The sequence below is a fragment of the Trachemys scripta genome, chromosome 11, assembly GCF_013100865.1.
Source record: "Trachemys scripta elegans isolate TJP31775 chromosome 11, CAS_Tse_1.0, whole genome shotgun sequence".
Classification (NCBI taxonomy): Eukaryota; Metazoa; Chordata; order Testudines; family Emydidae; genus Trachemys; species Trachemys scripta.
This window is the reverse complement of record NC_048308.1, coordinates 33,143,317-33,265,212: the sequence shown is the minus strand read 5'-3', so window position 1 is coordinate 33,265,212 and position 121,896 is coordinate 33,143,317. Positions and strand designations below refer to the sequence as shown.

At 40.3% G+C, this 121,896-nt stretch overlaps 1 protein-coding gene across 2 annotated transcripts; it reads left to right on the top strand.

Annotated features, from left to right (window-relative positions):
• The first annotated feature begins 5,868 nt into the window (after nucleotides 1–5,868).
• Nucleotides 5,869–99,762, top strand: GRB14 (growth factor receptor bound protein 14). Of its 2 annotated transcripts, XM_034786366.1 has the most exons (14): nucleotides 5,869–6,091; nucleotides 8,372–8,504; nucleotides 54,318–54,474; nucleotides 68,853–68,974; nucleotides 70,935–71,009; nucleotides 81,527–81,667; nucleotides 83,922–84,032; nucleotides 84,224–84,319; nucleotides 85,015–85,095; nucleotides 87,821–87,937; nucleotides 88,031–88,100; nucleotides 88,192–88,279; nucleotides 93,335–93,428; nucleotides 99,122–99,762. In XM_034786366.1, the coding sequence occupies exons 1-14, from the start codon at nucleotides 5,916–5,918 to the stop codon at nucleotides 99,266–99,268; spliced, it is 1,608 nt and encodes a 535-aa protein (XP_034642257.1). In that variant the 5' UTR covers nucleotides 5,869–5,915; the 3' UTR covers nucleotides 99,269–99,762. The 2 variants fall into 2 exon arrangements, with proteins under 2 accessions (XP_034642257.1, XP_034642258.1); XM_034786367.1 differs by lacking the exons at nucleotides 5,869–6,091; nucleotides 8,372–8,504 and adding an exon at nucleotides 34,214–34,464.
• Nucleotides 99,763–121,896: the final 22,134 nt, after the last annotated feature.

Sequence of the window (121,896 nt, the reverse complement as noted above, 5' to 3'; positions counted from 1 at the left end):
GAAAAAAGTTAATATTCTGGGTTGTATTAACAGGAGTATTGTATGTAAGACACAGGAGGTAATTGTCCCACTCTACTCAGCACTGGTGAGGTCTCAGCAGGAGTACTGTGTCCAATTCTGGGCCCCACACTTCAGAAAAGATGTGGACAAATTGGAGAGAATCCAGAGAACAGCAACAAACATGATAAAAGGCTTAGAAAACCTGACCTATGATGAAAGATTTTAAAAAAGTTCTTAGACTTTCATTCTTATATAAAGTGGTCTGCTGCAAGCACTCTCTGGTACAGAAGCAGGATAGAAACATAGCTTGTCAGTTTTTCAAAGTGCTACATTCAGATTGGCTTGAAATTCACTGTATCAACCATGGCTCTGCCCCTGCGGGCATAGCAATAGAGAATGGGAATATAACAGTATCTTGCCCTGCCCTAAACAAACTTGTCATTTTCTTGGTGCCCAAAACAACTCCTAATCAATGACCCTATTCCCACAGTCCAACAGACTCTGATTGTGTTTTGTGTGGCACCACTGATCCAGATTATACTTTCTGCTGATTGGCAGAGACTGAGGGAGGGGTGAGGTACTCTGATCTCCCTGAGGGACAAACTACTTAGGGCAGAGTTAAGGTTGTTGTGTGGGAAGAGTCACCTTAGCTCTATATTTCCATTTTCCAATCTTTGTTCCTGTAACACTAACCTTCTTGAAGGGGACCTTAACTCTGGTTTGCCCATGTTTGAGTTTGGGAATTAAACTAATGTTCTGGAAGGGCATGAAGAGCATAGGGCAGTGCTAAGCACCTGCAATATGACCTCCACGTTAATTATGTTTTTGTATGATATGCATAAGGTGTATATGTCAGCAGTGATGTTTTTCTGTGAAGAGATTAAGTTCCAAAAACAGGCTAAAAGGATACCAGCAGTACATTGCTGTTATAAATAGCACTTGTCCAACTGCACTAGTTAATTTATAAGTTACATATTGTTGTTTGCTGTTGTCCACTGGCAGACATATGCTTTGCACAGTGTTTTATTTTAGTCCCATAACTAAAGCATTAATCATCATAGTGTATTCACCGGGGCTTAAGCTTGAGTCCATGTAAACTACCATCTCGATTGTCTAGGAATGCTGGGGAATAGATAAGAATAATATTGTTGCACCTAATATTCTATTGTGTATAATTAGGTTGGATATCTGTGACTGGAGCCCCAGGGGAGCCAACTGAGGTCACTCAATTAGGATGAACTGCAAAGAATGGGGCAAACAATCCCCAAAGCTGGTGCATATTCTAATATTTGGATTTACCAAGCCAGCACAAAACAGCTTCTATAATACCTCACTGGTTACCCAGAAGCCAACAACACAGTCCCTTAAAGTAACCCAGCCTTAGGCCTCCATTCAGACACCCAAGTCAAATATGATGAGGATTACTGAAAATTTTATTCACCATATAAAAAAGTTCTACCAATCCCAAAGGATCAGACGCATTACTTCCCAGGTTAATGAATATTCCAGATTTTACCCAAATACATGCTTACACTCAATTTTTATTAACTAAACTAACAGTTATTTAAAAAGAAGAGAGAGTATTGGTTAAAAGATCAGTATACATATACACATGAATATAGATTCATAGTAGAGGTGGTAAGCTTTGTAGTTGCAAAGAGTTCATAGTTTATAGTCCAATGTCCATTTTCAGGTGATTCCAGATTAGGGCTGGAGACCTAGTCTTTGTCTTAAGCTTCCCCTGTGTGAAGCATCAAGCAGATCTGAGATTAAAAGGATCAGGACCAAAGGGGGTTTTATACAGATTCAGGCCTTCTCTTGACAGGTCAGAGTCCTTTGGCAAACAATAGGCAATTATGGGGACTTTGGAAGTAGATCAATTTCCTAAAACTCGTTGGTAATTACACAGATTAACATAAGGTAATTTCCTGTTTTTCATCATTCTCAAGTGATTTGCTACACTTTTCAAAGAGAAATGAATACAGTGATATCCTATGTTTACAGTTCATCTAAATGTTAAGATGTTCTTTTGATCTCTGAATTAACAGAATACAGCATAGACAGGGTCTGTTTGATTACACTGTTAACCTTTAACAATATATATGTAAAAACTCCAACATTATCTACCAAAATGTCTCTAAGGGTTGAATTTGGGTCAATTATCCTGCAGGATGCTTAACCCTTTCTTGCCAAGGGTCACATCATCATATTCTGAGTACCATCTCTAAGCTTTCTGAATGCTTTTGTGAGATCCACACCAGGTGAAGGGTGAATGGCTTCAGCTGAATCTAGACAGTAAGGCCCTTGCGACTGATGAAATTGTATTTTGATTTGAAGTTCAAGCAGCAACTTGCTTTTTATTCTACTTTCAGCATTTTTTTTAAATGCACTTGTTTAGTGAAGTAGGTTTAAGAAGCTTACTCTTGAATGTTAGTGTATTCTTCTGATTTAAGTACTCATAGTTCAGGTTATCCTTAATGATGCTTAGGCAGCATTTTCCATTCTTGCGGAATGCAAAGAGAGGAAAGGTAGTCATATGTTTTGAAGAACAAGAGAGTTTGATTTTATATTACCTGTGCAGTTTCCTCATCTTCAAAATTTCCATAATAGATTCTCCTCTGGAAGGTAATGTAAGTGCAAAGTAGTATCAAAGGCTATGAGAAGAGGAGGGGGGAAGGCTTTACATAAAATGTAAGTCAGATGTATTTCTTCTAGTTCCTTGTTAAAGCCCTTTAAATTAGAACCAGAATATCAATAGTATTAACCCTTTGTTTATGGTCTTCCTACAACTGATCTTTGCGCTGCTGTGAGCTATTAATACCTGATTGAGGTTTGGCGTGTTGGAACATGCTTAACCATTAATTTTCAAAGTTGTTTTAACAAAAGATGAATATAAACAATTAAATTATCCAGCTAATGGCACTACTATATAAAAAATCAAAGATTTACCATTTAGACAGAGTTAGTCCCTTTCCTACTCCAACACATTGTTTTACAGATTTTGTGAAAGTTTAGATGTTATCTTATTTCTATAGTTTAACTTTATCTATGTAATAAACATCAGCCTGAACTTACTACTTTATGATTCCTATCTACCCCAGATCCTAATTATCTACCCACAAGCTATTTCTTCTAATACCCACCATATTTTCTCCCCCCCTCTTATATTCAGGGTGGAGTTTAACGAGTAACACCTGCCTCAGTGAGTCAGCAAGAATAAACCTGTCCTTCCCTGTCTCTCCTCATAGGAGAATCCTGCCAGCCTTTTACACCATTACATCAACCAGCCAATTATGATGAGTCATTAGATGCTATAACATTCAGAATACATTTGCAAAAGTCAGTATATAAGAATTCTTAATCAGCCCAAATTCTTCAACTGCCATAGTATGCGTGACACAGAATGAACTGCTAGAGGACAAGCACAAGGAATTCCTAGTTTTATCAACCTCATGCAAAATCATCTGTAACTAAGAATGAAAACTGCTGGTGTTGTTCCTATTTTAGAATATCCTCATTTAATAATTAAAATGTTATTCTCCATATCTGGATTTCTTCAGTGAGTTTAGAAACAGCAAAACACATTTTATCCTGTAACATTTTATTTTTGTTTTCTCATTAGTCTCAAAACATTTACTTTAAGTGAAATACCATCAGAAGAGTTCTATGTACTTCTACATACTTCATTGGGAGTTAGAGTGAGCCCTAATCTTTTCACAAACACTTTCTCTCAAATTCATTAGCAGTTAAAGTTTTCTCCAAACTGAGATTCAGGTGTTTTGTGTTGTAGTCAGTTGAGCGTTGATCAAAAACAATCTGGAAATTGTCATGTTTTTAATCCGAGTTTTGTGCATATAAAACTGAGTCGGAGTTAGGCTTCCTAATCTGAGGATATTGCCCCAAAAGTGCAACTCACAATTTGACTTTATGCTGTTTGAGGACATCTACACTGCAATTTAAAACCCACAGCTAGCCCATGCTTGCTGACTTAGGATCAGGCTAATAGGGTATTTAATTGCTGTGTAGACTTTTGGGCTCCAGGACCCTGTGAGACAGGAGGGTCCTAGAATTCAGGCTGTAGACCAAGCCAGAATGTCTACACTGTGATTAAATAGCACCTCATAGCATACTCTTTAAGTAGATGTGGCCCAAGGTCTGTGTGTGAACATGCATCCAGGTATGCTCAAGCCTCCAACTGGGATGTATAATCTCTTTTTGCATGTCTCTGCATTCCTGTAAGGGCCAAAACCCATCCTGGGATCAGTTCATTGTTTTGGCCCATGGGTGTTGCCTTTTCCAGATCTGCTCATTTCTTTCTTCTCCAGTATGTAAAAATATGTTCCTATCTCACAGAGATATGGGGAAGTTTAGTTAATGATTTGTAAAGCACTTGGAACATTTCAGATGTGTATTACTAATGGTCCAGATCCACAAAGAGATTGATGAGAAGGGATTTGAACAAGAGTTAATCACCTCTCAGGTTGGTGCCCTAACAAACTAGGCTATAAAGTCACTTGTAGTGTTTCTAGCTCAATGCATATTGAATTATTTGTACAGAGTAGACTAGTTTCAACAGGAGCGATTGAAAGACAGCGACAGTAGAATAGGGGTAGTTCTGTGGTTAGGGTGCTCTCCTGAAAGGAGGGAAACTCCTGTTCAAATTCCTTCACATCATCAGGCAAGAGAAGGAACGGAACCAGGATCGCTCATATCTTAGTTTAATACCCTAATCACTGGGCTAAAAGTGATTATGAATCATATCTTTCTCCCCACTACGGGGTGAGTCCGGTGTGGAGTTATTCGATTAGACCCTGCATAAAAGAAAAGTGGGACAACACCTATCGTTTGAGGCTCCTGCTGGAGTGAAGGCATGACATAGGCAGTTGCTTGCGTGCCTGAGGAAGCCATATGCATGTTCAGAGGCAGAAATGTAGGTGGCTAGGGAACTTTTATAGCTGAAATGTTAGCACTTGGTGATTTTAGACATCTAGTTAGCTGAGTGGAGGCTTTTTGGCTCAGAGTAGTGCCTCAATCTGGGATTTAGGCATCTAAGCTCCACTGTGGCTCTGGGCAACTGCGTATTCGTACTCACAAGTCCCAAGGATGACTGGACCCCCATTGGGCTGGGGCTGTATATACACATAGTAAAAGACAATCCCTGCCTCAGGAGTTTACTTTCCCTTTCTTTTTACGGAAGGGGAACGGGGCCAGGGAGAGAGTAAGTACCCAAGGTCCCATAGGAGGTACGTGGTAGAGGTGGGAATTGAATCAAAGGCTTCCTGAGCCTAGGTCAGTCTCTTAGCCCCCTGGCGACCTCACCTGCGGTGGAGTCAAAGCCTTGCCAACTGTCCCAGGGAGCCAGCGACTCTCACAAGGAACCGCCTGTGTACCACGTGCCGGGAGGGAACAAAACTGCCCTTCCCCGCAGTGCGTTAAGGGTTAATGTCTCTGTTGCTGTAGCGGGGCGCGGCTGGAGAGTGACCCCAATAAGACGCTGCCCGCCCGGCGGGTCACAGCTCTGGAGTGGAGCGAGCCTGAAGCCCGGGCTCTCCAGCCCGCCCTTGTCCCCAGGCGCCTCCCGGGCTCGGCTGCTGCCCAGCTGACAGGGTCCCAGGGCGGGCGGGGCTCGCCCTCGATGGGGGCAATGAGTTTAGGGAGCCCGCCTCGCCCAGGGGTCCCTAGCGCGGGAGCAGCGGCAGCGCAGGGCGCTTCGGCCTCCTTCCGCACGTGTGCTGGGGAAGGGGCTTGGGGGGCTGCTGCAGCCCGGGCGGCGCTCGCGCTCCCCCCCGCAGTCTCCACCCTACAAGTCCGGCCCGCCAGCACTCACACTCCTGCCTGCCTGATCAGCTGCTGCCGGTGCCTCTCGTTCGGGCTGAGCCAGAGGATGGTACCTTAGAGCAGGAGCCGCCGCCGCGATGGCTGCCCCGCTGCCAGATTTGCCAAGGAGCGCAGGGAGGGCTGCAGAGACTCCGGGTCCCTCCCAGGAGAGCAGCGGGGACTTGGCTCCTTCCCCCTGGCTAGCCCAGCGGGCTCCTCTCATCCCCCCTGCTGTGCCCCATCCCCAGGCGGGGCCCCGGCTCGGGCCAGACAGGTAAGGCTGAGAGGGTGGGGGGCAGCGGCTCTGCAGGACAGATGCCGGCTGTCCCTCTGCACCGTGGGTGGCTACAGGTGGCTCCAAGTTCCCAGGATCTGACAGAGAGAGAGATTCACTTTCACGCGCCGTCTCCCCTCTAGAGCCTCACAGGTGTCTTGCGGGCGGGCTCCCAAGCGAAAAAAGGCTCGGAGGTGAACGTGTGTTGGTTACACGAGGCGACGATCTTGTTCTGATGCTACTTACACCGAGGTGGTGTGTGTGGCTCGCACCACACCCTGATCAAAACCAACCAGAGGAAGCCATCGCAAAGGTCTGATGTCTGAGCATTAGTGAGGTCGTACAGGAACAGAACAAAAACTATTTGCACAATTTTCGGAAAATACCATCAAAGGTTTGCCACATCCAAGACAAAATAAGGAAGCTGTAGCTGGAAATGGAAAGAGATGTGAGGTGTCCTGTAGCAGAAGCATCTTTTTCTTCAATTAATACCCCCCCCTTTTTTTTTTATTGGCTCTGAACAGTTAATGTTAGTCCCCACTCCTGCAAACGCTTAAGTATACACTTACCGTTCCTACTGTGAGTAGTCTCTTTGAAATTAATGGAATTACTTACAGCAGTAAAATTAAGTACACGCACAAGTCTTTGCAGGATAGGGACCGTTATCGTTTATGTGGCAATGTTTTAGGTCTTCGCTTCTTTAATTTGTTCCTTAAGAGCTTTAACCCACGTTTTATTTTTTAAAGGTTTTAAAATTGAATCTTATCAGAAAAAAAAACATAAGCCATCAACTGCCACTGACTTTTTTGGGACATAATTAATATTGCTGTTTGTAGTTTCAGAACTTGATCTGTCAAGGCTCTGGGCAACATTATACACCACACTTTTTTTAAAAATGAAATGAACCAGCTTGTAAGATAAGAGAACTCCATTTGCCAGGAAAATCTACTAGTAATGCAGCTTCTGTAAGAGTTATAACCACTTTAAGTTATTTTTTTTGTACTAGGTACTTTCACCAGTTGTTAAACTCATGTTTCAAAAGGAAGATATTTCAACTTGTATTAAAAGAAAGGTAGCTGTTAGGCTTTTATGAAGTGTCTAATAGTTTGTTTACATTAACTTCTCCGACACTTCAAAACATTGTGAGCACAATACTGTCCACTCCTGCTAAACACTGTATATTCCCTGTAAACTAATGTTTTCTAAATACTCCAAGAAACAAAAGCAGCCTCAAAGGTGATTTAATGATGTGGAAAAGTCTAAACATTTTTATCATACCAATTAACAAGTGACCCATAGAATGACACTAATACAGTAATGAAGAGGTTAAATATTAACCCCTGTCTTCAACTCCCACAAATCGGGGGCGGGGGAAGGAATGCTTGCAAAATCAAATCAGGGTTTATTGTGTTTTGATTTCTATTGCCTAGAAGAATATGTGCTAACTTATATTTTCCATGTCAGAAAATTGTGTAATGTAGTGTGCACCGCATTCTAAAAGCTTAGGTCTTACTGGTTAAAATTATTTATTTTTTAAATTAATGCATAAGTGATCTTGCAAAATGATTATGGAAGTGGTAATCTGCTCAAACGCTCACAGGTACTGGCTGGTGGTATTTGAAATACATACAAACTTAGATTTTAAAAACATGACACTATACTGAATCTTATAGCAAATTAAAGAGTCATCAAGGAAAGAAGACAAACACCTAGGCAGTTAGAGGCAGAAAGGAATATTTTTCCTATGTGAAATTCCAAGATATGAATCACCTTGGGACCTGACCCTGCAAAAACTCATGCAGGTGCTTTAACTTTTAAACAGATAGAACTACTCGTTATAGTAAAGTTAAGCACATGCGTGAGAATCAGGGGCCTGAAAATATTTGCAATACCTGAAGACAGAATGGACACACTTAAGCCCTAGTGCTGTAAAGATTTACACTAGCAATTAACTTTACATCCATGGGTTGTTACTGGAATTTAATTTAGTCTACCCCAGGAATTGAAATTAGAGGGGGTGTTAAATTTACGGGGGCTGGGAAGGGTTGGAAAATGATTAAACTGGCAACACTGTGACCACTGGGGGAGATGGTAGAGTTTGGAGGGTGTAAGGAAATCCTGAATGTGCAAAATTAATCATGTGCATTTTAATCAGTACAGACTTTTGATTTAAAAAGTGCTAGCAATGTGACCAATAACTAATGTGGCAAATCCCCTAATATTAATGTCCTAATGTATACTGTATTTATTTAAACCATGTTGTATATTTTGTTGATGTAGGATCAAAAAGAAAGAGCTTGGTGTGTTGGCAATCCCATCAATTCCAAACCCTTTTCCTGAGCTATGTTGCTCTCCATTTTCATCAGTTTTGTCAGCCAGCCTGTTGCCCAAGGCAACTTCAAGAAAAAAGCAGGTAAGATTTATGTTGGTTTTTTTGTCAAAACACTGTGTTTTTTTTGTTGTTGTTGTTCCAACCTTCAATTAAATATACAATTATCTACTTAACTGATCCAATTCTAAATAATAAACATTCCCAAGAAATTAAGATCTACAGTCTCATAAACAGACTATTAATGGTGGTGATGATGACTTTTTGGAATCCATAGACCAATACATCTAGGAGACTTGAATATTTTTTATAATTGAGATGTGACTGACTAATCTGTGACAAGTAAAGAGAAATCGCAAGCAGGTTATGCTTTGTCATCCTTAAATTAAAAATTAAATTTATACCTTGCCCATCATTATAATTAGACCATAGCAGCTGAGTGTCCACAGTAACTGAACAGCTTTTTATCTAAAGAGTCTAATGTTGTTAGTATAGCTGTAAAAACAAAACATATTGATAATTAAAGAGCTCGGATACCAAGCTTTTCACCATGCTAGGTGGATAGCAGGTTTATGTCCGTATTCTGTGATATACATATACAATATTTATTAAGTGAGTCTCTTAAATGCGAGTCAGAGGAAGCATTATCACAGCTTTCAAGAGTTCAGGTAGGATTTGCACTCCAATAGTGGGTCATCTTTTCTGTGGAGAAAAAAAATAAGTTGTCAGAAACTATTCTTTTGTAGTCCATGTTCACTTATAACATGCTTGAGCATGGATGGATACTAGAGAGCAAGAGCAGTTAAGCTTTCATTTCAGCATTGAACACTGCTGCTTTCTTCAGTTCAAACTTTCAGTTTGTCTCTCAAAAATTGGTCCATCTCAATTCATCGGTTTCTTTTGTTTTTGTGGGTGGAAGAAACTTTATCTGGGTGGAACACTCCCAGTGGTGCTACCTCCGGGGCATTGTCTCTGCACGCTCATTCTCTGGTTCTCTGTGGGATCTTTCCTGTGACGTGTCTTAAGAGGCAGGGCAAGTGCAAGAGGAAGTAGAACTGGTGAGTACCTACTCACTGTAGTACTGTTCCTTGCGCAACCTTCAGATTTTCACTAAGAAACTGTTGGAAGATAACATGGCTACCAGCAACGTTTATCTGGAGTTGACCCCCTCCATGGGTGCTGCTGTTCAATGGCATGGGGACTGCCAGTGGCAGCATAGCTTCTACTGGAAAATGTTCTCTGGGGGTATGTGAGGTGTAAAAATCTGAGGGGGTGGGGATCTCTTTGATAATCCCTACCAAACCCTTTAAACCTGTCCCGTTACAGGGGACTGTGTTCTGAAAGAAGTCCATCTGGATGGCATTTTCAGGCCCCTCTGGTTGTCCTAACATGAGAACTCCTGTCATGGAGAAAATCTGGCCCACTGTTCCAACTGCTGTGTCGCTATGTCTCAACTTCTTCCCAGTCTTAGTAAGCTCCTTTGCAATATGTGTCTTGAGGCTGATGCAAAGGATAGGTACAAGGGGTTTATCAGCAAAATGCAAGGGTAGCACTTTGGTGAGATGCCAATTCCTGACCTCTAGGTGGTGACACTGTCCCTCTTCGGAGGCTCCATCTTTCAATATTGGCCTCTGACAACTTCTTGCTTGTGGCTTAAAGAGCTTTGTTTTTCTCTCAACCTCCTTTTCCCCATGACAAGTTGTGCAAGAGTGTCCATTACTTTAACTTTTTTGCAGTCTCCTGCTCTGAAGGTTAGGGGTATGCGGTGGGGGACTGGAGGTAGAGATCACCACTACTTTATCCTTCCTCACCTAATTCTGTTTGGGGTCCTTCTCATCTTCACCTAGGAATAGCAGTGATGTTTGCTTATACTATTATTGCTCTGTTTTGCAATAACGGAGTAAAATTGACATAATTCTTGTCAGTTTCACAACTGCCCACAGGATTTTGAATGCCAACAGTAAAACTGAGTGCACACTTGTAATTTTAATGCCTGGGGAAGCTCTAAACAGCAGAAGAGGCAGACAGAATACATGTTTGGAAAATTCTTCGCCATCATAAGGGCTAGAGACTTTTTTTTAAAGTAGGCAATCCTATTGATGGCTTAGACCTGTCTCTGCCTCCACTCAAGGATTTTTCAAGTCCTGTTTTAACATGCAAGAGCCCAAGTGCATGATGTTGTAGCCTATCCAGTTGAAAAATATTGGTCTTCATTAGTTAACTCAATCCTGAGGTTGGTGTATGACGGGTGGGCAAACTTTTTGGCCCAAGGGCCACATCTGGGTATGGAAATTGTATGGTGGGCCATGAATGCTCATGGTTCCCGGCCAATGGGAGCTGCAGGGCGGCATTGGGGGCAGCGCTTCGGGCAGGGCAGTGCGCGGAGCCATCTGGCTGCCCCTACACATAGGAGCTAGAGAGGGAACATGCCGCTGCTTCCCGGAGCTGCGTGGAGCCGCGGCACGTGCAGAGCAAGGCAAGCCCGGGACCTCACTTCCCGTTGGGAGCTCGAAGGCCAGATTAAAACATCTGAAGAGCTGGATGCAGCCCCTGGTCTGTAGTTTGCCCATTCCGGTGTATGAGTATAAATGTAAGTTTCATATCTTTACTGCTTTTATTACAGTCTAGTTAAAGGCTCTTGCCCTGGGACTCAAATCTTTTCGGTCCCATTCCTACTCTTTGTACTATCTTTTTGTCTCCCATTTAAGGAGAAAAATATTGGGTGTGTGGTAAAAGCAGAATCGGTGGATTAAAAATCTTGGGACTTCTTCAAAGATGGAGTTAAAATAACTGTATTATACAGGGCCTGATCCAATGCTCAGTAAAGTCAAAGGGGTCTTTTCTATTGCTTTCACTGGGCATTTGATCAAACCCATAATATCTGTCTGCTGAGAATGCCAGCACTTTACCGATGTAAATTGCAATGAACCTATAGCTTACAGTTAAAGTAAAAATGCTTTAAGTCCAGAAATATTCTTATTAACCAAATATTGACTCTCATTACTGTTTGGCTTTGCAATTCAGATTTAAACCTTCGAATACTTTTTTTTTTTTTTTACAGTAAAGTATTATATCTTTCTTGCACATGGGTAAACAGATGTGCAGAGAGCTGAAGTACTTGTCAAAAGGTTTCACAGAATAAGTGTCAGATTCTCTGCTAAAATTCGTGAGTCCCAATTCCCAGTGGTTAGTTTAGCCACTTATTTTTACTCCTTCTTTGTAACAGAGTTGCAGTATATTTAATACATACACAAATGCTACTCTGACTATATTATAACTATGCTAAAGTATGTGAATGTTATAGTCTACTGGAAACCTCAAAGCCACCTGCAATAAAGGAATTCATTATCTCTCTAAAAAGAAAAATGTAATTTATGTTACTGTCAAATACTTTATTATATATAGTGCTCATGGCTAAAGGGTTTTCTCCTTCATACCTCTATGTTTTCGCAGACTGTCATATTAGACGCTTCCTTCTCACCTTAATTTATTTTCCTGATAAATTTAACCAATAGAGACAAGTAAAGGAAAATTACAAAACTAGTCTCTACATAAGCCTAATGTATCATTGTCAGCCAAGTATGCGTCATAGTCTTTACGATACACCCAGAGATGGAGTTGCCACTTAGTGTTAATATTTTTAAGCAATCTTCATTTTTGACTAAGTGTGAACTTTTACTTTCCCAAGCTGAAGTTTACTCTTCTGTTGACCTTTTGTCTCTGTTTAAAGCATTGTCAAACACACCACAGTGAATGCTGACTGACTAGGACACCTGTTTAATGGGACTGACTTGCCGGAATTGAGTTTATGTGGGCTACTAACTTGGTTTTATAGCAGAATGATCAATTGCCTACAATCTTGGGAAGTGGGACATCTGTGTTTAAACATTATTGAGTTCTGCACTATCAACACAGCTGTCAGTCTCCCATTTCCTCATACAGTTTGGGGAAGTTTTGCATTATGTCATCATTGACTGCAATTCTGATATTATGGCAACATTTATTAGAACAGAATTTTGTACCACAGGTGCCTGAAACTTACTGTTGAAACATGTTTCAGAGTGGTAGCCGTGTTAGTCTGTATCAGTAAAAAGAACAAGGAGTACGTGTGGCACCTTAGAGACTAACAAATTTATCTGGGCATAAACTTTCGTGGGCTAAAGCCCACTTTGTCAGATGCATGCAGTGGAAAATACAGTAGGAAGATATGTTTACACAGAGAACATGAAAAAACTAGGCATTGCCGTACCAACTCTAATGAGACTAATCAATTTAGATGAGCTATTATGAGCTGGAGAAAAAAAACTTTTGAAATCGGCCATCCTGATGATCACTACAAACAGTTGACAAGAAGGTGTGAGTAACGGTAGGGGAAAATAGCATGGGGAAATAATTTTTACTTTGTGTAATGACCCATCCACTCCCAGTCTTTATTCAAACCTAATTTAATGGTGTCCAGTTTGCAAATTAATTCCAGTTCTGAAGTTTCTCATTGGAGTCTGTTTTTGATTTTGTTGTTGAATTGCGACTTATAGGTCGGTAATTGAGTGACCAGGGAGGTTGAAGTGTTCTCCGACTGGTTTTTGAATGTTATAATTTTTGGATATTCTAATATTATAATTCATGGATATTCTAATGAACCAACACCATATAAACAGAATAGCTTTTGCTGAAGAAACTTAACACTCTTAAAATTTGAACAGATAAAACTCTTGTGTAGCTTTGGTTTAATAAAACAAATAAAAAAAGTCTGTGTACTATAGGGCCAGTAGGGTCACAAGTCTTGGGAGCTGTACACTTTGAGGCACACTGGTCCTTCTTTAACTAATACTGATCCATCTATTTTAGGTATTTGTAAGACTTGATTTCAGCAAGGAGCTATGTGGGTGTGGGATTGCACCTGGGTGGGGTTGATTGCAAGATCAGGCCTTGGTCTGAGAATACAAAAAGCTGAGTTGTATTGCTCTGCTTAGAGAAAACCAATCTGTTCCCTGCTTTCTCTTATTCTCTTTCCTTAGTGCATGAGTAATACAAGAACAGAGACAAAATCGGTGTCTGTCAAATTTAGAACAAATAAAAGGAAACACTTCATACAGTAACAGTACATATGTAATCAGTCTGTGGAATTCACTTCTGTAGGAAATCAGTCAAATACTGTAGATGTAATATAAGATGACTGGATAGTTTTGGCCATAAATAACTCATGTGTATATATGCATGCTCAGCAAAGAGTAATCAAATATCTTGCTTCAGGGCATAATATGTTCCTCTGCAGGGATCAGGAAGAAAATTTAGCCCTAAAGTACAGCTTTGCAGAATTGGCTAAGTGTGTTGGTAGGGAATTTTGCCTTTCTCTTAAGAGTCAACCATTTGTTATTGTCAGAAGAAGTATATAAGAGTTGAATCTATGGTATGATCAGAAATGGGATTTGCCATTTCTATCTTTGGTATATTTTATTGGATTCTATGCATGCTATACTACCTATATTTTTACATTCCTTGTTTCTTAATTTAAAGAGGAAAATAGATCATAGCTCTGATCTTTGTTTTGTGCTTTAAAGTGTGACCATTAAATTTATGAATGGTCAGTTCTTTATTCTGTAATTTATATCAAACAGAATCCAACAGAAAAATGGATGTTTGGGTAATCTGCTAATGATCAGAAAAACCATCTCTTTTTATATTCTTTAATATACTTTTTCATTTCCCCCCATTCATTTTAAATAAAGACAAGTATTTAAAGGGTTATTGAAATTACTAAAGCCTAGAGTCAGTTTAAGTTTCAGTTTTCAGTGGTCTGTGATGACAAAACAAGGGTAATTTGCCCTGGAGTGACAATTCTTGCTTTGCTCAAGGATAAGGCAAAAACTATTTTACCACAAAAGTCATTCAAGGTAATTAGTGCTTTGCGTTTCCTTGAATCCAATTTGAAGTGTCAAAATAAAACTACAGTGAATCTCAAGGTGAAGAACAGTTTATTCCTTGAAATGTTATCTTTGTGTATTTCTCTTTCTTGGTGTCCTCAACAAATGGATATTTTTATCATTGAGACCAAATACTTTAAATAATTCCACAATTTTCATTTTAGAAAAACAGTGCTATAAGAGAACCTTTGATACACATTTTAAGTTCGAGTCTGATTGTTTGCTTCCTTTCAGAATTTCCTGCCTTGGATTAGTAACTTTGTTTAAAATTTCATAACAAAGAAGAACTTCATGGCATAGAACATGACCTTTCTTTAAATATTTACTAATCAAAAGTTAAAATTAACATTAAGCATTTGACACTCTCATAACCCTTCTCCTTTACTGCTGCTATAGTTCAAAGTTTTTCAGCATTTCCATTTGAAACCTCATTTTTCACAGTTACAAATAGAGCTGTTAGTAATTGTGCATTACTAAATATCTGACAAATTTGCTAAGTCCCAGTGACAAAACTTGATAAAAACAAACATTATCTCTTGACTTGAAAACTCCCTCAGGCTTAGGGTTGATTAACTGAAATAGAAAGGGGAGACACCTGTGCTCCCACTTAACTGGAAATTCATGAACCATTCAAGTGGTGGTGGTTGTACTTGTGAATATTAGGAGTCATGTAGGCCTATGAACTCTTATTTTTAGATTCATTTTTGCGCAAGATATAAATGCTTTTAGGACTCATGAACCTTAAAGTTTCATTTCCTTCAAATTTTGTTATATTATGTTAAGATTTTTTTTTAAGGTTGTGAGTATAGCGGGGAATTGAATGCATTAATGAGGATTTTATATATATATATATTTTAGCAAAAAATGAATGAAAACTACAAAACAATGACAGCAAAAAGTTTTGGTGGTAAGTAGGGAGAAACTTAAGGATAAATGCCTTGTTTCAGCTAACCTGAAAAAGTAGTCTGCTAAACAAAGGCCTAGTCTTCACTTACCGGCTGGTCCGGAGGCACGCCATCGATGTTCTGGGATCGATTTATCGCGTCTGGTTAAGACGCGATAAATCGATCCCGGATCGATCCCGGAAGTGCTCACAATCGGCGCCGGTACTCCAGCTCGCCGAGAGGAGTACGCGGCGTCGACGGGGGGAGACTTCCGGCCGCGTCTGGACCGCGGTAAGTCCGGAGTAAGGTACTTCGAATTCAGCTACGTTATTAACGTAGCTGAATTTGCATACCTTAGTCCGAAGTCCGGACTAAGTGTGGACCAGCCCAAAGTCTTGTTCTACATACAGATTTTTGTATTAGTATAACAGGTTTGGCTGGGGTGTGTGTGTGTGTGTGTGTGTTTGTGAAAAACTAAAATAGGTATATCAGTACAGCCTTTAGTATGGATGCAACTCTACTGGTATAAAGGTGCCTTATATTGGCATAGTTTTTCCCTTTCTGTACACCAAGATATACTGTTATAACCACACTTTTATACTGGTAAACTGTTGACACTAGGGGAATTATGCCACTTTAACTATATCTGTGTAGCTAAAACAGTACAACTTTTGTGTGTAGACTAGGCCTAATAAGCTGCTATGTATTCTCTACATTTCCATTTCCATTCTTTGATAATTGGAAAGGTGTGTGTTAAGATGTTTCCAATCTATTGTCTGATTTAGCTGATGCATCAATTGATGCTGATAGATATTTGGCCGCATGTGTTTGTTCCCTCTCTGCTGCCCGAGCCGTGTGCAGACAGCTGGCATGGCAGACCTCAAGATTCGTTAAGGGATGAAGGCACCCACCCAGGTTTGTCAACAAAGCATGGTACTAGTATGCCGCAGACTCTGCTGGACCACTAATACATGGATGCCTGTAACAGTGGACCAGCTCAGTGAACTGTTGGACTTTCCATTCCTCCCTAGGCTAGACAAAGACACTCCCTCTGAGCTACATTTTTATACCCCGATACAAACAAGTTACGTACTGTCCCCGTCAATGGCTATTTACTACCCCTCACCTTGTACATGTTGGTTTGGTTAAAACATTTTATTGCAGACTGTTATCCTGACCTTATCTTTTAGGAGGGGTCAGTGTGTTCCTGTTATCCGTCGGAATGTTTTTGTACCATCCTTGATATTGGGATGTATTTGCGTGAGTACTTTGTGCCTATTACATTCCCCTGCTTTTTGTCTTTTTATGGAGAGGATGTTTACCCATTATCCTGGAAAAGCATAATGCACAGACTGAAAATGACCCAGGGGACACTAAACTGTTTTTTGACCATTTTGCTTTACCCATGATTTATTTCCTTCCTAAGTGAAGTACTTTGTATGTGGCTTTTATTGAATTTAATCTTGTTGAATTCAGATCAATTTGTCAAGGTCATTTTGAATTTGAATACTGTCTTCCAAAGTGCTTGCAACCCCTCCCAGTTTGGTGTAATCTGCAGTTTTTATAAACATACTTTTCCCCTGTCCCAGAGAGTCAACCACTCTGACTTTTCTATTGTATAAAAAGGTGCTGGCAGGATCTCCCAGAGCAGTTGGTCTTGGAGTTAATATCCTACTGATATACATGGTGTAGTTCACGTCTCTGAGCTATTGTCTCATACTGTCCCAGGCACACCATGCAAAGGTTACATTTGGTTCCTGTTTCCAGTTGGTTCCTGTTGCAATCATGAGGGCTAGAATCTTTTGTTTAAATGAAATCTAATAGATAATCACATGAGAACTAGGACCATTTTCTCCATGCTATAGTACCTATGAATTAATCCAGTCCTGAAAGCAAGGAGGAAAAAAAAATGTCAATGGAAGCTAGTTTGATTGCCAGTCTACTTCCTTTCCAGTTCACTTTATCTCCTTGTAACATGGCATGTAGCCTCCTGCCTCAGTTGTTAGTTCTCTCTCTCTTTTCCCTAGCCTCCCTCTTTCTCTTCCAGAGAGAAGAAAAGGAGGCAGGGGAAAGGAGTCTAGTAACAGAAGAATAAGGGGTTTAAGATTGGTGAAAAGGAGAGAGAGAGAGAGAGGAAGGGCAGTGAGGAAAATTCCTTGGCTGCAGAGACTTCCCAGTCAACTGACAGATAAATGGAGACTGTCAAGAGAGCATTCTATGGGGAATCAGATGGGAGAGTCTGAGCTTCATGGATCTGATTTGAAATTTGCTCAGAATCAGCCCCTTCTTGCAGGGACAAAGCATCAGCTCTGGCTTCTTCGTTGCACAGCCTGTCTGAGAGCTGCTTACCAGCTACTCTTGAATTTACCTTTCGAACGGATTAACTCCTAGTGTGTAGAGAATGTCTTGTCTTTATTTTCATAGGCTCCTGACTTCAGTGTCTGTACGCTAAATGCAGTCTCTGTCCCAGCCCTCAAAGCCCAGATTTGTTTCTCATCCTCACAAGGTGTGCTGCTGATGAAGGGAACTTGGAATTGATTTCCCTCTTCTACAATACAGTGGGGACCTGTCCTTCCCTTTCCAGCCAGGTTGGGGCAGCAGAGATGAGCCTGTTGCTTCTAATCTCTGGAACCAAAAATAACTTGGTTCAGAAATGCCCTCATGGGAGTTGTAGTTCAGGTGTCTCATGTGCACATTCTCCTCTATAGGCCAGACTTATGATACACCACAGCCTTGCCTCTTGGTAAGGGCATGTGGTGCATCATGGGATACAAAGTCTGTTCGGGTAGCCTGGCCCATATAGGAGAACAGGGATATGATGCACTGTGGGGGCATATACAAATTGAAATATTTTTGTTTTATGATGATTTTTTGTTTGTCAAAACTGTATTGATGGAAAACTTCTGACCAGCCCTACTGTAGACCCTTTTTTTCCTAGGAGAAACTGACAAGGTGTGTCTATATGTTTTTGGTTGGTTGGTTTGTTTCCCCCCCCCCCTTGGATTGATTTCCTTTTCCACCTTAGCCTCTAGATGCAGACGCACATAGAAAGAAGTGTCATCTTCATCTATATCTCCAGAAAGGCCAGCTTGCAAGACATAGACATTTCTTCCCACCACTCTGAGGTGTCTGGAGATCTCCCCCTTATCTTTTTACATACCCCCCAAGGCAACACATTCTACAGCGCCTTTTGATAAGTGCTTCCTTAGAATCCTCCCTTCTCTTTGAAGCTTCATTGACTTGCCTTCTGGGAAGGACATTCATGGACTCACCATATTTGCTTCCACACTGCAGTCTTGGGAAGCCTACTTATTGTCCTCCCATTCCACTGGTACTATCTTGCTTTGGCTCAGTGCTCTTGGCATCTATGAACAGTGGATTCCCAGCTAAGTGGGTTGGTGGTGCAAGGATAGATGAGAAAACTGCTTTAGCCAAAACTTGGAGCCTGCTAAGGTTATATGTAGTCTCCTAGAAACATGATATATTTGTTTCTATTTGCAACCATTTCTGTTTCTATTATCTCAGCTTAGTATCACGTAAATCTCTGTTCTTTAGAAATAAACTTATTCTTGTGGTGTTATAATTCATCTCCGTGCTGTTATATTTAAGTGAGATATACAGGCTGGTGTATATTCTGTCTCTTTGGAGACAGCAGATCTGTATTTCTGTGGGCATCCAGTGACAGGCTGGATGCTGCAGGGCGATCCTTCTGGAGAGTTTGGGAACTGAAGTACACCAAGAGTTATCCTGCAAGGCAAAGTTAGGAGTGGCAGAGCCCTAAAGAGTTTGTTTGGCTCGATAACAGACTGGGATGGCAGGGAGCTGCCACACATTATGGCATCAGCATATCTCTCCTTTGCTAAGGCAGGAGGGTGGCTTTCAGTTCTGGATGCTGAGAAAGCATTACTGCTATACTGGAAACCTAGTGCCATATACCTTCCATTTAAGTTAATGGAAGATGTGTCATTCATTACCTTTTTACTGATTTCAAAATCTCAACCAACTTTCCCCACAAAGAGCTAGAATGTTAGACGTGCCAAGTAAGGATAACCAACCAAATAAGGAAGAAGAACCAGGGTTGCAATGATCTCATCAGGTTTATATGTTTTAGACATATGGACATCTTTATTATTTTGCTAAGAGTATGCCTGCATTATCTGGGCCTCAGTCTCAAACCATGAGAGCAAACCTTTGCTCCCTGTGCAAAGTCCCACTGACTTCAGAAGTGTTCCATGCAGGTGCAATGTTCTGCTTGCACAGATCCAGCTGTAGGATCAGGGCATTGTACTATATATTTGTAAACTAACTTGGTCATCATAGGTGATTGAGAGGCGGTGGTGGCTTTTTGACCTAATAACAATTTTGTATAAACTTCTACATTACCTCATATACTGTAAGTTTGTAAAGTGGACAGCTTAGACACTCTTCACTACGGGATGAGATCTTAACTGGTTGGTAGCTTTCTCCATAAGTTGTATTGTGTGAATTTCCGAGAAACTAAGATGTTTTGGGATCAAAACTTTTTATTATGACTCTGTCTCAACCTTGTGCCTTTTTGGCTTTTTAAATTTTTTACATCATTGTAAATCAAATTCAACATGGTTTCTATTCTTAGTTACTGTGCAGCTTTTTTGTTGCAGAAGAATGATGTGATCCCAGTGGATCTTTGGACTGTTGCATTTTAAATGGTTGGAAAGCTCTTAAGGGTGTGTATGTATGTAATTTAATTTTATTATATTTCTATCCAAACTAAAAATAGGAAACCATTAAATTGTGGAGATGTGTATTCAGAGGTCTCTGAAAAGAGAAAGTGACCTGAATTCAGGGAGAAACACTCACAAAATAAAAATATAGCTGCAACAGGAAGAATTTATATTTAAATAAACAGAACATACTGCCAAGCAGATACCAACAGCTCAACCTGGTCAGTGACCTTAACACTTGATGATGATATATCAAGTAATTTTAAGTAGCTGTTAATGAAAATTGCTTTGCCGTGTGCACGTATTTACTTTCCAGTTATACACTATTCAGGGATATCTGTGATGACACTTGACCATTCTAAACAGCACTGTCATTTGAAGGCTATTAGAATGCAAGACATTTCTAATCCTAGTTGTCACCTACATAACTAAGTTTATGCATGTCAGTGCATTTAAGATTATTTCCAGCTTCCCAATGAGAACAGTTCATCTGGACAAGAGACTGGCTTTCACTCATGTAGCCCATGGGAAACTGACACTTTGCTACTTATCTCATTGTCTTTTTGTTCCTCAGCTTGTCCACTTCCCTCAGCACTAAAAACTTTGAGACAGGAGAACCCAGATGGTAAGGAAAGCCTGCTTTCTGTGTTTAAAAAAAATGGGGAAAAATTACTTAAACTCTATGGCCACTAAGATTACAGTTTTATGGTAGCGCGTTTGGCCATCTATCAGTTACTTAGTGTAAGGGGTTTGGGGGAGGGGGACCAGCTTTCTGTACAGTGTTTGTACAGCGCCTAGCACAATGGGGTCCTGGTCCATGGCTACTTCTAGGCATTCCTGAAATGCTGCTGCTGCTGCTACAATGACTACAAATAATTATTAATTTGATGCACACTTTTTTTTCCCCTGCAGGGTCAAAGATTGATACAGCATATTGGGTTTCAGAGCTCCAGGACTTCAACTTTCTACTATGACATTTCAGGCTTAAGCCTGGTCTATACTACATGATTAGGTTGACATAAGCTGCCTTGTCTCGACCTAGCTGTGGAAGTGTCTTCACTTAAATTTAGCTCCTGCTGACATAAGTGCCTCTCTATGCCAATTTAGTAACACCACCTCCTTGAGTACTGTAGAGTCACAGTCAATGTAGTTAGGTCAATGCAGCATCAGTGTAGATGCTCCATTGCTTATGTCACCTGTTACTAGCATTCAAGAGCCATCCCACAATGCTCCATGCTGACAAAACAATCAATACACTTGTGCCTGCACCCAAGTGACTTAACTGCAGTGGCTGTATGCCAACATAAGTTAGGTCAACATCATTTTGTAGTGTAGACTTATTAGGGAGGTGACAGGGTTAATTATCTGACCTTCCTTAGGCAAGATAGGCTCCCCATATGTATGTCCTTGCTGCAGAGAGGAAATTAGGTAAATTCCATCTGGGGAAAGTTTCTTCAAGCACCTAGATTTGGGGGAACTTTTTCTTATTGATTGTGTGTGTGTGTGTGTGTGTGTGTGTGTGTGTCAAGAAGCAAGAGTTGACATCCTTTAGGAAATAGAGGAGCAATCTAGTTTGGAGAAACCACTATCCTCAGGAGAGCACCCTCGGTCCAGAAAAAGCCACATAAAGCAGGGTTCTGCTATAAGGAGCTGGTAGAATCTCCAGCCCAATTATCCTAGATGATTGGGCTTTAAGAGATTACATTGGATCACTGAGCATATTCAGTGTTTCTAGTTGTTTCTCTTAGTGAGTGTCTACAATGAAGAGCTACAGTGGTGCAGCTGCAGCATTTTAAGTGTAGACACTCACTACAGCGATGGGAGGGGTTTTTCCATTACTGTAGTTCAGTGGTTCTCAGACTTTTGTACTGATGACCCCTTTCACACAGCAAGCCTCTGAGTGCGACCCCCCCCTTATACATTAAAAACACTTTTTAATATATTTAACACCATTATAAATGCTGGAGGCAAAGCAGGGTTTGGTGTGGAGGCTGTCAGCTCATGACCCCCGCTGTAATAACCTCACGACTCCCTAAGGGATCCCGACCCCCAGTTTGAGAACCCTTGTTGTAGTTAATCCACCTCTCCAAGAGGCAGTGTCAAGATTGATGGAAGATTTCTTCCATTGACCTAGCACTGTCTACATGGGGGGAGAGGGGGAGAGCGTTAAGTTGGTATAGCTCTCCTCTCTCGGGTGTGGATGTACCTCTGCTGATTTTAAATTCCCTGTGTAGACCAGACCTTAGTTATGTCTAAAGCTCTTATCACAAGATACTGAGGAGTGTGTTCTTCAATTGCAGGCTTGCATGGGGAGAAGGGAGTTCTTAAAGATGGTGCTTTTGCAAACGGACTCATCCTGTCGTATAGCTCTAAAATGAGAGCCTCTTAGCCAGGGAGATCTAAAAGCGGTAACCTCCCTTTCACCCAAAAAAGGTAATTGTGGGGGAAGGAAGTAATGACCAGATGGGAGAAATGAGATGGCCAACAATAAAGGAAACTCCCTCCTCTTCTCAGTCCCTAACTCTGATGCTTGTCATGGGAAGGCATTCTGTTGCTAATAAGCTGCCAGTTTGGCCCAGCCATTTTAATGACCGCTTTGTTAATATGTGAAATTACTCACTCAATCAGCTCCAGATAGATTTCACGATATTGCTTAACTTTGAGAAGTCGCTGTGTGTATGTGTATGTGTCTATATAAAATTAAACCAGTACACAGATACACTGTAACATTCCTATTTCAGGTACATACATATACACTGTGGCAAGTATATGTGCTAAATACTGGTTTATATGCATGTATGTTCAGTACTTGCTACAATGTTCATGATGTGCAGCAAAGCAAGATAGTATAAATTGTCTTGTGACCAAAACTGAAATTTTCAGCTAGTGCCTGCACTTAGGCTATAAATAGGCTTTTTATATTAGTTCTGTTATGAGAACTCCTATTACTGATTGCATTAAGACCTTGAGTTTGTGAGCAGCTGCAAGCATTTGATAATGACATAGAAATGCTTTCAAATGTTGAGAAAACATTCTTACAAACTTCCAGCTCTTTTCCTCATTACTAATAGTTATTGATATATTAAGGGGAAAAGAAAACATGGAAATACAATGGTTTTGTTATGACTGAGTTGGCAGAGCTTTGGAGTTAATGTTCTTTGATTTAACTTGAGCATATCAATTATTACATGAATAGCAAAGCATTGAAAAGTACATAGATTTCCAGGAATTGCTTGTTATGGGGAGTTTAACAATCTACAAATAACTGAACAGAATGGGCGGGGTGGGGGGGGGAATGGGCAGAGGAGGGGGGAGAATCCTGCATTATGCTATCTAATGTGACTTTGCTCACAATTTTTGTAGACAAGAACCTAGAAGAAAGCAATCTTCAGCTGTCTCCACTGTGTATCTAAACTTGGGAACAGTTGACATGCAAGGTGGGGACTAATATCCCCCACAGCAGCTGTGCAGATGAATAGTCTAATAAGGCCACAGAACATTCCGGCATTGATTTTATTTTTATTTATAGGGTTTTTTCCATGTTCATCACCATAATATCTGAACATCTCATAGATATTAATTTAGCCTCTGATATAGGGAAGTATTCTCCCTATTTTACAGTTTGAGCAAGTCACTGAATCTTTGTCTCAGTTCCCAGCCAGGGGCACAACCAGAATTTTCCAGGTTACCTCCCACTCTCCTCCCCCACTCTGGTCATTACCTCAGCATCTCTTTCCCCCCTCATAACCTCGGGGATTCCCCAGGGACTCTCCGATCTCTTGTTCTGTTCCAGTGAACCTTGCTGGGAAGCACTGGTCAGGAACCAGCACTCCCTGCCAGGACTGAGGAATCTAGCTCCACCTTCTGAGAATCCAGCACACAAGTGGGGCCCTGCCCTGACCCTTTCCTGGCCTTGACACTGCTAGGCATGGGGCTTTGCTTGCCAAACTGGGCATATGTGGGGGTGGCTCAGAAAATAGATTTTGGGGAGGCTGAGCCCCCTCTAGCCCTAGCCACTTGCTGCCTTTATGGCAGCCCAGGGTTCATGGAAGTGGGGATCTGGGTCTGGGGCATCCTGGTAAGTGGACTAGGCGTGGATAAGAGAGACCTGCTGGGACTGGCCAGGACTACTACTTTTCCCCCATGCTTCCTGTTCTGTGGCCAATGGAGAGGGGCTGCGCCCCCCCTCCCCCATTGTGCCTCGGTCCTTCGCCGCTCATAAGCATAATCTGTAGCAAAACTGGAGGTAAAATCCAAATCTCCTGAGCCCCTGTCAGTGCATTACAGGTATGGTCATCTGGTTAGACTTTTTAGCATGAAAGTGCTTCTTGGTCGATTTTAATATTAAATTAAATGTAGTTGTAAGTTGTGTTTTTGTGTAGAGCTATATGGAGATTGATTTCACAGCAACTTTCAAGGTATCAAATTTTGTTCTTGTTTCATGCTGGAATGTCAACAAAAACTTTTGAACATTTTACACAAATACATTTGTATTGAAATGTTTCTTTTTGGATCAAAACCTGAGCATTTCAGTTCAGGAAGGTCTTTTTGGGCCCCGGTGCTCTCTGGTCCCTTCTGATGAGAACTGACTCTCTCGCTTTGTACCCTGGTGCTTAGAGTATTGGCATGGAATGTGGGAGATCCAGTCTCAAGTTCCAGCTCTGCCAGACTCCGAGTGATCTGGGATGAACAACTCTGCTCTAAGTCACACGGACTCTGACCTTCTTTCCCAGTGAAACTGATGTATCTCTGAAAAACGTTTTGGTGAATTGTCATTTAGTCAAGAATGTTCTGACCAACTCTAGTTTCGTGTTTGCCTTATTAACTGGAGATAAACCATACAAAGCTGATGATATTCAGCCATCTTCGGAACATGGTGCATTTGGGTGGGGAGCTGAAGCTATGTGGTGTGATAACTAACCAGTGTGCTATCTACCACATTTTTTTTTTATTGATGGGTTGAATAATTTGTGGTACTTTAGGGATTTTTTTTTGTGGCTACTAGGTACCATTAGAATGAATTAGAACATTGTACCACTGTATTTTTTTTAACAAATAGAACATAGACTGCATCCTTGAAATTACTGTTTCGAATAGACAGGCATCGGGATAAAATAAGCACACAGCATTGAAAATTAAATGTTAATAGGGGCTTGAAGTAAGACAGGGATCTGGCACGAGTTCTGTAACTCACTTTACTCATTTTATCTAGGGCTGTTAAGCAATTTTTTTAAAGTGATGTTAAACAACAATAGAATACTATTTATTTTAAATATTTTTGGATGTTTACCACATTTTTGAATATATTAATTTAAATTGCAACATCGAATACAAAGTGTACAGTGCTTACTTTATATTTATTTTTGATTATAAATATTTGCACTGTGAAAAATGTATTTTTCAATTCACCTCATACAAGTACTGTAGTGCAATCTCTTTATCATGAAAGTTGAACTTACAAATGTAGAATTACCCAAAAAACCTGCATTCAAAATAAGTGTAAAACTTTAGAGGCTACAAGTCTACTCAGTCCTACTTCTTGGTCAGCCAGTCACTCAGACAAACAAGGTTGGTTACAATTTGCAGGAGATAATGTTGCCTGCTTCTTGTTTACAATGTCATCTGAAAGTGAGAACAGACATTCACATGGCACTGTTGTAGCTGGCGTAGCAAGGTATTTACATGCCAGATATGCTAAACATTCGTATGCCCCTTCATGCTTCACCCACCATTCCAGAGGAATGAGTGGACTTGTAGGCTCTAAAGTTTTACACTGTTGTTTTTGAGTGCAGTTATGTAACAAAAAAAATTTGTAAGTTGTGCTTTCACAATAGAGATTGCACTTCAGTACTTGAATGATGTGAATTAAAGAAAAGGAACAATATTTTCTTATAGTGCCTATATTTGTAATAAATAATATAAAGTGAGCACTGTGCACTTTGTATTCTGCGTTGTAATTGAAATAAATATAGAAAATGTAGAAAAAATCCAAAATATTTAGTATATTTCAATTGGTATTTGTAGCTGGGTGAGCACCTACTCCGGCCCTGGAGAGGTTCAGCCCCTCAGAGGGCTGGGGCTGGGCAAGGTAAAACCCTGGCTGATTGGGGGAAGTGGCTGCAGCTGGGGCCATGCCCCAAACTAAGCCACTGGGCCTTATAAGAAGGCCTGGGAAGCCAGAAGCAGCAGCCTTTCTGACTGGAGAGGGAGCCAGGCCTGACTGCTTGGGACTGACCTAGGGGACCTAGAGGGAGGCAGGGCTGGGGAAGGGCCTTAGGAGCTGGGAAGCCCTAAGCCAACAACTCCCCAGGCTGCAGGGCCTAGTTCTAGGCCTCCTAAGTATTGGGCTTGCAGAGGGGCAGCCGGAGGGTGGGTAAAGGCAGCCAGTCCAAACCCCTTCTTGCCTGTGATGATCAGCTGATAGACTGCAGTCTGCCCCAGGGCGCGGGGGGCTAAACAGAGACTGGCAGTAGCCACGACTGAGGCAACGTGGGGATAGGCGGTGGGGAAACCCAGTAAGACTGTGGGGTACTGCAGAAGGCAGAACTCTGAGATAAGGGCACCGGGGTCCTGGGACGGACACGGGGGCCCTACGGCAAGCGGAACACTGGCCTGTAGAGGGCGCTCCTGGGTCGAAGAGCTAATTCCCGAGGATGACCAGCAGGAGGCCCTGCAGGGGTGAGTCTGCACTGTGCTACAGTATTGTTAGAAGTGCGATTAATTTTTTAGTTAATTGCGTGAGTTAACTGTGATTAATTGACTGTCATAATTTTAACACACAAAGCAGGGGGCTAACAGGTGGAGGATTTGTACATGTGAATGGTGACCTTTGAAGTCCTGTAAAACATTGAGCATATTAAAGGACAAGGTGACAAAAGCTGAAGTAATGTATGGAGACTCTATGGCAACAATGGATGTTAGTTTGAAGCCTAAAATTGGTATGTTAATTATGCCATATAAGAGAAGAAAAATACTCCAGAATAGGATAGATTTCCAGCTGAGACAAACTAACTCAACTCAGTTGGTTACTTTTGTCTTCATTTTCTGGGGTGCTCTGAATTAGAGAGAGGCCTGAGTCCTGAACAGCTTAACAAGTAGAAGCTACTCTGCTTCTTGAGCCCCTAGTGAGGAGTTGGTGGTATATTTGCAAATACAGTAGATTGTGGGATGGGGGATATGAAAGGGCCTTACTGGGGAGAGGAAATGAGTCACTTGGGCTAGGCTTCTGATAAAGATAGAAACTGAGGAGGTGTGGGGAAAGGAGGAAAGAAAACAAACAGTAGTGTAGACTCTTTATATCCATCTAACATGTATATAGTCAACAAGCCCATCTCGGGTCCCTGGTGTCTGCTTACAAAGCTCCTCCAGCCCCAACACTAGAACTATTTGGGATTTTTTCAATTACATCTTTTTTGATGGAAAACTAAACCTTTTGGGGGAATGATTTGGCTTTAACATGACTTTAATCAGGACATTTTCTCAGGTCCATGATGAATTTTCTGGGCAGAGAGAGAGAGAACCTCTCTTGACCAACAATAGCCTGGTGGTTTTGGCACTCACCTGGGATGTGAGAGACCGGGGTTCAAGTCCCTGTTCCAAATTGGGCGGAAGAGAGATTTGAAGCAGTGTCTCCCGCCTTCAAGGTGAGTGCACTAACACCAGGCTACTGTGAGGTGGGTTAGTCTCTCTTTTTTTGCAATATTTTTTTGAAAGGTCTCCGATTCATCCCAATGAGTAATGGGAAAATTTTCTGAAATCTTAAAAATCTTTGCAGGGTAGGAAAACCAGTTCCTGCCTACCTCTAACCCACACCAAAAGAAACTGGCAGCATTTTACCCAAGTCCCAGAACCACGTCTCACTATTTCTGTCAGGGGGGGAAAAAAGTTCCTCTGAGTGAGGCTGGGGGTGAAATCTGTTGCTGGTGCTCTGAGGGCTGAGAAGAAGGGGGACACATGTGTCCTGCCCTGCCTGCAGGGTGGAGCAGGGAAGTAGCTGTTCCTTCACATCTGCATGCCTGAAAACAAAATGAATATAGCCAGGAGTCCTGGATTTTTTGTAGTGTTAACCTTGCATACATATTTAAACCCAGAGCTTTGCCAGAAGTTATAAGCTGTGTGAGTTCTGTCAGTGGTGTGTGTGTGGTGTTGGTTTTTTTTTTTTTTTTTTTTTAACCACTGTAAATTGCATGCTAGTGGAACATATTACTTAGTGAGGCCTAAAATGTGTGGCTCGTGGTAATTATTCCTGGTGAAAGTTAATCCTGCTTAGCTTCTGAGGCCTTGAATATGATTCTACTCAGGATGATATTCTTATCCTCACTCCGTTTCATGTACCCTCTGCTAGGTAATTATGTGACAGGACTCAATGTTTCTAAAACTAAACTGACTCTTTATTAAGAGAATTATTCACAGTGGTGCTGCATCTGTATCTAGCATTCTATCCACATGCATGTAGACAGGATGCTTTGGTATCTCCTCCGAACTCTTCTCTCTTGCAGCCTGTGCTCTGTCTGTCAAGTTCCATGCATGTTACTACTTACTCGTATTGAGGAAATAAATATTGAAACTTGACAGAAGTTTGTCTCTTAGCACAGCCTACAGAGCTTGTAAGGTCATCTGAGAGCAACTGTTCTTGGAATAGAAAAGTGAACCAGCATGTGCCTGGGCCTTGTTTGTCAGTCTCTCTGTCTCTGGCAGCATGCAAGTGCCTATTTCCATTTCCCCTACTCCATTAGTTATTTACTGGGTCAGTCATGATAACATGATGCAAGAGGATGGGGGGGCATGGATCAGTGGTCATGTCTCAATTCCTGTGAGTATCCAGCACAAGCTGGGGAAGCTAATGGTACAACCAGCTGACCAAATTCGCTGATGAATCCTGCTCACGTCTCACCTGAGGGAAGAAGTAGAGGGGTTTCAAAATGTACACAGTACACCTGTTTCTTTGCCTCCCCTTGATCCTGGTTGCTGCACCAGCAGCTGGCTGTCAACTGACTAATCTGGGTTCAGTTTTCAGCGCAGGGCTTAGAATCTCAAGGCTATCATGCTTTGCCCTTATTTTACCCTGAAATGGGTGATGTACACAATATAGGCTGGAGAGGTCGATGTGGTGGTATCCTCCTACAACTGAAGAGTGTACTGTTGGAATTCTATACTGTACCATGCTAGTTTTAAGAAGTGCAAGATAAGTAGGTGGAAGATCAATGTGGAGGAATAGAGGTACATAGTTAACGATGATTATTCAACCTTAATTGTAAACTTCCTAGGTATCTAGAATTCAAGTTTAAATATTTGGATATATATACTGTGAATGTTGTTTTACAGGGGAACAGTTTAATACAGCTGTCTCTATGTGGGAATTAATAAATATTTACTCCAGCCCTACTTCAAGCATATCTGAAATCACATTCCATGTTCAGTTTGGAAATAAGACTTTGTTCCATTTTATGCGAGGAAGCAAAATGCACTTTAAAGTCTGAAATGTTTTGTCTTCTGTGCTTCAGTTTTACTTAAAGAAAATACTTTTTCAGAAAAACACAACTCTACCATATAACATGTTTCCTCGGTAACCTTGATAGTATAACTGTGATTCTTCTGGTAAAGAGACAGAAACCCAGAAGGATGATGACTGTCTGACCCATTTAGTGGCTCAGGTACAGAAATGCAGATGGTATGACTAACAGGCTTCTCTGACTATATATTGGTCTCTTATGTCACCTAAGGCTAGGTCTACACTACGGGGGGGAGGGGGACTGTCGACCTAAGATACACAACTTCAGCTACGTGAATAGTGTAGCTGAAGTTGCGTATTTTAGGTCGACTTACCTGGCTGTGAGGACGGTGGCGAGTTGACCGCTGCCGCGCCGCCGTCGACTCCACTTCCCCCTCTTGCCGCGGTGGATTTCCGGAGTCGACGGCAGAGCCATCGGGGATCGATTTTTATTGCATCTTCACTAGATGCGATAAGTCGATCCCCAATAGATCGATTGCTACCTGCCAATCCGGCGGGTAGTGAAGACATGCCCTAATACTAATGTGTTAAGTTAAAATAATAGTTCTGTAGCATCTTTCATGTAAAGGCCTCAAAGCTCTTTACAAACACTAATGAATTTAGCTTCTCAATGGTATTATCCTTATTCTAAAAATGTAGAAACTGAGGCACAAAGATTGTGACTTGTCCAAGTTCACATGCTGTATTTGTGGAGAAGGCAGCAACAGAACTTAGCTCTCATTATTCCTGGGCCAGGGCATTCATAAGACCAGCCTTTCTTCACTAGAAGTAAAAAGCAACAGAGGGTCCTGTGGCACCTTTGAGACTAACAGAAGTCCTGGGAGCATAAGCTTCCGTGAGGTTCTTACCCACGAAAGCTTATGCTCCCAGGACTTCTGTTAGTCTCAAAGGTGCCACAGGACCCTCTGTTGCTTTTTACAGATTCAGACTAACACGGTTACCCCTCTGATACTTCACTAGAAGTGTATCCCTACTTCATGTGCTATTTGATAACACTTGATTGTAGCTACTGATTTTCATGAGCTTTCCATAGGTTTTAGATATATCCCCCTTCAGTTAATTACTTTTTTTTTTTTTTTTTTTAAGAAAGTGGCAACAAATGTACTTAGCTTCTCTAGAATTTATTATCCAATATAACATACATTTAAGTGCAGTTACTCTCAAAAGTACTATAGAAAAACTGGCACCTTCTTACTCAGCTGATCTGCTCCCTGTATGTATTCAAAGTAACATCTGCTATTTTAGTGATGAAAACAGTTCATAGTGGTACAAACATAGAGTGGGCTGGATTCTATTTCTTGTGCATCACCAACATGGATGTTTACTAAGTTGCTGCTCTAGAGCTAGATCAGTAATAACTTCAACCTACAGAAGGCAAAGGATTTGAACACATGTACTAAAGATATTAGTTAGCCTGAAAAATCTCTTTTTGAAATTGAGGTCTGCTTATCTCATTCATCAACTTAACTTTGCAGAGCTGCCAGTTGAAAGTTCACCCTGTACATCCCTTTCTTTTAGGAGTCATAGTAAGAATGAGATTACCTGAATTGCTTTCAGTATGCTCCTAACACTTGCAGCTCTGCACAATAAGATAATGACTATAATCAAATCTCATGCTTCAGGGCTTCAGATGGTCACTTGTAATGGTCAGGAAGGATTTCTCTCCCTGCCCCCCTCCGCCCCCAAATGCACATTTGTCCAGCGGTAGTCTGGATTTTTTTGCCTTCCTCTGAAATATCAGAAATTGGCCACAGCTGGAGATGGGGTACCAGATGGGGTGGGCCAATGCTCTGCGGTGGTCAAGAGAATCTTCTTTCTAGATGAAATAGCTAATGGCATGGAGGCGGTGGAAATTGGCACTTGCATGCTGCTAGAGACAGAGAGACTGCCAAACAAGGCCTAGACAAATGCTAGTTCCTTTTTCCTTTCCAGGAAAACCACTGTCAGGCCTATTCCACCATCTTATTGAATATTTTTTTTGCCTGAGAATTTCCTTTTTTATTTATTTTTCATGCACACAGCTTGTAACTGAAAATAGCCTAAACTAATTTCCCTTGAGATAGCTCACATGTTCAGGGTCATACTAACTGTCGTATTTGGTATCGGGAAGGAATTTCCCCCCAGGTCAGACCATGGGGGTTTTTCACCCTCCCCTCCAAAATGGAGCATGGTTTGGCTGCTGGGATCATCTGGACATATTTTACCTAATCAATTCTCTGCCACTGCAGGAACCCCAGGCATTAGTGGCACCTTAGTCTCTGCTGTTTTCTGCCTGTGTCACACAGTTTAGTCTCCCAAGGACCAAAATGCTTTGGTGTCACTAAAATATTTTGGGTTTAATATAGGTGAAAACTAATGGCCCGTGATATACAGGCGGTTTAATGGTCTCTTCTGGCTTTATCTCTATGCAAGTTTAAAAGTGGTATTTTCTAAACAGTGCTGATTTGATATGGAAATAATGTAAAAAACGGAAGTATCCCATAGTACCATTTTAGAGAGACTTTTAAGAACAGACCTGCACAATGTGGGTAGGTATGGTTTTAAAAATATCTGAATTATGGCTTCCTGTTTAAAAACTCAAATGTTCGGTAAAACCTTGGAAAGTAAGAAAATACCTGGTGTTGTCAATATGTCTGCCTGGAGCAGAACAAACACAAATAGTCTCACTGGGGAAAATAATCCTCTGCTTCACCTTGTAGACAAATAGGAAAATATTATTCATACAACGAAAAGCATTGAAATTCTTGGCAGCCAACAAGGAACTTCAAGACCTGAGGGTCAGATTAAACTGATTTTGGTTATTTTTATTCCCTTTGCAATAAAGTGGTTGGTGCAATCTATTGGGATTACTATTGGTGGTGGTGGTGGTTTTTTTTTTTTTTTTTTTTTTTTTTAAACCTCACTTTTTGTAGAAAATTAAAAAAAAAATCATCATAGGATCTTAAAGCCCCAATACTGCCAACTTGTGCCTGTGTAACTGTATTCCTGAGAGTAAAATGTTTGCAGGATTGGGGCCTAACACCAATGTTTGTGTCTCAAGTTTTACTGCAAACTTGTTAAAGTCACATTATGGGGTAAAAGGTGGAAAAAAAAAATATAATCAAACATTTTGACATTTATAGTAGCCAATCTGAGAATGGTCGTAGGAGAAGGAGATGCTCTTTCCAGATGCTATAGAAAGGAGATTAAAATTTGACCTTCAAAAGTAACTACATCCTAGAAATTTGCAACACATAGGTATAATGAATTCTTTACCTAAACCTCGAGATAAGCAGAGTATAAAGTAAATGAGTACCATGTCTAATATTTGGGAGATCACATAGTTACCATGGGTTTGGTTTTTCTGTAGCCTGAGTGTGAAATGAACCAAAGTGAAAACTGAGCATCTTCTACTGAGCTAACAAAAAGATTTTTGCCACATTTTAATTGGTTTTATTAAAAGTATATGATTCAAGTTAACTAGACAAGGATCAAATTCTGGACTCCAATCTAGATCCCTTTATGTCTTTGCATCAATTTACAGCAGCTATTCATCCCTGCCTCGCCCCGCCTGTCATAATTAAGGCTAATAGATTTTGAAACAGCAGGAAAACGTTTGCCTGTACTTCCTATTATCTGACAATATTTTTGTCGTTCTTTAACAGCTGTGGGTAACAGCATCAACATACTATAGGTGAAAATGTTTTTTTATATATTTTTAAAATCTGCATATTGCTCTGTGCAAAAGAGCATTAAAGCTCTGATTCAGAGCCTCATTCTGCAGAGTACTTAAGAATGTGCGTAAGCCCTATTGACTTCAGGGCCTCACCAAGGTGATCAAGCACATGCCTAACTTTAAAATCATGAATGGGCACATAATTATGCCCTATCAGTACCAGTGGCATGTTAGATATGATTATATTTTTTTTGTTAATTATATATGATGGTATTGTTTCTCTTTAACGCATCAGCATTTAATTCTTTAAAATCACTGACGAATGTGGCTTGTAATCAGTTTTTCCCTCCCCACCACATTCTGAGCATAAATGGCTGTCTTCATCTTCCAATTATTCTTCCTCCCTCCCCCCCCTCCCCCAGCCCATCACAAGGATAAGGTGGTTTTGGCATGGATTATTATAGTATTTGCCAAGTCAGCTCTGAACATTTCAAGGATATGTACAGTACTCAGACATGCACTAAATAATTTACTCAGTGTGTTTTTTTTAAGACCGCAATAACTGTATATCTTGCACATCATTGTTTGAAATGTTATGAACTTTTGACTTGAAGTGTTGTAGATCGTTTACCTTGTTAATCTAGTGTGAGTGACATTTTAGATGCTACATACTTGATCAAAAGAGGCTTGTGTTTAAAACCTATTTTAATCTCATTGTTCTAACCATATCTACTACATAATCTGCTTTAATTTGTCATTTTAAGAACAGCATATTTTAAATGTAATCTAAATATGCCTACTTTTTAAAATTTAAATGTATAATGTTCTGTCTATAAATTAAATACTTAAACAAAAAAAGGCACAATTCTTTTTTCTCTCCAACCAACAAAGAAGGCATACAATTGCTCTGGGTTTTTTTGGGAGGGGGGGGGAGGGTCTCGGGGAGGAGGAGGAGGTCTGGGGGAGAGGCTCCTGTGTGATTTAAATACTTGTTAATCTGCTTCTTTAAATATCATAAACAAAAGTATCAGAACATATTTCCAAGGACAAAGGAGGAGTTTGCAAACCCTGTGATTGGTTGGTTGCTAGTTAGTCCTGTCCCAGAGTCATCCTTAATTGGCTTTGGGTAGGGTTGGATTCACATAAGCAGAGTGACATTTATTGCATTCTTACTTGTTTCTTTGCGTTGACTCTAAGGTATTGGGTTCTGAGAACTGAGGCTTCAAGGAATATTGCCAGGGACTGACTTTATTTCATGTATGACCTGAACGGAGGCTGTTAGTCTAATTCTGTGAAGAGCAGACATGAGCTTGTATGCAAGAAGGGTAACTTTGCCAGCGATTACTCCAATAGCTCTTCAAAAAAGGGTAGGGCATTTAAGTAAGTGTATAACATTCACTGTAGTGTGTGTGTGTGTGTGTGAGAGATAAGTGGTTGCACAGTTTAAACATATAATGTAGCCATATATAAGTAGATATGATTTTTAAAAATGCTATAATTTTAAGAAAATAGTGAAATGTCTTTATTACATCTAGTTGATTAATGCTTATTAGACTGCTTGTTACACACATAATTTTCTCTGTAAGGCACAGTACTATAACCACAAGAGAAAAATGTATGTATAGAATATCTTAGTTGGGCCAAAAAAGCTAAATATCATAATTCCATTTATTAATGTTAAAATATGCACTTTTTATAGGGTTTTTAAGGGCGTGATTCAAATCCCACTGAAGTTTGAATCAGCGTCTATGTTCTTATACTCTCTTACTGACTCTTTTGGCTAAGTTTCAGTTTAAAAGTTGAATGTAAGCATTAATGTTTAGTTTAAAAAAACTGTTAGAAACTATTTTAAACTTTATTTGTTCTAGTTCTTAATATAAGGATTTAACTTTTAAAAATGTATTTGATACAAAATCATACAATTTTGATATTACACCTTGTGACTAATAACCAGAGTTAGAAACTAGCCAGTCTATGTCGTGTGGCTGTATAGACACTTAAAAATAACAAGTTGAGTGAGGGAGATGTTCTTCTTTTCTAATACAGTGGTATTAATTTATATTAAATGCAGGAATCTCTATCTGTTTTTAATAAACCCACGTGATTTTAAATAGATATGCAAAGGTAGGTTTCATTGCCATGTGCTATAGCTTTATTTCCCCTGAAATAAATGAAATTCTGGTAAATAAGGTCTTTTGTTACTCAGTTGCTCTTGAGACACTGTCACAGCTATGAAAGATGGAATTTCAGTGAAACATCATTGTAGTTGTAGAGGCTTTCAAGGCCATCTCTACAGAAATAAGACATAGTGCATGTTTTGTTATGACCTGTTTGGCCCACGGTGTGTACACCATTTGATCACACAGCTTTTGAGCCAAAACGGTTTTCTGAGTAAGAAGAGCTACAAGTTTTTGATCAAAAAAAGTACATTAGGAGAATGGTAAGATTACCCAGTTCAGCATTCAAAATTCAGGAAATGCCACAATTAAGGTTTTACATATAACTTATTTTTTCTGTCTTGTGCAATATGCATTATGATACTGTCCTAATTAGGACTATATCTAGGGTATAATATTCTCCCTCCTCCCCCACCTTAGATATGCAAATAGCATGTTGTAAATGTCTGTGTCCTTGTCTCCTGGCATTTTGTTTGTCCTAATAGTCCAATATATCTTAACTGACTTGCGAGAGAAGAAAATTTTCTTCTCTAGCATCTAAAATGTTTGAATGTTAAGTTAATCAATACTCTCGTATTATGCATTTTATTTTCAACAATGCTTTCATGTATTTTAGGAAATGAGGCAGTTAGCTTCCAAGATAATTCAGTTATAAACTTAAGTGGTCTACATGTTGCCACAATCTTTCATTATTGCTCTATTTTTGCTTATTGGGCATTTGTTTTAATGGACTTTGTCTAGTACAGACAGAGTAATACACAATATTTCCCACTACACTTGTGCTGTAGACAATGACATAGGTAAAGGTGTACCTGTAACTTTGGTTTTTGGTGTACCAGTTCCCTGGTTTTTGAATACTTTACCTGCAGCCTTAAAGTTTTTATCAGAATTTTCTGTGTGCACGAATGAAGGAAAAAATAATTCCACATTTTGTATTTTTGCTGTTTAGTTAGATTCCACCAGTGCCCAATCCTCTGAAACTTTATAAGGTATGCCTGAAAGACCCCATTCCTCAACAAACCTTAGGAAGTGTTTAAGTGTTCTTTACGTACTTTACAGATAGACAGTGAATGGGACAAGTGTGCCAGTTACCCCTTCCCCAACCTCCACACAACTTCACTGTCTTTCAACATGCAGCTAAGTTAGCTATGCATGCATGCTTAGTACAGCATGCTTAGTACAGCCTTCCACATTTTATAAGCTCAGTGAGAAAACTGCAAAATGTACTGTGTGCACCCAGAGTCCGATATTCAATGGATATCTGATCCAAACAACTTTTACATTTGAATACTCAAAGGCACGTGTCCTTGATTAGGGCTAATTCAATTTAAACTTTTCCTGATGCAGGTTGTGCTCTTTGTATCTGTGCATGTGGCATACCCTCTGTATGGATCTCTTTTCTCCCCCCTCCCCCACCTGCCCCCCAAAGGATGACTTAGCCAATTCTGTAGCACCATCTTCCCCAGTGTTTTCCCCAGATATTGAAATTCGGGGGAGTGTTTGAATATATGGGGGATGGAGAGGGGAAGAGGGTCAACGAGGGTTGAGATTGTGCGGGCGAAGGTGGGCTGAATAGCGCCATAGTAAAAACGGAAAAAAGTTTCACGACTATTTTATTAGATTGAACTCATATTTTAAAATCATCAGAGAAATTAAAGTTGGCTCCTCAAGCCTACTATGAAGCACTACATCTACATCCTTCTTGGCTTCTTGTAATTTTGCACAACTCTTTGGTGTCTTCTTTTGTGTCCATTACTTCCAGTCCTTCATGATATGATCATACAGAAGACAACTTCTTTCAGAACACACAATTCTATTCAATGAGGAAAAAGAATGCTCAACTGTAGCGGTTGTGACTGGGAATAGCAAGAGATGAATTCCTACTACGTTCATCCCAGGAAACATAGCACAAAGATTGGGTCGAACCACTAGTAGTGATGATGATGAAGAAGTTGAAGTTAAATCTTCATTTGTTTGTTGTATGATATGCCACTTTGTGTTCAAAATTCTCTATTCTGTCCTGATCACATAGCAGCCCCATTGCTGGTAGCACCTCACTTCACTCAACTGTAAGTGTTTGTTTTATGAGACAGAGATCTGTAAAAGCTTTGTAGAAGTTGAGTAGAGTCCAGAAATCACTATTGTAGATTTGTAAGAATCAAGTCTGTGTACTTTTTCTGCTGGCTTGACATCCCATAAAGAGTCAATATAAGTGCCTTCATTAGTCAACTTCTGGACTGAAGTCTTTGTTTCTTCCAGTATGTTTTCAGTGGATATCTCTGATTGATCCAAGGGTAGCTTCTATTGCTGGACAAAGATCTATTACTGTTGTAGCAGATGCCTGAATGACATCGTTTAATGACCCAAGTGATTTCAACAGTAGACTTACCAGAGAGAGAATAGCGATAGTCTTCTCTGAACTTAGTAACAAAAGTAGTCCACCAGTCTCACTACTTAGATCCATCCCATCTCGGTAGATGCTTTCCAAAGCCAGTAATAATGGTTGCAGTAATTTTAAGAAAACAACCAAGAATCGCTCATGAGAAAGCCAGCAGGTTTTCCCAGGTTGGACTAACTTGAACTTCGGTCCCAGTGTATCTTCTGTTTCCAATATATTCAGTCCTTCTGGACTCTTGCTGAAAAAAGAATATAACACAGCCATTAAATTTATGGCTTTGTTAATGTATTTTGAAGATTCTGCAGCTCATACTAGAGCTAGCTACAGTAGATGGCCTCTGCAGTGTGTATAGGAGAGTTTAGAGTTACACTTTTCTCTGAGCAAAGCTTGCATTCCACTATGTCTTCCAGAGAAGTTTGCAGTTCCATCAAATGCACAAGCAGCCATCTCTTTGGGGTTCAATTTACAAGCATTTAACTCTAAGATGTTACAAATGCAGCTGATGTCTCTTCTATAACCTGAACCTCTAGAACGCGTCTACTGGCTTTCCACAGCTATCAAGATAACATATGCAAGAACTTAATACTTGACACCCATTTACATTGGTGCATTCATCAGCCATGTATGCAAGTTTTCTGAATGTGGTGAGACAGTTCTTCACTTTTTCAATTACTGAGTCTTTCACTGTTGCACTGCATGCTTCTAACCCGTCAGTTGAGTTTCTTGCAGAAAGATAGTGAGCATTTGCTGGTCTTGTTCGGAACCAGTGTACAACTTCAGGATTAACAAATGACAGTGCTCTTAACATTGGCCTCCAATTTTTAGTGTGATATCTCTTGCTTAAATAGAAAGTATGATGCAACAGCCATGTTGGTTCACATAAATTGAGTTGTATCTCCTCCATTATTAACAGCCTTATTAAGTACTTCTAAAATTGGCTTTGATAGTGACTGGCTTATAAGGCTTTTTGCATGTTGATGCAGTCAAGAGGCATTTCATATAGGTTGTCAGTATTGGCTTGGCTGATCAATCTGGCAAACCAAGTTCCTCCACTTCTACTTTATAAATCCATGATATGCCCACATCTTGAATACTGTATGCAGTTCTAGTCACCCCATCTCAAAAAAGATATATTGGAATTGGAAAAGGTACAGAGAAGGGCAACAAAAATGATTAGGGATGTGGAACAGATTCCATATGAAGAGAAATTTAAAAAGACTGGGACTTTTCAGCTTGGAAAAGAGATGACTAAGAGTGGATATGATAGGGGCCTATACAATTTTGACTGGGTGTGGAGAAAATGAATAAGGAAATATTATTAACTTAACACAAGAACCGGGGGTCACCCAATGAAACTTAATAGGCAGCAAGTTTAAAGCAAACAAAAGGAAGTATTTCTTCACACAATGCAGTCACCTGTGGAACTTTTTGCTAGGGATGTTGTGAAGGCCAACATTATAAAAGGGTTAAAAAAAGAACTGGATAAGTTCCTGGAGGATAGGTCCATCAATGGCTGTTAGCCAGCATGGGCAGGGATTCAACATCATGCTCTGAGTGTCCCTAGCCTCTGTTCACCAGAAGCTGGGAGTGGACGATGGGATGGATCACTCCATGATTCCCTGTTCTGTTCATTCCCTCTAAAGCAACTGGCATTGGCCACTGTTGGAAGACAGGATACTGGGGTAAATGGACCATTGGTCTGACCCAATATGGCCATTCTTACATAAAAATTAATTATAATAATAAAAAAAATTTAGTACAGAATCTCTCCAAGATAATGACCTCTTGAGATAGTGATGATGTGAGATAATGACCTTGGCAAATAATGCATTTTAAAAACTAGGAAACACACATTATGTAAATTTCCCTGTCACAAATCTAGCATTCTGGAGTGAAGTCACTAAAACATAGTCCAACAAACAAATGCTCTGGCCGCTGTTGTTCATTGTGCCACCGTTCACTCCACTGCTCTGTCTCCAATGGCCCTGCACCGTCCCCTTCTGCGGACACCTGCCACTGCGACCTGTGCGAGTTGGTGTCTCGAGGTTCCACCCAGCTCTTAGTGGGGGAACCTTGCTGCTAGTGCAGGCTGGGCCGTCTTGTCCACAGAAACACTGTCCCACAGCAGGTCTAAGCACTTAAACCTGATTATCTCTGATTTCAGCTCTAGTGGTCACTTAACAAACCAAAAGGCTCTCTATGGAGCCTAATCAGGTTTATCTCTAAACAGGAGAGAGGGGCAGGTCAAATAGTGCTTGTGACTTTTAGGCAGAGCCCATACCACCAAGCAAAACACCTGTGCCCAACCCCCCTCCCCCCCTCTCTTCACTGGGATATGCCATCCAAACCTCATGCTTAGAGCATGCAGTTCAGTTGAGGGTGACCAGTGCTTAATTTGTAATGAGAGGGGTGCCGGGGCTCAAGCAAGTTTGTTACTTTCAGTGGCAAGCCCAGAGGTGCCAGGGCTCTGAACTGCCAAGCCTAGAGGTGCGGGGGCTCAGCCCTGGCAAGCCCTAGCACAAATTAAGCACTGAGGGAGACCCCCTCATTCAGGCAGGCTACGTACAGTTCTGCTGCCCTTTACTCATACAATAAGTATAACATTTCATGACCCCCAAATTCAATACTAAAGTGATTTGTAACCCAACACCAGCTAAAACGGATCAGTTGGGCAGCACTGGCTCTGGCTGCTAGATACCTAGGCAGAGTAGGTGTGTTCATGTAAATACAGTCTGGTCCTGAAGCCTTTCCACCCACCCTTGGCTCATCTCTAGCTGTCAGGGGAGAACTCATTCAGACCTTGCTTACAAATCATAATTTGAAATCATTATGTAGGCCAATATAGCTGAAAAAACATGTGCCGACCTTGTCATAAATAACAGCTGTATTAGGAAGCTAGTCTTTGTTTATACTCTTCAAACCCATTATGCTTTCTCAGGTACAAGTATTTTCTCACTCCAGAACAATTGTGGGGAACTCCTTGCAGAGACTTCCTTCCATGAATCCCTCCCAATAAGTTTTATTACAGCTATTTGAATTGATCTAATGTAGAAACAAAGTTGGGAAAACGTTTATAATGGGGGAGAGTATCATTCTCCTTTTAATATAAAAACCAGTTCAGATCTTTTTTTGGTTAGTTCTTTCTAGTATATTTTTAGTAAATACACAGACTGCATCATGTAGTATAACATTTAAGATACGATCATACTATTATTGTAACCAAGGTCAAAGCTCTCATTGACTTGAACCGCATCATCTTTAGGCTTTTCTTATGTTACATACTATTTCAAATAGTAGATTTTTCCTTAGAAGAATGAACGCACATTTTAAAAGGCAGTCTCCCCACTGTTTTCTTTTTTCCAAAAATGTGCTTTTAAAATGTCACAAATATACTATTTTTGTCCTATTTTTTGAGTAATAGATTTATATACAATGTCAAAAATGGGGGAAAAAAGTAAGTAAAGTATGAAATGTTATGTTGGAATTCAATGGTTATTAGGAATATATTGTGTCAGACAATTTTAGAAATAGCAGCTCTATTTCTTTTCAAATGAAAACTGATCCTTAGTTCACAAAGTATTCTCAATTGCTGGTCATCTAATCCATAAGAATTTGACATAATATTTATCCAATATAGTAGGACAAAAGTGCAGGTTTTACCAATTATACAAAAATATTGCACTGGCATTTTTTTCATGAGAAGAAAAATTAGTTGCATTACTTAGTTGATCTGTGGCTATCCTGCCAGTTCCTGATGGATGCACTAGTCACCTTCATTTTCTTTTTGAAAAGCTGAAAGGAATACATACTCCAAATATGTATCTGTTGTACCTTAATATAGACAAATGCTATTCATACCATACCATATTGCCATTCAACTACATCTCGTAAGAATAAAATGCAGTACAAGCTTTATTACCTCTAGAATGTACTTCCATGATTCATGCAATTCCTTTTCTACAGACCATACATGGACACTGCTTGCTATGGATGTTATTCTGAAAAGGTCTGACCTTTTCTCCAAAAGGGAAACCCTAAAAGTCAGCTGGAAAGGTGATATAAACTGTTTTTAAGGAATCTGACTAAAAATATCAACCTGCATTGAAAGCATTTATTTATGTTTGTCTGAGAACTAGTTAGTCATTAAAAATAAATGCTGATGCATCCATAGGATTGGTTGTGGTAGTAGGTAAACATAGACACGATCATGTACATGGAATGAGGAATAAGGCATGGTAAAAGTGTTCTGTTACATTTCATGCTAACTAGCATCTAGTTTCATAAGGTTTCATAAAGTCATTCTGTGTATAAAACCCAAGTGCATATATAGCATGACACATAACTGTGTCATGCCCATTGTTTAAAAAAAATTACGTAAGATAACTTATAAATGATAAATTGTAGTGTTTTTAAGAGCTGAGGGTCTGATTAGATTGGTTAAAGTGAGGATGGGTGTAAGGAACCAATTTGAAAGTTTCCCTACTCACCTCTAGTGTACCTAACTTCTGGCCTGCAACCACCATTATACTTTAATCTTGGGCCTTTTCTCAGCAAAAATTGCTACTTAAACTAACTCTTATTCAAAGTTAGTGATGAGAACATATGTCTGTTAGGCTGAAAGCCATTTTTCAATTTGTATTCTGGTCCCCAGAGGTGAAAGACTAGTGCATTAATTTGGGAACTTTACATAAAAGCACTCAAATTGACATACCAATGGTGTCTGTACATGGATACATCTGGAGGCAGTGTTTTTTTTCTTGGAATATTTTGTCTTCCTATCCATAAGGACAATTGGAAAAATGGAATTATTTAAAGATGTATAAACCCCTGAGCACCCTTTTTATTTCAGTATGAAACTACTTTGTCTAAAGGCCTGACTGAACAGGGAAGTCTTGTTCTGCTTCTTGAAGCTCACAAAATCCAGGCTCTGGTATATTGCCAGAAGGAATGAGTTTGTTGTGGGCACTAACTATATTCAGATCTGCGTTCTGCTGGGCCTGGGCAGTTCAACCCAGAAATCTACAGCAAGAATAGCTCACAAACTGCGACCACTGAGACTTGAGGCAGGAAACGAGGTAATTCCAACCAGGATGGAATGGAGATTAGTGTGCTTTTGTCCTAATCTAATATTGTCTTCTAGCTCTTTGTCATTAAAAGTGTGAAGTATTACAGCAGCCCAAATAATACATCCATGCTGGTTACAGAGCTACTGTAATGTCTGATTACTGAAGTGCTCGGCTTACTACTCTGGTTATTGAAGTACTGCTAAACCTACTCCACTTGTAGAGGGCGTTTTATGTGAGTGTGACGTTTTTCCATAACTGCTAAGTCTTTCCATAACTTCCCATAGGTGTATATCGGGAACTGTCTTGCATGGAGAAGAATCAGAATTAAAAACTGTTCAATAGCAGTATTGGATGGTTGATAAAGTTCCTTCCTAGCACTTTCTATGGGATAATACAGCTAATGCTGCTAGGAATTTTTACACCATAGGAGAATTGCAGCTGAAATAAGGAGGAGGATAAATATTGTTGGTGTTTTTTATTTTTGGCCCAGGTGATTATTACTGACCACTGTGCTGCATGCAGAAAAGTGCAAGCACTTTAAGGATACATCTACACTGCAACTGGGAGCATACATCCCAGCTCAGAAAGACAGATAGGTGATAGCGAGCCAGTGGTAGTGCAGGTGGTAGCTCAGGCTAGTTGCCTGAGTATATACACGGGGGGCGGGGGGTTGTGTGGGAGTTTGGGAAGATTTGTATCAAGCGGCTAGCCTGAGCTGCTTGCCTGTGCTATCACTGGCTATATCCTGATTTATTTATTTATTGATTGAGCACTGGCTCAAGCAGAGCTAGTGTGTGATTGTCTTCCTGAGCTGGGAAGTATGCTCCCAGCTGTAGTGTAGACATTCCCTAAATGAAGGATGAAAACCACTATTATTTATTATGGAGTCGTTTAAGGGCCAATCAAGAATGGGACCTATTGTGCTAGGTACAAACACAGAGTAATACACTGTCCCTGCCTCAAAGAGCTTATCTAAATACATAAGACAGACATAGGGTCGGGGAAGGGGTATAATGCACAAACCACCTACATAGCTGAACATCTGCAATTTGAATGTTTATGATCTTATTAGCCTAATGCTGTGGAAGGCAGCCAATGGCAGGGAGCAGCCATGTCTGTTGTCCTGGGCTGCTTTGTAATAAAACTGGGGGAAATAAAACTGTTTGCTTATGTTCCTCTACCCAGAGGGGGACTAAGATGAAAATGAGGTCAGGTGGCATAGCCTAATAGGTAAGGCACTGCTCTGGCTGATAGGAGACCTGGGTTCTGTTCTTGGTTCTACCACTAACTTTGTGTAACCTTTGGTAAATCACTTCACCGCTCGGTGCCTCAGTTTCCCCTTCCATTCTTTGTGTGTCTGACTAACTTAGACTGCCAGCTTTTCAGGGCAGGACCTGTCGTATGTACGTATAGCATTTAGCACAATGGGGCCCCAGTCTCAGTTGAGGCCTCTGTCTGCTGCTATCATTTTAAGCTGTAATGGACAGATCCTAGACATGACCACTAGGACAAGCATCCAATATGCAGATGGCTTTGATGTGAAGAGTAGGGAGAGGGATCAAAATAGTCAAAGCTGACCTTCAGGTTATGAGCCTGAGTGACAGTGAACAGAAGGAGTGAAGAGCTGTTTGGGAAGGGAGGTAAAGGTTTATTTTGGTGGTGGTTAAATTTTAAGCTGATTGAGAGAGAACCCTAAAGGAGATGACAGAGACCAGATATGATTCAGATTGAATGGAGGGAGACAAGTTTGTGGCCTTGCCTTCTCTATGTATTGAAATGGCTATCCTTTGAGCAGGGGAGAGAAATAGTTGACAACTAATTTAACATGCACATACAGATTATTTAAAAATTATTTCAGCCAATAGCCATGTTTGTTTACGAATATGCAATAAGGTACTTTTTTTAATTGTTAGCCATTTCAAAGGAATAATCGTAAAACAAAACCTAGCAGGAAAAAACAGTGTCTTCGTTTTCCCACAGTCTTTGTAAAAATCCCGTTCCAGCCTTTTGCTTTTTCTAACATGTGCATGCTAAATATTTTTATCATGTGACAAAATATTGTGTATTGGGTTCAGTTGCTGTATGCTAGTCACTCAATGACACTCTGGTCTCTACACTTGCTGTGGCTTTTTCAGATGATTTTTAGTTACAGAATTCACAATGATCTAATGTGACTTGTATGGCAAAATGTAACACAGCTCATTTGAAATTTGTGTGTGTCTGGGAGAAGTCATAAATGTGTGGGTTTTTTTCCAAGTCTTTAAATCTCAATGGTGTAATGCATTCTTTCATTACTTCTTAGCTGGGGTGGTTTGACAAGCTTTAGTGGCACAATTAATGTTCCACTCCACCCCCTCTCCCTCTTCAGTTCTTTGATATGTTTTTCAGTTTCTTCTTGACTTCTTTGAACATCTAACATTCTTCATATAGTAACCAAGGAAATTGGCAGTGTTTAGTGCTCTTCTCTGCTCATAATCCTTTCCTTTTGGCAGAAATCCCTTGGAAGAAAACTGATTTCTCATCAATTGGGAAAAGTGCTTGGCCATTTCCTAGCCATACTACTTTAGTCTCCTATGAAAAAATTAGGCTTCCAGTAAGTCAGAACTTAACCTTCAGACTCTGTTATCTAGCCTGGAAGTGTATCAAGAGGCTTTGCTGAATAATTATTTCTGCTAGGAGTAAATTTCTTACTTAGTAGACATGATTCTGCATAGCTGTATATAAAGGAATAAATGTAGCATACATACAGCACAAAAGGAATTGCTTAGGCTTTTTATGCTAAAACTGAAGTATTTCCCATACCCATAACTAAGATTCTATGTGCAGCTTTGAGATTATTCTGATCTATATAAATATCCAGTTACTTATTGAGGTAGTTGAACTTTTTATAAAATCTACACACACTAACTTGCCGGGAAGAATTCAACACAATGTACTGAATCATTCATCAGGTTTAGACTGGTCTTCCCCTTTCCAGTATTGACACTAATGTGTCTCTCTTGCTTTTTTTTCTACTTATAAGCCTCCAGTCCTTCTTTGTCTCCCTCTCTTCACACAAGCATGCTCTGGTCTCCCCCAGGTGCCTGTCCAAATATCAACCCTTTTCCCTTATTTCTTTCACCTCTAAGCACACCCTGTGCCTTCTACAACCATTGCCCTGAATTCCTGTTCTCCAACTCCATTCTGAATTCCCTCTGATCTGGCATCTGCCTTCTCCTCTTCACTGAAACTGCTCTTGCCAAGTCTCTAAAGACCAGATCTCAGGGCCTCTACTCTATCCTTGCCGCCTTTGACCTTTGTGCTGTTCTTGACATTATTGATCATACTGTCCTTGAAATCTTGCCTTTCTTTGGCTTTCATATTTGTCCCTCCGATCTACTGACCGGCCAACCAATGTCCGGTTACTGTGCGTGGGGAAGGCGAAGAGGTGCCAGGTCATCACCTGCATCAGCCCTACTCAGCCAGGACCACCTCCTACCTGTGTCTGGTGGCAGGAGCTCCCAGCCCTAGCTCAGCAGGCGAGTCCCTCTTGACTCGGGCGGGAGAGTGGGAGGGAAAAGCAGTGAGTGGGATGAGGGGGGAGGACTCTGGGGAAGAGTGGGGGGCAGGGGCAGGTCCTTGGGGAGGATGTGGAGGGGCAGGAGAGGTTCTGGCACTCCTGCTGGAGTGTCCATTTTTAAAATTATTATGAAGTTGGCAACCCTAGTGAGTCATCCTCCCATTTTCTGTGAGATCAGCTACGTCTGACTGATGTAATTATAACAACATAATCCCAGTGTAGACTCCGCTATGTTGATAGTGCTTAGGGCTTCCATTGACATAGCAACTTTGTTTAAGTAGGTGGTGGTCCTACACCAACAGAAAAACCCCTTCTGATGGGTGTAAGCTGCATCTACACTACAGGCCTATGCCTGCATAGCTATGCCAGAAGAGTCTCCATAGTACAGACTTAAACATATTCTGGGCAAAACTGAACTCCTTACCTAGTCTATTCTTCTAGACTGGCACCTCCCACCTCACCCCATTTTGTCACCTTTAGCAACTCTAATATCCTTTTATCATTTAAGCCTGAAATTTGGGTGTCTTCTTTGAGTTCTTCTTTTCCCTTGCTGTGCACAGTCATGCTATGTCCAAAACTTCCTGCTTCCTCTGTAAAATCCCATCTTTTTGTTTCCATATTAGTAAAACTCTTATTCCAGCCCTCATCTCAAGTGTTGACAATGTTAACCACCTCCTGTCTGGCTTTCCTGACACGCACCTTGCCCCCCCTCCATTCTATACTAAATAATCTTTTTTGTCTGTTCACCAATAATGGACTTTCCTCTTTCTTCACTACATAACATTCAAACTTCTTAGCCTTGCTTTCAAGGCCTTCCACAACTCAGCCATTCGTTATGTATCCATGTTTGTCACTTATTTCATCATCTCCATCCCCCAACCTTGAATACCCTATTTGTCTACTGCCGCAGACATTGTCACATTTGTTGTCCTTTAGGCATGGAATTCCTTCTGTAACCACAAGACAGTATCTTTATTCCCTACCCCCCATTTTTTTTGTCTTGTTTCAAGTTCGTTAGATGTTGCCCCAGAGATATTTCAGTCTTCCTGTTTGAGCTAGATATTTTAGAAAAAACAAAGGGTCCTTCAGGCTTGACCACAGTACAAATAATAATCCATGGGAGATGTGGCATACATTTGTGCCAGGTCAAAGGAAAAATTTGCCTGGACAATGTAGGCTACTATCAGAGAATAATGCTATAACAAGCAGACAAATTATCAACTTTTAAATTTAAAGTTGAAGTTTAAAGACTTCTCATCTTTGTTCCCCCATCTATGTTCTTTCTCTAATGAGCTCCAGGAGGATAAACTGATATTAATATTGGCATTTTTACCTTGAAGCCTGTATGTTATAGTTCAGCCTAGATTTTCTGTATAAAATTGCTGCCCAGAAAGAACAATCTGCTCTTCTTACTGAATAGCAGGATCTGCTGCAGGATGAGTGCAGGGCAGTCTTGCTCTCCAACAGCCCCCTCCCCGAGCCTCCTACATCCTTGGGGCGGGAAAGGTGGGGGGTCCCCTAATTCCCCTAGTGCATAAGGCTCCCAAATTCTTTAATCCAGCCTTGAATGTGTCAGTAACGGATTTACTTTATGTAAGAACACCGAATTCTATTGCTGTCTGACAAGCGAAGAATATGTTGGATAGTTAAATACAAAGCACCATTTAAATATTGGTGACACTTGACATAAACAAGAACAAGGAATTCAAATGTATGGCTGATGACCTCCTGCCCTTAACTTCACTGACCACAGCAAACAAAATGAGAAGTATATGGTGTTAGCTTGATTTTTGGAACTCCTTTCTTTCCCTCATTTTCATAGGTGACTTTTTTTTTTGTAAGTGTACCTGTATGTGGGTGCTTCTTAATGTATTCCTAATTTAGGAGAAGAACTGTGAGTGCAGTGTGAGCCCCTGCTTCCCATAGCCTGGGACTCAGGAGACAATCCCTGCTCTGGCACAGACTTGCTATATGATTTTTGCGCAAGTCACTTAGTGTCTTGATGCCTCAGTTTCCCCCATCTGCAACATGGCAATAATAATTCCCTAGCACGAGTGCGATGAGCACAAATTTATACGTGCTTGTGATGTACACAGATACTAGGGTAAAGGAGCCCATATTGGTGCTATGGTAATACAAATAATTAATAATACCTAATTAGCTTAGAATAGGGAGAAAGAAATCTGTTATGCTCACACTTTCCTTCTTTTTTTTACATGACTGCATAAGGTAGTTTCTGAGAGTTTTCTCTCTCTACACCTGCTCTTTGTGGGTAAATGCTAGAGGATTTGGGGGGCGGAGAAATCCCTAAACTCCCTAGATTGGCATTCCACCACACCCAGGAAACCTACCTGGTGATGAAGACGCTATATGGTGGGCAGGTGGAATCCTGCCTGTTGGTGGATAGGCTAACACTAGCCTTTTAAAAATATCTGGGTGTCCTTAACTGTTTTGCGAAATTTTCCCATTTCTAATGGAATTCTCTGTGATGGTGATGGGAATATTGTTGGGAGTTGTAAAATGTTTCAGAATGCCTCCATTGTAGTGCAGTATGCTACAACTCTCATTACCCTACTCTGCCAGCCTCAATAAGCAAACCTTTCAGACTAGATGAGGAGACAGTTGGGAGCTAGAGAACAAATGCTCCAGGCAAACAGCCTGCTAGTTAACTATAAGATAGTGGGTTATTGATGATCATACCTGGTTCTGACATACAATAATTATCTATTTAATACATGACTGAAACTGTAAAATAAGTACAAAATGTCCAAAGTTCTATTCATAGGGCAAAAAAAGAAAAAAAATTGTTGTAGTGATGACCTAAAGTTAAGCACCTAAATCTATATAAATGTGGACTGGTTTTCAGAGGTGTTGATCTGTGGTTATCAATGGGTGTTCAGAGATGCTCAGTGTCTTCTGAAAATCGGGTCATTGATTTAAGTGCCTAAATATGGATTTCAGTGCCTAGGTTTAGACACTCAAACTCTTTAGGACCGAGAGTGTGTCTTTCTGTATGTTTGTATAGTCTCTGCATACTGAGGCCCTCCTACTGTATTGTAACACAAATAATGCAGTCTGAATAGAATACCAATAGGATTTAGTTTTCAGACCTGATTGTAGGATTTGCAAGACTCCTCCAACAAATCCATGAAGTTCACAGTTGCAGGCCTTGGTCTGCTAGGAGACTTCTCAGCATGACAGATTGGGAGAAACAGGGGACAAAAAATCCCCTGCTCTGGTTACCTTTATGCTTCCTTCCCCTCTGCTGCTCCCTCTTCATTTCAAGCAGTTACTGCTCTCCTATGGTAATGATATTTCAAAATAATTCACACCATATTCATTTCCACCTTAAATAGAAGTCAACCATGATTTGAGAATCTGAATAAGATGACTAAGGAAACAAATATAATCCAAATAATATTTATACTGTGACACATCTGGGTTTATCTTTTGGCACAAATGCTTTCACGAGTCTATTTCAATGTTCAAAATGATAAAAATAAATAAAAAATGATGACAAATAAATTGATCAATTCCCCCATCCCACCCTTCAAGCAATGTAACCACTTAATAATGCCTGTTGCACTAGAGGTGGTGCCTTCCCTTTATGCACAAACACTTATCTGAGCTGAAGTAGAAACTCTTCCACTTTAAGAACCTATGTCTGTCTACGCTGAACTAAAAAACCTGTGCACCAACCAGTCTCAGAGCCTAAGTTAATTAACTCATGCTTGCAGGGCTTTGGCTGCATGGCTAAAATTTAGAGTGTAGATGTTTGGGCTCAGGCTGGAGCCTGGGCTATGAGACCTCTACCTTCACGGGATTTCAGGGCCTGGGCTCTAGCCCAAATGTTTACACTGTGATTATTAGCCACACAGCCTGAGGCCCTCAAGCCTGAGTCAACTGACCTGGGCTAGCCACAGCCATGCTGTGAAGCTTCTATTGCATGTAGACGTATAAGTACCAGAGTCTGGGGCCCACTTTTAAAATGTCCTACTGTGCTGACTTATAGCTTTATACCTGCCAGGTGCTTAAAATACGTAAAGGAAGCAGCCTTTGTTTTCCTTATGTTTCTGTTTCTCGTCACTGTCTTGGCAGGTGTTAGGAGACAGGAAATGGATAGAGAGTGAAGATGGCGGTCTAGGTTCAGGAAAGATATAGCAAAAATAGAGACAGACATTCCCTTAGGCAGGTACCTCATAGGTTGTAGATCGGGGAGGTCAGTGTGGTCACATTCTTGGCCATGACTTTATTCTCATTTTACTTCTAGAGAGCATTTCCCTTCTCCATGCTTCTGGCAAGAAAGAAATGTATAGCTCTACATTTTAAGGAAAGGCAGCGTCTCCGCTCTTTCAGCCTCTTTCAGGTGGCTCTATTCTTGGAGACCTTTGAAACAAATAAATTCTTAAGAAATTTGCCTTGGACTTCTCTCAAATGCATGTACCCAGACGATGCATATGGTACAGCTTTTTCTTAATTAAAAAGAAAACAAAAGGTCACTCTAACTTGATGAGACTTACCCTGTCACACTTACTTCATCAAACTGTAACAAAAGTTCAGAAAAATTCTTATGCTACAAGCAGTCAGTTGTCTCCCAGCAAAATTTGAATCTTTTGCAAGGAGCAGAACTAAATGGCACAGTGTAGCTATGTTTTTACAAGGTATCACATGTCATAGCTGAGAGTAGGGGGTAATTGGCTGTCTTAGACTTAGGCAGGATGTATTCACCTACACTAAGAAAGTGAGGAGACTTAGAATATAAACTCTACTTAAAAAACTTTTTTTTGTTTTGTTTTGCCTCAGCTGTAATGTTATGGTCCAAGGCTTCCCTTGTCAAATGGCCTCAGTCAGTTCATTATCAGGATGTGTGTTACAGTCTTCAGTATTTTTAAAAGCCAATTTCTATATGTTCAGAAGTAATACAGAGATTAGTCCTCCGCACTGCAACGCTTACACAAGTTTTTCTTTTAAAATGGCTAACAAAGGCCTCCACATACACCGTGTGTGTGCATATTCTTGCTATAAAGTGACATTACATGACTCCTGACTTGATGTATATCTAAAGGAATCTCGATATGCAAGGTACATACTTGCAGTATCATCTAGGAGACAAGTTTCTGGAATGGGAGTCATATCTAGCTCTGCAACCAAAATGTTGTGTTACTGTGAGTAAGTCAGTTTGCTCTGTTTCTCTTCCACAGTTTGTCTTCTCTGCTTAGACAGTAAGCTCTTTAGGATAGGACCCACTGCAATGGGACACCAAACTTAGACCTGGTCCACACTAAGCCCCCAGTTCGAACTAAGATACGCAACTTCAGCTATGTGAATAACGTAGCTGAAGTCGAAGCATCTTAGTTCGAACTTAAAGGTACTTACCGCGGGTCCACACGTGGCAGGCAGGCTCCCCCGTCGACTCCGCCTACTCCTCTCGCGGAGCAGGATTACCGGCATCGACTAGCACTTCCGGGATCGATTTATCGTGTCTAGACAAGACGCGATAAATCGATCCAGAAGATCGATTGCTTGCCGCTGAACCAGCGGGTAAGTATAGATGTGCCCTTAGTTGGAGCTTCTGGGTGCTATATTAATGTATACGATGAATAATACCTGTGTATCTTGAACAGTTAACATAGTCACTTTTTTTTTTCTAGGACTGGTAAGTGCTTCTTTGCTAAGTTGTTCCAATCTCCTATGACCTTTGGAATGATTCCGGTCTCTGCAATGCATAAATCTAGCCCCAACACCTACAGGGACAGAAGCTGGGATGTCATTGGGGGGGGGGTGGAAACAGTTAATGAGAATCTGACACACATCCAAGACACTTTTAAGGAACTAACTCCATCGCTAACAAACAATCTCAACTACCCTTCAGGCATCATTCCCTTATGTTAAGGCACCTCTTTCCAATTGTATTGTAAGAATTGCCATTTAACCTGCCATGCAAGCTCACAGTGACCTAGGGTGACCAGATAGCAAGTGTGAAAAATTGGGACGGGGGTGAGGGGTAATAGGTGCCTATATAAGACAGTCCTATATATCAGGACTGTCCCTATAACGTCAGGGCACCTGGTCACCCTACAGTGACCTTGCATTCGGGCTGCTCTCCTGGCCTATATCCCCTGAAAGTCTCCATTTGGATTTGCTATCTCCTAGCCTTTCACTGGTTAAGTGAGATGAGATTCAGAGAAGGGTGAAGCAAATGTTTAAGGGATGCAGGATTGCATCATGAAGAAAAGCTTTAAAAGGAGCCAAATATATGTAGCTCATTTAAATTACAACATAAGGGAGTACGAAGACATGATAACTTGGTGTGTCAACCTGAGAGGACCAGATGAGTTATGCACACTAGCATGATAAAAGGGTATCTAGATACGTTTTCTCCCAGTGTAATAAAAGACTTTCAAGTTGAATATCGAGAACAACTTCATAATGCTGAGGTCTCTGTCATGGACTTCCAAGGGAAGTGAGACACTTAGTAAGACAGCAATTTGTCTACTTCAGAGTTGTCTCAAGCTACTAGAAAATATATACACTTGGGAAAAAGCTCTGTACTGGTGGGAGATATTAATGAAATGATCTACAATTTATTTGTTCTCTACCTTTCAATGATTTTAAAATAGCTTTAGGATTAAAATACTCTGCCCAGAACAAACAAAACTCAAGCTAATAAAAATAAAGGGCTCAGTTTCAGATTGTGCCATTTTACTGGACTTCAGAAGATCTAAAAGACCTTTTTTTAATGTGCATATTTTTCCTGCACCTACTTGATATGTTGACCGGTCCATCATTTTTTATAATTAAACGCAAAACACTTATGTTCATTCAGTGATAATGTTGAGATTCTAATACCACAATGAAGTAAATGAGAGCCCAGGCTGTTGCCAGTGTCTTCTATATTTTTCATTGCTTATTTTTGTTCTCTTTAAAAATGGAAAAATAAAAATAAAGGCAAATGCAAAATACGGTGCTGTATTAGTTCAGTTTCAAGGTTCTGTTATAACTGCATGCAAATTGAGAAATTCAAAAATGTTTCCTGAATACCAGGAACTCTTCCATGTTGGTTTTTAATTGGAGCAGTAGGTGCACAGCACTTCAGAAAATAAAGCAATAGCAAATTTAATCAATTCCATCTGATTGGCTGTAGTTTGGTCCTTCAAAGAAATGAAACAAAACAAATTGCATCTGAATTGACTTCTGTATGCATTTGGAATTCATCTTTTGGCTGGGTGCAAGCATGAGCAATTTCAACTCAAACCTTCACTTCTTCCAAAAAGCTATATGGTATTTAAATAATACACATTTCCCCATTTTCAGAAGGGTGGATCTTTACTGAAATTTTCAAGTCAACAACTCCTCATTGCTGAAGATTACCAGAAAATTACAAATTTTATATAAAGAATGTAATACGATAGGAAGAAACTTGGAAGTTGTAAGGACAGAAGATAAGCAAATAAATCTGTCTACTTATGCTATGCTCCTTCCTACAATATTTTGAACTACTCCCTAGTTGTTCATAGACCCTGGCAATCTTTCACATGTATCATTTTTGTTCAAGTGCATATTTTTAATTCTACTTCCATTCCCTTGTGTCTCAATCCTTTTTTCATGCCCTGATTCTTGCTTGTCAAAATTCAAACAGTCTTGTGGCATCTATCCTTTCCATTCCCTACAGAATTACATACATCTCAAATTAGCTCACCTCTCTTTGTCTAATTTCTTCCAACAAATTCAGACCTGGTTTCACTAACCTTTCTGTATAGCTCATTCTCAGGATCCTTGAATTGTACCATTCATCATCTGCAGCACCATCCTTGTCTCATATTAATGTGGCGATCCAGTTACTAGAAGGGGACATGGAAGCTTTCTGCTTTTGTTGTATTTCATGTTACACTTTTAGGTTCTTGTCTCAGTCATCAGGTTTGGAGATGAATAAGTTGTCTGGGCTGATTTAACTAATGCTGTGCAATTTTAAATGTATGGGCACTTTAGCTTTCCCTGTTTATACTCCTTGTTTTTGCAGGTAATTAAAGTATACAGTGAGGATGACACTAGCAGAGCTTTGGAAGTGCCAAGTGATGTAACGGCCAGAGATGTATGCCAGCTATTAATACTGAAGAATCATTACATAGATGACCACAGCTGGACACTGTTTGAACACCTTTCTCACATAGGTCTAGGTAAGATTGCCTTGTTCATGGCATAAAAAAGGTATCCTAGCTGCTTGTGGGGTTTTTGTTTTGTTTTCCTATAATTTTCCTACATATAAGACTAGGAAGATATTAAAACTCATTCTTCTGTTTTCCCCATTTTTTTTTCTGGTGCAGAGTCATAAGGCATGCTCTTTCACTGATCCTAAATTACCTTGATCTGAATCTGAAGCAGGGGTCTTGGGGACATAGATTCTTAACACTTATGATAAATGGCTTTTAGTTCTTTCCTCCTTTTTTGGGGGACAGTTTTCCCCCCTTTTACTTTCTTGACTTGCTCCTGTTTACCTCTAGCAAAAGAGCTGGGCCAGTATTCCAGTGCAAATAGTAGCTGTGCAACTCCAACACAACCAGCTGAAATTTTTGAGAGGGCGTAGTCGATGAATATCTCATACAAAGGACAGAAGAGCTTTCGTATTTCATACTTTTATGTGGACAGTGGGCGTCTATCCCTCTAAATTACATCTTTCTATTGAAGTAGACTTGTCAACATCCTACTGCAATACAGTCAATTAGCTTGGTGAGGTTTTGATTTAAACTCCAGAGAAATTGACCTACATTTTTTAAACTTCCCCCCACAATCTACATATTAAATACAAAAGAAGCCTACATAAAAACAACTAAGCTTAAGATTTTAAGCCCACAAAAATCAAGATATTCATACTTCCGCTTCAACAGCTATATTTGCCTTGTTGGTATTGTGTTGTCATATAAAGTGTAAATGTTTCTGCCTTATTTATGTGTAATGTGACAGATACCAGGTTTTGTGTGTTTAGGTAACCACTGTAATGTTGTGTTGTTGTAGTGGTCTCTATATTTTGCCAAAGAATTAGTGTAGATGTCTTCTCCCAGAAGACAGCAACTTAAAAGTTACTTACTCAGACAGTCTAAATACCATTTTCAGTATAAAAAGTAGGACAATATCTTGTGACTTTTTTTTTTTTAATTTGTTTGTTTGGAGAGCTATAGTGGGGAAATTTTACTATAAATCAAGTCATAGACTCATAGACTCTAAGGTCAGAAGGGACCATTATGATCATCTAGTCTGACCTCCTGCATGATGCGGGCCACAAAAGCTGACCCACCCACTCCTGGAAGAATTCTCTCCCTTGACTCAGCTGTTAAAGTCCCCAAATCATGATTTAAAGTCTTCAAATCGCTAAGAATCCTCCAGCAAGCGACCCCTGCCCCATGCTGCGGAGGAAGGCGAAAAACCTCCAGGGTCTCTGCCAATCTACCCTGGAGGAAAATTCCTTCCCGACCCCAAACATGGCGATCAGCTGAACCCCGAGCATGCGGGCAAGATTCTCTAGCCAGACCCTCTGGAAAAAGTTCTCTGTAGTAACTTTTAATATCCCATCATTGACCATTGTTGCTAATTACCAGCGATGGCACGTTATTGACCTATTGACTAAAATCACTGTATCCCATCAAACCATCCCCTCCATAAACTTATCAAGCCTAATCTTAAAGCCAGAGAGGTCTTTCGCCCCCACTGTTTCCCTCGGAAGGCTGTTCCAAAACTTCACCCCTCTGATGGTTAGAAACCTTCGTCTAATTTCAAGCCTAAACTTCCCGACGGCCAGTTTATATCCATTCGTTCTCGTGTCCACATTAGTACTGAGCTGAAATAATTCCTCTCCCTCTCTGGTATTTATCCCTCTGATATATTTAAAGAGAGCAATCATATCCCACCTCAGCCTTCTTTTGGTTAAGGTAAATAAACTGAGCTCCTCGGGTCTCCTTTCATACGACAGATTTTCCATTCCTCGGATCATCCTAGTGGCCCTCCTCTGTACCCGGTTTGATTTCATCCTTTTTAAACATGGGAGACCAGAACTGCACACAGTACTCCAAATGAGGTCTCACCAGTGCCTTGTATAACGGAACCAGCACCTCCTTATCCCTACTAGAAATACCTCGCCTAATGCATCCCAAGAGCGCATTAGCTTTTTTTTCATGGCCACGTCACATTGCCGACTCAGTCATCCTGCGATCAACCAGGACTCCGAAGTCCTTCTGCTCTTCCATTACTTCCAACCGATGCATCCCTAGCTTATAACTAAAATTCTTGTTATTTATCCCTAAGTGCATAACCTTACACTTCTCACTATTAAATTTCATCCAATTACTATTACTCCAGTTTACAAGGTCATCCAAATCTCACTGCAGGATATCCCGATCCTTCTCCGAATTGGCAATACCGCCCAAGTTTGTGTCATCCGCAAACTTTATCAGCCCACTCCCACATTTGGTTCCGAGGTCATAAAACAACTGTTACCCACCCACCCCCATCAGCAGATATGAAATCACCTGGATTCAATTTGTAACTAAAAGAATAGTCAATAATGCTATAGTATTTGCCCAGCATAATGAAATTTTCTTCTCCCTATGTGGCATGGAGACACCATAATGACTGCCAGTGTAGGAGTATGGCTAGAGAACGGCGGGGAGGCATTGCTGGAATGTTTTTGCATCTACAGCTTCTAGAAGACTCTTGTGATGTGAGGTAAATTTAAAGCCATCTGCAGGCTGTTCTACCACATGAAGGGAACTGTACTGATACCTAGCAGTTCCAGGACTGGGGCCACCTTGGTCACCTCTGTGTTTTGTGCTGATTGCTCCTTGTTGCACCACAGAGTCTGGCCCAATCACAGAAGATTAGGGTTGGAAGAGACCTCAGGAGGTCACGTAGGCCAACCCTCGGCTCAAAGCAGGACCAACACCAACTAAATCATCCCAGCCAGGGCTTTGTCAAGCTGGGCCTTAAAAACCTCTAAGGATGGAGATTCCACCACCTCCCACTGGTAACCCATTCCAGTCCTTCACCACCCTCCTAGTGAAATAGTGTTTCCTCCTATCCAACCTAGACCTCCCTCACTGCAACTTGAGACCATTGGTCTTTTTTCTGTCCTCTGCCACCAGTGAGAACAGCTGAGCTCCATCCTCTTTGGAACCCCCCTTCAGGTAGTTGAAGGCTGCTATCGAATCCCCCCCCTCAGCCTCTCCTCGTAAGTCATGTGCCCCAGCACCTTGATCATTTTCATTGCCCTCCGCTGGACTCTCTCCAATTTGTCCACATCCTTTCTGTCGTGGGGGGCTCAAAACTCGATGCAATATTCCAGATGTGGCCTCACCAGTGCTGAATAGAGGGGAATAATCACTTCTCTCGATTAGCTGGCAGCGCTCCTACTAATGCAGCCCAATATGCCGTTAGCCTTCTTGGCAACAAGGGCACACTGCTGATTCGTATCCAGTTTCTCATCCACTGTAATCCCCAGGTCCTCTTCTGTAGAACTGCTGCTTAGCCAGTCAGTCCCCAGACTGTAGCAGTGCATGGGATTCTTTCGTCCTAAGGCAGGACTCTGCACTTGTCCTTATTGAACCTCATCAGTTTCCTTTTGGCCCAATCCTCCAATTTGTCCAGGTCACTCTGGACCCTATCCCTACCCTCCAGCATATCTTCCTCTTCCCCCAGCTTAGTGTCATCCGCGAACAATGTGTGTTTATGTAAAACGATACCCAACTGTGTCGCTTAGAGTGTATTATTACCCGACCTTTTGGTCTCCTTGTGGGTTAGCATAAGCAGGCAGAATCCCTGGAATGATGACACAGTCACAAACTCAGTAACAATAAAATGTGTGTTTTAGTATTGGAAGAGCGAACAAAAGCAGCTCCCTTCCGGCTTCTGGTGCTACTGACTTCAAGCCCTTTTTCTTTCCCCATCAGGAAGCATACTGTCTGACTGTGCTGTCAGGGGTCCTTCCCTTCCCTTCTGGGAGGAGCCACACCCTGTATAGGCTGTCTGTGCACATGCCACACACACAGACCCAGCCAGAACATACTGTATTATGTTTAACAGCAGTATTTTAAAGATGAACCACAAAGCTAAAATTGTTTTTGCCCTTTACTGCTCTTTTATGGTGTATAAAGACAGCCGCAAATATTTTTGAAAAAAAGTTTTCTCCTTTGTAACATTTCAAAGATATTTCTAACTTTTTACCCTGACTGCATCAGTTGTAAGATGCTTCCAGCTCAGAGAATAAGGTCAGAGTTAAAACTGGGTCAGGACTGTACATTGACTAAATGTGCTATCGGGAGAAAGCTAGGGATACTATTGCCTAAAGCTATTGTATAAATAATAGAAGTATTTTCTCTCTTTATCAAGAAGACTGGTGTTTAAAATAAAGAAGAAAGTTAGTTAAAAGCATTAAGGAAAACAAAAATGAATTATAAACCTAAAGAAGTGACTCTGCAATGGTTCCTGGCCATCTGTCACAGTTATTGATACAATACATATTTTGTCATGTAATTGGAACCCTTCAATCCTAATGATATTAGTTGTTGCTGAAATATCAGTCTTTTAGTTGTCACTTTTCTTAAGATATTTGAGCAAGGGGCTAGTATGGGAATTTTTAAACCTCTATGAAGTACTATGTTGAGACATGTCCATTCCTTCTAGAAAATGAGATTGAGACCATCAAGTTGTTTCACTTAGGGGTACAAACTCTTCCAGTAGTAACTACTGAGCTCTGCTGAATGTGAACCAGCACTAAGGCACTGCATTCCCTAACCAATCCTCTGAGATGTCTGGTTCTCCTTCAGGTGTAATTTTAGTTAGAGACTATATTTCCCTTTTTTAGTGAGTCTGCCTTCTTCAGGCTGATGTTAGAGACTAACAACGTACCAGTAGGTATGGAGATTAGTTCTCTTTCAGGATGCCTCCTCCTTCTGTAATACTTAATAGTTAAACCAACTCTGTTTGTTCTTATTCTTATTTATTCTTATTCTTATTTATTATTATGACACAAATTTAGACCCTTTTTAGGTGTGTGATATATTCACAAACTGATCTTCTTTCTTGTAAGCAAATGAATTCACTATTTGTAAGTACTATACTAGATGAATAACTTTCAGATTGTGGTTTGAACAGTTTGGTTGACTGGTTGCTATGTATTGTACTGTTGTGTGATTTATCCACTAAGACAGACACACACCACATTTTTTTTCTTCTTTCAACTCCCTGGGTGAATGACTGAAGCACTTGAAACAGGAAATAGCCAAAAGCTCATTTCCAGTAAAACATTTTTTGTATGAAGAATAATAATTGTTAAAATTCCTGAATCTGTCATGGACACAAACATTTTCACTAATCTACAACAGCTATTCAAATACTTGTGATTTTTTTTGACCCCATGAATCAGAGTGAACTGAACATGGTGCTTTTTATTTGCAAATAAAGCCACAAGTCAGCTGTTATTTATATAAAAATGACATTAATTATCACCAAAGTCATTGGAATATGCTCTCATCTGTGTACATATATTTGAGTAGCTACTTGCACATTCAGATGGATATGTACCCTGAAAGGGGATGTGTTTACCAGAAATTATTTCAGAATCCGGTAGACCTCATAAATTTTTTAACAATTTTTAAACAGTGTTTTTTTTTACCTTTGTCATGGACAGCAAATACTAAAATATATTTGGTTATGCTTTTCTCAAATGTTTAACCTACAATTCCTTCTCTAACAATTACGCTTATCACAGGTGTGTGGGATTTTTTTTTTTAATATCCACTGGATGTCACTATTGTTCTTCATATACAGGTACTGGACCAGATTTATTTTAGCAGAATAAAAGGTAGCACTTGACTCTTAGGCTGTGTTTACACAGTCCCACAATTCAGACTATAGGGTGTACAAATTGCCGTGCGCATTGGATTGCCTCACTGTAATTCCCCTACGTGGATGCTGAGGGCATGAACTAAAAGGTACTTAGTTTGCAGTTAAATAGTCTTGTTTAAAGGGGATCATGTTAATGCGAACTAGGTACCTTGTAGTTTGCAACAGCAGTGTCCACACAGTGGAGTGCACTAGTATGTGCTACAATTCACACCTCCATAGTCCAAACTGAGGAGCTCTGTAGACAAGCCTTTAGGCTATGTCTACAGTTGGAGAGGAGAGTGTGATTCCCAGTTCCAGTAGACATCAAGCGAACATGCTAAAAATAGTAGTATAACTTGAGTTTTCACAGTTCAGGGCTAATGCACCTCTATTATCCCTCCGTGGTCTGCTCTGAGACTTCCAGCTCCCCTGCCATCACCTGTCTTGCGGAGAGACAAACATCTCTCTCTCTTTCTCCCTCCTCTCCCCGCCCATCCAGGGATTTCCATGCTGCCCACTGAATTCTCCAGCAAAGCAGACTGCCTCAGCAGGCCATTTGCCTTTCTTCTTCAGAGGCTATAAACAGCGTAATTGCCCACAGTTAAGTAACCACATAGTTCTTTCTAAAATAATCACATTTATTCTTAAAGTAAAAGAATTATGGAGAAAACATTACAAAGAACCTACACACATGCAAATTCTTACCAGAGATTACCCTGACTCAACAAGGGCTCTGGCAGGTAAACAGTCCTGCAGACACCACCAAGGGGTTTTCCAGTGGAACTAGCACACCCATGAATCCGTGATTTTTGTTTTTCTCCTTTATACAGTTTAGGTCTTTGTTCCAGAGACCAGGAGATAAAATGTACAATGGGTTTCTCCACAAGGCAAATCTTTCAAAGGTTTGGTCCGCAGGTGGGGAATTTGCATTCCCTTCCCAGGGTATTTTCCTAGGAAAGCCACTTAATTTTCTCCCCCTCCAAAATATACTACTTATCTGGCTTGTTGTTTTAAAATAGGCCTTTGAAGCTCATAACACTGCCCAGGAGACATTTGTCATATCTCCTCCCTAGAGATGTTACATACAATCCCACAATAATACATAACCATTTGCATTTTTAATACAATGAATTCCTAAGATACTTTAACTTAATTCAATAAGGTTTGTCCAGAACATTGTAGGAAATAGCTGTATCTGTCAGAGCCGTAGCATGGTGAGCAGTGGCACAAGCTACCAACCTGAGTAGGTACCCAGAGTATTTAGGTGGGTCTGTACTCTGGGCGGATAGCTTGTGCTGCTGCTGACCATGCTGTCATGACTGATACCATTTTTAGTGTGCTAGCTCGATGAGAGTTAGCATAAGCCGATATGCTTGAATTGGGAATCACACCCCCAGCTCCAAATGTAGATGTATTTTAGTCAGTATTCCATGAACTTCATGCTTTCCTGGATGTAGTTTTTATTCATAACTGAGGCTATTATGTAAAATAATTATATGTAGCGCCATATATCTCTCATACCCCTTTATGAATTATGGACCTGTCAGCCACTCCAAAATGTTTGTGGTGTGCATTTCTTCCTGAAAATATTGAAGGTGGCTCTGACATACCCACAGAGATCCAGACTTTAGTTATGGCCTTTCTCCAGATTTTCTCACTCTGGCTGCCATTGTCTGGATGCAGAGAATCCTGTGTTACCCTGTTAGTTATCCTGGATTGAAGCTACATTTTGGAGAAGAGGTGAGCGGTACTCTCCACCCCTTTTCCTTATGCATAAGGACACGTCCTCATCCTCGCCCACTCCCTTATTCTCTGGAAGGATCTCCATGCTGATCTCCTTCTCCAGCATGGCAGAGTCATTTAGAATGGAGTATGCAGATTGTCTGGGTGCCACAGAAGAGGAGCTCTGCCATGATTGCATCAAGCTGGTGGACCTTTGGTTTGTTGTGAGAAAGGTGATGGAGTTTTAATGGCTTATTGAGGCCCCTCAGAGTTAGAGACTTCTCCTAAGACACCTTCAGCACTTGAGACCTGGCAGATAGACCCATCTTTGTTGATTAGGGATTTCTTGAAAGCTAAGTCCAAATATTCATCTAATTGCCTCTCAGCCTAATCCACCTCAAAGAAGAAAAGTTCCATCATCCCTACTTGTATTCTCAGTTGGATAATAGAGTCTCACAGGAAGGAGTCTGGCATTCTTTCTGCCTCTCCTTCCTCCCAAGTGGAGGATCTTGGGTTTCTCAGTGAGGGCACGTAGCCCTGAAGCCCTCCCCTCAGGCTAAGCCCCCAAAAGAGCACTATTTAGGAAAAAGAAACAATCCCCAGGCAAGGATGAAATCTTCTCCCCAAAGGAAAAGTCGAAGAGCCCAATAAGATAGAGGACACAAGACTCAAGCCAGAAAGCATTCAGGATACTCATCCTCTTCCATCAGCTTCAGCATCTCCCCTGAATGAAGGAAACTCTTAATATTGGACCATGATAAATGCAGACCAGAGTAGTAAGAAATGGTGGCCACTATCCAGATATTTCTAGAAAAAGGATGAACAAAGTCCTGGGGTAAAACTCTTCCATCCAAAACCAAGATAGAATTTTGCCAATTCCCTTCATTCTGTGACAGGTTTCAGTTAGGAACCTAGTCTGCTGAGAATCAGTAATTGTATGTTTTCATAAGATGAAGTGGTTCTGAGGATGCTGAAAGATGTCCACAGCCAAAAGAAGCCTTTTTACATAGGTGACAAGGCTATTTATTGGGACCTTTCTGCCTGAAGAAGATCTCAGCATTTATCAGGCAGGTCTTCAGGGGGAAGAGCTGGGCAAGGTAGTATAAACTACGTTGAAAACGTTGTGGAAGTGTGGTCTATTGGTTAGAGCAGGGGATGGGGAGTTTTGGACTCGTATGAGTTCTGTTGCTTCAGTTCACCAATTTGGAAAATGTCTAAGAATTCCTTACTGTGGTGTTGAGACTTAATGTCTTTAACAGCATTTTGAGATTGCAATGATTTCTACTGATTACTTTCCTGGAAGTTCTTTTGTATTGTTTGTGAGCTGTCCAGAGATTGTACTGTAGTCTTAGGGAGTCCTTATTCACATTCAAGACTGGATAGACTGCATTGTTAAGAAAAGTAATCCAATCACAGGATTGTTTTAAAGTATAGAACTCTGTTAATAGTTCAATTCCTTTAAAAAGTAATCTGAATCTACGTTAGAAGTTTTATAATCTGCTACCTTAAAAATCCTTTGGGTAGAGTTCATATGCTATACCAGGATCTTTACCTATCTATGAGGTGATGCGGTATGTCTTGTTTTTGTTCCAAGAAGCAAGACTCCAGGAGATGGTATTTATTTAAATGTCACAGTGCCAGCAATTTAACAGTTCAAATAGCATACCAGAACAGCATTGGCTTTCCGTAAAAACTGGTGCAGAACAACAACAAAAAATTGTTTTAAGACAGCACCTCAGTTCTTGATGTTTTTTTCATAAATATTAAAGATGCATTTTGGAGAAAAGCTGTGTGCCTGGTTCAGTTTGGTTATCACAGAGAATTTTTGAGAAACTATATCGGTTGAAACAACGAGGAGTCCTTCTGGCACCTTAGAGATTAACAAATTTATTTGGGCATAAGCTTTCTTGAGCTAGATAGAACCCACTTCACCAGATGCATGGAGTGGAAAATACAGGAGCAGGTATAAACACATGAAAAGATGGGAGTTGCCTTACCAAGTGTGAGGTCAGTCTAACAAGACAATTCAGTTAACAGTAGGATACCAAGGGAGGAAAAATAACTTTTGTAGTGGTAATGAGAGTGGCCCATTTCAAAGAGTTGACAAGAAGGTGTGAGTAACAGTAGGGGGAAATTAATATGGGGGAAATTAGGTTTAGATTTTGTAATGACCCAACCACTCCCAGTCTTTATTCAGGCCTAATGTGATGGTGTCCAGTTTGCAAAGTAATTCAGGTTCGGCAGTTTCACATTAGTCTGGTTTTTGAATTTTTTTCTTGAAGAATTGCTCCTTTGAGGTCTGTTATTGAGTGACCAGGGAGACTGAAGTGTTCTCCTACTGGTTTTTGAATGTTATAGTTCCTGATGTCAGATTTGTGTCCATTTATTCTTTTGCGTAGAGACTGTCCAGTTTGGCCAATGTACATGGCAGAGGCGCATTGCTGGCACATGATGGCATATATCTAGGGTGACCAGATGACAGAAGTGAAAAATCGGGACGCGGGGGGGCGGAGCAAAAAACAACAACAAGCCCCTCCCCCGTGCACGCCTGGACCCCCCAGCACCAGAGGGTGCGCTCAGGCCACGTCCCCCAGCCCCCTCCCTCCACCCGCTCTCGGCCAACTGCCTCCCCTCCCGCTCCGCTTGGAACATACCAACGCTGCAGATGGGGCTGGGGAGCTGATGACCAAACACACGCCTCCCCTCACACCCCGCACTGGGACTGGACCGGCACGTGTGGGAGAACCCGCCCGACAGGATGCTGGGCTACTGGCCCTTTAAAGGGACGGAGAAACGTCCGGTTCATGGCCGGATCGCGGTGCCCACAAGTGCGGTCCCATGGCCCTGCCAGAGGGCCGGCCCCGAGAGCATTGCCTCCACCCCGGCCTCCCCATGGGTCTCCCGTCCCTGCAGCATCATCACCCCATCCTGCACGGGCTACCCAGAGCGGCATCGGACCCCCCCCGTCCTCCCTCCCAGAGCCTGCTTGGCACCGGCCCCCCCCCCCCAGTGCTAGCCTCAGGATCCAGCAGGCAGGTCCCATCCGGGGACCCCAGCACCCCGCACCCACTTACTGCTGCACTCTGGGTCGGTGCAGCGCTTGCGCTCGGCGTAGCACCGGTCCAGGTGCTTGGCGGCCAAGCAGAGGGGCCACTGTGCGGGCAGGAGCAGGGCAACTAGGGCGAGGAGCAGGAGGGAGAAGAGGGGCTTTGCTGCAGCCATGTTCACAGGGCTGGCAGCGGGGGGAGGAGGGAGCGTCCCTCTGGCTCCTGTAGCTCCGGCACGGGTCAGGTTGAGGGGCGGGAGGGGGCTCGCTGCTGGTGCCTACAAGCCCCTCCCCTGCCTTTGTGCGTGCCTGGGGAGTGGTGCTGCAGCACTCTGCAGGCACCTGCCGGCCAGCAGAAACTCAACTGCACTGCCCCAGGGCCTGGAAGAAGACGTTAGCAGTGCCGGCTTGCCGCGGTCCCCCCGATATCGGGACAAAGTGCGTCCCGACTGATGTAAGGTCGGGACGCGGGACAAGTCCCCTAAAATCGGGACTGTCCTGATAAAATCGGGACGTCTGGTCACCCTACATATATCACATTGGTAGATGTGCAGGTGAACAAGCCCCTGATGGTGTGGCTGATGTGGTTAGGGCCTAGGATGGTGTCCCTTGAATAGATATGTGGTGTTAGTGTCCCAAATGAGTTGTTGTTTTAAAAAAATAAATGTCATTAAGTGGGAGTGAAGGTCATTTATTTCGCAAATCCTATGGTATTTAGTAGATTATGGTGGGCTGCTGCATTTTTCCTTTGGATTAGGCATGATGTAATAATAGCTGGTTTTCAGGACTAATGTCAAATGTTTAATTAAAGTCCCTTTAATTAAGGTGGTTTTTTACCTTGTCACCATTTCATCAGAAGAAGCCACTTTGATGGATTTTTTATAACATTTATTTAAGAGCATAAACAACTATATGGTTAACTAATTTCTCATACTTCCTTCAAGTGCTAAAGAATATGAAAAATACATTGGGATTATAATATAAATAAAATTAGTCAAATCAAGGAGTTAACCAATTCTAATTTGTATTAACTAAAATAACCGTTTAAGATGAACAATTGGTCTAATCATTGCATGAGCACTATCAGTATATGTGGCCTACAATGAGCCCACTTTTTTCCCTACTTGTAGAATTTAGCTGTGTGAATGTAATTACTTACTCAGTGGAGATTTGGAGACTTCTTGGCACAATAATTAATCTAGGTCTGCAGACTTGACTATATTTGGGCTGTGGATAGTATTTCTTGTTTTGTGAAGGTGGATGTTGCCACAAGAAGTGAAGACCATTGATGGAAAGAGGCTGCAATTGTACTCCTACCCTTTTAATTCTTTCTGGGCCAAGATATTCCAAAGTACTTTTGAAAAGATTTTGTGTGGCCAACTCGAGATACCTTAAATAGGGTCTGATTTGCAGAGGACAGGTGCTCCACGCTTTCTATTTGGGCCTTCAAAATCACTTAACCTTTTTGAAAATCTTGGCCTTTGTGTTACCTTAGTACAGCATTTTTTTTTTATTTAAGGGATAGAAGTGTACTGTTTTTCCTCTTCAAGATCGCTACTTCTTTTCCAGGAGCATGTGAGCTGCCTGCATACACTAGCATGATGAGGGACAGCTGCCGCTAAGCTTGGTGCCCACCCCGGTGGGCAAGGCTGGGGGCAGTACAGCTGCATTGGAGGAGCTGCCAGGGCTGGGCTCTTGCTCCTGTGAGTGGTGGCCTGACAGGCTGCTGTGGTTCCTGGTAGAGCCCTGCAGCTCCATGGGTATCCGCTTTATATCCATGGATATTCACATCCACGGGTACAAATTTTGTATCCGTGCAGGGCTCTATTTTTAGTATTCGTCCTATCAACGGTTTGCTGTTGTACCTTTAACATTGACTCTTTGAGAAACTGGGAAGTCTCCTGAACTCCTTTTTCCTTTAGATTTTATTCCCAGGAGCCATTACCAACCACTTCTTTGAGTTTGGTAAAGTCTGCTTTTTTGAAGGCCATTGTACTTATTTTGCTGCTCTTGCTCCTTTTCCTTAGTCACGTAATCATCATTTCTTGATCACTTTCACCCAGATTGCCTTCAACTTCAGATTCACAATGCTGTAGTCAGAATAACATCTAAAATGGCAGTTTTCCCCAGTTACTTCCTCCACCTTCTGAAACAAACATTTGTCCCCAATGTATTTCAATAATTTAATGGACATTTTGTGTTTTGCTGCATTACAATCATTCTGTTCACACAGTCCTGGAAAGCTGTGTTGCCAGCTCACAATTTTATCTCATGTCTTGAGATATGTGGTGTTTCTTAAAGCCCCGGCTCCTGGACTAAAATGACTATGTAAGAGTTTCAGTAACTTTTTGTAAATTAAGCTTAAAGCCTTCATTATTATGGAATAAAGTTTGAGAATATGAACTGGTTGTACCTTTAAAGGCTGAAAAACGAGAAGGAAAATACATAGAACCCAGTCTTTCTCTCTCTCTCTTTTTTATTTGTATATATATTGTGCTCTTGCATTTTAGCAATACTGGGCTGGGGGGGGAGAAATAAAATAAGGTTGTTGTGTAAAATTGTATAATTGGCAGGGGGACCCAGGAACAGTAGTTGAAACTATTTTAAATTGTTCATTTGTTGGAACTAATTAGATTTGAAATTGACAGTGACCCTTTAAGTACAATTCAATAAAGTTTCAGAAAAAATATTCCCTGCTTACATTTAAAATAACTTGTTTCCTCATTGGTTCATGCTGTCAGCAAAATGAAAGATGTCCACAAATTTTTTCCTGTGCACTGAAATGTATTCTTTTTCTTTGTAGCATGAATGATACATAAGTTGTTTTTTTTTTTTAAATAAGTGATATCCAATGTACAGAAATAAATTTAGTCACAATCCTGCAAAAGGTTATGCATGGGCTTACCTTTACACACTCTAAGTAGTCTCATTGAAATCAATGATAGTGCTCCTAGAGTTTGTAGTTAAGCACATGCATAACTCTTTGCAGGATTGGGGCCTTAAATTCTAAACCATATTTCCTTTTGTACAAATGTAGTTTAGTATTTTTTACATTGCAGGAAACTGTCAAAAATGAGATTAAAAACAGCTTGCAGAGGAGATGCAACGGTATTCTGAAAATCTTTAGAAAACTCTGGAGCAGACATAGGCGAATTGATTGGTTATTTATTATCTATTTACATAAGTCCTTTGTTTGCCATTTTGTTTAGATTTTTCTAAATCCCCAATTACTGTAAAGTTAATTAGTAATCAGAATTGGTTTTCAAAAGGTTCAAATTCCCCACATGGCTTTGCAGATCTAAATGTCTGGCATCCAACCTAGCTAATGAGCTCACCTCTATACAAATGGGATCATTTCTAATAGCTTTGCCAGCTCTTGAGTAATTCAGGATGAACTCTTCCAATGTGAAAAAATGCTTTATGAATGAATGTTGGGTGTTTTTGTAATTAACCATTCCCCTTAATTAATTTTGGCTCCAAGTCTCTAATTTCTCAAAGAAGGAAGTTATACAACTAAGAAGTCTAGCTGCCAAAATCACCATCTCTCTATTCCAAGCTGTGTAAAAACGTTACAGTATGTAATAAGTTGGCTTTGGAAGAGGCAATACCTCATTTTGCATTTATGTGAGAGATTTTAAAACCTTATTGGTGTTTTGAGGAGGAGGAAATTAGCTTGCTCACCTACTGCAGACATTCATGTTTCATGAGCAGAGTTGGCTTATAAAAGAGCACTGTATAGAATACTGACTTTGGTGACAAAATGTAAAACAGACTTGATGAATTGAAGGTGTTCATATTACTTTGTTCATGTTGGGTTGAACATAACTCTTCATGTGTGTCTGAGCCTAAGTTCTCATGGGTTTACTATGATGGTGGGCTTGTGTGCAAGGCTATGTATTTTTCTTTGTTTTACAGAAAGAATTATAGAAGACCACGAGTTGGTAATTGAAGTTCAGTCAAACTGGGGAATCGAAGAAGAAAATAGACTGTATTTTAGAAAAAACTATGCCAAATATGAGTTTTTTAAACACCCAGTGGTAAGTCTGTCTTCTTAAAAGCACTGTTTGGGCAGCTGCTACTGCTGCCCTGACATCTGAAGCCATGTGGCATAGTGATGAGGGGGAATGCCAGAAATGCAGGAGGACTCAGTGAGCCGTAAAATGAAACGGAACCTAAATCTACCTGTGACCTGTTAAAAGGAATGGAAGAATGATCTTAAATCACTATAGGTATGTCTATGCCAGAGCTGGAAGGTGTAAATTCCAACTTGAGGAGACATGCCTGCATTAGCTCCAATTGCACTAGTGTGCTAAAAATAGCAGTGTAGTCGCCAAGCGTGAGCTCTGGGAAGGGCTAGCTGCTCAAGTACAAATCTATAGTCTCCAACCAGGTCATACTTAGGGCGGCTCCCCTCCATGCCCCATCACCCTGTTCCCCACTTGCCCCACTGTGACTACGCTCTAGTTTGCCACACGAGCTTGATCAGAGCTAATGCTGGTATGTCTCCTCAAGCTGGAATTTACACCTTCCAGCTGTGGTGCAGCCATACCTTTAGGGACACAAGAGTTTGGGTTCTGTTCCTTGCTCTGCATGTATTATCTTGAGCAAATCATTTTCTCCCTCAATTACCTATTTCTGAATGGGGATAACTCCATCTCAGAGATGTTGCTAAATTAATTAATAGTGTGTGTGTGTGGTGTCAGATATTAATAGTGGTCCATGGAAATGACTTTATATAATTAGACCCAACACATTGCATGACCATGGTCAACCAGCCTTGGTGGGCAATATAGACTAACCAATCAGGGCCCAACAAGAAAGGTACGATCCTAAGAGGAGGTGGAATTTAGAACACTGTATCAAAAACACTTAACTCTTAATTAATCCTAAAAATAATACACGCGATCATTTGGAATGAAAGTCTCTGGTGACCAGTTACTTTACGTACTTCGAAGGATTTAATTTGGGAATTGTCGGAGCTGTTATAAAAGACTATAATTTTAGATCTGGGGCCACATCCTCAACTGGTATAAACCTGCATAGCTACAGTTCAGTCAGTGGAGCTGTGCTGACTTACACCAGCTCTGACCTATAATATCTTTTTTGTATTTTTGCAAGTTTCCACCATTTGATCTATATTAATATCAGGCAGAATAAAAAGAGCATTCACAATAAATCAGAGAGGGTTTTTTCTGCATTAGTAAAATATAGCATAAAATATATTAACCAGCATTTTGTTTCAATACGATTTAAATAAATGTTTTTGACAGTGTATCTCACTTATTTCCTCCTTCCACTGGGATACCATATCAACTTCAACAAATTTTTCCTTTTTAAATTAATTTTCCCTCTTCCTAGATAGTAATATATTGACGCCTAGGGCTGGCCTATACAGCGTGAACGGGAGGGTGAATGATTACCTGACAATGTAAGGTTACAGCTACACTGCAAAAAACAAACAAAAGTAAACAAAAATAAAAACCACAACAAACCACAACCTGGCAGTGAGTATGAGCCTGAGTCAATAGACTCGGCTCATGGGACTTGTGCAGGTTTCAAACCCTGGGCTCCAGCCCAAGTAGGAACATCTATACTGCTGCTTTAGCCCCATAGTGTGAGCCGAGTCAGTTGACCCAGGCTCTGAGACCCACTGGCACAGGTTTTTGTAGTATAGACATACCCTAAGTATGGGCCTTCCTGTAGTCTGACTTGACTCAGCAGACCCTTATCCCTGCATTGAAATCTTAAAAAACAAAAACAAAAAAACCCCACTTTGACGTTTGCTCTCACAAACTCAGCAGGTGAATCTACAAGATACCACAATTTGAGGCTATTTTAATGCTCCCCCCGCTTTCCTAAATTATTTGAGAGTTGGGAAATCTCATTGTCTTTTTGCTCAGTGCAATTGAGTGGTGGATCTGTTTATGTCTAAGAGAAATCTGAAGGTTTTTGTATTCACATTTACAGAAGTTTTAATAATACGTTCTATTGTAACAGAATTATTTTCCAGAGCATATGGTGTCGTTGTCAAGCGAGACCAGCGGAGTGATCAGCCACACACAGATATTACAGGTATGCAGTATTTGCATTAAGATAAACCAATTCACAGCAGAATACCTAAATTTCAGGTGTCTAGTTTGTGTGTACATAGTATTTTGTCACTGACAGAATTGTAGTGACCTATTGGATCACTAGAGAGACGTCTTGTCATGAAACACAAAGATAATATTCCTCCACTGATATAACTGCACCTGGAATGATTCAGTTTTGGGGAATTCATTGCCATAAATATATTGACCAGTTGGAGGGAGTTCAGAAAAAAACAAAATGCAGCAAAAAAATGTTTAGGATCAGTTGGGTGGAGTAACTAGCAAGAAATGATTGAAAGATTAAAATAGTTTAGCCTGTATAAAAGGATGGGAGTTCAACAGTCCTCAACTGTTTGAAAGTGGTATATGCAAAGGAAAACAAGGAGTTTAACACATTACAAGTGGAGTAAAGGGATGAACTTAATGAAAAGAAGATTTAGACTGGTTAGCAGGAAAAAAAAAAATCTTACGGCTGGCATGGTTTGTTAGTCTGTGGAATGCTGCAGTCTTCCAAAAGAAGTGGTAGCATATAGTACAATGGTCCATGACTTCCAGGCTTTTAGACACTATGGTGATACAAATAATATCCACAGAATGTTTTAAATATAAGCTGGATGCATCATTTTAAATGTAAAATGGGGAGCAATCTACAGAATAGAAAACAATCCTGTAGTGGCCATGAGATGAATCCTAAACAATGATCTTCCCTAACAGATTTATTTGGGCATAAGATTTCGTGGGTAAAAAAACCCCAGTTTACCCATGAAAGCTTGTGCCCAAATAAATGTTAGTCTTTAAGGTGCCACTGGACAACTCATTGTTGTCGATACAGACTAACACGGCTATCCCTCTGAGACACATCTGGGGTTTTAAATGAGTAGTTTCTAGGTATGATCTGATGATTTTCATACCTGGCACAAGCTTTTACAGCATAGCCCCAGCCCTGTCCCTGCTCTCTGGGAGAACAACCAGACAGACAAAGGGGATTCCTTCCGCCCCCCCCCCCCAAATTTTGACAAGTTCTAGCCTTCCCATTGGCTCTTTTGGTCAGGTGCCAACTCCCTCCCTTTTACTTATGGACTTTTTAACCCTTTACAGGTAAAGCAAGTAGAGAACAGTTACTAACAGGGATTTTATAGCTGGCTGGCTGGCTGCCCATAAAAGGGAGTTCCCCTGCCCTTCATTTATCACAGATGCATTTTAGAGAAAGGAGAGCTCAAGTGAACGGTTAGGTTTGTGGCAGAGTTGAGATAAAGTATAGATCTCCTGATTCTAAGCCCTGCTGTGGGCAAAATGTTGAAACTTAGGTGCTTTTAGTTAGGTCCCTAAAATCATCTTCAGGAACCTTAAAAAAATCTACCCTTTGAAAATCAGGCCGTTTTTCTTTTGCTGCCTAAATATGGATTTCAGAGTCTAATTTTAGGCACCTATGTTTCAAAATTTTGGCCTCTGTGCTAATAGAATTTAGCATCTCTTTATCTCAAAAGTGATCTGATAGTTTGAAAGAAATATTTGACTTATTTTTGAAAACTAAACCATATCTGCTAAAACCCTGTGTGCAGAGCAAGTTTAAGGCCTATGTACCACTGAGGCTATGTCTTCACTACCCGCCTGAATTGGTGGGTAGAAATCGATCTCTCGGGGATCGAATTATTGCGTCTCGTCGGGACGCGACAATAGATCTCCGAATCGATGCTTGTACTCCACCAGCGCAGGTAGGAGTAAGCACCGTTGACGGGGGAGCCGTGGAGGTCGATTTGCCGCTGTCCTCACAGCGAGGTAAGTCGGCTCGGATACATCGAATTCAGCTACACTATTCGTGTAGCTGAATTTGCGTATCTTAAATCGACCCTCCCATCCCCCCCGTAGTGTGGATGTAGCCTAAGTCACTTAAGTCCTCAAATATAGTGTTTAAACAGTGCATAGTTTGTATGCTGGCCTTCTGCATAGGGGCCTGTTTTACCCCAAATATGAGATTACAGGTTAACTTGTAAATCAGTCAAAACTGGATAAACCTGTATTTCTTGTTACTATTTTTTTTACATTGTATTGTCTGATTATTTATATTTGGTGCAATAGGACTTGCTAGACATTAAGTACAGAACACCTTTGTGGATTACAAAGCCATCATGCACATTTCAGCAAAAGCCATTCCGTAGAGCATTTACACTATGCCACTCTTTCCTCGGAAATGTCATTAAGACAAGTTAATGGGCTTGCATTATCATCTGTGACATGCTTGGTCAAGTATCAAGAGAGATGTTAGTTTTAACAACCCAATTTTGAAATTCTTAGTTTTCTGTGGGTTGAGCTATATACAAGTAAAATATTCTCCAGCTATGTGTTTCACAAAAGGCAAGAAAAATGTTTTAATGCAAGAGTAAGAGAAGGTAAGAATTTTGGCTTCTTCCTTTTAACTCAGAGCTAAAATACCTACAAAAATGTACTGATTTGTTTTCCTTAGTTATTCTCTAATAGTCATAGAAATGTAGGGGTGAAGGGAACCTCAAGAGGTCATTAATCCCGCCCCCTGCACAGGACCAAGTATACCTAGACTATCTCTGACCAGGTGTTTTTCCAGCCTGTTCTTAAAATCTTCCAGAGACAGGAGTTCCAGAGCCTCCCGTGGAGGCATATTCTGGTGCTTAGCTATCAGATGTACATAGATTTGTAAAAATTGTTTCTGTAGCGCTTCCCAAAGAGTGAGAGGTTTAATCCCTGCCCCCAACAAGACTTAAGCCTAAAGAAGAAGGTGAAAGGAGTCCGATGCATAGATGGTACGTGGCTGTGTCATAGTCTACTTTAGAGAGGCACAGTATTTGTGCATACATTCCTTGGGCATTGAGTGTGGAATCAGTGAGCATAGCTCACATTCTGGGTTTTCATGAATGTGATCAATTTTAAACATAAAAAATTAATGGAGCAAATGGACTTTAAACCTGAGGCCTTCACAGTAATATTAATAGAATATTCGGATATTTCATTTTTTTTATCTGTTTCTTTGAGAAATTATAGATCTCGTAGTATGAATGGATTCATTTATAGTTCACCTATTTCTGGTAATTAAATGTGAAGCTGATGTCTTCAAATGTAATTTAAAATCAGATTTTTTTCACTTGTAAAACCTATTCAGTAGCTTGCACTATAGCTTACTATGATAACACACCCCCCCCCAACCTTTTCAATAACAATATATGGATAAAATCTCGTGTTGTTAGTTCTTACAAATACGCCCATTGAGTTAGTCATGTGAATAGGATTAGGTCCCATTTGAGCTAATTTGGATAATGGGTGAAATCCTAATCCCATTGAAGTAAATGGTAGTTTTGCTATTGACTTTGATAGGGGCTAAGAGTTCATCTTTTACTTATATGAATAACACTTCTCTGTTCTTGTACTATTCAAAACTTTTGGCTGCAGTGTTTTTTTGGGACCAGGATTAATTTTTTTCACTCTGAAGAATACTAATTATTTTTGAACTTCGAGAGTAACAATTTCACAATTTGTTAGTCTGTAAAATTATCCTGATGATTATGCTTTTCAACTTTTTCTTTAAGGGTAGCTCTATTCTCCCCAAGTCCAATTTTTCAATAGATACAATTGATATTCAGGTTCTGTAGGTGTACTTTGAGTTCAGAGTGCAAATCTTGTATTGACTAATTTAGCTGTTTCTTATTGCCTTTTCAGCAGAATGCAAATACATTAGAAAACACGTGTAGATAGCATATGTACAAGCCATTTTTCACAGGCAATAAAACAAAATATTTTTATATAAATGTAGAATTTATGTTAAAGAACAGGGCACATTTCCTTTCTAGACAATTAAAATAGTTTTTGTGTGAAATATATACACAAAAATGTTAAAAGACCACGAAGGGTACAAAGCACTCAATTCTGGCATGTCCTAACTTTTGAGTACTTGACTTTGCAACCTTAATGTTCTCTTTAATATAGTTTTTGTGTGTGTAATTTCTGAGGCTTAACAAACAAACAAACTGAAAAACAGAAAATTAATCCTATGGAAATAGCCACATGGGACATCAGCAGGGTTTGAACCTTTAGATCCATTTCACAGACCTTTGCTAGTAGAGCTAATGAAGTTACTGATACCAACAGTAAGCTGTCATCCTTTGTGGGCTAGCCACTAGAACAGGATGAATCATACACTTTGCCAGAGGGTTTCACAGATATTTGCTGACAATAGAGAAATGTTGAGACTCTGGAATCTTGAGGAATCTCCCCTCAAACCTGACCCCTTTTGCCCTGTCCTCTTTTCTCCCCCTTATCACCCACAGCTCCTTGTCTCATTCCTATTTTTCACTCCTCTGTGCTCCTCACTCCAGTCCCCATCTCCTGCTCTGGGCTCCTCAGCAGAGTCTTAGTCTCCTTTATCCCCAATCTTGGCTTTCATTCCCAGTCTCCCTCCTAAGCTCTTTGCCCCAGTCTGTCCCCCCTACCTCTTGCTCCTCATTTGATCTCCGTCTCCCCCGCCTTGGCTCCTACATCCAGTCTCCTTGCCCATCCAGGCCCAAACTTCCACAGACCTCCCACTCTCTTCTCAACCCACCTCACTTCCTTATCCCAATCTACTTTCTTCACTGCCCTCCCCACTGCCTTCTGTCCCCTCTGTGTTCCAGACAGGCTGCCATACTGCCTGGGTACCAGCAGGGGGAGCATTGAGTGTCAGTCTCCCTGGTCTCAGTTCTGATGCTTGGTGCTGCAGCATCCAGGAGTGGCAATTGCAGGGAAAATCTGCTTACCACTCTGCAGCTTGGGGCTAGAGCATGCCCAGTTCAGACAGAATCTGGAAAGTTCACTTGTCAAGTCTCTACTGAGCATGTGTGAGCTGTGTTCTCCCCGCTCCCTCTCCAAGGTTTATAAACTGAGGTAGCTGGGAGTTATTTGACAAAACATTTCTTTTCAGAAAATGCTACTTTGTCGGAACCTAAACTTTTTGTGGAAAAGTTTCTCAGGAGATGGGGAGAGAGATGATTAGCTAAAAGCCCAGTGGATAGGACACTCACCTGGAATGTAGGAGACCCAGGTTCAAGTCCCTGCTCTGAATCAGCCAGAGCAGCAACTTTGACATCCCATGTCACTGTTCACCAGAATGTTAGCTTTTTGGGGTGTCTTTCTCGTTTTTCATAAACGTTTTTGATAGGGCTTGGTTTTGCCTCAATGCAGAATGGGAAAACCTCTTTCCACCCAATTCTGTTTATAACCTGGCCAAATCTGGGCTGGTTTTCCATGGGAACAGCAAAGGTGACTTCCTGCCAAATTTCACTTCCCTGCTCCAAAGAATGAAGGCATTATAACTTTGCAACAAACATGGTGAAATGGTTTTAAGATGGACAAACCAATATATTTTTCCATAACCTTGTTAGGCGAAATTGATGAACTACTTTTGCAGAAACGTTCCAAAAATATTCCGTCTGAGGCAAATAAAGTTTTTGGCAAAGTTTGAAGCAACTGAAAACTGGCCTTTATAATGGCAGTCGTTAAGCAACTTCACCTGTTTACTGTGCTACCAGCTCTGCCTATAATATAACTAAGCCCAAAATGTTATTTTTCAGTTAGTAATTTTCAAAGATATTTCCAAAATATACCCACAACTTGTATGCTAAATGTGCACATATAACCCTACATTTGTGCCTGCATTATCACTAATTTGCTTGCAAGAGGGCATGCTCACAAATTTATTGAAACATTTTTGGAGGCAATTCTTAAATATTGACCAATAGTAACACACATGGAGCAATACGGAAGCTTTCAACACCAAATTTGATTTTATGGGACTGAGTTAAAATCTGAGCAATTAAGTAGAAATTTAAAAGCAGTCTGTGTACAAACTGGATACAAAACTGCGTACAAAAAGGCTCTAATTCAAATCTGAAAGTTTAAAAAAAGAAGCTGGCTTTCTCTTAAATTAATCTTCATCCCATTTCTGTGAGAGTCAGGGTCTCTGCTCAAGAAGCAAGATGGTGCATCTAACCTTAAGGGCACTGTTAACACCTCTAGCACTTCAGATGTTTCACTGTAAGTTTGGGGGATATATATGAATAAGTTTATATAATGGGAAACATAACTTTAGGCCTAGATGTTCTCATGCAAGAACATTCACCTCTTCTAACTTTCCTCTTCCTTGGTTTTTATGTTCATCTCAGACATTTGAGTTTGCATCCTCTTGTCATCTGCTGAATTAATTTCTCTTTAAATAGGCTTTATGATGTCCAAACCAAGCTATAAATGTCTGATACTGTTGTATACTAGAATCTGTAATACACAATGACATTTTACACCAATGATATTTACAGTTCATTTGCTATAAATCCTATCATATCTCATCCCTATAGAGTAAAATAAATTGAATATTACTGCATTTTATATAACCAACCCATCCTTTTTTGAGAGTAATCCTCTAATTTTCTGTAATTTTTATCCAATGATACTTGGCTCCCTAATAAAGCTTTTCTTTGTCATTGATGATTTCTTCCAGCTGTAATAAATCTTGGTCTTAGCTTGGTTGGATTTTCATCAGAATATGTTTATCCATCCTACTATCTTTTACAACTCCATAACCTGAAGAGCAGGTTATTCTTCTCATTGTTTAGGATTTTCAGTATTCTTTCAGCATGGCAGTAATGATTTTGTCTGATGCTGTTAGTCACGATGTGTCTTGCCATGCAATCTTTTGCTACCCTGGGAAGAAAAAAAACAGATGATTTAGTCTTGCCTCATTACAAGTAATATTGTTGTGAACTACTTTAAACTGATAACACTAGTATTGGTGCAACGTTGATTGTTAAAGCAGAGCTTTGTATTGCTTTTAGCAATGTTGGCCTGCTGTTCAAGGAATGCTGTTTTGGTTATCACTTTGTCATGCGTATCTTCCTAGTGAGAGGATAGGTAGAAGGATACAGGGCCTAAAATGGGGGTCTTATGCGGTTAGGGAGCCATTAATTGACTCTTCAGACAAAATGGGCAAAGGTACTAAAATTAAGAGCTAGATTCTTCTCCACAATCTGTATGAAGAAAATCAACAGCTGGCCTGTACTAGAAAGTTAGATTGACCTAGCTGTATCATTCAAGCATGTAAGCCCCACTGTAGACAATGCTAGGATGACTGAAGAATTCTTCTGTTGACTAGCTACTGCCTTTGAGAGATGGATTTACTGCAGCTACTGAAGAATCCCTTCTGTCACTGTTGTAAGAGTCTATACCACAGCACTGCAGCAGTGCAACTCTTTCAAACTCTCCTAAAGCCTCCCTTTGAAATTGGTCTGTAGGATTAAATTACAGCTTTAATATAGTCTTTTTATTCACTATCACATGTGCCTGAAAAATAATGTATTTGTATGTTTACGTTATTCATCTTCCTGTCATATGCCGTAAAACCTTCTTAGCCTTGATAATATCTCAGACGCATACACTTTCAAGTTGAGATTAGCACGTCTTTGCCTCAAACTTCTTGCTTCTAGAAGCCCGCATTATTTGATATTTGTGGGCTCATCAAGCAATGTTCAAAACCAAAAGCAATAAGAAAGCAAAATTAGCGTTTCCTTCTTTTCACTAATCACAATTTTTATGCCTCCTTCAAGTGCACTCTTGCATGATAAATATCACTTATGGCTGCTGAAACGGAGCTGTATTGTGGAACAGTGCCTACATTGCAATGGAGATGTTGGTCCCTTCAGCTGTGAGCAATGCTGGAAAACCGTTCGCATAAGCAGCTCTAGGCCCTGATTCTGAGACTGTTCTGTGCATGAATAGTCCTGTTGATGGGACTATTGACATAGAGGACCCTGTGTATTCTGCGATTCTGTGGGCAAAAATTTTACTGAAAAATTTGACCTTTGCTGGAAAATTGTGCTCCACAATCTTTCCTTTTCGTTTAAAATATGTGTTTAGCTCTTACGGCCATTGGGCAAACCTCAGAAAAATGAAGAGAATGGTAATTAAAGCAATGTGCCTGCCTGAATCTGTAGCAAGACTGAAACAATAGCTCTGAGATACAAACTGCTCTAATATAATTCAAAGCTCTGTGGGCTCAATGATTCTGTAGCCATAAGAATTTAGCATATTTCCATGGTATTAGCCACTTTTCTGCAACCAGGTTCCTGATACTTTGTTCTGTCTTCCTGCTCTCCTGGATTCTGCTTGCAACTTTTTGTCTCCCGCTTTCCCTACAAGAGGAAGTTAATTGGCTCATAGCTTACAGATTCTAAGTCCAGAAGGGGCCATCGTGATGATCTAGTCTGACCTCCTGTATAACACAGGCCATTAAACTTCCCCAAAATAATTTGCAGAAAAAAAATCTAATCTTTATTTAAAAATTGTCAGTGATAGAGAATCCACCATGACCCTTAGTGAACTGTTCCAATGGCTAATTACTCTCACCATTAAAAATTTACTCCTTATTTCCAGTTTTAGTGCATGCTTCTTGCTCTGTGACATGAAGCCATCCTATTGCTGGGATGCTATAACAGGCGTCCAACATTCAGACAGTGAGCAGAGAGCGCCAGAAATACAAGTTCATGAGCTAGACACCTTGGAGAAAAGCACAACTGCCAAGACTCTGGAGCAGGGAGATGAGCCACTGCAGCTAGCTACAGCATTCTCCTTTCCTTTCCACACAGGAGGGGAAGGTGGTTCTGACCTGACTGCCTAGAAAACATTGTGCATAGTCCAGGCCCATGGTGTGGAGATTGCCACAAAAAAAAACCACATCCTGAAGTAACCATCATAGAAAACAATAATTTTATTTCAATATTTATTGCTGTGTGTGTTTGTGAGGGTGTAAATATGTGGGAATGAAGGGTATTGCATGATAGAATAAATGTAATAATGCTTCAGAACATGAGTTTCTGATGCACAATTTGCTGCAGAGTGCATAAAGTTACATGTCTGCTTAAGACTTTACAGGATCATGGTTATAGTGTATAAGACAAATTACTATGTTAGTAGGAGAACATACCATATATACTTGATCACAAGCTGGTTAGTTTATAAGCCGCCCCGCCCCCCCCCCCATGGATAAGTAAAAATGGAAATTTTTTATGACCCATTCATAAACCGACCCTATAATTCGGTGTCGGCAAACTTTGGCTCCTGGGCCATCAGGATAAGCCGCTGGTGGGCCGAGACGGTTTGTTTTTCCTTCGAGTGTCCACAGGCATGGAGGTAAACTTAAGTAAATAAAGTGTTCCAGCCTACCAGTGGCTTATCCTGATGGGCCGGGACAGCAACTGGTGGGGAAATTTGGGGTGGGGGGAGAAGCTGAGGGTCAGAGGAGTAACCCCGGTGACCACCCCCCACATCACCCCACCCCTTGCAGGGATTCCACATAGAACTCCAAGATGAGAGATTTATATGAGGGAAATGGACTGAGAACCCCTGGCCTGGAGCTGAATCTGTTTCTTGGGTTGAATTAAGAAGTGTTCCAGTATCTGATACAATTTCTTGGGCATTCTGTCAAATTTTCAAAAGGCATGATATATTCCTTTAGAAAATTCAATACAAATAGCAAGGGCAATGCATTGAACTAATAAGGAATGCTCTTTATGGAATATATGTACCTTTATCTGTCTATTAAAGGCCAATTCCCTCATAATAAATGGTGTTTGCTTCTCTGTGGCTTCAATGTTTGTAAAACTATAGTGTCACATTGGCACAGAATGTTGTGGTAACATACTGTGTAAATATCTGCAAACTATCCTAGGGAATAACAAATTTTTACCTTGTCAAGGACTTGGAATATTTCTGCCTAATGTATTTGCAAAATAATGCAGCTAAATTTTTTTTTCCTCTAGGAGGAAGGCTCTTCTCCTGAGGGTTTGAAATTTAGCTTTGATTTCAGGGTCACTTTATGCATACTTTAATTTTCAGTCAGTGCTCAAAGTGTGCATGTTTGGGTTTTTGTGTGGTAGAGAGAGGGGTATAAGTGGTGATATGCTCCCTCACCCCACACGATGACATGTGCCTACCTCTTATAAACTTGTTTCCTTTCCAGTGGTTTTTCAGCTGGCAGGAGTTAGAATTGGGAGATATGGCATTAACCCACCACTTTTAAAAACAGGACAAAAAACAAACAAAATACCCTAGAGCATTATTTTCAATTAAATTTACAAACTACTGCCATGAATATCTATCTGAACTCCTTAAGTTTTGTAGAAGGCTCTTCTTTCTTTCAGGGTGCAAGAACTTAGGTTTTATATGTTATATGGTGTTATTTATGGCCTTCTCTAAATTTCTGATGGATCTTTGAAGGATTAACTTCCTCCTTTAGTTACCAGAAACTTTGTTCAGTGTCTTTTATGCTGTTGTAAGTAGATGGTCCCACTGTTTTGAGGCATGTGTATAATTTTCCATTTTTGAAGTGTGTATTTGTACCATTTAAACATTTAAATTTTAGTATAATGTTGGCAAAACTGTTGAATAGTATGTTAATAGAAGAGAGAGCTGGCTTCAGGTGGGAAATACATATGCAATATTTTGTTTCAGATGTTCCTAAGTTCCAGCACATATCCTGAAATTCATGGTTATTTGCATGCAAAGGAGCAGGGGAAGAAATCATCATGGAAAAAATTATACTTTCTTTTGAGAAGATCTGGCCTGTATTTTTCCACTAAAGGGGCATCAAAGGTAAGTCTAAAATATGACAGAGAACAATAAGCATAGGGCAAGTGTGTATTTTCATTTGCAGTAGTTTTAACCTAATTTTATTTCAATCCATGGTAATTAAAGGAAAAAAACCTTGCTTCCCAATTTCCTGTTCAAATGTTCATTCTAAGGATAAAACATGATTGGGAGTAAGGATATATAAGAACAGGGCTTCAGAATAAATTAGAATTTCTTGTATAAATCTGAGTACCCTGGCCTAACAAATCTGGTTCATTCTGAATATATTAATTTAAATTTATTTTTCAGTCAGGCAACACCAGAGCTCTTTAAAAATAAATTCTGCATTTCAGATCTACTAGCTGAGAATTCTGAAGGGTGAGAACATAAGCAAATGTTAACTGTTGTTCCTGAATGTACCATTTGGACCTGTCTTTCAGAGCATTTATTTATTTTTAAGCAAATGAAAGGAGAAATTTTGCGGAAAAATAATTTGTAGGAAATTTTTTAGAGCGCCTCAATTTTTATCATGACGCTCTGTATCCATACCTCCTCCCTGCTTTTCTTGTTATTTTTTTTTGTCTGTACTGGAAGCATAACTATTGACACCCCTGTTAAACAGGGTGCTTTGGAGATGAGAACTTTTATGTAACTCACTTAGAATAAAGATTTTGTTAGTCTGAACTTCTGTGTTAGCTGTCAAAGTATTTCCACAGCTGTCCTCATTTAATTGAGGACACAAAGAAGCAAACAAAAGAAACTTGACTGGTTTCAACTTGGGGAAAGGAATTAATATTTAGAATGGGACTGGACAGTAATTGCTAAAATATGTTGTTTTCTTCTGATGTGTTTTTAAAAAAGGGAATTAAAAATAAACTGCAAAGTGACTTCAAAAGTTGTTACATTTTAAGATGTAATGAATCATTAAGCATTATGGCTTATATCTCATGTATGCTTTGCCAGAAATCAGTTCATTGGTGCTACATACTTTTCTCACAGAAAACTGAAAGTTTGCTTTTTGGCTTTGTCTAGTTTTGGGCATTTTCCTCTGCTGCAGCAGGTAGAATGTTCAGTGGCCTTTTTCTGGATTTCTTCAGTCAGTTCAACTTCTTCTGTCACAGTATCAGGCTGCCATTTGGAACAAGATAAGAGCTTCAGATGAGTGTAGTTATTAGTATTTAAAGAGGCTGTCTGGCTAAAAGGGGAAGCACTCAGTATTTCTCTCCCTGAAGATATTCTGTGTAACTTATTCTTTTTATTATACTTTTCCTAACTTACTGTTAATTTCCTTGTAAAGGTAAATTGCAAGTTTAATTTTTGTAAACTTCCTCAAGCAAGTGTGTGGTATTTGTATTTACAAGAGGAATGCTATTATTTTGTTACTGGGGCACATGCACAGAATGTAATTTAAGATGGCTATACAGTCTCTCCCTCTTCCTCCCTCCCTCTCCCCTCCCCCCCAAAAAAGGAACAAGCAGCTCCCTTCAAAACAAACAATTCCTCCACTCAGCCTCTTCACAAGGAAATGCTGGATGACGAGCTAATCATCACATTATGTAGTCAAGTTTGTGTTTTAAAATGGAGTAAAAATTCCTGTTTCTCCAAAAGTACGTGGCCAGTTGGTGTGACATTTCACACCAGGTTAGTTTTTTATACCCTTTTAATTTTCTATGTAGTGTGGTTTTGGTTTCTCCTCATGCATTTTTAATAGTTAGGATTTAGGCTCCGCCTGAATATTTGTCTTGCAAGGTTTGCTTTTCACTGTTGAGTGATATCTCAAAAACTACTATCTATCAACACCAGATTGTTCGCAAGTTAGGACTTGAGGAGATATGATGCAACAGGGAAGGTTTTAATTTTTGATTGAGGGCTATATTTTGGCCATTGTTCACATTATATATGAAAATTTATGCATTGTGCACAAACCTTATTGATGGAGGCCAGGTGCAAACTAACCTGATTAATAGGGTTGGGTGCATGCAAATCTGATTGGATCAGATGTATATAAGCCTCATAGATGGAAAGCACACTCTTGATTGATGGTAAGGGCCTAGGCACATGCAAACCTGAGTGGTTGATAGAGATGTATTTTTAGCATAGATAGATCTATTTTTTTAATATGGATTGTAGTGTATTTCCAAGAGAGATATTTATCATGCATTTAAATTTACTGTATAAATATTTATATCTTTTTCATATAGTTATTTATTCTAATTTCCTTCATTGGTTTATAATAAAGTAAAAAGGGCTAATTGTTTTATATTGCTTTTCCTTTCAGGAACCAAGGCATCTGCAGTTTTTCAGTGAATTCAGCAGTAGTGATATGTATATGTCTTTAGCAGGCAAAAAGATGTCTGGAACACCAGCAAACTATGGATTCTGCTTTAAGGTACAGGCTTAATATTTTGATAGATATATGCTAAAGCAAGCTACAGTTCTTAGGTAAGCTTAAGTTTCAATAAGATTTTAAAAAAAGATTCAGCTGTCTATTATAAAATAGGAGAATTAGTGGCTTTTATTTCAACAGGTATTATCTGCAAGATATGCATTAATGCTAAACAATGTGCTGTGGCCTTCTAGCCTAACAAAGCAGGAGGAGCCAGAGACCTGAAGCAGCTTTGTGCAGATGATGAGCAGAGTAGGACCTGCTGGATGATAGCAATTAGATTACTTAAGGTAAAATCTTCTGTGAAGTTAATTTCTTGCTAGTAATTTACTATGTTAAATGCTTTTATATTCTGAACTAGAGAAGCAAGGGTTACTTGTAGGTTTCAGTGTAATAAAAATCCTTAATTTTGTACACTGTGGGCTCTTTTTGACTTCTCTCAATAAAGAAGATAGACACTGAATTTCCAGTACAGTCGAAAAAGCTGGCACTGCTGCTACTGGTGCTGTCCCCGATTATGATGCAAGAACTTACTTGAGTGGTAGAAGAGGCTGCTTTTAGTGGCAAAGTAGGCAGAATGGGTCATATGGTGCCTATAAATGGCTAGAATTAACATACATGTAAGTTATTTCTGAAGAAAATGAAAACTGTAGCCATTTACTCGTTCTGGCCAACTTTTTGTGTTTTTTGAGGGATCAAAATTTATACATTCCAGTTTTGTACTTAGAGAATTCTCTTTAAATGTAGTGTCAGAAAACCATAATGAAAAATATATTTCTAAGGCAAGGATTCCTATTGTCTGTGCAGGCAGTTCTATTTTTAAATTCATGTAATTAAGCTAATAAAAATCAATCTTTCTAAATGAAATTCATTGTATAGTATTCAGGAGCTCCTGTATAATTTTTATTTAATACTTCAAGGTGGTACTACTAAAATCCCCACAATAAACTAATAGTGATAAGGTATATTATTTTTTTGGTTTTAGTATGGAATGCAGCTGTATCAGAATTACATGCAACCATATCAAGGTAGAGGTGGCTGCAGTTCTCTGACTATATCACCTATGGTATGTACTGTAATAACTTATTGAGCAAGTAAACTACTTAAAATGGAACCTATGGCAGAAGCAATGTAACCCGTGTCTGTGATCCCAGAAACATTTGTGTGTGCTTAACTTTAAGCATGTGAGCACTCATCAAAATCTTTCGGAACAATGGTCAGCTGCCCTTATTGACATTGGAGCTGGAGGTTGAGCCTTTACTGATTCCATGCACTCCCACTGTGTCTCTTTCTGTGCCAAGTGGCTCTTGGTGCAGGAGAGAATCTAGCCCTGTATTTGCACCATCCTTGAGCTACGGAATATTAAGCAATTCACCAATCAGTCCAGCAGCCCTCTTGAAAAATGACGAATATAAATGATCAAACTGAGATTGAATATGCAGAATATTCTCAGTACAGAAAGCAGTTAATTTCTCACATCCCTGAATCATAATTCACAGCAGTTTCAGCAATGCAGATCCCATTCTCTAAACTCCCCTTTTATCCAAACATCGCCTTTTATCCAGTCCTTGTTTGTACCTTTTACAAAAGTTTAAGCAGATTGTAATTCATTGGCCCGATCTTCAGCTCAGGATATGGCCCCAGGATTTGAAGTTACTCAGTTGTGATCTCTGATGAAGTAATTGTAATTAAATGTTTTTGATAGGAGTAGGCTGTCCTAATACCTATTATTGAAATCTCCTCTACTCTGAGTTCTAAAGTAATCTTTCTAGGGTTGTAACCGAATAGGACTATTTTAAGGCTAGATATTTTTGGTTAGGAAGCTTTAACTGCACAGGCATATCTTTTGTGCTCTACACATTGCTTCAAATTATAGAATCATAGGGATTTTTCTATTTATTTATATCCCAGTGCCCACCAATGGTTGCTGTGGAGCTACTGTACTTAGTATCAAGCTCCATTTATAAACCTGAGTGCCTAAGATACAAGTGCTTGTGCTAACTTTGAGTCTTCCTTGTCCATGAATCCATGTTTACTCAGTTACATGAAACATTAAATTACTTCCCTCTTGCAAACCTGACCCTCAGAATATTTTATACAAGAACTTGCTTGTACTGTTTTTATGCTCCTTCATAACAGCCAGGAATTTAACAGAAACACTGAAGTAGATCTTACAATCAGTGAAGGCATACAAACTAACATTACTCAATTTCTCTTAGCAGGCCCACAAAAACTTGTATTGGAAGTTTAGACTGTGAAGCCTAGTGTACAGTCACACATACCCCAAGTATTTAGCAATTTTGGTTGAATTTAAATGGCATGGGGGGAGGGGAAAGAGATGGGGGAGAAACAAAGTAGAGTATAAGAATCTCCAAGGATCTGAAGGGCATCTCAATTTCCCCTCCTGTTTTTAGGGGTGTTGTAAAGGGCTTTTGAACAGAAAGGAAAGTGCCAAATCCACACAAGACCAAATACGATTGTTATTGGTATCTTCTATTCCAGAACGGCTTGATGTCTCAGAGAAATATAAGGCTCTTTGAGCACTAGCAGAAAAATTCTTGCCTAAATATGGTTAACTTCAGCCTGTACAGGCTGGCCATACTATGTCCACAGCATTGGACACAGATGAGTCCATGCTGAAGTATGGAGTTTAATAGGCTTTCCTACTTGTGTAGTAATGTGGGCTTCCTGAATGGAATAATCTCTCTTCTTTCCCATACCTCATCTCAGCCTACCCATTCACACGGAACTGAGCTCATTGAGTTGAGTAGCACGGTTATGTTTGAAAGAGGTCTGCATTGTGAATACCAAATTATATTAAGCAGTGCGTGTTTAGCAGTTTTCAAAAGCTGTAATAGTAGGTAGGCCCATCATATACCCACTCTTAAATTTAGATGGGACCTTGGAAAAGCTATATTTTCACAACTGTACTGTAGTAGTCACATCAATGTATGATTTAGCCATCAAAAAGGTCACGTTGTTTTTTCATGATTTGCAGTTTTCTTTAACTCTATTCAGTGTGGCCATTGAAAAGGAAATTGCATCCTTGATGGACTTACTCTCTCTCTTAATGTATTTGAGTCACAGATCAGTGATGGGATATTACAGAATCATCTTGGAAATTTTTAGTCCTTTGGAAATGGTTCAATGGGTGTGGTGTGTTTTGTTTTTTTGTTTTTGGTAACAGTATTTGAGGTTCAGGGAAGTTGAAATTACTTCTCAGCATGCATGAGTACAGTTATTTTGTAAGGATCTAGTTTTATAGCATTGGTAAGACCACATACTCCAGTTCAGACCTGTGGCTTTTTTGGTAGATGGAGGCTATCATTTGAAGTAAGCAGAGCAAAAGTTTTTTGTACAGTGTCTCATGACAACCATCTTAACTAGCCATAAATAGTAAGCTGAGATAGTTTAGATCCACAACCTTAGCTACAGCTGGTGAGGACCAATCTTCAGTAGCTTAAGCATCTTCAGACCAGGTACTATTGGTTGCAGTGATGCAAAAATAAGACACATTATAAGTCTTACGATACTAAGTAGCCATTACCTTCTCCTTCCTCCCACATTTATCTTGCCAACTGGCCAAACATTAGTTCAGCTGGATAGTCTCCCTTGAAGAGAATTAGAACTACAAATGTTGTCCAAAGTGAAACAAATCTTGGTTGAGAGGAGAAAACCTTGCAAAAATTTGAAACACAACTGGCAAAATATAAAGTTTCAAAATAAGGTGTTTTTCCCCCCCCCCTTGCAAATCTGAATTCCCCTCTTTTTTTTTTTTTTTTTCCCCCCAGAGGAGCATTTCAGAAAATTCCTTGGTAGCAATGGACTTCTCAGGACATAGAAGCAGAGTTATTGAAAATCCAACAGAAGCCCTTTCAGTTGCAGTTGAAGAAGGGTTAGCATGGCGGGTATAAACACCTTTACTTTTTCAAAGTATTTTTTCTAATTTTATTTTCACACACAAAGCTTCGACACATGAATTTTTTTTCTCTTCCACTCAGAGAAAAGGGTGTTTACGACTCAATACACATGGAAGTCCTACCACTTCTCAAAGTGCCACATCCAGTGTAGGTATGTGTGAATTCATTTGCAGCCCCAGAAGAGACGCAATAATGTTTATGATAAAACAGTTTTGTTAAAACAGTGATCTTTATTTTTCCAGCTATACATAGAACACAACTGTGGTTTCATCATAAAATATCTAGGGATGAAGCTCAACGACTTATTTTACAGCAAGGACTTGTAGATGGGTAAGCTGATTTCTTAACTTTTTTGGGTTGTAGTTATGGTCAGAAAAATAACTACATAGAAACATTATTTGCTTATTGAAGGGTTTGTGTCATGATATCTGCTTAATGGAAATAAAATAAAAACATTCATATTATTTGAGCTATGGGAGAACGAGTTGGATTGTATTAGGGATCTTTCTTGAACAATAAAATAGTGCTCTAAAGCTCCGATTCTGCAGTTGAGTGGATGGACTGCTGCATTTGCACAGAGCCATGTTGAAATCAATGGGCTCTGGATTGGCACAACAGTCTGTCATCTACACTGTCAACTGTAAGATCAGGGCCTAAAATTGGATTCCAGCATCTCTTACTAGTGATGACTCAGAAAACATTGCTTGGCTTTCATACCATCTGTGCGCAGTTTACAAATGGATTCTTCCAACTGCCAGCACTAGAAACTCAACCTCGGATTTGAAAGTAATTGAGAGAGAGTAAATGTTGAACTTCAAGATGAGTCATTTAGTCTTCTAATGATATACTTTAAATATTTAAAATATTTATTCTCTGAAAAAAAGTACAAGGATAATGTATATTTCATATTTATTTGTCCAAATTTTCATATTTCTTTGATTGCTTCCAAATCTCTTCTCCTGCCTTGCTGTAATACAGTTGCGTTTTGTGGTACCTTTTTTAAAGTTTAGGGCTTCCTCAGCCCCATAATTCATCTGTATAAGTTCCCCTCTTATTTTGGCCTCCCTGCTGGCCTTCCAGATATGAACTCTTATCATCCATCTAACCTATTAGATTGGGCCACCACTTCAAATTTTTCTGGAGCTCAGAATAATGCTATTGGAAACCCCTTTAGATCACTGATTTAACACAGTTTCCTATATCTGTCAGAAAGGGCTGCACAAAAAGTGGCTCACAGTGCTGAAAACATTTTCCATTGTGGAGCTCTGAATCTCAGCTGCAAAACCAAGAGCTCCATCCTCCTTGAATTCTGTTCACTGCAATGATATTAGCAGCTGGTCTAATAAAGGGAAGTAAGATTTCTAGTAATGTACTCAGCAAATAATGTTTCTGAGGTATGCAGATTTAAAGTTGCAAAACCTGCTTTTTAAATCGAAAAAATTAAAACAGTGGATTGGGGAGCAAAGAGAATTTGAGCCTAGAAAATGACCGAAAGTTCTCTGTACAATGTTGGTGTGTGATAATACCCTGGTGTCTATAGAGGGATGTGCATTGTAGTTTGGTGGGAGGGATCTTGTTGAATAGACTGTCTAGAATTATTTGAAACTGGTAGTACCTGTAATCCATGGACTGGCAGCTTGCATTGAACACAGATATATCTGCCCAAAGTGTATACTAGACATTAGTGGTAATGGCACCGATAATACAGTATGTGACAAATGTTTCACTTGCTTAGTTGTCTGAAAAAATGAACTACCACCTTTAATGTAGAGGCTTTGCATGAGAGTAATAAGATGTTCTATCTGTATAGGCTTGCACATGTATCAGGCAAAATTCTCCATTCCTTGTGTAGAGCCTTGGTGGGTGTCAATTCAAAGATAAGTGTTCCAGGCAATGAAACCCACTGTGTAGATGCAAACAGATTATAGGCTGCTGTTCTAGTATGTGGCCTGATAAATAGTGTTCATACTGGCTTATAAAAGAGGAAAGTTAATAGTTTAACAAGGGCTATTATGTAAAGGAACTGCAGCAGGCTGATAATGGTGCCATCACTTGAAGAGAGTGCTGAACCTAATTACAGATAGCAACAATTTTAAAGCATTTTTTGAGACTCATCATGGTACAACTGCTTTCTCAGGGGATGAAGGGAATACTAATGAGTCACAGATCTAATCTCCAGTAATTTTACAAACTTGTCTATTTTCTGGAAAGTTTGTCTGTGAGCACTGCATGTGTCTAGGCTGTTTTTCTTCCCAAGTTTTACTACATGCCAAGTTTAGGTGAAGTAGTGCAATAATTTGAAAGCATTTGGGGCTATTTTACTTTTAATCCAAGTTTACACGTTTGTTAGTTTCTCTGTGGAGTTTAGGAAATGCAACCCATAAATAAAATACATTTATGACTGATGTGGGGTGTGTGTGTGTGTGTGTGTGTGTGTGTGTGTGTGTGTGTGTGGAGAGAGATGAATATACTCTGGGATGTTTCATTTTGGATCTACTAAATTTTAAGCAATGATATTTGCTTTAAAGCGTGGCAGAAGCTGCAGCGAGATTATGGTTATGATATTTGACTCTTAGTGGCTATTTGAAGGCTTTTTAGTTAATAAATTGCTGACAACCAGGATTTAAAACTACTTGGCTTCTGATGCATGGAAAGGATAATATCATTGTCATCATAGTCATCGAAGAGCCCAGTTCAGTATGCATCTGGTCAAGCGGGGAACTTCTTACAAATCAGGGTTATTTGGGCTTTGGCACCCAAGGTACGTGTTTGTGTGTGTGTGTAGGTCGGGGGGAGGGTAGTGGGGTTGATGGTTTTTAGAGATAGGGTGGGCTTAATGGGGGGAGGATGATGGGTTTTAGATGTGTGTCAAATTCTATATCTCTGGATACTTTTGTTTGTTCGTTCATTATGTAAGTTTTAAAAGCTCCTAAAGCATGCACAAGGATAGCTTAGGGTTGAGGGACACCATCATCTAAGAGGAAATAATCCACACTTAACACGAAAACAGGGTTAGGAAAGGCTTTAACTAGTTTAAAAAAATAAGTAACTAACAAAAGAAAGGATGCGGCCCAATAACAAAGAGACAAGGCTGCTGAAATGAGTGGGCCTTATGATGTGCCCTAAAATTAAATTATGAATATGAATGCGTTGGCTGAGTCCTGATCCTCCTTTCCAGCCTCTTCTCTTGTGGTCTGATGTAATTACCCATAATGTTTAATTTGGACAGTAAGCTGTTTCGGATGGGGGCCTTATTTTGAATGTCTGTAAAGTGCCATGCTCAAATAATGAAATTGTTTGTATGATGTCCAGACCAGTTTGCCCGTCCTTAATGTTAATGTTTGAATTATAAAATACCATATGATTTATGCATGGGATCTAACCGTAGCCTGAAAACTTTTTTGCACAGCCCTGGAAAGGGCAAAGAGATTATTTTTAGGCCGCTAGATGGTGTGGGAGAGCTTTTTAGAAAAGTCTGAGTATATTCATCACTCTATATAAACTCATTTAAACCCAATTAGCTACTTTTACTGGTATAATATATGCATAGTTGCCAATATATGTATTTTTTTTCTCCCCATGGACATGTCTCCAAATGAGCCGAGCATGAGGGTTCTGAGGTCATCCTGGTGAATTTTAGTTTATTTTAATATAAAATGATCAAGGACTTCAGAACTGCTAACCCTAGATAAATCCTCCTTAATGGTTATTATAACCATACCTATACATTGGGGATTTACATAAATGTGTAGCAGTTTGGAGGCCTATATGAGTCAATGGAGGACCCTATAAGCTTCCTATCATCTTCTTTTTCCCAACAACTTTCCTTCCCCTAACAGCCTCTCCTTTGCATGTAATTGTCTGATTGTGTGTGTGTTTGGGCGGGGGGGTCCAGTTGCTCACTACCCTTACACCCTGCCAGGATGTGCATGGGGAGGATAGAAGACTAGTTCTCATTCTATTGGTGACTATAAAAGGCAGCCACTCATTTTCTCTACCCATGTGGATTTCTCCTTCAATGGATTCTTTCTTCATTTCCCTTTTTGTGGAGTGGTTACCCCTCTCTCAGTTCTGTATAATTCATCCAGTCCAGATTGTCTCAACTCCAACTATAGCAACTGCTTTGTTCTATATCTTTAAGCTATTCTCCTCTGTACATATTCCAGCCTCGAACATAAGTATTAATTGAAGCAGCAGAGGACACGGCTATGCCAGGTGCTATTCCATCCTTTCTTCACAGCAGTTCCTATTGCCAATACTGCTGCAAAATCCCCCCAGCTGCAATAGTGCCCAGGACAATGGCTGCCAGAAAAACTGGTCTCGAATGGCATTTCAAATCTTAGAACAGCCCAACTAAGACTGGGTCTGTTGATAGTTAAGAATATTTTACTTGAGCTCTGCAATAAAACAGCCAGTAACTTGTAAACTTGAGAGTTTGATTCTGAATGGGGAAATTTCCTGCTCTACAGATGTTAATGTTTGTTGTATGCATATATTTGCCAGTTGTAACAATCTGGCCAGCATAAAGTCTTGTACCATATCTCCTATAAACTTTCCATTGAACTGACAGCTTGCAAAGTTAGCAATCTTATATGCATTTGCTCTTATGCCATATGAGCAACACTCACATAGACTGGGATTTTCAAAAGCCCTTAAGGGAATTAGATGCCCAAATTCCATTGATTTTAATGGGAGTAAGGTGCTTAATTCCCTTAGCCTCCTTTGAAATTTCCAGCCATACTATTTGAAGATTTAAAGAAACAAGTAGCAATGTATCAAGTGGACTATTGAATATAGAAACTGAAATGTTCTCCTTCACTCTGAAGTACTTTCTAAGGTAAAATTTCCATATGTCAATCTACTGGTGATTGGTGCCTGTGGCTTCTTCTGATGAAAATAAATAAGTTTTTACAATTTCAATGTGAAAAATCACAGGCTGCCATTTCTTAGCATTCTATCCCTGTATAATTTGTGATTTTTTGTAGCTGTCAAGATCTTGGTCAAAACTTTGCTAAAAGTGCAAACTCTTAAACATGTTTTCATGTCTGTGATAAAGAGCTACACCTAGACATTGACATACAGCAGCTGTTAACTTTAAATACTTTGTATCTATCATTGTGTAGATGCATTTTTTTTTCATGAGACATGTTTGATGAAATAGACTATTTTAAAGCTAGTATTTCCAATTCTGATACTTTCTCAAAACATATAAAGATTTAAAGCAGAACTCTCGAAATTAAACTTCGGTACAAAATTGGTTGAATTATTTTTGATGTTGATTAATACTGTGTTTGCAATTCATTACAGTGTTTGTTGGAAAGCTACAAAAAATTTCTAACCATTCAACATGAGCTTACTTTGAAAATTCCTAATCTCTCTCCCCAGGGTTTTCTTGGTACGGGATAGCCAAAGTAACCCCAAAACGTTTGTATTGTCAATGAGCCATGGACTAAAAATAAAGCACTTTCAAATTGTACCAGTAAGTAACACTTGTTAATTTGTATATAATTGAAAAGGCATAATAGTGTGCCACACTCTTGAAGATATTTTTTCTGGTATATGGAAGATGGTAGATATTGGTACTACAGTATTAGACACTAGAAAAGCTTAGAAAAACTTCTCTCACCAACGGAAGTTTGGTCCAACAAAAGCTATTATCTCACCACCTTGTGTCTCTAATATCCTGGGACCAACACAGTTACAACAACCCTGCATAGATAGAATTAAACATTTTATGGAACTTGCTGTTTAATTTGTTATAAGATTTGGCAATATTGTTTTGGGTTTTGTGTGAGCTGTCCTAAGATGAGGGCAAGTCTATTTTTCAAACTAAATAGAAACACCTCTTATGGGATGAAACTGTTTTATTTTTGAATGCCTCTCAGCTTCCTGACCCCACACCTTTTTTTCTTAAATTTCGGTTAGATGGACCCACCTAGGTTAGAAATCTTAGTCAAGTGCACAGGCACTCCCTCTGTTCAGAGCAGCTTCCTTCCTGTTTCAGGGCCCAGTCTTTTTGGTTCAGTGCCCTGTGACCCTTCTGATCCCACACACTGATTATCAAGAAGCTCCCAGTCAGCACCTAGGTCCAGTACAATGAGTAGTTATTTAAAAAACTCTGCTCACATATATAAAATGTTCTCCTGATCCCAAAGGGTCAGCCATGTTACCAGGTCAGTATAGGTTTGGATCTTACCCAAAACATCACGCTGCCAGCCAATCCTTTAGTGTCTAAAACTAAAGGTTTATTATAAAGAAAAAAGGAACAAGAAGAAGAGATGGTAAAGCAGTCACATACATACAAAAACATCACAGTCCATCAGGTTCCTAGCAGTATTGGTGAGTTTGCTGCCTTGAAAGTCCTTCTGTAACAGATGGAATGATGGGTCATTGAGTCCTTTGTTCAGAGCTTTGTTTGTTGCAAAGTTCTTCCAGAGGTAAGAAGCAGGAATGAAGACAAAAAGCAGAAGGTGCAGCTGCCTTTTATCATCTTTTGCCATGCAGCTTGATCTCCTTTGTTCCAAACACAAGCTGCCTAGCATGTGGCCTGGAAGCCTTAGAGTTCTGTCCATAAGCATGCCCCTGCATGCCCTGCTGAGTCATCAGGTGTATCCCTTGCCTTCTCTCAATGGGTCAATTGCATAGCTGATGTCCCTGAATGGGTTGTCAAGCAAGGTAGGCAGTGCTAATGCCAACCTGTCTGGGGGTGTCACCCAGATGCACAGCACAAGTTTGGAATACAGACATACCATAGATATAAGTTACAATACAAAGGTGATACAAACACATCAAAGAGATTATAATACGTGGCAAATTATAACATTTTTGCAGATACCTTACATAGCATAACCCATTGCAATTTTACAATATTAGTATTTTTAATATCCTAAAGTGTCCCCCAGATTCCATCCAGACTCAGAAGCCCCATTTCCTGCCTCATGTTGCCTTGGTGTATCTATGTACAAGGGCCAGTAGGGTGGATAGATATTCTCACTCTTCCTCAGTGTACATTCACTTTTTGGTTAAAATTGATCAGTTACCTGGGGTTAATCTTGAAATCTCTTGTGGGTTTACTGAAGTACAGCCATATTTCCATTACTTTCTCAGTGAAAGCAATTACATAGCATGTGATGCTCTTGACATAACAGTGGGGTAATCCCATCCATTCCACTGACTCTGGAGGCGGTATTAAAGTTCTTCCACTTTCTTTCCATCCTGCTTTGTTGAAATATATTTTCATTGCCTGCTTTAGCCCTAGTGCTTTGCATTTACCTAGGAGCCACAGCTACTATTTCTCTTTCCAAAAAGAATGTCCCTCCCAGACTGTCTTCTACTCTCAATCTCCAGGCCTCTTGATAATTCGCTTCCCCTGTTGGTTTTTTCAGGGGATTCTTCTATTCTGCAGGACTGGGCGCTTCCCCAAATGCTCTTTCCCTTGACTCACTGGCGCTCAGTGACTCCAGTGAGAGATTTCAGAGGGCCACCATTTGGTATTTCCATGCTTCAGCCTGTTCCTGTAGCCAGCATCCTAGAAATCTCCCTCTTTGCTGCACAATGGAGCTGAAACACTTCAGGAGATTCGGTAAATCTGATCTAGGTGCTCGAAAACCAGCCCGTAACCCCATAAGCATTGTGAACCATTAAGCAAAGTCAGTGCCAGGAGACAAATGTCCACAGTTTTGCACTGCCTAGACAGCTGGGGTGGTGGTATCTCTGGCCTAAATAGTTCAAGGAGATGACTCTTGGCACCAGTGTCTTTCCTCTTTGGACCCACCCTGTGTTCTCTATAGGCAGGGCCACTGACGATGTACCTCCGTTATCCAGTTGTTTCTATCTGTCCTTAGATCAGATGGAATATAGTTGAAACAGCTTCTTAGATTCCATACAAAAACTGAATGGTTCAGTCCCATCAGGATGGCACCCCTTTGACTTGCCAACTTCGGAGACTACCTTCTCTTTCCCCTACCAGGAAACAGACCCCTAGTTCTTTAACTTCTCCTGTGCAGGAAACTTCAGTTCCTCTTTAGAAAGTTTCCCTTCCCTCTGACCCAGACATGCCTCTTCTTCCCTCCTCAAAAAGCCAGTAATTTCTCCTAGACCTGTGCAGGTTGCTCTGCCAAACAGAAGCACTGTGCAAAAAATACAAGTATTGTTCATCCTTTATGGCTGCTAAAACCTTTCTCTCCTGCAATAGGATCCCTAGTGGAGGAAGAGGAAGTATCTGCTTGGTAGCATTCTCAGTCAAGAGTCAGGCCAACTTGTCCATAGGATGATCTGGAAGTTCTCATCACATTTATTCATACCATTTTGGAAATTGAGGAACCTTTGTCTACATCACTTCAATCCAAACAAGATTCTCTTAAAACGAAAAGTAAAAAAGGCAAAGCAGTTTATCCTATTCCGCAGTCACTAGAAAAAAATGGTGTAAATCAGAACAATTCAAGCCAGAAAGAGAGAGCACAAGAAACCGAGCCTCATGAAAATCGGTCCAAAAGGACAATGTTCTAAAATTCTCATCCATTCCAAATATTGATCCCGCCCTCTTATACCTGCGCCAAGAGTGCTTTCTGTGTAGGAAGATATTGATCTCAGTAGGTGGAGTCAGGGGCCTGAGACTTTGTTGATTTTTTTTTTTTTTTTTTTAAAGACATTTCCCTAAAACACATGATGATTTTAATCCTACACTTGTCTGAAGGATGGCATGCTTCACTTTCACAAAATAGATTTGGAAAGGAGTTGGCATCTATTTTTTTTAAACAATTATTTTCCCTATCAAATTCTGATGGCTCCAGCATCTCCATTAATTAATTGCTTAGAAGGAAGGATGACATGCATGGGAAAATGTATGGCCTAGTAATCCTAGACAAGGGTTACTTGTCCCTCCAAACTAATTCCTCACCTCAGCTTTTTCCAGGGATCTGTATCATTTTTTACACACATGAAACAATCAGCCCAGTTCCCATAGATCACTAAAGTCAGGAATTCTGCTTCAGGTTCTTCAGATCCCCAAAGGACTGGAGGTTTTTGCTAAGTTTTAGATGAGTGAAACTTAAATTGATCTGTTAATAATGTCTGCTTTTGCACAAGGCCTCTAACCTGCCAGATCTGAGCGAACACATCAAATGAGTTCCTGTATTTAATGGATGTAGAGCAGCATTTCTCCTGCTTCTCCAATATTAGCAATTTATTTAGCAATTCATGCAGGGATGTTGCACGATCACAAATGGATGTGTGATTGGAAAGTTGGAAAGGGAAATGGTAGGAGACAATTTCTCTTTGAGATGCACCATTTATGAAAATGTTTGAATGTTCCTTTAAAAAAAATAAATCCTTCACTGCTGTATGTTCCATTCCCAATTTATGCTTTGACTCTGGGCCACCACTATCAATTAATCACCATATATTCTGCTCTTCTAATGTCTAGAAAGCTAATGGCTATTCAGCTGTTCAAGTTGAGAGAGGATGGGGATACAATTACACTAGTTCTCGGACAATCATCTTCTAATAAAAACTTGATCATTCAGAATAACAACCTTGCAAACATGCTGAACATGTCAGATTCTTGGACACTGTGGTTTCCTCATTAATCTGCTGAAGAGCTGTGTTTCCCTTGAGGAAATATTCATGCAATTCAGTTCAAGGCAAACATCGGTTTGGAAATAACAAAAAACATTGTTACATTTTAATTCCTGATTAACAAATGCTTCAGCTCTCCTGAATGTTTCAGCTCTGCAATGTCTATCATGTTGGCATGATAGTTGTATGCATGCGTAGAGTCCCATGGATGACCGTGTATCTTCATATTTCTTGCTGGAAAATAGGCATTATCGGACCCATAGTGTGACATATGTTAACACTTCCTTATCTAGTAGTGTTTGTCCTGGACTGGTGAAATCTGAAAAAAGGAACTTAGAAGCCGCCTCCAGACTTAGAATGGGTAGGATAACCCAGTAGTTGTGGCCAGTGCAACTGCTGCTTACACTGAGATACCTTAATTACAGGTAAGAGAACTAATTTTATCCATCCCAGAAGGATGGTTACATCTTTCCTCTGTGCTGCAGTAACTGCTGCTGCAATGTGATCACCATTTTAGGGTCTTCTTTTGTGCACTACTATTCACTGTCGATAAATTGCCTTCTTTCATTAATTGATCAATATTACTGTTAAGTATCAAATGTTTTAGTACCAGGGCTTCAGATTCCTTTTTCTGCTGATTGAGGATATTCTATTAGCCAAAGAATTAGTTTAAGAATTAATTAGGTGATGCAAATTATGGGACTATTCATTTGTAATAGTTTAAAATTGGAAATATTCTCTGTAAATCTTTTTGTGTGTTTGTGTATGGATTTTAAAGTTAGCCAAGTTAACCTTATAGTGGGTATTTTCCACCCTCTCTTTTCCTGTGGTTAGTGTGCTAGTATACACATGGCTATCTGGAGCAGCAGGAGTCTCTCTCTCTCTTTTTCCCTCTCCTCCTGCTCCCCTGTTGTTGCCTCTGGCAGCAATGAACATATTACTGTGCTGCCACCATCGTGGTAGCCAACAGTAGAAGGCTCCTGCCTGGAAGCACCTTCTGCAGCAAAGGCTACGTCAATGCACGAAAGTAACTATGAATATACAGCCACCCACTGCTACACAAAATATACTAGGTACACAGAAAATTGAGTATAATGAGAGTAGGGCAAAAAGTAGTTCTAATATGACACCTCTTTGTTTGGAGAGAGAGAGAGAGAGAGAGAATGCCTAAATTCAGATTTCTTGTTTTATGAAGGCTCAAGGTTTTTATGATTCCAATTAAATCTTTGCATGTGATATCATCAGATGTTCTTTCTGAATAAAAGCAAAGGCATAATAGGCTGACGTTAGCAATTTTCATGGCCTAATGTTCTAATACATATTCAACCTTGCTTCCTTTTACCTTATGCATTTACCTAAAATTGACAAGAAGTTAGAGAATGCACTACTTTTTCTACTGGTCACTTCTGAATTTGCTATGAATGAACACTAAGCTTTTCCCCTTCCCCACATACTATAAATAACTCAGGAGCATGAATCTACACAAAGATGTCACACAGCCTGATTTCATTAAAGATCAACAATGTACATATTTTGAATGTCTGACAAACACTGTAGCTCAATAGTGTTTTGTTATTTTTTCCCCCCCTTTTATAGCTGGAAGATGATGGAAAGCTATTCTATACACTGGATGATGGTCACACCAGATTTACTGATATCATCCAGCTTGTGGAGTTCTACCAGCTCAATAAAGGAGTATTGCCTTGCAAGTTAAAACACTATTGTGCCCGAATTGCTCTTTAACCAAAACCAAGTTGGTTCACCAAATAGAAAAAAGGAGATGCTAGAACACTTTTCCAAGGCAATTCCTTGGGGGCGGGGGGAAGAGTCATTATATTGAAATAGTTGTGAATTTCAGATGGAAAGAAAAGTTTATATGCTCTGTACAGAAAGTACTTTGCATTCTAATTGTCACTGCAAAATAACTTTACAGTCAAATGAACTTCAGAAAAAAATATTTCATGTGAAATTATGTAATGTTGCAGCACTGGAATCTTTTTCAAATGCAAACAGATATTTTTAATATTATGCAACTTTATTTATCAAAATAAAATTGGAGAGTGCCTCCTTGTTAGTAATAGATGACTAATAAATGAGTTAATTGCATTCAGAAATACTCTACACTGTGGAATAAAAATTGTGTGTGTGTGTAACATCAATTTTGGGTGGAAAAAACTAGAAGCTGGATTGTACTTAATTTGTAATAAAACAAAATTATTTTGCACTATATTTTTAAATGCTATTTTGTGGCTTATTTCATTCAAAAGTGAAAATATTCTGAATTAACCCATTAAAATTACTTCTAATATCTTGACTAATTCTGGATCAGTTGTGTTATGAATTGTACTATTGCTGCTGTAAACCTTTATAGGTTTTCTCTTAAGTAGTGACTTGAACCACATTTTATTATACATATTTGGAACATATGCAAATGAGCATGCATATATGTATTTTGTAGTGCACATAATGTGCATGTGTACATGTGCAATCTTTTATTTATCCATAGGCACTTAAGAGGGCCCTGATTTTAGTGTTATATTTTGGAAGTAAGGGTATGTGGAATGCTATCCCCTCCCAAGATAAGAGTTAAACTGGATTGTGGTTGTCTGTCTGTGTGTGGTTCAAAAAACAAAAACAAAAACAAACAAACAAAAACCCTCCCCAAACGATTGCCTACAATATTAACAGTCTGATTGCTGATAACATTGCACTAATGACCAATTGGAAATCAATTAGTTCAAATTTGCAATATTAGTGACCAGCCCATTTCCAAAAAGCCTTTAAATAGCCACTCAGCTTCTAGTACTTCCATAAAAACTAACAAACAAATACCCCTCCACAATCTGTGCCACACACCAGAGCCCCTTCCCTCTTGAATGTTTTTCAAAATGACAGTAGAGCCCGAGGGCTTGTCTACACTTGAAATACATCAGTGTAGTACCACTCCTGCACCACTGTAGCACTTCAGTGTAGAGACTAACTACGCCAACAGTAGGGGTTCCCCATTGAGACAGGTAGTTCCTGTTCCCGTCAAAGGAAGAACTCTTCCATCAACCTAATGTTGTCTATAGTGGGGGTTAGGTCAGCTAACTACACCACACAGGGAAATTGATTTTTTTTTCACATTCCTGAGTCATGTAGTTAAGCTGGCATAATTTTCTACTAGAGCCTAGGCCTAGGAGAAGCAACATTCCAGAACGTGCATTGAAGAGGCAACTTGTGTTGCCCATCATCTCATTCAAATTAATACTGAATTTAAAGGTTTTTGCATCCCAAATACATTCAACTTTTAAATTAAACCTGAAAATAAACTCAAATTTTATTCTAAGAATAATTTTAATTAAAAATGCTCCCAAGCTCCTATTGCATTATTTAATGAAATTTATTGAACCCCAGTTTAACCATGTATATAGGTTTACTTGTGGGCATTGCACGGCTCCAGGCAAATGTGAGAAAGAGAGAAACATCCTCCACATCACTATCTGAGACAAATAATGACCACAAGTTGTCATCTGACACCTAAAACAAGTTGTTTACTTTGGTCCATTTCATAGCGGGAAAGTGTCATTTTCAAAAATACCATAATTGCCATTCTGGCAGTCAAGTCGTCAGCTTTCTCAGTAGAAAAGTTAACCCCTGAATGAAAGTGGAGACTGAATCCTTTCAGCTTGGGTCCCTCTAGGTCAGGGATGAGAAATGTAAGTTCAGAAGTTTGAACTACCAACTTTGCTTTATCTATTCTATGGACAGAGGACTCCATGGCTCTCCAATCCAGAACTTTTCACAAATGTTAATTTAAGGGGAAAATATAATACAGTGAGCTGGCATACTGTTTGAACATTTTTAATGCTTTTCACCTGGGCAGTATTCAAGACTTTTACTTTAACAACCCTTCTGACAAAATAGTCTAAAGCAGAAAATTATGCTGAAATTCATCTGAGAATGTAAAATCTTATTTTCAAATATGCACATTTTCTTTTATTTGTGTGGTGTTTGAGAGCATTGATAAAACCCAAACATTACAAGTAGTAAAAATCGAAGTTGGTATTTCAAAACACTTTTTAAAAAAAAAAGTTTTTTGATCAAATTATAGTGGTAGAAGTACCCAAAAAAGCAACTTCAAGGAGAGGTTAACATGTAAACTATTGGCATTCTAAAAAAGTCTTAAACAGGCAAAATTGTACAGACTTGTTTATCAAGCTCTCTGTTAGCCACTCATTAAGGTTACACAGGGTAGATTGTGCCTCATTTGCAGTAAAAGTTGGAAACCACATAGTGAATAAGACACATGAATCTCACCCAGGATAACTTACTTCTATCCTTGCCTCTACCACAAACTTTCAATGTGATGCTGTCACTTAAACCAAAAATTTGCCAGGTGGCCCCTAATTATGTATTTCTCATTTTCTTGGTGCCCAAGTTGAGAAAGCAATCCAGAGATCATGAGTTCCAATGCTGGCTCCACCATTTAATTTCTATGTGACTTTGGGACTCTCTGACAACTTCCTCATCTGCAAAATAGGGATGATACTTTCTCACCTACCTCATGTTGTGAGGATTAGTTAGTGTCTGCACAATGCATGGAATGTATAAAGGGTGAAATTTGAGACACTCTGAAGACAATGGCAAAACTCCTGTACATTAACAATATTAAATATTTTCAAAAATTGTTCCAAGACGTCTCAAGTTGGGTGCCCAATTGTTGAGGAACCATAATTAATGCGCACACTTCAAATTTTGGCTGTAGTCTCTGTGCCTCCGTTTGCACTCTGTAAAATGGGGATGATAGGAATGTTTATCTCAAATGAACATGCACTCATTAAAGTTTGAGAGACACTTTGATGCTACAGCATTGACTGTTACAGAAAACCTCCTGAAAAGAGAATTCAGTATTCAGTACAGAATTTGGATGGTGAACAGTAAATAAGGCATAGTGACACACACTGTATGATAATAAAAAAGTATTTTAAACAGCTACCTCATTCTTTGAGAATGTTTTATCCTGTGCCCTGAGGGAGGGGATCTGTGGGGAAAGAAAATTGATTATACAATTTTAAGGACTATCAAATACATGTGTTCAAAGACCAGAATTCAGTTTACATGACACATCTGCCATTTCCTAACTCTTAATGTAAAGTAAAAAACTCCAAGGTTTTATTAAGATTGTAAATTTTTTTGTATGTAACAGGCAAGTCCTCAATTCAACAAAGCATTTTATGTGCTCAAGTCAAATTGACTTAAAGCACATGCTTAAAGTTAAGTATGATCTGAAGTGCTTTGAGTCATGGCTAACCTAATAAATACTACAGCTTTAGCTATATAATTGGCTAAAATTTGGTTCTTTCAGGAAGAATTCAGTCTTCTGTCAAAAGTTGCCAGTGGCATAGGCATTCTAGTTTTGGGATTGTAGTATTCAGTTTTCTCTGAGGGAAGAAAAATCTATTTTGTAGATTTCTTTTTTTATTAAATATTGTCAACTGACTTTACCTTTCCTGGTTCAAGAGATCAATCATCTTGTTTTTAATATGATATACAATTTGAAATTGTCATTTTCACCAAAAGAAGAGCAGCTGACTCTAATTTAATTTATATTTTGAGTGTTAAACATTTTTATAAATATGTAATTGGAAGCTTCCACACTATACTTTAAGTAGTCTATCAGTCAATGAGATTTTACTACCTTTTTATTAGTTTTCCAAATGTTTTACAGTTATTTTGTTTGCAAACATATGGAAGCAAGACATAACTTGCACCAATTCTCCCATTCAGTTAATACAATTTAATTTTTTTATTACTTCTCTGATATTTTAAATTATCATATAGCATTGGAATGTATTTTTTCCTAATTCAGGCCATAGCTGAAGATTTCACTGAAGTCATCCGAGATGGGACACACTGTGTTATTTGACGCTTGCAAGCTTTCGGAGGTTAAACACTTGATGGTCTATGCATAATCAATGTGTATGGTAGCCCAATTAATGTTAACTTTAATGAAATGTATGAATATTTAAAATGTAATGAATTTGGCTTTATAGTTGGCTTTATAGTCCAACCGAAAGAAATGTGAACAATATTGAAAGTTGGCCTCTGGATGTCAGCAGTGTATCATGGAATTCCTACCATCTGCTGTTATTTGCTTATTGCCTCCTGGAAATATCTGTGACTGGCGGTCTCCGCGCACCTTCAGAACACCCAGTGCTTTTTCCTCTTATAAATTATTCACTTGTTCTGTACCAATTAGTTCTACCAGTTGCTAGGTTTGTTATCAAGTTAAGCTTCAAGACAAGAACCTGAACTCAATGAATGATTAAAAATTTATTAGTAGAGATGATTAAATATGCAGATAGTCTGTGAAGCTTGTTCTTGAAACCATTACATTACCTTTTTAATACTAATGATTTGTATAATTAATTAAAAAAAAAGCCTGAAAGAATTTTTTTAAAAGCAGAGTAGGACATGAGAGAGGATTAAATGCAGAGGAGGCAGTGAACCTATCACATGAGATGGTAGTAAAGTTATTTGCTGACAGAAAATTTTTGCTTTTTTTCCTCTTTAAAATAATTGTCATTAATGGTTTCAAGCTCCCCACAGACTAGGGCCTATCAACTCAAAGCTGCACCAGACCCTCCTATAACAGATGCAAAATCTGCAGCCATATCTCCACTGCTACAATGATTTATACCTCCCACAGCACACCTTTTAAGATCTATGGGGCCAACACATGCAGTATACCTTATCTAGTGCACTAAACGCCCCCAATAACAACTGTGTGTGTAAAATGAGACCATCACTATGCTCCTGAATGAACTCACCCAGAGAAAGACACAAACACCATATCACCCCTGGGGAAACACTTTTCACAGAATGATCACTACCTATATGACCTCTCAGTCCTCGTCTTCAAAGAAAACCTGCACAACACCTTTAACAGAGCTTAAATTCATAATTTTGCTAGACACTAAAAATCATGATCTTAATAAAGACACTGGATTTATGGCTTATTACCACAATCTGTAACCCACTAAACCCACACTTTTGTCCTGTGACTGCGGAGGTGTTAATGAGCCACTTCACCTTGAATAATCCCTTGGAATATGTGTTAATTTCTTATGCTAAACAATCTGTTCCACCTTGAGTACCTTTCCCAGACCTGAAGAGCTCTGTGCAACTCGAAAGCTTGTTTGTTTCACCAACAGAAGTTGGTCCAGTGAAAAATACTACCTCACTCACCTTGTCCTTACAATAAGGGCTTGTCTCCACCTACAGCACTCCGCTGCATCTGATGAAGAGCTCTCCTGTCAGCATAATAAAACCAATGAGTGGTGGAATAGCGCTGTCTACACTGGTGCTTATGTGGGTGTAATTTATGTCACTCGGGGCTGTGTGCTTTATTCACACCCTTGAGTGACAAGTTATGCCGACATAAACTGTAGTATAGACATAGCCTAAATGTTGATATTCTGGCTTCACCTGTCAGATGTACGTTTAGGATGGGTAAATTCCACATTGAAGTGTGCTTGGATAAATAGTGAGCTACACAAAGTAAAAGCTTAATTTTATTTTCACTTTTCCCACTCCTAACTTGTGAATAGTGTTTGAGGCTGCAGCTTTTATGTCCTTTGACTTAACATGTTTTCCAATCTATAAATATATTTGAGATCACTTCACTTGTAATATCCATTTTCAAATGTGTGTTGACTTCTTTATTCTGCTGAAGTTTGATTTTTAGGGTGGAATTTGAGAACATGTAGAATATCTGAGGATAATTAAAATATTCATTTTTCCTACTGTTTACCTCATCCTAACTTAGTAGCATTTTTAATATTGCAAATAGGGCTATGCATAATGTTTTCGTTCCATACAAATTGTACTTTTTTCATCATGGATATAAGTTAAGGTGATTTTGTTTTCCAATACTTATTTCAAACTACTGACCGTTTCCCCACTTTTGAAAACAGTAGTTAGTAACTGAATATTATAAGTAAAACATCTTAAGATGATTTTATTTGAACACCTTATACTCGAACACTTCTTGTCTTTCACATGATGTGCCAGGGCCAGATTCTGCTTTTAGTTACACCTGAAGAAGGCCCCTGGTGCAATAATTTTGAGGATGTGTCACTGGACTCATTTTCCACACTCTGGATCTTATTACCCCAGTGCAGTACTCCTTCACATCTGTACCCAAAGGCCCAGTTTATGCTTCTGTAGTAGGAAAGAAAACCTAAGGCCCAGTCCTACAAAGACTTATGCAAGTGCTTAACTTTACGTACCTGGAGTAGGCCTATTGACTTCACTGGCGTTACTCACAGTGCATAAAATTAAGCAGATATGTAAGTCTTTGCAGGATTGAGACCTAAGATTTCAAAATTGGAAATCTTCAATGCACTATCAGTGAAGGTGTAACCCAGTGGTTTTCAAACTTTTTTCATTTGTGGATTCCTACAAAATTTTGAATGGAGATATGGACCCCTTTGGAAATCTTAGACATAGTCTGTGGGCCCCCCAGGGGTTTGCAGACCACAGGTTGAAAACCACTGGTGAAATAAAATGATGCTTTCATTGTAGTTTCAATGGGAATAATAGCTCATACACACACACACACTCTCTCTCTGTATGAAAATGTTCTAGGTTTACACTAACTGACTCATGCCTGTCTTTTCTTTGAGGTAAATTAAGAGACGCATATGAAGAGAAATTAAATAACGTTTTGCCTTATTTCCTCTTTCTGTGCTCTGTAAATTGATAACACTATTGGCAGTTAATGCTATTTGTTGAAAAAATGGGAGTGATCTTACCTACAATAAACAGCTGGTAATAGGATGCTTACACTTGAAATGATATTGTTCTCTGTTTTGTACAGGACCTTTTATGCTGCTAGTGGTCAGTAAATAAAAAACATATAAGGAATCCATATTATACACATCAATGAAAACTATATTAGAAGCTAACAAACACAACAGGAATAAACTGTTGTTTCACCCATTCCCAGAGAGTAGTTATTAGTGGTTCACAGTCATGCTGGAAGGGTATAATAAGTGGGGTCCCGCAGGCATCAGTTCTGGGTCTGGTTCTGTTCTATATCTTCATCACTGATTTAGATAATGGCATACAAAGTACACTTATAAAGTTTGCAGATGATACCAAGATGGGAGGGTTTGCAAGAGCTTTGGAGGATAGGATTAAAATTCAAGATGATCTGGACAAACTGGAGAAATGGTCTGAAGTAAATGGGATGAAATTCAATAAGGACAAATGCAAAGTACTCCACTTAGGAAGGAACAATCAGTTGTACACATACAGAATGGGAAATGATTGCCTAAGAAGGAGTACTACGGAAAGGGATCTGGGGGTCATAGTGGACCACAAGCTAAATATGAGTCAACAGTATAACGCTGTTGCAAAAAAAGTGAACATCATTCTGGGATGTATTAGCAGGAGTCTTGTAAACAAGACACAAGAAGTAATTCATCTGCTGTACTCCACGCTGATTAGGCCTCAGCTGGAGTATTGTGTCCAGTTTTGGGCACCACATTTCAGGAAGGATGTGGACAAATCGGAGAGAGTCCAGAGAAGAGCGACAAAAATTATTAAAGGTCTGGAAAACATGACCTATGAGGAAAGATTGAAAAAATTGGGTTTGTTTAATTTGGAAAAGAGCAGACTGAGGGGACATGATAATAGTTTTCAAGTATGTAAAAGGTTGTTTCAAGGAGGAAGGAGAAAAATTGTTTTTCTTAACCTCTGAGAATAGGACAAGAAGCAATGGGCTTAAATTGAAGCAAGGGAGGTTTAGGTTGGACATTAGGAAAAAATTCCTAACTGTCAGGCTGGTTAAGTACTGGAATAAATTGCCTAGAGAGGTAGAGGAATCTCCATCATTAGAGATTTTTAAGAGCAGGTTAGACAAACACCTGTCAGGAATGGTCTAGATAATACTTAGTCCTGCCACGAGTGCAGGGGACTGGACTAGATGACCTCTCGAGGTCCCTTTCAGTCCTATGATTCTATGAGTCTATAGGTAGCTATAAATCAATTGCCACACCATTTCACAGCATATTTAGTGGTGCTGAGGTGCTAAAAAGGGATTCCCCACAAAATGACCCAAAGAAAGAGGTGAAGCTGTAGAAGAAAATACTTGTAATAAGCCAATAGCTTTCTTTTTGCTTAGGATAGTGCCATTTACTACAAAAGGATTTTTGATTGTCATTGTTAGTTCTATTAAATAAATAATATAATGAATAAAATTACTATATCGGCCATCAGAAACATCTGTTCCACTCCTACTGCTTCTTTCATTTTGAACTAAGGCTAAACATCTTGTGTGAATTCAGAGTCAGAAGAATGAACCTACTGTTGCCATCACATTAGTTCTAAAGATCAGAAAGAACTAGCTGATGGTATTCTTTCTGGGTTTTTTTTTCTCTTTTCTCTCCCTGAACAACTTCTTTTCCTTTATCCTTTTCTCTTTGCACAATTTCATCTCACCTTTCATTTTAAACTTTGATCTACTTTGAACTACTACTACTGGTGAATGACCTATCATGGAGGAGCATTTGATTGCTGGATATATTTTACACTCTTCAGGGACAGGGAATGCGTCTTGTCTATTTTCTGTAAATTTGCAGAGTGATATAAGTGTTCTATAACAACAAAAGTGCAACTGGAAGTAAAGTGCTACACCCACATGTGTCATTAATGTGACAAATCTGCTTCTGGGGAAATGTGGCAATGAAGGGTTAAAGCACATGTACTTATTGTGATGCTTGGGAAAGAGATGCTTTCAAAGCAGTAATGATGAAAAAAATGGTATAATGATAAACTGCATATTAACTTACAATGTGATGTGGGTGGCAAAAAAGCCAGTGCAATACTACGTTGTTCAGGCAGAGAAATAGCATCATGGAGCAGGGGCTAATTAACCTCTTCACAGAGCAGTGGTTTGCCTGCATTTGGAGTATGCTGGACAGTTTGCTTGCCCCCAGTTCAAGGAAGAAATCAGCACATTGGAAGTGATCCAAAGAAAAGCTACAAAAATGATGAAGAACTTGGAAGGCCTGACCTTCAAGCAAAGGCTAATAAACTACTGTAACTTGGCCAAACATAGACTATGGGAGTGGGTATTACAAGTCGACAAATAAATAGAGGAAAGGCATGAACATTAACAAGGGGAAGAATAACTGAGGATATTAGGAAGAAACCAAAAAAAAAAAGTCTGAGCTGTAGGTCAAGTGGATTAGGGAACAAATTTCCAAGGGAAGTGATGGAGGTATTCAAATTTAAGAGCATACAAGGTTGTGAAGAAAGTCGTATAGGAAACAATTGTGCACTAATTGGTGGCACACTGGATAGACTTATTCTTCAGCAATCCTGAACTTATAACTCAAGAGCCTCTTGTTGCTGGAAGGGTCCTTGCAAGGGTTTATTTGGAATCTGTCCGATCGGAGAATCTGGTGCTCTGGCTGGTATCATACTGCCGGAAAGAAACAGCCCTCACAAGTTTGCTCTCCTGCTCAGACTGTGTGGAGGAATGCAGAACAAATAAAGAGGTCGGGAAGAAATGAGACAAAGAAATGTCACCTTCAATCCAGTAGCCAAGAAGCTTGGGAGAAAAATGGAGTATGAGAAAGACAAACTAATCAGTGGAGCAGTCTAACATTGCTTGGTGATGTTGCACCAATCTGTGATGACAGTTAGTTGCGATGAGGCAGCATGGCAATGTGATTGATTTGTTTTGTGGCCTTCTCTAACTTGAGTTTTTTACACTGAGCTTGTGGCTCTCCAGCCCTTCCAGACTAATGGTTCCAACAGGTATTTTTAATGTTTGACATTCTATGAAGAGACACTTTAATAAATAAGCCAGTTGTTCTAGAGCTGTGGCCTCTTGAATGAAGTCCTCATACTCTTCAAAGTTTCATCAGATATTTAAAATGTAAAGGTAAGTTAACTGCCCCGTCATGATGATGAACCTGCCACCAATCAAGATGGTGTAAGAAACTGAGCAGGTGGAACCCTAATCAGCATGAACTTTTACAAAAGGTAATTTCATTTAAAAGAACAATCATTCCAGGTGACCTCAATAAGCCAGACTGTTGTTATAAAAGCAAATACACATGTTGACAGCTACACCCATAAATTTGGAAACTGCAAATATGTTCAGTGTAAAGTAATGAAAGTTCTTTTTAAAAGCTCTTATTCTGCCCTTGTACTATTTTAGGAAGCACTCTTCTTTCCTGTTATAGCTTTCTTTTCACATGTAATCTCTATATGGGACATTGATTTTTAAAAATGTTCTGATTATTTTTCATAATGCCACTCCTGTCACACACTGCAAGTGCAGGTATTCATACATAGCATTTTGAACTCAGTGACAAATAGGCTCAATAAAACCCTCCCCTCCCCAAAGAAACAAAACTTACAGTCCCCTTTATTGTGTCCTTGGGCAAAGATCTCTGCAATAGGACATGCAGCATGTCCTTAAACTCAGCAAACGCCAGCTCTGTTGGAATAATAGAGAGGAAATTCCAGAATCAAGGAATACCACTAAGCATGTCACCCGTAGGAGAAAGATGAGAATCTGTCTTGTAACATGAGCACCACTTTCATATCTGACTACAGAGTATGCGACTAAATTATTGTAGTGAACACAAGGTGTCTCTTCTTCTTGCTCTCTATCTGTCTCTTCTTCCTCTCCACCATTTTGTCTCTCTAAGTACTCCTGTGGCTTTCACTTGAGCACTGTACAGGCATGCATGGACTTCACAATCCCCCTCCCCAGTGAAACAGCAAGGTAGTAGTATTCCCACTTTGCAGTTGGGTCCTGCAACAGGTACAGAGAGATTTAAGGGTCATGCCTGATGCTATACGGTGTTTGTAGAAGAACCAGGAACTGAAGCCAAATCTCAGTTCTGTAACTTAACCACAAGACTTTTTTTGTTAGGGACTAATTTGTATAGACCCTTTGTTTGAAAAATGTGACTTCTGGGGTATTGAAGGACGAATGGGTCAAACTTTTCTTTCTGAAGGCACTGAGGTTTGTAGTCATTCTAATCTCTCTTGGAAGAGAGTTCCAGATCTGTGGGTTAGTTGCTGAGTATGCTCTGTCTCCAACTTCCCTCTTGAGGCTCACAATTCAACTGCTCTAGCCATGGGAGACTATGATCTTATAGGATGAGATTTATAGATTCCAAGGCCAGAAAGGACCATTGTGATCATCTAGTCTGACCTCTTGTATAGCACAGACCACAGAACTTCCCCAAAATAATTCCTAGAGCATATCTTTTAGAAAAACGCCCCATCTTGATTTAAAAATTGTCCATGTTGCCATGACCCTTGATAAATTGTTTCAGTGGTTACTGTTAAAATTTTACAGTTTATTTCCAGTTTGAATTTGTGTTTAGCTTCCATGTTATACCTTTCTCTACTACTAGACTGAAGAGCCTATTATTGAATATTTGTTCCCCATGTAGGTACCTAGAGCCTGTAATGAAGTCATCCATTAACCTTCTCTTTGTTAAGATAAATTCAAGAAGCTCAATCTATTTATCACTCTAAGGCATGTTTTCTAATTCTTTAATCATTCTTATGGCTCTTCTCTGAAGGCTCTTCAATTTGTCAACATTCTTCTTGAACTGTGGGCACCAGAACTGGACACAGTATTTCAGCAGCGGTCACATCAGTGCCAAATGTAGGGGCAAAATAACCTGTCTACTTAGATTCCCCTGCTTATGCAGCAAAGGATTACATTAGCTCTTTTGGTGACTGCGTCACATTGAGAGGTCACGTTCAGGGGTGGTGATTATCCACCCCAACCCCTAGTCATGTGATAGCATCCCCGTGTCCAGTCCGTATGACCTACATTCTTTGTTCCTAGATGTATACATTTACAATTAGCCACATTAAAACACAAGTTGTTTGCTTGCATCCTGTTTACCAAGTGATCCAGATCGCTCTGAATCAGTGACCAGATTGCACAAGTAAGTTGGGTCAGTGCCCTGAAGGCGAAGACCAAAACCTTGAATTTGTTGTGGAATTCAACAGCAAACTGGCAAAGACAGCATAATACAGAGGTGGTATGTGCCCTGCAACCTGGGTGGTTTAGAGGGCTGCTGAGATTTATCAGCTGGAGCATTTTAAAAATTGTCTGCTATGGTAATTGAGCTTTGAGGTCACTAATGCATTGTCATGATGAACAAGTCTGCATTCTAGCATTGCGTAGCCGTCTGGCCTGCAATAGGTGAAAAGGGAGCTTATTGCAACTATATTCTGAAGTGGTGAAAAGTCTAGGTAAAGAACAAGACTACTGCCCCTTTTAATGATCTCAGGCTAGAGCTTCCCCTGGAGGTGATAAGGTCCTTCCCCCACCAGCAGCAGTTACCACTATGTGAGTTTAAAACAAGAACAACAACAAAATATTAAGGATTGGTTCTTCCAACCAAATCAGAAAATGTCACTGTTTTGAAGGCGACTGGAAGATTTCAGCTTCCTTATTGGAGCTGAGTAGTGAACAGAGGCCTGGCAATGAAATATCCTTTTGCGCATAAGAGATCTCACTTTTGTTATGGAGTAGGAAAGCTTTTACAAGTGGCTGCCATTCATATTATGAGTATCCACATTTTTTACCCCAAATCCAAAACAAATCTGAATATTCACCCTATGCACAGCCTATGCAGCAGTTTTCTTTTAACTCATGCATGAGGGTGATTGGGTGTTTTTTCAGCATTAAAATGTTGGGGGTTTGTAAATCTGAAACACCTCTAACCCGCATACACACATTTTTCCATGCTATGAAAAATATAACATGAAAATCTATGAGTTTGATATTATGTGGCAACTTGGGTTCAAGTTGAATTTAAATTATTTTGGTATAAAATATATTTGGTTGAGTGGATATATCTGAAAGGTTGTATTATGCCAAAGAGCAAGCAGCGTCTAACAGGTACTGGTGAAATTCACATGATTGACCCCTAACTGATAAAATGGGTCAATAACATGCCAATGGAAAAGTGCCTTTGTACAGACTCAACAAGGAGTCTGGTGGCACCTTAAAGACTAACAGATTTATTTGGGCATAAGCTTTCGTGGGTAAAAACCTCACTTCTTCAGATGCATAGAGTGAAAGTTACAGATGCAGGCATTATATACTGACACATGGAGAGCAGGGAGTTACTTCGCAAGTGGAGAACCAGTGTTGACAGGGCCAATTCAATCAGGGTGGATGTAGTCGACTCCCAATAACAGATGAGGAGGTGTCAATTCCAGGAGAGGAAAAGCTGCTTCTGTAATGAGCCAGCCACTCCCAGTCCCTATTCAAGGCCAGATTAATGGTGTTAAATTTGCAAATGAATTTTAGTTCTGCTGTTTCTCTTTGAAGTCTGTTTCTGAAGTTTTTTTGTTCAGTGATAGTGACTTTTAAATCTGTAATAGAATGACCAGGGAGACTGAAGTGTTCACTTACTGGCTTGTGTATGTTACCATTCCTGATGTCCGATTTGTGTCCATTTATTCTTTTGCGGAGGGACTGTCCGGTTTGGCCAATGTACATGGCAGAGGGGCATTGCTGGCACATGTTGGCATATATAACATTAGTGGATGTGCAGGTGAATGAGCCCTTGATGGTGTGGCTGATGTGGTTGGGTCCTCTGATGATGTCACCAGAGTAGATATGGGGACAGAATAGGCAACAAGGTTTGCTACAGGGATTGGTGCCTGGGTTGGTGTTTCTGTGGTGTGGTGTGTAGTTGCTGGTGAGTATTTGCTTCAGGTTGGGGGGTTGTCTGTAAGCGAGGACTGACCTGCCTCCCAAGGTCTGAGAGAGTGAGGGATCATTTTCCAGGATAGGTTGTAGATCGTGGATAATGCACTGGAGAGGTTTTAGCTGGGGGCTGTATGTGATGACCAGTGGTGTTCTGTTATTGTCCTTGTTGGGCCTGTCCTGTAGTAGGTGATTTCTGGATACCCGTCTTGCTCTGTCAATCTGTTTCCTCACTTCCCCAGGTGGGTATTGTAGTTTTACGAATACTTGATAAAGATCTTGTAGGTGTTTGTCTCTGTCTGAGGGGTTGGAGCAAATTTGGTTGTATCTTAGGGCTTGGCTGTAGACAATGGATCGTGTGATGTGTCTTGAATGGAAGCTGGAGGCATGTAGGTACGTATAGCGGTCAATAGGTTTCCGGTATAGGGTGGTGTTTATGTGACCATCACTTATTTGCACTGTAGTGTCCAGGAAGTGGATCTCTTGTGTGGACTGGTCCAGGCCGAGGTTGGTGGTGGGGTGGAAATTGTTGAAGTCCAGGTGGAATTCTTCAAGGGCCTCCTTTCCGTGGGTCCATATGATGAAGATGTCATCAATGTAGCGCAAGTAGAGGAGGGTCACTAGGGGACGAGAGCTGAGGAAGCGTTGTTCTAAGTCAGCCATAAAAATGTTGGCATACTGTGGGGCCATGCGGGTACCCATAGCAGTGCCACTGACTTGAAGGTATAAGTTGTCCCGAAATCTGAAGTGGTTGTGGGTGAGAAGCATTACAGAAGCAGCTTTTCCTCTCCTGGAATTGACACCTCCTCATCTATTATTGGGAGTAGACTACATCCACCCTGATTGAATTGGCCCTGTCAACACTGGTTCTTCACTTGCGAAGTAACTCCCTGCTCTCCATGTGTCAGTATATAATGCTTGCATCTGTAACTTTCACTCCCTGCATCTGAAGAAGTGAGGTTTTTACCCACGAAAGCTTATGCCCAAATAAATCTGTTAGTCTTTAAGGTGCCACCAGACTCCTTGTTGAGTCTGTAGATACAGACTAACACGGCTACCCCCTGATACTTTGTACAGACTAACTTGTCAACAAAATTCAGTAGCAAACATAGTTATAGTTTAAGAAATTAAGGACCAAAAAAATTCTGATGAACAATACAGTATATACTCTACTAGTGCTGTGATATTTATAGATCAAGGACTGAGGTAAAAACGTAGCACAAATACTATAGGATTTTATGCTAAAATAATGATAATGTGCCCAAAATGTTGCTAAATTTGCATTAAAAACGTGTCCCATCAAGCTAAAAAACAGTTTTGCTGATGAAAGATCTTCTGTGCTGTGAGGTGGACATCAAATCAGCATGAAACCAAATATGCTGTAATAGCTGTTGAATACCAGTAGGAAATTGACAGAGAGACTCATCCGAATGAGATTAATTGCTGGCATAATTGTACAGTTCTTGGCATTTTTCAAAGTAACTAAACATAAGCTCCTTAACCAGGCTTTCTATTAGTGAATACCAATGGAAACCATCTGGTTAAAGAGAATCTGCTTGTGCAAAATACTCTTTATTTCCAATTAGGGGCTTCAAACAGATTTTCATTTCCCTCATAATATATTGTGAATGTGATTTATGAGCAGTGGAAAAATAATCGGAGTATATTTCATATATAAAATAAGTGACTCAACAGTAGTTATCCTGATTTCCTAAGTCGTAGGCAATCCCTCGGCGTTTGAGGATGATTGTCTTCCATAAAATGATAGCCAGTTATCACTGGTGGATCTGCAGGTGGCTAATGAGACTGATCCAGGATCCACAGATCTTGTCACAATTGAGACAGTCATTTCTCAATGGAAGGGGAGGATCTGGATTGTTGAGTCGGACTGCAGTGTGTTCTTTCCTCCTTTTCTGTTTCTCCATTTCCTGTTTTCTACATTGGATCTTGAAATACTGGGATCCTAGCCACAAGGTCCTTTTCCATTTTGGTCGTCGAGGGCTTGGGTTTCCCATGACTTCATCTGCTGGTTACTTTTTGGGTGGTCCATCAGGGTTTGAATGATCCAGTTTCCAAATTTCATTGTTCAGTTTTGACTGCAGTAAGTTGATCCCTCTGGATCTGGTTACCCAGTCTGGGGGAGGTGAGACAGACTACATTTAGGGCACCTTTTCTAGCCCCCTCCATGTGCAGGGTGAGCAGAGTGGATCCTAAAAAGGGCTGCTCAGTCACAGTTGTAGCTGTCGAGTTGCACTCCTGCCTCTGTCCAAACGCAAAAACAACCATCTGACAGCAACCACCTGCATGCCAATCCATGACTAAGAGCTTCCTGTCATCACTGCCCTGTGCCTGTCACTACTGGCCAATCACTACAGGACTTCGATATGAATATGGAAGATGCCTATGCATGAATTCATTTAACGTGGAGACACCGTTGCACACCAGTGTCCACAAGGTATTAGACAGGATGAGGATCATAATCCAATGGCAAGCAGACGATTGGAGACCTTCATCCTGCTGCAGCCTTCATCCACCTTCACAGCCATTGAGAGAAAATGTCTCTTCAGGTTCCAGACAAACAGAGATCCAGTTTTCCCCCAAGTCCTCAGTGGCAGAGCAGGTAGATCAATAAACAATTTGTCTCACTGGATTTCCCTGGGGGGAGGGGAGTGAGAGAAAGAGCTAAAAAACAAACAACAACAAAAACCACACAAGCCCCCATTGATAGCCCTGTGATTATCTCAGGGTAGTCACCTCAGATGTAGGAAATCCAGGTTCAAGTCAAGTCCCTGTTCTACTTGATTTGGATCAAGGACTTGAACTTGGCTTCTCTTATCCCAGGTGAGTGCCTTAACCACTGGTCTATTGGCTATTCTGGGGATTGTGGGAGTTTCTGAGAGTGAGGCTGTGTTTGATATGTGCTGTGTGCACAAGCTGTCTTTCTGTTAGTTTGGTTTTGCTTTGTTACTGGTTTGGTTTTTTTAGGGATGGTGGTGTTTCCCTTCCCCCTGCTTTTTACCTATGCAGGACACAGGGGACTCATTCAGAGGTCCATTTCAGATGGGTTTAGCACTCTCACCCACAGATATTGGGTTTGATGTGTGCCTGCGTATCCTGTTCTGTGGAGGACCTATTGCTGAGTATAGGTGAGGTTATTGGCTGTGCCAACATAAAATCTGCCTTTCAAGCAAATCTATAGTGATCTTCGTGACCCAGAAGCAGTTTGTCAATTGTTTGGTCCTGGCAGGGCTCTGGGTCAGGAGTCTTTTGTTGCAGTTTTCCCTTTGTTTACCCCTGTAATTAAACCAGTTTTCCCCAGTCCCTCCTTTCCTTTGCAATGAGACCCTCGTGTCTGATCTCTCCTGCTATGGGAAGATAGTTTCTCCTGTTTGGATGATCCTGCTAGCGTGTAAGAGCCCAGATATAAGGTATGACGTTATTCCCAACACCAGGTTTATGTGGTTTTAAATGACCCTAAGCAGCCCTGGAGATGGGACAGATTATACAGTGTTTGCCACCACTGAGAGTATGAAATGTTACTTGTGTAGTGAACCTGGTCACCTGAGGGGATCATGTCCATGTACCACTGGCTCTGGAGTAAGGGGGAAGGAACATCATAGGGCCAGCAGAAGACAAAGGTTCTCTCTGCACAGCTTGGATCTGCTCTCCCTCCTCTCCCTAGATGGTCTGCTGCTGTTCAGGGGACAAGTCCTCTACTGTGGTCCCATCACCTGTGCTCAAACAGAAATGAGTCCTGGAGTCTGAAGAGCACCTCCTTATAGAGCAAGTGGAGACAGTTGCTGGAGATGGTGGTGAGAAGCAGACTAGTGAAACAGATCTGCCTGGGGCTGTTATTAAAAAGGCCAAACATTTGGAGGCCTCTGAGGTGTCAGCCGTGGCTGTGGGTGGAGCCTTACAGGCCCCTGTGGAACAAGATAACATGGCTCTGGGTGAAGGCTCCATGCCTGGCATAGCAATCCTTCAGGCCCCTGATTGTACATGCCATCGTGCTTGCCACTCCTGAGAGGAGAGAGACATCAGCCACTCCCACGGAGTGCATCTCCCTTGTGAGTGATGGGGGTGCTGCAGCAGTAGCCCAATGCTCTTCTGAGTTTGTGGAATCTGAAGGTGAAGAGGAGGAGGAGGATGACCTCTGAGTCCTTGCTGGTCCCTGATGTCCCAGCCAGTCAGCTCGACAAGAGGGTGGGCAAAGTTTGCACGAGATCAGTGATTTCTTAGGTAGCACTAAAGTGGAGCAGTGAGTTGAGGTTGGGGCCTGTTTCCCTGATTTGGTGTGCTTTGCCCATTTAGCTACTCTTATTTTGAGAGACACCTCTATCGATTGCAGGAAACTTTTTTCTCTCAGGAAGTTGCTGAGTAAGGTTAGGAAGCATTCAAGGACGGTTCAGGGCATATTGACTTCCCCTTGGCTCATGTCTCTCCAGATACCCCACTTTCCATTGTTTCTCTCTTCTCTGTACTGGGCTTTTCTGACATCCCACCACTCTCTCAGGGACTCACATAAGGACTTCTTCTGCGGCTGCCAATGCTACCAGAACTCAGCCTGGGTGAAATTCAAGTTCTGCAACAGTTTAGCATTAAAGTGTCAGTAGGAAGCATGCACAGGAACAGGGAGAGACATAATTATAGTCAGACAAGTAGTGTGAGAGAAGTACCAGCTTCTGAGGTGCTTACTGAAGGGGAAAGGGTAGGGAGTCCTGATTTGGGCCTGTTTCATCCAGCTGCATGACACCAACGTTCCCACAAGGTATTATTTATTTATTTTTGGTTTAGAGAAAAAGACTTATGGATCACCAGAAGATTCACTGTCTCGGCTACCTGGTGGTCATCTGATGACTGACACTGCAGAGATCTGGAGAGCAGCTATTTCCTTTTACAGTTTTGTATTTGCCTGAAGCCTGTGATGTCCAGGTAATGGATGAGCTGTACCAGGTGTTGCCCAGTCTGAGTGGCAAGGAGATGTGGTATCCGAATGCACCTCTCTTTGTAGGAGCTCTCTTGCAGTCCTGCAGCTCTCTATGGGTAATACCCCAGGTTTCAATAGACAGCCCTCTGAATATTATAAACACTTTTGGAACCTTATTGGTTCTGATATTTTCCTGGTAGTGTTGAAGTGTGTCCAGGAGAAGAAGGTGCATGTCACGGGTCACTAATTACCCCTGCTGCCAAAGAAAGGGGACCTTTATGATTTAGGGAAATGAGACCTGTTTCCCTTCTCTGTTCTGGTTATAAAATCCTATCCGTGGTTTTAGCAAATAGGCAGATGGACTCTTTGATGCACCTTGATCAAACATATTGTATCCCTAAACCACTGTATTTTTGATAACTTGTTTTTAATTTGTGGTATTTTTACTATAAGAAAACTTTTTAATCTGCATGTGGGGTTTATTTCAGTGGACCAGGCAAAAGCCACGGTGAACTCTGTCAAAAGCTATCTTTTTAAAAATTGAAAAGCACTTGGGATTGGGCCAGTGTTTACATCATATATTTTTTTATTGTATCATACCATTTTTAGTGTTTTAAAGATTAATGGGGGTCTTAGCCGCTACTTCCCAGTATGCAAAGGCATTTATCAGGAATGCCGTCTGCCTGGGGTGTTCTATGCCCTGAGCCTGGAGCCAAGTGACCAGCCTCTCTGTGCCATGGGTGCTGGATGCTTTCCCAGTCTGTCTATTGACTTGTGCAGATGACATCTCCACTTTCGTCACGTCTGAGGGTGATGTGCAGGCACTTTGCCTCTGTTTGTGAGTATACAAATAGGTATTCTCTTCCCAAATCAATTGGACTAAGAGTAATTTGATTTTACTGAGTTCTTGTGCAGTAGTCCCCTACTGTTGCCCCAGCAATTGCAATGGGGCACTGTTACAGGCTGGCTGGCCCTTTAAGGCAAGCTGGGCTCAGTCTGGCCCATGACCTAGCAGTAACCCCTCAGACTAGCTCCTGATCTAGCCACGCTGGGGCAATTAGTAATCCCATCTGGGTGAAGTGGAGTTAGTGACTGATCTCAGCTGCAGAAGACTACATAAACAGAGCTGAGCTCAGTTGAGGGAGAAGACCCATCAGAGAGAGAGAGTTAGTTTCTCCTCTCTGGGAAGGAGCTGGGGGTAGGCAGACTGAGGAAGAAGACCACATGGGGAGAACTGATCCCTGTGGCAAGCCCTGGGAAAGGGGGCAAGAAACAGGGAGAGACTGCAGAGGAGGCAGAACTCTCCTATGGAGAGAAACCTACAGGCAGTAGCGTAGGTTCCTGTGGGAGGAATCCCTGAGATAGGGTTTGTAAGTGGAAGCAGAGCTTGTCTAAGGAGGGCAGAAAAAGTATTAGGATTTACCTGGATTTTCATTTGGACTTTTTAGTTGCCCTGGAAGGGGTTTGAACTTCATATGTCTTGGGCAGAGGACTGAGCTATGGAAGACCTGGTGAGGCGGTGCTGGTGCAGAGGATACCAGCAATGTTACACACAGATGGAAGAGGGTGCTCCAAGGGTAAGTGTACCCCATCCCAGGCATCTCTGGGATTAATGTTGGGTTTTTGGGGGGTGGGGAGCTGAACAATAGATGTTAAAGAACTGGGAGGGGGTGCAGGGCCTGCTGCAGAAATGGCATTGGCTTCTTCCTTGACTTCCTTTTCGGGGATGGCTTTGGATTGCCTTGTGGCCTCAATGTTGTTGCACTAGTTGGTGTGTCTGGATCTCCCTGGGGGCTCCTGGACGAGAGGCCCATTGACCACGTTTTTTTGGAACCGTTACCATTGTCTGGACAGTGCTTTCCTGTTAAATTTGGAGGGGGGGGGGCGGGTTGTAGGGTCTCATCAACCTGATCAATAATGAGGTAGCTTTTCACCTTTTGTTCTGTCCAGCAGCTGCTGTACTCAGACTCCCCTCATTCTCTCCCCCATCATGCTTTGACTCTCATTTGTTTCTGCTCGCACCTGGTCACTTAAAGAGCCTAGGTCTGCTGATATGTGTGTGGGGTCTGAATGAGCTCTCCCCTGACATCTAGTGATGCACTGGGGCAAAAGACTTAAAGAGCAGATCCTATTGGCATAGACAAACTTACTTTGCCTGAACATTCAGCAGGCAGACCTGCTTTGCCAAAATGGTCAATTTTGGCTGGTTTTGGGTTACAATTCACTTTAATATTGAATGCACAGGTAACGAACTGTTATCCTTCTTGTATGAGTTAAGGACAGCAGAGCTATACTTAGTTTGCCTGATTAAAGCTGTCACCCTAAACTGAATCTCCCTTGTTAAGAAGGCAATAGGAAGGCCAAATCCCATTGAAGCTGAGAGGGGCAGGGCACAGATATGTCCACCTGATGGTGTGGACTCTAAAGAGTACTAGACACAACTTGACCCTCTGCACATCAGTACTTTAAAAACAGAGATGATTGGACTCAGTTGAGCATCCTTGCTTTTGTTCCGTGATTACTAGAGCTGAAATCACTGATGAGCAGGTCTAGGGGCTAAGGCTTGGGCCTTGAATGGGGGCAGTGTTGCAGTGCAAGATGACTGAGGCAGCAACACAGAGCTTCCCCCACTACACAGTCAAATCACTAAAAGGTGGAATTAGTAAGAGCTGGGCTAAGTAGGGGAACCTCTGAATGCAGCACTGCAGAAGTGGCAGCAAGAGGACAGCAGAGGCAGAGAAAGCAGCAGTGAGGTAGTTGCAGAGGTAGTATTGTTCAACCCCCCCCTTTTTTTTTCTTTGGTGGTTTTTTTTTTTAGGGTTGGAGGTGGACTTACATGAATGCAACTCTGGGACTTTGCTCACTAAGGACAACCAATTGTGAGTGGGTGCAATGGAGGGAGAGGGGATTGGTGTGTTAAAGAGATATTTTTTTGGATTTTCCGAACCCCAAGATGAGGAACTTGGGCAAAGGATGTTGCCCAAAATACTGTGGGGTGGTTTTTGGCTTATGGTTTCATACTTTTGAATATGGCACATGTAGTGTTTCCCAAATTAATTCTGGGTTCCTTTTCCAATAAGCTTTTTTTGTTTTATTATATGCAGACTCTGTGCTTGTGGGTGGAGAAGTATAGCCCAGTTGACTTGGGCTAAGGAGGCTATTTATCTGTAGTGTAGACATGTGGGCTCAGGTTGCAGCCCGAGCTCTGGAACCCCCCCTCCTTGCAGGATACTAGACCCCCCCCAGGCTTCAGTCCAAGCCCTAATGTCTACACTGCAATTGCATAGCTCCTTAGCCCAAGCCCTATGAGCCCAAGTCATCTGGCACAGGCCAGCTGTGGGTATCTAATTACAGTGTAGACATATCCTTAGGGGCACCCGGGGTGATGAGTCTTCCCAGATTACTGGGGGCTCAAGCCAGTTCTTTTAGGAAGAACCCCTAGATATTGAACTTGGCCCTTACTGTTGCTGACTACATCTGACAGAAGGGTTTTACAATGGGGTTTTCTATAAAAGGGTTCTACCACCATTCTACAATGGCATTTTCAATACCTGGGGATTCCTGCAAAGTATTTGGCCAGACCAAGTGTTTTCTAGTCCATGGCTCTAGGAAGAGGTACTTTGAGGCTCTCCATGAACTTGTTTTCTGCTGTTTAACCAGGCTGGGTTGATCAAGCAGTCCCACCTGATT

Bases quoted from the DNA above. Each gene is read 5' to 3' on its own strand.
- GRB14 (XM_034786366.1), top strand. From the start codon at position 5,916: ATGGCTGCCCCGCTGCCAGATTTGCCAAGGAGCGCAGGGAGGGCTGCA. The intron at 87,938-88,030 runs GTATAAACACCT...TCTTCCACTCAG, and splicing joins AAGAAGGGTTAGCATGGCGG to AGAAAAGGGTGTTTACGACT. The intron at 88,101-88,191 runs GTATGTGTGAAT...TTATTTTTCCAG, and splicing joins AAGTGCCACATCCAGTGTAG to CTATACATAGAACACAACTG.